At 39.9% G+C, this 144,179-nt stretch overlaps 3 protein-coding genes and 1 pseudogene across 3 annotated transcripts; 2 read left to right on the top strand and 2 right to left on the bottom strand.

The window, feature by feature from the left end:
- Positions 1-63,920: 63,920 nt before the first annotated feature.
- Positions 63,921-65,245, top strand: LOC140245772 (uncharacterized; annotated as a pseudogene).
- Positions 65,246-78,024: 12,779 nt separating this feature from the next.
- Positions 78,025-80,886, bottom strand: LOC140245765 (uncharacterized). Its single transcript, XM_072325289.1, has one exon. The coding sequence runs from the start codon at positions 80,884-80,886 to the stop codon at positions 78,025-78,027; it is 2,862 nt and encodes a 953-aa protein (XP_072181390.1).
- Positions 80,887-81,863: 977 nt separating this feature from the next.
- Positions 81,864-84,726, bottom strand: LOC140245764 (uncharacterized). The gene is given in 2 exon segments (XM_072325288.1): positions 81,864-83,180; positions 83,182-84,726. Coding segments are annotated over 2 exon segments (2,862 nt in total).
- An 8,187-nt stretch (positions 84,727-92,913) lies between these two features.
- Positions 92,914-95,775, top strand: LOC140245763 (uncharacterized). The gene has a single exon (XM_072325287.1). It carries the CDS (start codon positions 92,914-92,916, stop codon positions 95,773-95,775), a length of 2,862 nt encoding a protein of 953 aa, XP_072181388.1.
- The last annotated feature ends 48,404 nt before the right edge of the window (positions 95,776-144,179 follow it).

The following is a 144,179-nucleotide window of genomic DNA, read 5'->3' as shown; positions in this document are numbered from 1 at the left end:
TATACCACACACGACCAGCGTGGAATATCACGTATGCTAAACCATACACAAACCACCGTCGAATAACCCGTGTGCTAAACCACACACGAACAACCGTGGTATGACCCATGTGCTAAACCACACACGAACCACCGTGGAATAATCCGTGTGCTAAACCACACACGAACCACCGTGGAATAACCCGTATGCTGAACCACATACGCACGAACCACCACGTACGGAACCAACGTTTCCACGCACAGACACTACATACACGCAGCGTATAACCGGATTAAACCATCCTCAACACTACGCGCGTGCCAGATCAACCCTTTCAATCCCGAAAGAAATACGACCGTGAGCTTCACTCACGCAGACACAGAAAGACGACCGATTTACATCAAAATGTATAACATATCACTCCGCGTCCATCTGCGTGCACACACACTTGTACACTACACAATGAACGCACCATGCTTTCTCAAATCGTAACACCTTTACATACAGTACTCTCTAACGTTACATACGTAGTAACGCGACGTAAACTGTATTGCCCATGTTCACGACATAGCATAGAGTGCTATACCACGCTATACTCACCGAAATTCATCGACCAAGCGAGAAAGAAAAAACACTCCTGGGATCATTTCAAGCCCGACCAAATCACCTAAGTCCGCAGAAACCCTGCCAAACTCTCGTGACGTGCCCCCAATTTGTTACGAAGGTTAGCTTGGACTAACGAACCATCATAACCACCAATAATACCCAGACTCTCAAACAAGGTGTTTGGTCGATGTCGGTCATCTTGTCGAACTCTTTATTTACATATTCCTCCGCGGAACAATAAAATGCCCAGAAATGATAGGACAATGCACTTGTGTCTATAACAATATGGAGGCGGCACACCAGCCTTCATAGCGACATTTTCAGTGTTTTGTTTTTCTCTTCTGCCAACGCGTAGTACAAGAGGAACCATGACTTACTGTATGACTTGTACAAAATCGTGTTTTGAACGGATTGATAAGTTGAAACGAGTTGAGTTATTAAAATGGGCTGTTACAGCAGTAAATGAGGGATCATGTTTCAGAAAGTATACAGTCTTACGAATTTTCTTGTTAAATAGTGTCTCAGTAGGGCCTATACATATTTCCACTCTCTTTCTCTGTATGTATTAAGCGACTAAATGGACGGTACAAACAGATACGTTACATGCGTCTGTCCTTGTTTGTGTTTATTGTTGTGTGTTTTGTTGTGTATTCTACAATTATACAGCAAAGACTTCATGACGTGCATTCTGCTAAGATAGGCTTAGTCCCAGTTACCTGATACATTCCTCTGACACTTTTGACACGGTGTGGCTTTTTAAACAATCATTTCCAAAGATGACGTGATTAGAACCATTCAACACCTATCAAATCTTGAGTAGGTCAGCTAGAAATGATTTACAATGGTTTGTTTTCAGTGTGATATTTCAAGCACTGACAAGAGGAACAGGGTACAGTGTTATAGCAAAACGCTTATCAAAGCCCAGGCAGGTGTCCAGTGTGCAGAAATGGCATATTATAAGTTGAATTCTAACGCATTATGCAAGTATAGTCGCGTTTTATGAAAAAAAAAACCCGAAAAAAAGACCAACTTGAAAAATGTATGATCTTATAAAGAGAACATCATGTGGAGAAGAATATAAATGATTGTCAATCTAAAGGTGCACTGTTCTATAAGAAACACTAAAGCGTTGGCTGAAGGGATATGTATGTATATATAATATATATGTATATATATATATATATATATATATATATATATATATATATAATTTTCAAAAAGTGTCGTTTATTGACTAGGGAATTGGTAAAGGGATTTTTGGAGTGAGTGTATGTGTGTATGCGCGGGCGAGAGAGAGAGAGAGAGAGAGATAGTGTGTGTATGTGTGTGTGTGTGTGTGTGTGTGTGATGTGTTCGAGACACCATTGTTACCGATATCATTAAAAGCAGACATCACAAGTCATGAAGTTTTAGGCCAACAATGACATATCTGTGCGTGAAATATCATACAAGGGCAGCATTTACTGTTTGCCCAATTCACAGCCCGATGTAATTTTGAGCACTCGAATAAAATTCGCTCCTAACCCCGCCACGCATTGATTTGTGTACTCATCCATTCAAGGAAAGTTACCGCCTATGTTGGGAAGCAGCTTGCATGTAAACTGTTCATGTTCATTTTGGTTTTAGACCGGCAGACTATGAGATATCGATCAATAATTATAACATTCAAATCTCTTATAAACTGCTTTACCGTTTGGATATATATATATACCCATACCAAAAAAGAATACCATCCGATAGCCATCGGATGATCATCCGATGGTTATCGGATAGCATTTGGGCAGTGATTTGGTAGCTATCAGCAATCACCCGCTACCCGATGTCTTCCTGATAGTTTCTAACCCAGTTATCAGCAAGACATCGGCTAGCTGATGGCCAATCGATAACTATCAGGAGCACATCAGCAAACTTGGTTTTTGAAACAGCTTCTCACCTAACCATCAGGAAGACATCGGATAGCTGATGTCTTTCTGATCGTTTCTAACCCAGTTATCGACAAGACATCGGCTAGCCGATGGCCAATTGATAACTATCAGGAGCACATCAGCAAACTCGGTTTTTTAAACAGCTTCTCACCTAACCATCGGGAAGACATCAGGTAGCTGATGTCTTACTGATGGCAAAGCATCAACCATCAAGATGACATTGGCAAATAAAAACAGTTATCAGGAAGCCATCAGAAAACTTGTAGTTTCAAAAATCTGATCATTTGTATCACCAGGAAGACATCAGCAAACATGGTCTTTGAAACCAGGAGTTCATATACAATATATATTTGTGTGTCATTAAGAAAATTTATGGGCCAGGCCAAGAGACTGGGGGAGAGACTGTATGGGGTGATGATGACCTTGTGGTTAGACCAATGAGGTGCCCACCTCCCTGGTTAAACCAGCTTTGAAATAACCGTTGGCCATCATCATTCCTACACCACTCCATGCACAACTCCAGTAGGGTCTATGTCTTTCTTCCACCTCCCTGGTCTCTCCTCCATCATTCTTATCAGCAGGTAAGCAAGTTTCTCATTTTATCCCATATTTTAATGTCACACAGTAACAGAATGTCCTAACTTTGTGTGAAAACTGAAGAGCCTGCAATTATGGTGGATCAAGTGTAGCTGCAATGTTCAGTATGAGCCTTATATTAGTAGTATCCAGTGTCAGCTAGAAGATGATGAATCGAACATGATTACCCGGTACCAACTGAATGGTGAGTGATTGTGAACCCGCGAGATGTTAATGGTAGTCTCTAAAAGGACCAAGCAATGTTACATAGTATCAGAAGTGGAGCCTAAACGTTTTTGCATTGGAAATTGTGTCAATTAACTCCTGCCATGTGATATGTTAAGCTCCATGAGACATATTTACGCAAATTACTATGAGTGGGACTGTGTGTGTTAGTGCAGTGGATATATACCTGCGCGATGGTAAGTCTTATACCGATTGGACTTTGAGATATTTGTGGGAATTAAGTGCTTTATATATAGTACCGGTACTAGTAGGCCTATATATCTCTATGAACCGAGATGATAGAGTCTCTGCGTGGATTGTGGCAGTGACATATTGAAAATTGATCTTAACAGAAATTCCTGCAGAAAGGTGCTGACTTCGTGTGACCGGATACACCAGCCAGAAATTGTCCTATTACTATAACGTACAAGGATTGTGACGTGGTTTGTGGATGCATGCGGATTTCTTCATTTGATGTTACATGATGGAGCAGCTACAGCCTCCCCAACAGCTTGAATTTGAATCTATACAGCTAATCTTCCATGAGAATGGACAGTGGAAAGAGGAATTCCTGCTACCGGTACTAATGTTTCTCTAGCAATTATGGATGGGAAAACTGAGCAAATCAAAGTTCAGATACCTAAATACCGTACCTGATGTTGGCCAAGAGGTCATGAGGTACCAGATGGTCATCAAGCCTGCAGAAGAGACTCTTCAGAGTGTGTTCGAAATGTACCCATCAGCAAGCCATTGCGGGTGGCTGGTATGTACAGGTGTGTTATACATCCATATATCATAGTGCTATCAGCCATCGTATCGGAAAGCCATTGGCAAATGTATACCCATCAGCAAGCCATCGGGAAATTTACCCATCAGCAAGCCATCGGGAAATTTGCCCATCAGCAAGCCATCGGGAAATTCACCCATCAGCAAGCCATCGGGAAATGTACTCATCAGCAAGCCATCTGCTAGCGGATGGCTTGCTGAAGGTAACTAATTTGCATGTGAAATTGCCATCCGATAGCCATCGGATAACCACCGGATAGCCATCGGATGGCCAGTAGGTATAGCGATCCGCAGTGCTCTCAGCAAGCCATCAGGAAATGCACCCATCGGCAAGCCATCGGGAAATTTACCATCAGCAAGCCATCGGGAAATTTACCCATCAGCAAGCCATCTGCTAGCGGATGGCTTGCTGATGGTAACTAATTTGCATGTGAAATTGCCATCCGATAGCCATCGGATAACCACCGGATAGCCATCGGATGGCCAGTAGGTATAGCCATCCGCAGTGCTATCAGCAAGCCATCGGGAAATGTACCCATCGGCAAGCCATCGGGAAATGTACCCATCAGCAAGCCATCGGGAAATGTACCCATCAGCAAGCCATCTGCTAGCCGATTGCTTGCTGATGGTAACTAATTTGCATGTGAAATTGCCATCCGATAGTTATCGGATGGCATAGCATCGGATAGCTATCGGATGGCCTCAGATGGCCATCTGCAGACCACATTTATTTCGCTATGGGTATATATATATATATATATATATATATATATCTATATATATTATATATATATATATATATATATATATATATATATATGTATATACGGTGTTTAAAAATCTACTCAGCATACAATGGGTACAGCTATGGCGCGCTATTTGCCCAATAATTCCGATAAACTTAGTTTATCGCCGAAAACTTAGTTTATCAGTAGATAAACTAAGTTTTTTCGAGAGAAACTCTGTTTATCGAGCGGTAAACTAAAAAACTCTCGAAAAACTTTGTTTATCGACTGATTAAAACAAAGTTTTTTTTTGGTGATAAACTTAATTTATCGCTCGATAAACAGAGTTTTTCTCGAAAAACTTTGTTTATCGACTGATTAAAACTAAGTTTTTCGGTGACAAACTCAGTTAATCGCGATAAACTATGTTTTTGTAGTCGATAAACTTAGTTTATCGACCGATAAATGGAGTTTTTCGGCGATAATGGAGTTTATCGCGATACACTAAGTTTATTTTATCGATAATCAGTTATTCAAGATTTGTCAGTAGAGGGCGCTTTGAGCTCTGAATAGTGTTGCCAGAGTAAAACCGTACGGCTCTGAGCGTTGCCACTGCTCAACATAATTCTGTAAAAAAAGAAAACATATTTCACTTACCGTAATTCGTCTATGAGACTGAGCCAGTGAGGATTTACCGCATCCCATTGAGGCTTGACAGACAAATTGCACTTTGTGTTGGTTTGCGTTAACGTTTCACGTGGAATGCCGTCGTGACTACTGGGTACTGTAGTCGCAAGTCTGCGGCTAGTGTGTGGCACTGCGTACCAAACTCCACGTCCTAATCCTGCTGCTAATCTAAACCGTACTAGCGCCTCCTTTCGCCAAAGCTGAAATAACCATGATTATCGATAAACTTAGTTTTTCGCCTGATAAACAGAGTTTATCGTTTAGTTTTTCGATAAACTTAGTTTATCGAAAAACTCTGTTTATCGAGCGAAAAAACTCAGTTTATCGATCGATAAACTCTGTTTATCGAGTGAAAAACTAGGTTTATCGCGATAAACTTAGTTTTTCAGTCGATAAGCAGAGTTTCTCTCGAAAAACTGAGTTTATCGACTGATAAACTAAGTTTAGCGGTCGAAAAACTAAGTTTATCGGAATTATTGGGCAAATGGCTCGCCATACACAGCTCTGGACCACTATCCATGAATTTGCATTTTTTTGTGTGTGTGTGTCTATATCACGCTAAGGCATTGTGATTTGGAGGAGTTGAAAGATAATGTGCCTGCTGCTTCAGACAAAGAAAACAAAAGCTTTCAGAATGAACTATTTTATATACACATTAGGGTCAAAGATTAATGGAACTATTAATTCCTGTTTTACAATTATTATATCTCTGATTGCTAATAATGCATGAATTTACAATCCATACTTCGTTCGTTTTATTTCAATCAACCTGCATCTCACTGTATATAAATATAGTTTCTTTCATAATATTAAATTATAATAATATTATAATATTGATTATAATAAAAATCAATGTTTCATGTTGTTGTTGTTGTTTTTTTTTACCTCTATAGCTCTCTGGATGTGAAAAATGCATTGATCAAGTTCCAGTTTCTTGTCTTCTTGATTGTATTCAGGCTACAAACGAAGTTGACATGAGTGAAATGCTGCTTACTGATCCCGGAATGTCAGCACATGACATCAAGAAGTCTTTATACTTAAGTGGTAAGGAAATCCCCCTAGATAACTCATGAATTTGCTATCATGCTAATATATATATATATATATATATATATATATATATATGTGTGTGTGTGTGTGTGTGTGTGTGACCGTGCACCACAAAACGAACAAAAGGTCGCACACACTGATTTTGTGTGAGGACTGAAAATAGATGAAATGGGCCAACCGAGCCGATCTTGACTTTTTCATATTTTCTGAAAGAGCAAATCTTCTTCTACATTATCCTAAAATTTGGGATTATAAAACGGGCAGGAAAGTGCGATTTTTAGCGGTTTTTCTGGAACATTATTTGGCAGAATAGTGTGATTATGTGTGTTTTTAGAGTCCCATTTTAATTTCTTAAAAACCTTGTACACACTCTTCACTTTCAAGTCCTATAACTTTTGAAAAGATGGTGCTACTGCCTGGAAAATGTGCATTAATTAAGGACAGAATGTGTTGACATGGCATGATCAATTTCACTTTAATCTAATAATCCCTTCATTGTTGTGACTCCGGTGGTTTAAATCCCGTCTTTTTGTCCTATTCACTGTACAGCCAGCACAGCTTGGTAAAGATTAAGCGCTTGAATAGACACTGTACTTCAGAGCCTCATTTCTCAGTTCACACTTTTCCTGAGTGTGTGCCTTCTTTCCAATATTTAGATAGGTTAGGAGAGTCCATTTGATTTGAGTTATGCATCATTTTAAAGCTAAAAGTCTGCTCTTTTAGAATATACTCTTAACTTAAATTTCATGTCTGGCGACTTTTTGTTTGTTTTGTGGTGCAGGGTCACATATATGTGAAGAGCTTGCTTCAAAGTTCTGTGATTTTGGCTAATGCGTTGTGATTTAGAACCATTTTGGTCAACCCTTGCAATTTTCAAAAGTGATTATTTTGCACTCTCAGAGATACCAAAACCAGCGACAATTCGGCTTGCCATAGAACCAGTAGCATTCACAACGTGTGGAATGCGGGGCGGCGGTGTGATTGTCATGGCCCGTTATCATTGTGAATGAAACGACCTGTTAGGCTCATTGGCCCGAATTCACGAAAGTGGTACAAATGAAACCATGGTTTAAACCATGGACAAAAACCATGGAGCGCCAAGTGTCGCATGGAATATTTTGTTACGAATCAGTCATTTCGTCGATGAAATGATTATTTTGTAACGAAATGACAACATTTTGTAACTAAATGAACTAAATGAACTAATGTTGTGTAATGACACACAAAGTCATCACTACCCCCCCCCCCCCCCATTCCACTATGGTGACCGGATACATCTCTTCCCCTCAGGCCAGTCAATGACCCCTACCAATACTCTCCACCTCATCCAGTGAGTCATCGACCATCATCATCCCTCGAGTATACATTGTACATCTAGCCCCATCTAATTTACGACCAGGCTAAGCCAAACCTAAACATCCTGCCCTTCCTCCATTGATTACTTAGAATTGTTGTAAAATCCAAATCCAAGAATACTACCTCCTCTTTAAAACTAGTCCCGCCTTTATTCCTATAACAACCAAAGTTTTGCCCAATTAAAACCCCTCTTTAACACGAAGACTCCACCCCCGTTCACCCATTCATAGTGTGTCACAACAGTGTAACCAGTAACCAACAGTGTAATACTCATGATTGAATGTATGAAGTGGATTACAAGTTGTATAACATGCAGAGAAGAAGACTTGGATTCTGACGCTCGAAGAGAGAGGATCGCCTCCAAACGCCTCTCAAATAAAGTGCACATGGAAACTCAAATGAACTGTCTCGCCACTCATTTCTACTGTGATGTGTACCTCTCATAAATATAACGATCCCAAGTAGCGAAACATCCGCTACACAACATGGTGGAGAACCCGGCTTGATTTGAACAATACTTATTCAACACAGCAGTTGTGACAGAACATCAACTGTTAACAATTGTTTATGACTTTCGACACTACCGCCTGAGAACCCAGTGCTCCGAAAATAAGAAAAAAAAGACTGACATCTGTTGCTATATGGACAACGAAAGTTTCAGCTCCCTGAGACCAGAACTTATCTCCTTGCTGTGAAAGTCTGTGCAGCAGAACTGAGAGCTTATAATTACCACATCTGATATATAATGGCATTTATCACATCATCTGCCACCATTGTCCTTATGTGAAAAACGGACAACAACGGACAGCACAGCATGACCATGGACTTCTACATATACTGGTGCATCGGATGATAACGTATTTTGACTGCATGACCGATGTGTTCTCCTTTGGCCTGACCGAATCCAAGATGACTGATACCGACGACCCCGACGACGAACTACCATAACAGGATCGACAGACTGATCATCCCACCGGCACCGGTGACGACAGCCAGACCCGCCAGATGACGCCCCACGATGTAGCCCGCAATGACAACTGTACGACATGGACACCGCCGGCCATAACCAGCATTGCCTAAACATGATACAGACTCAACTCAACTCCAACAACGGACGACGACCAGCGCGACCCACAGAAATTTTGTGGACGACAAAGACATTTGTAATTAATGATTCATCCCTGAAATGCATTTTTGGACAATGACGCTTCAATTTGTACACATGCAGTTATTCCTTTGTTTTTTGCGTGAATGTTACCTTGTTTCAACAAATCCTTGGCGTCTTAAAGTATCAACATTAATTTGTGAAACCTTTCATCATGACCGGTAAGTGAAACACACTTTCATTGTTCCAATTTGAATGAGAGCGAGCATGAGAGTGGAGAAAGTTTGCCTAGATTATTGGCAGTCTGCACTAACTTTTAAGATAGGATATACCACTGGATGCTGCACTCACTAGAGATAAACTCAATGGTATAATTTTACTCTCTTTTTCAACAATCAAGAGTTTTTCATTCAGTTACTATAAAAAATCACTACCAGCATTGTTCAACAACATGCACAACTAATATCCTTTCATTTCTACCATGTAACAATGACATAAAATGTGTCCTACCATAAAACTAACAGACCCAATTAGGTTTCCACTGAACCCAGACTTGACGACAGACAGAATTAAATGCAATGTGCCCCCAAGGACCACTGCCCAGAGAAGAACTACTTCGAACTGTTCACCCCTAACACTCTTGACCATAAATAACATGATACTGTAGCTGGACAGCTCAAACAAAACAAAAATGAAGTCGACAAGATCTGGCACTAACAAAGAAAAAAAAAATGAAAGCTGCACATCCCATGCAGCCCCACCATTTATTTTATCACGTTTCATGGCAAAAGACAAGTTGACCAGTTCATGACTGCCTCCTCGGGCAATATTAACATGACTTAACTTAGAGGTTGGACATAGGATAGTACAAGAGTACTAACTATACAGACCTAATTAGAGAAAACAATAATAGAAGACTGACCAATTCTCGTGATTATTTTATAACATGTAAATAGTCTCATGTATCCTTTTTTTTTCTAGTAGCATATAGAGTTCCAGGCGAACTATCAAAAAAAAAAATCATATTGTTATGTTATGTTATGTTATGTTCTTATGTTATGTAACTTCCTTTTAGTGTGAAACATAGGCTATGTTAGGATAGTCATCTTCTCCATTGAATGTTGACTATGATAATCTTTTGCAAGACAGCATGCTCAGTTTTGAACGATATTAATCATATATGGCATCAATTTGATGTGTAACGAGCTTGAATGCGCACTCGTTTATGATATTAACAAGTTTGAAAGTACTTGTTCAGTCGTTCGTCAATTCGACATTAGTATGGGAGAGTATGGAAGTAAACCCTTACTTAACAGGATAGGATTGATAGTGAATCTATTCTATGTTGATTCTTCAATATGAAGTACATGGGCCCCTCATAACATAGACGCTATTAATACCTTGAGTATACCTGTTGACCTTCCACCATATTAATGAGATATTCAGTAGCATGTTCCATTAAATTTGAAGTTATTTCAGCATACTCTTTTAGTGAAAGATTTGATCAAGTATAGTTCAGCGTGCATGGATGGATGACATTTGACTCAATTTGATTGTTTCTAGTAATATACATGTGACATGAATATAAACAAGTTTGAAAGTACTTGTCATGAACGATCATAATTGTTTCATTAAGTGAACATACATTTATTTGCAAGTTGAAATTGTACTTGTTAGAATTAAGGCACAAGCTTGAAAGTGCTTGATCCCTCTTTCATTTTATAAATTATTATTGTGTTGCGTTCTTACTATGTGACAAACGACAATGGACACGGACACGTCCCGTTAGTAGCCATCATTTATTCGGAGCCCCGTCGTCATAGCAACCACACTATGGCAAGCCAACAGTGCATAATCATACATAACAACTCTCCCCCCTGCCAATCCAAAAATGTATTTTGACATCCGGTGTGAGGGTTTCCATAATACATTGTTGTGTACATCTGCAGTACCATGTTATTAGAACATGACATCACAAAAAAGATTGTCTCTTTACTTACAAATATTACCCAAAACTGTGTGATCATTATCAAACGTCACTTTGAACTTAAGCAACATTGTTCCTTTCTGTTTTGGTGACGAAAAAATGCAAAAAGTATCCTTTGCATAATAACCAAAATTCTGTCTTTGGCTACTGTTCACTAACTAACCGAAACAAGCTGTTTTCCAGCATCTATATTCATAAATTTCACATCACATATTCTGTAACATACAAAATAAAGTACATGAAACTAAACTTCCATGTGTTGTCTGAGTTATTTTTTTTTTCACAGTATGTATAATGATCCTGATTATCACAAAACTGTTAAACAACCAGTAAAACAACCAGTAAATAGCATTATTCGTTTCCTTATGAATAATGTCACATTATAAGCTCAATGCTCAGTTTGATATGTAAATTCGGAATAACTCCTACTGTATCAAACTTTTGGGGTGAGTGGATATGCGATATGTAACCAGTTCAATATCTTCAGCAATGGATATACATGTATGGTCCATTCAACTGACACAGAATACTTGTTCGAAACATTTGTAATTCCGTTGTTACTTATTTTGCTTGAAAACAAAACATCTGTAATCTGTTTTGTTGCTGATAATGTATGTACATAAACTCCTAAACTTAACCAAAAACCTCGGGATATTACTTCATATCCAGCTAAATATAACACCTTTTTCTGTTAACATCGAAACAACAATCATCTGAATGATTTAAACACCAAAATTAACTCCTTAATCACTGGGTTGTGATTTAACATGGTTCCTCTTTGTGTTAACTCCTCTACGCCTCTATTCAGAAAGAAAATCTATCTGGTGGTTTCCTCTTTCTCTGAGACCTTCTCAACACTTGCGTAGGAGACTGTTCTACTTCAGCTCCTTGTACATCAGGTTCACTCTGAGTATCTACGGTGTCTTGTTGACGTAAGGTTTCAGGTACTCTAACTGGTGTGTTTTGAGAACCCAAGGGATGTTCTTCTACAGACCTAGGCAAGACAAATGTGTCCCTTAAGACAGACCTGCTGGGTCTTGAGCTGTCTGGGTCTCGTGTAGGATCAAACTCTTTGTTCCCTAACTGACTCTGATCTTGTGAGTCTTCTTCCGTTTCTAATCTAGAAAGCAACTGATCTACATGCCTTCTCCAAAATCCTGTTTGTACTTGTACTTTGTACATGAGCGGACCTTCTCTCTCTACAACCACTCCCGGGACCCATTTACGCTTTCCTGTGTAGTCCCTAGCGAGTATGGATTGTCCTACTGCAAACTCGCGCATTTTGATTGCTTTGCCGCGCTTATCTCTGAGAGATGCCTGGTAATGCAGCTGTTCAGCATATCGACGTTCGATGTTCGGACGCAAGTTATCTAGTCTCATGCGCAACTGCCTTTTCATGAAGAGTGAAGCAGGTGATTCCCCCGTGACACTATGTGCTGCATTGCGGTAGGCCAGCAAGAATCTATCTAGCTTCGCTTGTGCAGATCCTCCATCAGATCTTGAGGCGCGCATGGACTGTTTGAGTGTCTGGACAAAACGCTCTGCTTGACCATTTGTACTCGGATGGTACGGTGCGCTGCGCTTGTGCTTTATGCCGTTCATGTGTACAAACTCTTGGAATTCAGCGGAGGTGAACTGACTTCCGTTGTCAGTTACGATGATTTGCGGTAATCCATACCTAGCAAATACGCTTCGGAGAGTATCAATGGTGCGCTCTGATGTGATACTCGGCATGATGAATACCTCTGGCCATTTCGAGTATGCGTCTACTATGACCATGTAGGTGAGACCTTCGAATGGTCCGGCAAAGTCCACATGGATTCTTTCCATCGGTTTGGACGCTGGAATCCATGGATGTAAGAGTGTTTGCGCTGGCTGATTTTGCACAACCTGACATGTTTCGCATCGCTTTGTGCATTCCTCGATCTGGGAATCGAGGTGCGGCCACCATACGTAGCTTCGTGCGATTGATTTCATTTTTACTACTCCGAGATGTCCTTGATGCAATTCCGCAAGGACTGCCTTCTGCATTTTGTGAGGGATGATGATTCGCATTCCCCACATGAGTATGCCTTGCTCGATTGTGATTTCTGTTCTACGCATGAAGAATGTCTTTAGCTCGCTTTCTTCTGTAGGTAGCTGCTTTGGCCATCCATCCAAAGTATATCTGAGCACTTTGGACAAGATCGGGTCTTTGCGCGTTGCATTACGCAATTCCTCGTGTGTTGTCGGTAGCATGTCCACATGACAAACCGAAACATTTCCTGGTTCACGACCTTCGCGTTTCTCGTTTGAGTCCGGTAGCCTTGAAAAGCAGTCTGCATTTGCATTGGCCTTTGATGTGCGGTAGCGTATCTCGTAATCAAAACCTGCGAGGTACATTGCCCATCTTTGCATGCGTTCCGCTGCTAATGTAGGCAAACTCTTGTACGGGCCTAGCAGTGCTGTGAGCGGCTTATTATCGGTAATAAGCGTAAACCTGCGGCCATAGATGTACATGTAGAACTTGCGAAGCGCGAATATGATTGCTAACGCTTCTCGCTCGATCTGAGGGTATTTTCTTTCCGTTTTCGTGAGCGACCTGGACGCAAACTGTATCGGTCTCTCAGTTCCGTCTGGTAGTACGTGCGACAATACTGCGCCTATGCCTATCGGACTCGCATCCGTTGCGATGGAGATCGGCAACTGTGGATCATAGTGGATCAAACAATCTGACGCTTGCAGCAGTTCTTTCGAGCGTTTGAATGCCGTTTCTGCTTCTTCGCTCCAAGCGAACTTCCGATCAGATTTCAAAAGATCTGTGAGCGGGGCGATCACGTGCGCTAAATTTGGAACATACTTGCGATAGTAGTTCAACAACCCTAGGTACGATCGTAACTGCGACACATCAGTTGGTCTAGGGAGATTCACAATCTGCTTCACCTTCTCCTCAACAGTGTGTACACCTTGCGCGTCTATACGATGTCCTAGAAACTCCACAGAGTTGCACTCGAACTCGCATTTCTCCTTTTTGAGTTTCAGACCGCGTTGCTCTAAGCGCGTGAGCACTGCGTCCAAATTTCTCATGTGCTCTTCTTGCGAACTACCCGTAACGAGAATATCGTCTAGGTACACCTGTACTCCCGGTAATCCTTGCAAAACCTGATCTATCGCGTTCTGCCAAATTGCCGGTGCTGTGGTAATCCCAAACACTAGTCTATTCTGCTTGAACAAACCCTTGTGTGTTGATAGTACTAAGTACTGTTTGGAGTTTTCATCTAGTTCCATTTGATTGTAGGCATGGGCTAGGTCTAACTTCGAAAAAGTTACTCCTCCACTCAGACTTGACAAAATGTCATCGACATTTATGTTGGGTGGTGCCATTGAACTAAGCACTGGGTTGACGGTGCACTTGTAGTTTCCACACAGCCTAACTGTTCCATCTTTCTTAGGGACAGGCACTATGCCTGTGCTCCATTCACTGTGTTCTATTGGTGTAAGTACACCACACTTCTCCAATCGGTCTAGTTCTTGTTCTACCCCTGCCTTTAGTGCATACGGGACTTTGTAGGGCTTAGTCCTGACTGGTGTAGCATCATCTTTCACCCTTATGCTAGCCTTTGCATGGGACAATTTACCTAGCTGTCCATCGAATAGCTTCTCGTGTTTCTGAACTACTTGATCGCTTAGCCTATGCACGTTCACTTTCTGGTCCAATGTACTAGTACCAAGACTTGTCTGGACTAACGACTTCCAGTCTAGGGGTATTACTCCTAACCACTCACGACCTAGCAACATGTACTCTGTACATTCCAGTACATACAGGGCTAGTCTACCTTGGTATGTTCCATACCTAACCTGGACTTGGACCTTACCAACAGGCTCAACTGTCTCTCCTGTAAAACTCACAAACGACTTCTCAGTCTGGTCCATTTTCAAGTGGGACAAATGCTTTTCATAGTACGACAGTGGTATGATGCTTACGCTTGACCCTGTATCGACTTCCATTCGTGTCAATTTACCTTCAATCTCAATGGGGGCCAAAATAGCACCACTCTCAGACCTAGAACTGGACCTAGTCCTAGACTTAGAACTACTCTCAGTCCTCAACTTGAACATAGTGCGATCGTACTCAACATCACTTTCTTTGTCAGAACAATCACGCTCACTCTCAGTCTCACTGTTTCCAGACATATCATTGTATTCACGACTTTCCTTTACATTATGAATACCACCTTTCCTTTTCTGTCCGTCATTTCCTTTACTCTTTGACTTAGTCTTGGATCTAGAGTCTGTGTGTTCTTTGTTCTGATTTTTCATCGGTTTTGGCTTACTCCGGCACTTCCTTTCAATGTGTCCTTTCTTCTGACAGCATCTGCAAGTTGCTGACTTAAACCAACACTGATCAGGTGCATGGTTCCTCCCACAACGATAGCACTCGCGTTGTTCCTTCCTCCCGCGGTTACCGCTGCCTGTAGAACCGTGCGGCTTACCGTAGACCGCGTTCACAGTGGTGCTGGTCCTGGTTCCTGGTCTAGCGCCGCTGTAATCTCCGATGCCATTCCGCGAACTCTGGTTCCGCATAGCACGGGCCTCTCCCGCTGCTGTTTCTCTCTGTAGCGCGTAGTCTACCGCTTCTCTGAACGAAAGTCTGGGGTTTTCCGTTGCCTTTTCCATTAACTTCAGCGAAGTTGGCTCGTGGGAAATGCCACTGATGAATCTATCGCGAAGCTGTTCATCGAGCTTGTCCCCGTATTGGCAGTTCAAGCTCAAATGTTTCAGCTGAACCACGTAGTCACTCGTCGACTCGTCGGGCGCTTGATCACGACGGATGAACTTTCGTCGCTCCGCTACAACCATGGGCGTCGATTTCAAATGACGTCGCAAAACCATCTTCAGTTCGTTATAGGACTTCGATTGTGGGGTGGCTGGTGCTACTAAGTCTCGTACAAGACTGTAGTATTTCGGTCCGATAGAATGTAAGAACATGGCAGTGACCTGCCTTGCTAATGCTAGGTCCCGCTCCTCAGTGCGATCGCGTGCGCTCTGTACTGGCTCATCAGGCACCGCGAGCCCATTCGCCAATAGGTAAAGTTCGAACCGCTCGACGTAACAGTCCCAGTCTTCCGTGTCGTCGTAGCTGGAACTAAACGGTGGCAAAAATACCCTGTTCTGCCCCAAATTTGCACTCGCCATTGTGCTAGCTGCACCCCTACAACTTAGAGAGTCGAATGTCACAAATATCCCGTCCTCGTCGCCAGTTTTGTTGCGTTCTTACTATGTGACAAACGACAATGGACACGGACACGTCCCGTTAGTAGCCATCATTTATTCGGAGCCCCGTCGTCATAGCAACCACACTATGGCAAGCCAACAGTGCATAATCATACATAACATATTGTAAGGATTTGAGCAAGAGAGAAAGTATGAGAGAGTCTGGAACAATGATAAACGGTTTCACAAGTATGTTTTGTACATGGTCAATCAGCTTTAATTTTGTCACCCAGTTTATACTGAATTATTGTATGTAAACCCCTTCCCTTTCAAAAAAGAATAAGAGAGGAGTCTTAATTTCCAAACAAAACGGATGTTGTGTAATGACACACAAAGTCATCACTACCCCCCCCCCCCCATTCCACTATGATGACCGGATACATCTCTTCCCCTCAGGCCAGTCAATGACCCCTACCAATACTCTCCACCTCATCCAGTGAGTCATCGACCATCATCATCCCTCGAGTATACATTGTACATCTAGCCCCATCTAATTTACGACCAGGCTAAGCCAAACCTAAACATCCTGCCCTTCCTCCATTGATTACTTAGAATTGTTGTTAAATCCAAATCCAAGAATACTACCTCCTCTTTAAAACTAGTCCCGCCTTTGTTCCTATAACAACCAAAGTTTTGCCCAATTAAAACCCCTCTTTAACACAAAGACTCCATCCCCATTCACCCATTCATAGTGTGTCACAACAGTGTAACCAGTAACCTACAGTGTAATACTCATGATTGAATGTATGAAGTGGATTACAAGTTGTATAATATACAGAGAAGAAGACTTGGATTCTGACGCTCGAAGAGAGAGGATCGCCTCAAAACGCCTCTCAAATAAAGTGCACATGGAAACTCAAATGAACTGTCTCGCCACTCATTTCTACTGTGATGTGTACCTCTCATAAATATAACGATCCCAAGTAGCGAAACATCCGCTACGCAACACTAATTTCGTCCACGAAATGATAATTTCGTTAACGAAACTGTCATTTTGTCGACGAAATGACCAATTTCGTAACGAAATATTCCGTGCGACACTTGGCGCTCCATGGTTTTTGTCCATGGTTTAAACCATGGTTTCATTTGTACCACCTTCGTTAATTCGGGCCATTGAGATGCTAGATTTAGCTGGAACATAGCGAAGTTTATCGAAAGGCATGATTGGCAATGACGTAAGTTCACGAACGGATTAGAACTAAAGCACGCACTTTTGATTATTAAAACATACATTTATTGACTTTAGCGAGAACTGAGAATATTGCTATGATAGTTAATGATCAAATTAATTTATGATCTTCATTATGGTTGCTTTTCTAAGTAGTTTTCATCCATCCGAACATAATTATACAGGTCAGACAGCTCAGACTGAGAATTTTGTAAATCGGTCAGCCACATTGTTAAATCATGTCTTTATTTTATTTTTTTTTATTTTTTATTTTTATTTTTTTTTTTTTTTGGGGGGGGGGCGACTTTTCTGGAAAGGAAACAAAATCCCAGAAATTTCGCAATTTTTCTTACTTCCATCAACTTATTTTCTTGAGGGCACGAACGTTGTATATGGCTACTGAATGTACTTTATGCATGATCTAAGAAGTAAATGAGTGACACCTGTATGGTTTATGATAGGGAGCATTAGTAGATATTCAGGGTGTCAAAAATTTACATACGTCAACCCTTAAACAGCTCCAATTTTCCTTCTCTGTCTCACCTGGAGATGGGCAGCTGTATGTCAGCTTCTTGCAGACCTCCACTGGAAGTCTGGACCATTCGTCCTGACAGATCATATAAAGAAGGGGGTATCTCACTTAGCGGCGAACGTTTGCGAACGTGGCGAATTTGAGATTCGCCACTTTTCTGACGAATGTTTGCGAAAAATCAGGGTTCGCTTCTTCATTAGCGACAGTTAGCGACTTTTAGCGATGCTTAGCGACAATTAGCAAAACTTGAGCAAATGTTTGAGAATGTGTTTGCGAAACACAGGTGGCGACTATTAGCGACTGTTGGCAAATGTTAGCGACAGTTTTACAAATATTAGCAACTCTTTGCCAATCCATTGCGACAATTTGCGAATGGTTTGGAACCTGGAAAAGTACGTAGGCGATTATGCAGTCAGAATCATAAAACGAACGTACAACCTTCCAGTGCATTCAGATCTCTTGTTACCACCGTTCAAGACGTTCAGTATATGGAAATGAATTTCTGCCAAAAAGAGGCTCAACGTGCTGCTATCCTTGAAGAGCTGCTTTGCCTGCCTGCTGCTGCAGCTATCGTGCAGCTTTATAGAAAGAAAGAAGATGAAGAAAACAAGAAAGGAAGGAGAAGATAAGACTGTTTGAGTCAGAGAGTGGTTGTTGCAGAGGACAGACTTTGGTCAATATGAAAAGCTTTTGCAGCAATTACATGATGGAGATGTCAAGAGCTTCAAGAACTTTCTTAGAATGGAACCTGGCCTGTTTCAGGAGCTTTTATATAGGAACCATATTATGGTTACGTGTTCGCTAGCAGTGGCGAATCAAATAAAAAATATTAGCGACATCGTATTACGACCGTTTGCGAATTCTTACGAGTGTTTTGAGAATGTTTGCAACTACATTTTAGCAAAGATACAAATTCGCAAAGAAATTTTGAACATGTTCAATAAAAACTAATAAAATAACGACGCTTTGGTCAGACGCCATTTTGACCATGGAAATGAGGTTCAAAGGTATAAGTTTCTTTATTTTTTATCTTGCTTTTAAATGCTCAATCGGGGCCAGATTTTCTACATACATTTATAATGTTACCTTGATCATTTCATAAAACAACAGCTTTTGACTCAGATGCCATCTAGGCTGTGCGAGGTTTATATAGTTAAGGGTCAAGACTTCTTTATCCTGTATCTTAGTAATTACATGCCCTGTTTCTCCTCTATTTTGCAACTATTTAGCCCATGGAAAATGGATCGTTTCATGAAATAACAACTTTCTAATCAAACGTCATTGCATCTTGGCTTTCTAAAGTAGGGTCAAGGATCAAACTAATTTTGTACTTTATCTTCTTATTAAATACACTGCATATTGCCCCCATAAGTAGGACTACATCTCTTCCTCCGTATGCCCCCAGATAAAGAAAAAAAATGAAAGGGATACAGAAAACGACGTTCAAAAGTACACAATTTTCATTTTGCATCATTGTTAGTATTATGCCCTATCAAATCTTATAATCTTCACGCAAAATGGCAGGTTCGATTCTGTTTTCTTCGATGAGAATCTCAAAAATGACATAGCCATTCGCCCCAGATCACAGATTTGTAATAAATAGCGTCACGCAAATCGGGTTCAGAGCTCAAAACATTTATTTCCGGATACACCGGATCACATAAAATACTATTTGTCAAAATTGACAAATTTCCAAATCTAGTTCGAATAAGAGTGCTACTTGAAATGTAGTTAGCTATTGATGGTCAAAATTCTTCCGTGATGGTTGCTTCTGGTTTAGCTGTGTAACCACTTCGAGGTATCTGCTGTTACATATTCTCTTCACTTCAATTTGATTCAATTCAGTTCAGTTCTTTTATTTTTATTCTCTTGTTTCAAACAAATCTTAAAGGGATCGTATAGTTTTGGTTGAGACCTAATTTCAGGTTTCGAACATTTTTTGGTGAGATAATGAGAAACCTGTTATGAAATATGAAAGAGCACGTAGTTCTATGATGAATTCAACGTTTATTTGATGAAAATTGGTTTTGAAATGGCTGAGATATCCAAAAAAGAGCGGTTCTAATAAAGTGTGGGACTCACACCTTATTACGATCGCTTTGTTTTACTTTATTTTTTGATGTTTCAGTCATTCCAAACCTGATTTTCATCAAATAAACTTTGAATTCCTCTTAAAATGGTATGCTCTGTAACTGTATCATAACTGTTTTCTTGGTATCTCGCAAAAAGTTGAAAGCCCAATTCTCATCTCCACCAGTACTGTACCATCCCTTTAACACATAATATGTAACAAAAATCAAACGAATGCTTTCCATGGATAAAACGATGGGGTAAGTCAAAGGAAATACTAAATAGAACAATTCATTTAATTAGTTACCAAAGTAATTTTGACCTTTGACATCATTATTTGTCTGTAACAATATATTGTTTAGTTGTTTATTATGTAATGTATCATTTAAGGAAAGTTCAATTCAACCTTTTTATTAACAGACTATCCTCAATACCCATCGTTTGGCTTTTAAAATGATTACAATCACAATCAGAATTTTCATGTATTGCAATACTTTCCTTCACGTCAGAAGCATCAACTCTTATACAAATGAAATCGATTCAGGTTAATATATTTTGATTTATCTGATTTCCTTTGTCAGGAGCAGAGGATCCAATATGCTTTGAGGAGAGAATCGATCACAATGGAGGTGAGCTTCAGAACGAAACGTTTGGCATCTCACTCTCCTTCCCTCCCGGAGCTCTGGCTGAGGGCACTAGTGAGGTCATAACACTCACCCTCCTCACGGAAAACCCGGAGAGCCTTAAACTACGAGAGGACGACATGATCGTTAGCTGCGGCTTCGAGTGTTCTCCACCCGGGCTGAAATTTCTGAAACCTGTCCACCTCACGATCCCTCACTGTGCAGTCCTGACTGACTCCTCCAAAGCCGAGACAACTCTTTACCTCAGTGAAGAAAGTGGTAATGACTCTTAAGAATGATTTTAATATCATACTCTCTTTCACTTTCGTTAATATCAAATTTGTTTTGTGATTGTATTTTAATGAACCTTCGGAATAACAAACCCTATTTCATTTTCGGAATAACGAATCTTCGGCATAACGAACCTTCGGAATAACGAACCTTCGGACTAAAGAACCTTCGGAATAACTAACCTTCGGAATAACGAGCTTTAACCCAATTTACAATAGTTTGATGGTACGAATGAATGCATTGTAGCGAACAACGGGGCCTTGGCACTTATGCAGACCGAGCCGACCGTCCGTTTGATCGAAATATACGATCACTCTATGAAGAGGATAAAACCCAAGTTTCCCACCACTTGTACGTCACAAGTCTACACCTTGCACTTCACACCATCTGATTCAACGGCACATTCTCACTCTCATATATAATTCACCCAACACACTGACAAGTGAATTTTCACTCTCACTCCCAACGTCGTTTCTACAGTACGTCGTCCTCCGACGTTCGCACTGGAAGTACGTCGTTTGTACTTTTCATTTCCAAAGTACTGTACTTCGTTCTCCGACGTCAGTTCTGGAAGTACGTCGGACGTACTTGTTTCTTCCAAAGTACTGTACTTCGTTCTCCGACGTCAGTTCTAGAAGTACGTCGGACGTACTTGTTTCTTCCAAAGTACTGAACCTCGTTCTCCGACGTCTGTTCTGGAAGTACGTCGGACGTACTTGTTCCTTCCAAAGTTCTGAACTTCGTTCTCCGACGTCCGTCCAGATACTCAGTTATCCCACGGTGCAGCAAAGCCCGCTCGAGAGTGCTCGCAAAGGCTGCTGGACGAGCTGACTTCTGCTGCAGAACCACCGGATGCAATCCTAGTCTCACCAGCATTCATTCCAACCAATACTTTATCCTATATTGAGCACGAATACATCACAACTTCAGAGGCGATGTACCAGAACACCAACTTGTTTATGTACAGGTATAGTGTGTACGAACTCACGTTCAGAACTCGTATCTTGCTCAAGACAGTAAGACAACACTATCCCGAGGATCAGTCTCTCTTCCCAACTGCTTAGCACTGAGAGTATGAGCAGAGTAACGTGCGCGTGTATTACTAGCTTAAGGGACCTTTTCTGAGAATGAGGTACACGTATCTTATAGTACCTGTTTTGAATTATGATAGGCATGGTTATCAAAATCCCCTAAAATTTCCTTTATTCTTTCTTCATTTTACACAGAGTTAAGCTATCCCTTTAAACTCTTCACAGTTTAATTAAAATTATTTAAATCAAACACCAGCACCATATTCAGTCATATAACTGATCATGTTTACTAATTAATCAACGTTAATTGTCTAAAATGTGTCATATGGCCAACCTGTATACACACGTATACACACACAATGCTAAATGTATGTGTCAAACCTCTGTAACACAACTTTGAACTAACTGTAGGAATTATCGCTGCACTTATCATCCATACTTTTTATCACTATCTGAATCTCCACAAAAACCACTAATTGACAAATAATCATCAATACAGAAGACTGACTTAAAGGAACAATTCAAACACTCTTTTAGAATGCATAGCTTGTTTCATGTACAAATCAGCACAAAGTAACTACGACTACATTGTGTTACTGAATTTCTATGAACAAATTTCGCGTAATGGTTTTGCACAAATTCCACATGAAATGCGCTACACAGTACACAAAATAAATATCATTTTGTTACAGTATCTTCTGGATAACATTCGAATAGACACAGTATGTATAGTCCTTAATCCGAAAATGAAATAAGGTTCGTTATTCCGAAGGCTCGTTAATCCGAAAATGAAGCAAAGCTCGTTGTTCCGGAGGTTCGTTACGGACCCTATATCACTTCGGATCAACGAACCTTCGGAATAGCGAACCCTATTTCATTTTCGGATTAACGAACCTTCTGAATAACGAACCCTATTTCATTTTCTGATAAACGAGCCTTCGGAATAGCGAACCCTATTTCATTTTCGGATTAGCGAACCTTCGGAATAACGAACCGTCGGAATAACGACACAAATGTTCGGATTAACGAACCCTTTTTCATTTTCGGATTAACGAACCTCTAGTGGTATGGGGAATTTCTGTGTTTCGGATTAACGAACCTTCGAAATAACGAACCTTCGGAATAACGAACAGCACCCGTAAATTGAGAGGAAAAGGAGCGCAGCAATCACACAATCAGATAGATGCTAAGATCCCAATGAAATGAGACCACGGTCAATGAAGGAAAATGTTCCTGGAATTTTCTCGCCCTTGACAGAGACAAGGATACGTTGATTATCTTACAAAATCTTGGAGTGAGACTGTGAACAACGTACTTGATCGCGCACATTATCAACAGAAATTGGGATTCCCATAGCCTACTTAATTTTCTTTGCATTGAAGGATAATTCAATATAGAAAAATAAACAATTTAAATTTTTCATAAATATTTGTTATTCTAACTGCAGTAATAAGGGACGATATGACAGCTAATGTTGAACCTAGATCTTGTCTCAAACCCTCGTAACCAATAGGCTTCATCTCTGACGTAGCATGAAACCTACCAAACACTTCATTATCATAGTCTTTTCTTGTATATTCTAAGGTACCGGTAGAATAGTTGGAACTCGACAGTACAGCTCAGGCAACCGCGATTTTTTTTTTTTTTGAGGTGTACAGGGTCAATCCCCTTCATCCCTGGCTTCTACCCCCTCCATCCAAACTTTCAGGCAGAATCTACAGACGGAGCCATCAGGAAGTTGTGGGTTTCTTTGTGAATTTATCACAGGCACGGACGGGCACTGATATGACCTACGCATCTCTTGGAAAGTATATATTGATAAAGTTGCTGAGACTGCTAACAATAAGAGGAACTGTATTTCCTTCTTATTATCATTATCATCACATTGTTGAAATTAAAAGTTGAAATATACTGTTAATCATTTTTTTTTCATTTAATTCCGATGTTCTAAGGACTGATGACATGCCAGAAGACATCATCTCACTCATGCGTTGCACGTAGGAACCATTTCGATGTGTTCCTCACACGACTGTCCAGCGGATGGCCGACAATTGTGTTGAAGAGTCCATTTGTGAGTCACCTTAAAATGCTGTGTGAGGTGAACTTTCCAAGAGAGGTTCCAAAGCATCGAGACGCCTGTCCGCCGGAAGTGTGCTTATACAAGGATTTGGAGGGGGTACACGAGGTAGGTCATTGATAAATCGAAGAATCATACAAATTACAATAAGGGGATTCAAAGCGACTTACTTCGTTCCATCGGTGATCGCGTTCGCGTCGGGTGGTCGCGTTACCTGACCTTTCGTGAATAACATGCCCTAAAATACGAAGGGTCGGGTAGGTCGGGTAAAATAATCATAATTGAATACAGATAGTCCTTGACATAAGACTGTACGTAAAAAAAAAAAAAAACAAAAAAAAAACAAAACAGACCATTGAAGTCCGAAGTATCGACCGAGTCACGGACGGCGAATCCGGTGAATAAATCAAAGCAAAAGACGTCAAACAAACCAAAAAAAAAAAAAAAAAAAAAAAAAACCCACAAAAATCAATGGCAATAACAAATAAAACAGCATAAGATATCCACAAAAATATACTTCTATGGCTGAAGAAATGTAATTTTTTAGCTATTGAAATCGTATGTGTTTTCTTAGACATTGCCCCCAAAAAATCAGTATAATTTGCATGTAATTCTTCTGAAGTAGAAATTTTCCTTATAAAATTACGTTCAGGCAACCATTCTTATACTATGATAATGCTGATAACTCATTTTTACATCATCCTTCTTGGTATCGAAAGAAAAGACATCGTATAGGGCCTATACATATTATACTTAAAGATGAGCATGTCAATCTTTTGAATTTTCACCTCTTTCAAAGTGTAACGTTTTAGATTTTTTTTGTAACCCACTGTGTCTTGGTTAAATTGTGTGCCAAATTCAAACGCAAAACTAAAATGTGATATCACACAACATTTCATCACAGTTTTTTGGGAACCTGCATAATTCCTTTTTAAAAGCGTTGCGGACATTACATAACCAATGCGTTACGGACATTACACATTTGTGTCAAAAGTATTAACTGCATATGATTGTCAGGAATAGTTTGGGATCTACCCTACAATATTGATATCTGTCACAATGAATGCCCCAGCCCTTGCATGAAAATTGATTTGGGACTTTACTCAGCAACAAGTGCAGTGTTTCAACAAGGTTTTGAATAATCTTCTGCATTCCTCTACATTCTCAATATTACTTGTATCTGTGTGAAAACGTTGAACGATGTACTATCGGGCAAATCAGGGGTCAAGATTAAAACGTGTGACTCACTGATATAAATGAATCTCAGTAAAATGTCATTGATGTCAGCTTTCTTGCAAACCCGATTATACTGGGATATCTCCAAGGGTGTTGATTTTATTCAAGGTTGAATAGAACTGTGAAATATTGGCGAACGTCTCTGACTCATATAAACATTGTTTTAGTGAAATTCAAATGAAAGGTGAAAAAACATTCAAAGGAAGATAATTTAATCTTGTTCATCCTTTCGAAGACTATGTTCATTTGTTCCTAAAAAATTGTTTACTCCTGTGAAGTTTACAAAAGCTAATACACACAGAAGTTAAAGAAAAAGTGGAGGTTTTGTCATTTAAGCAGAGATTTTCATATTCTTTTCTTGGCTTTCATCTCATTTGAACAAAACATAGAGCAGGGGTCTCATTTGTTTAAATGTTAATGTTCAGTAGATACTAATAATGAATTTAGTGCATTTCGTTTGATCAAGTCATCATAAAAGCCCTATACAGATGCTGAAAGTAAGCGATGTTTTGATCAGAGACGTTCAGGTTTCACTTATAGACGTTCCTCAGACATAGGCAATAAAATGATGTCCTTTGATCCATAATTAAGAGTTTCGTGAGCAAACAACATTACTCTTTTATTAAACACATGTTAATCTTTTGTTAACAATTCAGAATGGTCATTTCAACTTGAATGATTGTTCATACTAACTGATTGTAACTACAAATCTCCAAATTGTAAGAGGAATTTCGATTTCTACACCAAAAATCAACAACAAGCCTGTTCTTGATATATTATTCAGATCTTACAACACTTTTGAATGACAGACAACAAAATTACGTGAAAACCTTGTAATTTCAACTACTTTACCTAATTACTCGCTTATATCGGGACATTTGTTTTTTTCCATCAGGGACGTTTCGACTGTAAGTTATCAGTAGAATTAAACCTCAGACTCCTATTTTAAAAGATGCTCTTAACTCAACATTCCACATTCATTGAGAAATCATTTAACTAGGCCTATATGTCAAGAATTGTTCTTGTTTATGATGACCACTACTTTGTGTTTCACCTTAAGGTGTTATATGCAGGTGTGCCCACTTGCTTTCAATATCGTATATGTTTGCTTTCAAATGTAGTCAAAATCTATAACAAAGGTAGACACGAATTTACTAATACTAATCTAATTTGACCTCTGTGCCTAAAATATGATTGTATGAGTATGTCAGGCCAGTTCAGATTTTTATTAGGGACCGTACCTGTGCCAAACTGATGTCGTCTCAGAAAGCTGTAATTAACCTTTACTCATCCTAGAAGCATCAAATTCCGCTGCGCTTTTTTGTATACTATGGCAGATATAAATTGTAAACAATGTGATGCAGTAGCCACAACACCAAACTCAAAAGAGAATCATCGGCTTGGTATAACAACTCTTTGTTGACCAAAAGTGAACAGAAAACCACTTTCAAGAGGTTGACAATGATGACATAACAATATCACATTTCATCTGTCACATCGATAGGGAATTATTAATCCTTCTTCCTTCGACTCAAAGGCGATACATAGTGTTTTGAAGGAAACTAAGTAAGGGACATTCTTAATAGACGTTTTCTTGTTTCATCACAGATGTTAGTATTTTTTCTTTTCTCATGAATTTGGCTTACAAACCTCAAAAATATCACTAGAATATCTCACCTTTTTTTTTTCTGAAGGAAAAAACTTCATTAACGGAGAAATTCAGCCCAAATGTAACTTAGTCACTGATAGGAAAGAATGAAATCTTACGAGCTCAACAAAAATGAGGAATTTATGACATTTTGAAGTTTCGCTAGTTATTCAGGAAACAGTTTTGAACGGTCATTATGAATCTGCAAATGGCAAAGTGAGCATATCATCCCCTCACATCTTGCCATAACGATTGTACATAACATTTTGAAATTTCCAATTTTTCATTCAAACATAATTATGCCAGAGGCTTAAATCCGGGTAAATCTAACTGATCACTATTCTGAAGGTAATCAACCAGGAATCGCATCATTTTTCAGATTTCAAAGACAGAAACATCGAATTTTCGTTATTTTTTGTACACGATCAATGGAAAATTGTGAGGTTATGACATGGTTAGCTTACTCATTTGCACATTCTTATCCACTGTACGATAACTTGTTTGCAGAAATTAGCAAAAATTCAAAAAGGCACTTAATTAAGGGTGCAATTAAGCATAAATAAGGGTGCAAGTGTGCCCCGCAGGTGTGCTGCTTTTGTTTCAAATTGGATGCAAATTTGAACCTTTATTTCTAAGCGTGTAAGCCTCAAATTTCACAGGCTCAGAAGCAAACGTAGTAATGTGCATAAAAAAACAGAGTCCGCATTATAACATTGAACTGAATTTCTCCTCCATTTGGTATTCAATGTCCTCAATCAGTGCATAGTAACGACTGTGTCACTTGCAACCTGAAACCGGGGTTGGGATAGTCATTATTTCTTAAACAGGTGGCACCTCCAAGATATCCGTCCAGTCTTGCCAGTACCATGGCCGTGGTCTCGAACTTGTAGGCTCCATGGACATGACTGAGCCTAAAGAGCCTGAACAGGAAGAAATTCTAATATTCGAAGTGTTTAAAATCCATCTATTCTTCCCATCTTGCTGTAAGAAAAAAAATAGAGTTAAAATGATATAAAAATTAACTTGTCATGCACTTGAAGAACAATCTATGCACAAATGAACGTCTCTGATCGAAATTATAAAATCAACATTGTTTTTAGATTGCGTAAATTACCTAGAACAATGTATGGATACGAGGGTTATCTACTGTGGAATAATGAAAGATCTCCGAATTGTAGTAGTTGAAAATAATTATGTTAAACGTCCCGTATAACGCCTCTGACGTAAACATCTTTGCTTATCAGTACTTAACGGGTTTGATTTTTACAAGATAATTATTGACATTATATTTGGATTGAAGAACCTGTGTGCTACATACGTAGGCACTAATTCGCCATGATGGGTCCTTAATATTGGTTTGAGAAAAGATCCTATTTGCTCAGAGAACGTCCCGGACCTAAACCTGTTTTTCTTACATTTCTGCTTCTCTCACGAAAAATACGTAATTTAAAGTGACTACTTCGTGATAATCATAGACTATTGACCTATTACTAGGCATAGAAATGTGTTTATACTTGCTCAATCAACAGAAAACCATAAATTCGAAACTCTTCTACATATTTTCAACATCTTTCAGGAAGCTTCATTTTTCTTAAAACACGCCCGTGTAAACTTTGTTCTTCTTGCTCCAATTATACTAACCGCACCCATCCAGAGCTAATTTTACTTTAATGTTCTCATAATTTGTATAGTGAATGTCTAAAGTTTATGAAACAGTAATTATCGTAGACGTTTTTCATTTTGCTCAGAGACGTGCAGTCTTTGATCTATGTGCAGATTCTTATATATTTACTGTCTATCCTTCTTTGATTTACCTCTAATCCAAAGATTAAACGAGATATGAAACTCATCACACTGAGGACGAGTTAGGTGATACGCTTGGGATCATCAGATGTCGGTCATCTGTGATCGACAAAGAAAAGAATGTGATATAGGCACCTTGAAGTTATATTGAGCGTGCATGCGAAACCGTTTCTCTAACCACTCGGCCATGGGACATTCATGGAAATGGTAAGACAAAAAACAAACAAACAATGTATAGATATAACGGGGGGAAAGTCAATGCCCACTCAACAAACGTGGCCGCGAGATCATGTATTGCATTGCTAGACGGAAATTTCTGTCAACTTGGGAAAAATACGTCCCGCAGACCTAAAACCTATAATCGGCTGGTTTTGATGCCTTGCTTTTAATCACAATTTTCAGTGTGCTGACGTCATCAAAGTACAAAACAATGACATGGACTTGAAAGACAATTGCTTAAAGTACAACATCTCCGTCGTCGTCATTACATACTATGATCGGTTTGACAAAGTCAGCCTCCAAAATTTTGCAGCAGTCGAAGCAATGTGGTCTCCAACACGAAACAGAGGATTGTGTGTGTGTGTGTGTGTGTGTGTAGGTGCGTTTATATACGAACGTGATTTCTACATAAAGTTCTACTTTAACCTCTCGGCCATATGTCTCGACGAGAAAATATGAGGAACGTAAGCTTATGTATGTGAAAGATGAATCAGGAATCGTTTCGTCAACATTCCATTCTCATTTTCAGTTTTAAGCTGCAAAATTGTCAACCTGATGAGGAGATTTCAAAAAATGAAATGCATGATTCCTGCAGCTTATTGTCTCAGCTACAACATACTTAAGTTTCAGAGGAAATGGAGCAAAATCAGCTGAGATAAAGGTGCTTAAACGTTGTCAAGTCAATGCATGGTTTATAACAAAATCACCTCCATAGACATAACACTTAAACTTGTCTGATTTTTGAGTCTTTACCTTTAATCAAAATTTAAAATATGATGACGTAATCAAATTTTAAAACCATGACATGGACTTAAAAGGCAAATGTTCAAAGTACAACATATCTGAATTTGGGATAATATTGAGCTTAAACAACAAAGATATGAGCAAATGAATGTCAGAAACAGTACCTCAAAAAATTTAATTCCACCTTTTTGATTTTAGATGACGATATGATGACGTCATCGAGTTTTCCTGCCAATATTGATACTTGAAATGTTATCTATAATTCATATGCTTTTGTAATATGCAATAAAAACATAGGGTTATCGGACGATCTAAAGAGCTATGGCAAAATAAACAAAGACATGTTTTTTTCACTATATTTGTAGAAAGACGCGCGCGCGGATTTTTCAATTTGACGCCAGTGTATTCCTTTGTTATAGGTCAAAACCGGTCGGACATCAATGGATATTGTTACTTCATGTATAGTAGACCAGCCAAACCTCAAAAAAGGCTCTAGATAAGGATTCGACGGCATTTTTTGTTAATGCTCCGTTCTCATACTGAAAGTCTTGCAAAAATACTAAGGAATAGCGTACGGCCGGATGTCACGCGCGTTTTTGCCGAAAAATGTCATTTTTGGCACAAAATTCAGAAGCATGTCAAAAATCACTATTTTCATTTTTTGCTTGCATTAAATTGATATTTGAAAGATCATGAGTTTCAGTTGTCCCTTTTAATGAAATTGCAATTTAAATGTGTTTCCTTAGCAATTTAAAAAGTCATTTTGTACAGCCATATATGGGGCTCTCAAATGTTTGGGTGTTGTTTTCTCGAAATAATATTCACAGATTAATTAACGTTCTGCAAAGTTGCTTTTCCAAACTAATTAGATGATCTTCCAAAAGTAATTTAATGTTTTATAAAACTACAAGTGCTTCTTTAATTGAATGTGTCAATATTATTTCTAGTTTTCTTGAAGAAATCTTTACTTTTAATCAAAACTCTGAACTTGCAGGAACTCAGAAAATGCATTTTCGAGCATTTTCCAGTAGCCCCGCGCAGCTTGTGTGCGCGCAAATACTTAATACGTGTGCGTACGTCTACCCCTACGAGCTATAGCTACAGGTAAAATCTCTCGCGCGAGAGCTGCATGTTTCGGTCGTTGAGTTGGAAACGTGAGGACTGGAAAAGGGACTATTTCCTTCGAATGTAAGTAACTTAGTAAATAAATACATGGTTCTTTATTGCACTGCATTACGGAACTTTAAAAATCTGTTTTGATCTAACAGTTAGATATACAACTTTGATCTGAGACTTGGTTAATATCAAGGTTCAAGCGCTAGTACTACGTTAGGCCGATGTCTTTTTAATTACTGTATTTCGCACCGATCCTATGGGCGCGGGCATGCCTACCAACCCCCGGGCCGCCACCCGACCGTGCCGGCGGTGCTTGTTAGTGGAACACCGATTATTCCGTAAAGCACGTCTTGACACGGTGCGAAAAGAGGCCTAACAAACATTAGGTCTACGTCTAGATTTAGGTGTCTTGTTCGTTCGATCTAGGTTTGTAATCTATGGCCTCATCACATGCAGTTGGACTGTATCCTCGTCTACTGTTAGGTCTAATCTATCTAACGGTTACACTCTCTCTAACTGTTAATACAACTGTACTAACGTAAGTGTTAGACATTCTAGCTAGTCGTAGGGGGTAGTGTCACTCTAACGTTAGTGTTAGTGTTAGAATGTACGGCTACGCCTGTTATTATGCCAAAACAATTCAATCGAGCTAGGCCCTATGATAGTAGAATCACAATGAACTTAACACCTAACGTTAGCACATTAGCAGTTGTATAACGTGGACAGTACAGGCCCACTACTACTAACGTTTTACTGCGCTGGTTAGATGTATTTGTAGGGCTAGAGCCAGGTCCAGGGCAAGGGGCTGTAGTCTATACAGTATACACAATGAACTTAACACCTAACGTTAGCACATTAGCAGTTGTATAACGTGGACAGTACAGGCCCACTACTACTAACGTTTTACTGCGCTGGTTAGATGTATTTGTAGGGCTAGAGCCAGGTCCAGGGCAAGGGGCTGTAGTCTATACAGTATACAGAAGGTGTAGATGTAGATCTACCAACATTTAGAGTCTAATAATAGACCTACAATATAAAATCTAGGGCCGGGGTCTGAAGCATAAATAGCTGGCGTCTGGAATTAGGATCTAGGTCTAACTTTAGTCAAGATCTGGGCCACTGATTCTACCTAACATTAGAGGTTTCTAGTAACCTACTACTCATATCTAGGCAGTTTTGTTGTAAAGACCCAGCTTACTTGGCCTAGCTAGACCTAAGTTTAGACATCTAGAGGTTCTAAAATCTATACATAATAATTATACTATAATATGTAGGCTAACTTTGATCAAAAAGTTCATATTAGATCCAACATTAGAAGATCCGAACATTAGCTCTAACGTGAATTAGCTAGACTAATATTAGTCTCTAGAGCAGAGGTCTAAGGTTGATTCCACTCTTTCTGGTATTTGTAGACCTGTGGGTTCAGAAAAAGAGTCTAGGATTTAGGCCTAGGTGTTTTATATAAAAGCGAGTCTACAACCAAGTGATCTTGCCATTCGAATATGCCCGAAAGAGAGAGAGAGAGAGAGAGAGAGAGAAAGTGTTCAGTCCTGACTGCCAACCTCTTCTAATCTGTGAATCATTTACATGTACTCTTCTAGTTTACAAATAGATCTAGTCTTTACTCATAAGTACCAAGTTCTTATGTTAATGTCTCAAAGAATAAAGGTTCATTTGAAAAAAAAATGTAAATATTACATTTTTAATGGATCATTTATACCGACTCACTGAAACCTAAATATCTTCCTTCTTCTTTTTTTAACTTTTTAAAGAGCTAAAAATATATATCATCTTAATAAAAGATATATATTTTTAGTTATAATTGATCTGCATGGGGAACAAAGAAAATTATGTCAATATCAAGATGCCTTTTCAAAACAATCAAATTTCAAATTGATTTTATTTTTTGTTCACTGTTAGCTTATAATGCTCTGTTTTAAAGATGAAAAAAATTATTTGAGTCATGTTGATTTCTGTTTTCAGCTAGATGTACCAACAAGTGGACAGACTTAGTCTTGTCTTCAAACTTCACCAAAGAGAGAGAGACATAGGCCTATCCTGACTTGCCAAAATCTAATTGTAAAGACTGAGCTCTTTCTACCTGCAACAAAGTGCATAACAACCAGAAGGTAAGAAACGGTAAATGTCTTAAATAGCGGTTTAATTTGAAATATCTTTTAAATACCAACTTACTAAATGTTTGATTATCAAATGTATCACTCCAGTGCCCAGTTGAAAATAATGCCAAATCTAAATATATTGAGTATCAAATATTCCTATTTTATTTGAATAGTAACAAGCATGTTTTCACTTTGACAGTTGCTTTACAATGCAGTGTACAAGTACTTTGCAAACAAAAAGAGAAGAATAATCTTATACACGTGTATCTCCATTTATATAAGAAGGGGAGCAAATCTATGATCAAATATGTATTCTTGTTTTCTTGTAAATTCATTGCATGTTCTATTGTAGAGGATCATATGAAAGAACGGTATTCTATCTACTGAAGATGAGATCATATAAAAATCAAACATAAATGTAATCAAGTAAGATATTATATGTAATGAAATATTTCTCAACCATGTCAATTGGCACAAGTGTTTAATGTGTGCACAGATGAAAATACGTCTGTAGTCACAAATCAATTAACTTTCCATTGTTATTATGTTGCGTTAAGTATGACGTAAGGGTGATATGCTGTGATGTATTGTTCTTTATTTTTATCAAGGTGTCAACAACAAATGGACATGCTGAGTTTGAGATCACATCCACTAGAGTGAGGGGGAGGTAGAAAGATGTCTTGACTGTGATGTGAATGCCCTTTCCAGCTCACAAGTAAGTGTCAACGATTTGAAATTAGGAATATCATCTCATGAATACAAACCGATTTATGCAAGGAAATCATATCCTAATCCACATACAAATGAGAGCATGATACAATCAAATATTTGTGTACAGGAATTACAGGTGTCAAGATGACTTCCATCCTACATAATTCATTTTCAGTAAGATATGGCTTTAGAGCATCAAAGATGATAATAACAATGACGTGATTAATGTATTACATGTAAGACAAATTAATGTTGACAGTGACCTGAAGATCCAAAATCTCATACTAAGGGATTCATGAGATCGTGATGATTAATTCTAATACATGATGAATGTGTTTGTTTTTTGTTGCAGTATGATTATCCTGTTTCACTCATAAAAATGATAACTTATTTAAGTTTTTGTTAATTGTATTTTCGACCAGAATTAGCACAAAGTGGACAAAATGCCAGGACCCTGCAAACCACAGCCAACTACGGACAAGAGAGAGAAAAAAAGAAAGAGACAGATGTCCTGACTACCAACTTCTAATCTGTGCATCCTGTACTCTATTTCGAAAGGAAATATGGGAGGTAAGCAATAATACATGGAAAATGTAAACCCCAAACATGTTGGAATATTTTGTCAAGCCTTTGACATCTTGACCAAATTTTTGACTGTCGATCGTTCATTGGGCAGAAAAGTAACGCATGTTTTGCTAAATGAATGCAGTACTGCATATGCATGTAGTCAATCACTCCAACAACGAAGATTTACATGAATTGAGGCTGATTATTTTTTTTTTTAGCCTTTGTCAAAGATGGTTGCAGGAGTTTTTTATGTTGTTGCAGTCATCCATTCACACGCACATCTGTCCTATTCTCATCTTGCAATAACTTAACATTTACTCAGCAGATCATCTTCAACTTTGTTTTTATACAGAAGAGATGATTACCTGCTGAGCCTTGTACAAGTAGCATTTTAGTTATTGTTGTGATTTTGCTGCTGATTGTAAATTACAGGGAAACCCTGATTTTTATTGACTGTAGAGCATTGCTACCATGACATTATATTTACCTTCGGATGGCAAAGTTACCATAACCTCTAAGCAATTTGACTTTCATTAGTTATGAGGGTACTGATGTGAAAGGTCACGGGGACATTATATGCACGAAAGTGTTGAATGTATCCAGTTGCAGTATCAGGCAAGCACTACCTTGAAGTTCTTCTGAATGGAATAAAAAGCTTAATGGAAAGAATTGGAAATTTGGATCATGAAAGTTTCCTACATTTTATATTTCATCGTGTAGTCATGGTTAAATTGCTACAATTAGGATCTACTGTATAAAATAATATACTTTACAGTTTCAAGGAAACACTACATATAGAGGAAATCAAGTAACCGTATGTCTTTATTAGCGTATATATATCACTGTGTCTTCACCAAAGATTAAAATGCCCATGTCACTTTCCTCATCAAGTAAAGACAGATACACCATTCTTTCTTTCTCTCTCTCTCTGTCTCTCTCCAGAAACAACCCTGCCAGGCTATCCGGTCCGCATCCAGATTCCGTATGAAGGATGTCATCAGAACCTGAACTTACATGTGGAATGCATCCATCTAAACTTCTCAAATATAATCACAATGTGCTTTCAGGACTATTATAGAAGTTGAATATATAAAAGACATGTGTATAAATTAGAAATTTCTGCTAATCCAGATTAAATGCTTCTTTTCTAATCTTTTTTTTTCTTTTTTTTTCCTTAGTGATGATATCAAAATGTGCACAACACTACTTGGCAAAGAGCATTTACAATATGATTTGATATAGATCTACAGTGTACTTCCAATTTTGATGGCAGCATTAAAGGGATGAGGGATGGTCTACTTTTGGTTGAGATGGGGGCTGAGATGGAGATTTTGTAAAATAATGAGAACCCTGTTATAAAATATTAAAGAGTAAACAATACCAAGAGGAATTCCAAATTTATTTGTAAGAAAATTGGTTTTGAAAAGGCTGAGATGTACCAAAACAAAGAGGTCCTAATAAAGGTGGCACCCACTTCTAATTATTATCATTCTGTGTCACTAAAAAAAAAAAAAATTCTCGGCCGTTTCAAAACCCAACAACTTTAATCAAACAAACTTCAAATTACTCTAAGAATTTGATGCTCTTTCATATTTCATAAGTTGTTTTTATTTGCTTGCAAAATGTTAAAGTCTGAATCTCCATCTCAACCAAAACTATACCATGCCTTCGAGACTCAGAGTTACAAGCCGCATACTAGTAGTTCATGGAAATTGATCCTGTTATTTCCTTTGAAGCCCAAACGCCAACATTTTAATCCTGTCAGATTGGAATGTCTTTTGTTTTTGTTTTTATGGGGGGGGGGGGCAACAAAAGGGAAGTGAACCCTGCCTTTCTTCATCAGATGGAGGAAAATATGTGACATGTTAGAAAAAAAAACTGCACGTTGAAGTGCTTAAAAAGAGAAAATTTTACAAAGTAACAGTTGGTGAATCTGAAGGGAAATATCACAGAGCATGTTTTTTCTTTTCTAGTTTAAGATATAAAAGAATAGTATGTAGCTTAAAGGAACGAACATAAGTAAAATGTTTCAATCCAAACGCCAAGTACAAGAAGTAGTGAAAAGAAAATGTACTGGTCAAGATGTATGTTTTGCCAGGTTTCTTTCACATGTGCCATAATTGTCATGATGTTGGTAATACTGTAATATATGTTAGCTATTCAGGGCCCCAGCAATGTATTCTGGTACTTGGAAAAAGGGAAAGTATTAGAGGGAAACATTACCCATGCATTTTGGAGAGGTGATATTTTTTTTTCCTCACTGAGAGACGAGTATTCAGTACAGATATCTTATCACACTGGTCTGCAGAACACAAAAATAATATCAGACTATAAAAGTAGATTTTTAAAAATTTGGCAGTCACCATTGTAATTTAGTTGTACATTGACGAAAGTTCAATGCAGCAGCGTACAGTCATAATTAGCTGGGATATGTAACCACAAATTGTTAAAAAGATAGAGATATTGAAATATTGCTTAAAGAGAACATTTTGTTTTTCTAACTGGTGTAACGTTTGTGATGCTGGACACATTATAGTATATGTCACATTAAAATAAAAATTGAGGCTATCAATGCAGTTAATGTAGTCAGCGCAATTTGTATTGTTTTTCAAACTCTTTGGATGTACGTCACAGAGATTTGTTCATGAAAGACATTTTCACTGAGGACTCATTCTTTTCTAATGCTTTTAATCATTTAAGAAGATTGCTTTCAGATGGATTTTTTGGTTTGTTTTTAGATGTCCACAAATGGAGACTGAGGTTCTTTACCTTTCAAAACGAAATACTGTTTAAGAGAAATAGTTATATATATTTTGCAGGATTCAAGCATGTTCTTACTGTGTATGGTATTCTAATCAGCATTTTGGTAACCAGCAACATAGCTGTCAAGTGCTGCTATTCTAGTAAATGTACGCTAATGGCAAATCATTGCTTTAAAAAAAGAGAAATTGCCTCGTTTACTGTTTACTGTATATCATTCGTGAACGCTGTTTGAGACGGTGGTTGCGGGCGTGTTCACATTGTGTAGTACGTTTTGTTGGTTGACTGGGAATTTAGAGTGTTGGTGATAACTGAAATGATTTTTCTTTCACAAATTTGTGATAATATAGAAAAAAAAATCGAATTGCAAACAAACAAGTTGTTACCGTGTCTGCTCCAAGGACATAGAACTTGGCCAAGGATTAATATAATCTGCAATATAGACTCGATGATATAACCGACTTAACGATGGGAAGGGGAAATGAGGCTATTATTGCATTGTACGCATTTCGCTTCTACTTCCTTTTTACTTCTTGTTTTCTCTTTTGAGGGTGATATTTGCCTTACTTTTTTCACACAAATCCTGGATACATAATAACATTTTTAGGTCGCCGACTAAGTGTGCGTTCCAAACAACGTTCCTGTAAACAATCAACCATCATAAAAGAAACATTTAGTATAAGTCTTCTGCGGGAGAATAAATCAAAATAAAATGCAAACACCTCGCCTTAGAACATTACAAAAGTGAAAGTGATTTCGTGCCTATCCCTTGCAGGGCTCCGTTTCAGGGCCTGAGAATGCAAACTATATAGCATTATGAATTACAAAGCATTCTCGGGGGAAGGGGCGAGTATGCAGGATGGGAGATTTGGTATCGTAATTTTTCCCAGTAACACGTGATTTGTTATCACGGTTTCCATGACAACCACTTCCGAACATAGTAAACAATTTATATATAACTCTTAGGTTTCATTGTTAAACATAATTATATTAGTTAGATTGATACATTTTTCACACACACACAAAATGTCTCAACACTTTCGTTCGTTTTACAATTATGAATATTTGAAATTTTCAGGGAGTGACCTAATGATGATCAGTTGCCATGGTAACAACACTACTGATTTTATTTTATTTATTTATTTATTTTTTTTTGGGGGGGGGGGGGAAGAAGCACATTTCAGTCATATCAAGGTGCCACAAAGGGTTTTGCAGTCAGCTATCCAACCTGTCCATTGACTTCGCCAATTATGTGAGATAAATATATACCTACACGCACTATACCATGTACAATATATATGGGCTTACGCTATACATTCGATTTTTCATTCAAAATGCGCGTCCGGTAAAAATACATCGTCCCATTTAGGATAACATAAAACGAGTTATCTTTCGCCTTATCTTGTAATTTCTTTGCTGCATAAGATATCAGAATATATATTATATTTCGGAAAAATAAAAACTTTTGAATAGATTGATTTAGGTAGTTTAAAAAAACTTTGAAATATTGGTAGATTTTACAAAGTACAATTTTGAGTAAATCAAGTTTTTATGTTTCATTGCGCCATATATGTGCGTGTAAGAATTCTACATTCAAATGCATATTAGTCACGTTCTAAACTTGAAATGGAAGATAACACATTTCTAGTTTGCAAGGTACTTATCAACCATTACTTATTTCGGTAAAAAAATAAAAATCGTGATTTTTGACATTCTTTCAAATTTTGTGCTAAAAAGGCATTTTTCGGCGAAAACGCGCTTGACATCCGGCCGTACGCTAAACTTGAGTATTTTTGCAAGACTTTCAGCTGGAAAACTTAGCATTAACAAATTTTGCCGTCCAAAGTAAAAAAAAATCGTTTTGGCTGGCCTACTAGTATCAGAAATCCAAATCAGTCGAAAAAATGCATATTCATGTTGCTTACTCGCTGTGCGCGCGAAAATGCGCGGACGGACGCGTACGCGCGAAAATGTTTGAAACGCTTAAAATTGTCTGAAACTTCGAGATTTCCCATTGGGAAGACGTTTTGAGCCTTTTAAAATTTTGACGCGCGCGTACGCGCGCGTAATGATGACCTGGATAATTAGCATCAAAAAGGAAGATCAAGCGTGACGTGAACTTTATGTCCAACGAAAATGATACAGAAATGACATTTAGTTATGAAGTTATGTTCGATCATGTGACATGTCCGAAAATCACAAAATGGCGCCTAGATGACGTCAGAGATATGTTCTTGTCATGAAAAGCTTATTGCGGCTAGATATTGTCATGAGATATGTTGACTGAAAATTTCATGTTCCGCTATGTCATTGTTGAGATATTGACGACACAAAATTGTCCAGAAAAAAAGAAGAACGAGTTATGAAACTCGTCACACTGAAGACGAGTTAGGTGATACGCTTGGGGTCATCAGATGTCGGTCATCTGTGATCGACAAAGAAAAGAATGTGATATATCACCTTGAAGTTATATTGAGTTATTTAGTTGAAATTTTTGGACCTACATTATTCAGATCACATTTTTTTTTCACACAAATTAATTAGAAATTATGTGCGTGTGCGACTAAGTCGATTTACATCCTTTTTGAGTACATACAGTGCATTTACCCAGTGATCCTCGACACGAACAAATTAAACATGACAATTAAGTGTAGCATCTTGGTATTAACATTGGCCTTTTAAAACATCACCTTTGACATTTATTTACATAACCAATATGATTCCCTCTAATCTTGTTATCATAATGTAATATGATCAGTTCAGAGAGCTCTTACAGCTATATACAAGCCTGTGAGATTTACCAGCAGTAAAAGCAATGAAGTCTCCGATACAAAACAAAGGGATACAGAGCAAGTGTGTCTGTTTACATGAGAATGTGATTTATACCTGGACGAAAATGCAGAGACTCTAACCCTAAGCACCTTCTGATCTGGAGATTCTCCCGCCTAAGATCCCTAGCAAACGGGAGACTCCAACTTGATGTGCGCGAAGCGCACATCACGAGCGGAAAGCTCGAAGTTCCTTACCGCCGGGGTCCAGGACCCGCTTAAGGGTCCTGGAAGCTCTAGGGTTCTAGATGCTCTCTCGTGCTATGTAAGGCTTATTTTTCAACATACGATGACACTTAGTAAGAAATCATTTCAAGCTGGAGACACAGAGCCGGGGGGGGGGGGAGAAATTAATTTTAATTTCAAGCGGGAGAACGGGAGATTTTGCAAAATGGGCTTTCGGCGAGAGATCTCCTGTCGAAAGCGGGAGAGTTGGAGTCTCTGAAAATGGCATTACCACAATTGAAGAAAAAACGGCAAAAGAAAAACTATTCTTGCTTCTCAACCTATGAGGTTATTTTGTAATTTCACGGGCCAAAACGTACGGCTCCTGTGAAAGAGACAGCGCCTTTAACAATGTAACTGTAGGTCTCCTCCAACACAGAGTAGTGAACGTAAACTAATACGTTAATGACGATCACACGTGATCGACACACATTCAAAGGGGACAATAAGAATTGGAAGGAGTGCTTAATCGTCTCATTAGTTCCTAATCAATGACACCCCTATAACACATACAGGCATACCATATTTTCGCATCTAAAATCAATGGTATAGGACTCATACACCATTACTTGTATCGTGCATAAACTTTGCTCTTTAAGCTTTGAGTAAAACGTGTCATAGCATAATTCTGTAATTCCGTCAGCAGTGATTGACATAATAAAGAAGAAAGATATATCAAATTGAACGCTTAGAACCTAGCCAGGGGTATTATAGCATGATACTCGGTTCTTTACTGCCCAGATGCCAACAACACCCATCACCCATGGCTATGCATAGAGAAACAGCCATGGTGAAAATAAAGATTTGATTTTTCATAGGCAGAATGACACAGAACCCCTTCAAACACACTGTACTTGGCTGTGTGTGTCATGATAGAGCTCTTAACCAATACTAAACAATGTATACCTTCCACTCATGTGGCACGAGATACCCCTATAGCAACAGAAAGCCGGTCTACAACTCCGATAGTCGAGCAATAACAACCTGAAATTTCAAAGAGATGAGCGAGACGGTATACACCTGGAGTAGAGTTAATTAATTCAGTTTTCATCCCAAATACTCAAGTTGGATTATGTTAATAGAAACATTCACATCTGCAATATAACTTAAAGAAATATAACTTAAAGAAACGCGTGATACAAGTGAAGGAAATGTTTCGTATGTCATGGCATAGTTTTAAGCATAAACTGACAAATAGACAATGTCGAATTTAAAAACCATCAACTTAATGTCAGAGAAGAAACTAACTTACAAAATGCAGTAAACCGTAGCGTAAATCGCTGCTCTATCACTCTGCCTAGGAACATCCACACACACACACACACACACACACACACACACACACACACGCACATGTTAAGGGAAAGAAACAACTTTAGATATAACCATTTTTTAATAAAAGGAAAAGAAAAAGGAAAAATGTTCGCGTCAGGATAACAATCGTGTCCGCAAGAACACGCATGGTATTGATGATTGTCTCATTGATTCAAAAGCAATGATTCATTTACCACCACCACCTTTACCACGCAACAATGACGTCTCTGAAATCAATGGCAGCACTCATGCACATGTGATTCCATCGTGCATTAACTTCCGTTTTCCTAAACTACCAGTCGAACGTGCCATATTATAATATTGTGTATTTCGATCAGTAGTGATTGACTTTAAAGAAGAAACATAATGTATCAAATTGAATGCTTACCTCATCAATTCCAGTTTGATACTGATTTGTTCTACTGCCCCAGATGCCAACAATACATAATTATCCCCTACGGCTACTAATGAAACAGCCATGATGAAAGTAAAAGACCCAGAACCTCGTCATATGCACCAAACTTGGCATATTGTGGCACGAAACACCTCATAATGAAGCAATATAAAGGCCATTCCTTTCCTACCTGTCTACAACTCCGTTATTGGGTCAAACAATAACAACCTGGAATTTCAAATAGATTAGCGAGACGCCATACACCTGGACTATAAAGAGTTAATTAATTCGATACCGATTCCTGCTAGTTATGTAAACGTCCACATTCCTAACTATCCTGTTACAGCATAGTACAGTACAGTATGTGTGTCTTTACATGACAATGGGATTTATACCTGGACGAAATATGGTGCAATATTGTAACTACTTACTGACCCATTTAAGGGCACGCTGCTTGAGTATCTATGTTCAGCTAAATGAATTGTTATTTGGCTATAACCAAAAATTCCCATGAGCAATAGAAACACTCTAACCTCCGATACAAAAAAAAAAAGAGAAATTGCGTGTTTGTGTTCGTGGGGGTGCATATACTAGACATCGGAGTGAAGCTGAACTGTCTAAGAAAAAAGAAAAATAAAGAAAGCCCTTACAGCTACAAGCCTATGAAATTTTCCAGCAAGAAAAGCGATGAAGCGTCCAATACAAAACAAAGGCAAGTAGAGTGTGTGTTTGTTTACATGACAATGTGATTTGTACCTGCTTGAAAGCGGCATTACCTCAATCAAAATAAAGAAAGAGACATCGCTTTTAACCACGTAACTAAACGGTAAGTCTCCTCGAACCAAGATTGTGGAACGTAAGCTTCTACGTGAAAGATGAATCATGACGATCAGCCATGACCGACACACCGTCAAAGGGGATAATTAGAAGTGGAAGGAGTGCCAAGCATATTGTCTCACCAATCCCAAAGCAATGACACCCTTACATTTAGGCATACCATAATTTCGCCTCTGAAATCAATGGTATTAATCATGTGACGTTAGTTACGTTCAGACGGGAGCCCTTAACCTCGAAGTTAGGAAACTTCGAGGTTAGAGCTTGTAGTTACATAGGACCGTGAAGACGCACTCGTAGTTAGCAAACCTCGAGGTTTGCTCGATGTTTCGAACCACGAGAAATCTTATGAGTTACGTTCAGACGGCAGGCCCTAACCTCGAGGTTAGGAAACCTCGAGGTTTAGCTCTTGCCCCCTAACTACGACGTGTGTCCACACGACGAATCTTAACCTCGAGGTTACGAAACCTCGAGGTTAAGCTTCTGCCCCCCGTAACTACGAGTGGGTCCCACTCGATGTTAAAACCACATAACCGGAAGTTTCAGCCACACTGCTAACAAGGCGTCTATTTATTCTGTAGTCCAACCCTGTCGGACTCGCTTACAGGTACTCTTTTTCTGTCATGGTATGCAGAGATAGCACTGCACTGATGACTTTATGCCTTTATGAAGATATTCGTCGAAAACATTTTTTTTTTTTTAGCATCGGAGAAGAATATAGAATACAGTAGCGAGTTCGACGTGTTCAGTTTCAGAGATCAAGCGCATGGGAAGAAAAGATGATGACGTTGTGTCGTGCGTCATAGGTTTTTCACGTGTTGTGTATTTGTGGTGTACGTTTGGGAGGTTGACCCGGAAGCAGAGGGAAATTGTGGGGGCTGGAGTTTACGGCGAGGTCACTCTTAACTTCGAGTTCGTTGTTTTTTGTGTCCACACGGTGCTTAACTACGAGTGGGGACCCCCCGCGGCTCGTGGTTAGAGCGCTAACCATAAGATTTCTCGTGGCTCGAAACATCAAGCAAACCTCGAGGTTTGCTAACTACGAGTGCGTCTTCACGGTCCCTAACTACAAGCTCTAACCTCGAAGTTTCCTAACTTCGAGGTTAAGGGCTCCCGTCTGAACGTAACTATGGTTAGCGCTCTAACCACGAGCCGCGGGGGGTCCCCACTCGTAGTTAAGCACCGTGTGGACACAAAAAACAACGAACTCGAAGTTAAGAGTGACCTCGCCGTAAACTCCAGCCCACCACAATTTCCTTCTGCTTCCGGGTCAACCACCCAAACGTACACCACAAATACACTACACGTGAAAAACCTATGACGCACGACACAACAACATCATCTTTTCTTCCCATGCGGTTGATCTCTGAAACTGAACACGTCGAACTCGCTACTGTATTCTATTTTCTTCTCCGACGCTAAAAAAAAAAAAAATGTTTTCGACGAATATCTTCATAAAGGCATAAAGTAATCAGTGCAGTGCTATCTCTGCATTCCATGACAGAAAACAAGAGTACTAGTCAAGGCGCTAATTCCTGTAAGAGGCTTAATTAAGGAGTTCGTTCAACCCACCCAGCAGAAAAGGTTTGACCAGACAAGGTGGTAGATGGGACCTCTATGAACATCCCCAGGTAGTATGTGGTTCCAAATTGTGGTGTCAGTAGAATTTTACTGGCCACTTTTCATCATGATTTGTTGGAACAAACGTAAAAGAGTCTGCGCACGCCAAGACTATTACACGCACCACCAGCACTGCTACAGGCGCCAGTGCCAGTGCTGCGTGTAGTAGTCTTAGCGCGCATATACTTTTTCTTCGATAAACAAGGGTTTTGCCTGCAAACTAACTTTTCACGGGTTCGGTGTAGTGTAGTTTCTAGCCGTTTTTATTTCGTCTTTATTTCAAGAATTCAAGCAAGCCGAGTGAGAGCGCATACCTGGTGATTGTGACAACCGAATCGCAATCACTGGGTGTGTGCTCTCACTCCACTTAGCGCAATATATACAGCGGGCTTCTGCATAATACATAAGCTGCAACTCAGAGAAGTAAAGACGAAAAAACGACTAGAAATTAAGACTAGGGTCGGTAAACGCTTGTCGCTATTTGGGGCACTGAAAACGACAAACTCACACAGTTTTTGCATTTATTTCATGAAGAATTCATCAAAACTGCATAAAACTATATATGTACATGTTGCTAGAGATGTCACCCATTCAGTGGGATTCATTGTAAGTTATAATATTGTGCATGGTTACCATGGTAACCGGATGCCTAAAGGTGACTGGTAACCCCAAAAATGCCTCATGCTGCTGCAAACATTGTTTTTTTTTATTATCTTATAGATGCAATAAAAAAACAAAATTTTTCATTGATTTTCAATAAAAAAAGTTTTCCCTGTTGCCATGGCAACCAGTATTATCCAATCAGAATTTAGTTGTCAATAACTCAAAAACTAAAGCCCATAATTTCATAAAGCTCAATAAGCATGTCCTTCCTTCTGCATAAAGTGTACGACATCAGGTATATGTGAAGAATATTTTGAAGCATTATCAAGTTACAGCAAAATTTGTAAGCCAAGGCATAATAAACGGCCATTGAAAGAAAGATATCATTCTCGAAGAGTAAAATGCATGAAAAAGTTGCATCCGTCGTACTTTCAACACAAATTTGACTTCAAAGCATAGGCAAATGTATGTAGTTTTTAATAATGTATGGACACAAATTTCCCTTAAAAATAAGATGAATACAGAAAGCAAAGCCAATATTCTATAGTAGCTCTTTCGAGTATTTACAGAGCGATGGTTATTCAAAACAATCCTGGAAAAGAGCTGAGGAAAGTAATTGATTGTTTATGTTCTTAAAGGAAGTTTATTCAAGAATACCGATAAATTTCTTTCTAAAGAAGGAATATACACGTGCGCTGGATTATCCATCAAAGAATTAAGCGTACTTTTGTGTTCGTTAGCTATTGTAAAAAAAAAAATATATATATATATATATATATATATATATATATATATATATAATAAAATGAAATATCATGATATGTAAATTTTATTCAAAAAGTGCAGTAATGAATATTAATGCTGAGGAGAGAATGAGGGAAAAATCTTGGGCGTCTTTTCCCTTTTTATCCAGACTAATTTTGCAGTGTAGAGCTCATCTACAATGAGTGATGTGCACGAAAAGCAAAAGAAACAAACCTGTCTAAATTCCAGATATTTTTGGGAGTTACCAATCACCTGTAGGCATCCGGTTACCATGGTAACCATGCACAATATTATACCTTACAATGTATCCCATTGTATTGCTGACATCTCTAGCAACATGCACATATATAGTTTTAAGGCGTTTCGATGAATCCTTCGTGAAATAAATGCAAAACTGTGATAATTTTTTCATTTTCAGTGCCCCAATAGCGACAAGCGTTACCGACCCTAGTCTTAATTTCTAGCTGTTTTTTATTTCGCCTTTATTTCTCTGCGTTACAGCTTGTGTGTTGTGCAGAAGCCCGCTGTATTGCGCTAAGCCGAGTGAGGGTGCATGCTCAATGATTGCCACAAAAAATGGTTCGGGCGTCACAATCGCTGGGTATGCACTCTCACTTGGCTTGCTTCAACTCGGAGAAATAAAGACGAAATAAAAACGTCTGGAAACTACACTACACCGACCCCAGCTTAGCTTGAAAAGTTAGTTTGCAGGCAAAAACCGATGTTTGTCGCGGAAAAAGTCTTTGTACGCTAAGACTATAACACGCACCACTGGCATTGGCGCCTGTAGCAGTGCTAGTGATACGTGTAGTAGTCTTAGTGTGCGCAGACGCTTCCTCGAAGAATATGGTCATGTCGCAACTAAAATGGCCTGTAAAATTTCATTGATACCACAATTTGATATCACATACTACCTAGGGGTGTTCCATAGGGTCCAACCGACCACCCCATGCAGTCAAACCTTTTCTGCGGGGTGGGTTGAACGAAGTCATTTTTTTCTGGGTCGCTGCGCCTGGACTATACCTGTAAGCGAGTCCGACAGGGTTGAACTAAAGAATAAATAGACGTCTTGTTAGCAGTGTGGGCTGAAACTTCCGGTTTTGTGGTTTTAACTACGAGTGGGACCCACTCGTAGTTACGGGGGGCAGAAGCTTTACCTCGAGGTTTCGTAACCTCGAGGTTAGGGCCTGCCGTCTGAACGTAACTATTGCTTGCACAGTCTTTAAACTTTGCTTTACAAACTTTCAGTGAAACCTGTCATAAAACTCATCTGTAACTCCATTAGCAGTGATTGACTACATAAAGAAAGATATAACAAATTGAACGCTTAGCACGTATAACCCAAGGGGATTATAGCCTGATATTCTGTTCATCACTGCCCAGATGCCAACAACACTCATCACCTACGGCTACGTATAGAGAAACAGCCATGCTGAAGATAAAAGTTTTGCCTTTTCTTTGGCAGAACGACACACAACCCCTTCAGATACACTATAATTGGCAGGGAGGGGAATGAAAAAATTCATTACTAATACTAAACAGCATATTTATGCATTCCACTCATGTGGCGCGAGATACCTCTGTAGCAACATAAAGCCTGTCTACAACTCCGTTGGTCGAACAATGACAACCTGAAATTTCAAAGAGATGAGCGAGACGCTATACACCAGGCCTAGAGTTAATCAATTCAATTTTCATTCCTACTTCAAGTTGGGTTATGTTAATGTAATCATTCACTTATGGTGGCAAGCGGGGCACTGTTTCACGGGGCAATTTACAACATTACGTGTTACAAAATTAATGAAGCAAACCCAACCTCCAAACTCTAATACAAAACAAGGGAAATAGAGTAGCTGTGTTCAGGGGGTTGCAATGCGATAAATGACATCGGAGTGAAGCTGAACTGCAGAAAAAAAAAGAAAAAAAAGAAAAAAAAAAGGAAAAATTCCTGCGGGACTCGATTAACTTTTCTCCTTCCGGTAGGGCATTATGAACACGCAGCGCGCTAAGCGATTCTGTCACACGGCTCTCCCGAAGATTGTGTGCGATACTTAAATCTATATACTATAAGCAACACAAATTTATTTTGATATTCAATTTTTTGGCGATATACGTCAAGTGACTGATGGCGCTATTCAACTTCCCACAAGTGGCCGCGTGGATTCGATCAATATACAGTTGCACAGATAAATCGGGAATCGTTTCGACCAGATTCCATTCTCATTTTCAGTGATCGACAATGAAAATAATGTAGTATCGACTTGAAGTAATATTGAGAAACATTCGTGAAGTCCAATTCTTTATACAGTTCCACATAATTCAGATGAAATTGTTTCTCTCATGCAACCAAGTGAGAATTTCGTGCGTGTGTCGGCGTGTGCAAGTAAGTTGATAAGACAGGATATGTAAATGAATATTTACCAATAGGTCTCTATATTGTAAAAAAAAAAAAAAAAAATCAAACATGGCCAGGTGGTCTTTTAAGAGTCACCTACACTTTAACATTTGTAATTTCAAGTCCAAGTTGCCAGTCAAAGCAATGTGGTCTCCAACACAAAACAAAGGAATATTGTGTGTGTGTGTGTGTGTGTGTGTGTGTGCGTGTGTGCCTGTGTGCCTGTGTGTATGTGCGTTTACATGAGAACGTGATTTCTACATGGACGAAGGTGTAATACTCCATAGAAGAAAAAAAAAGTAAAAGATACAAGTATTTTGTTTCGTGCTCTTATGGGGTTCGAACCCGCACGTGTGCAACCTAACGTCTCTGGTGACGTCGCTTTTATCATCTCGGCCATACGTCTTGACGAGGAAATATGAGGAACGTAAGCTTATATTGAAAGATGATTCAGGAATCGTTTCGTCCACATTCCATTCTCATTTTCAGTTTTTAGCTGCAAAATTATCAACCTGATGAGATTTGAAGAAATAAAATGCATGATTACTACAACTTATTGTCTCAGCTACAACATACTTAAGTTTCAATGGAGCAAAATCAGCTGAGATAAAGGTGCGTAAACGTTGTCAAGTCAATGCATGGTCTGAAAAAAAAATCACCTCCCATAGACATAACACGTAAACTTGTCATAACACGTAAACTTGTCTGATTTTGAGTCTTTACCTTTAATCACAATTTAACGTATGATGGCGTCCTCAAATTTTAAAAGCATGACATGGACCTGAAAGGCAAATGTTCAAAGTACAACATATCTGAATTTGGGATAATATTGAGCTTAAACAACAGAGATACGAGCAAATGAATGTCAGAAACAGTAACTTAAAAAAAATTTAATTCCACTTTTTTTGTTTAAGATGACGATATGATGACGTCATCGAGTTTTCCTGCCAATATTGATACTTGAAATGTTATTTATAATTTATATGCTTTTGTAAAATGCAATGAAAACATAATGGTCAATGGATGATTTGAAAAGCTATGGCGAAATAAACAAAAGCCATGTCTACACCTTTCCAAAAACTTGTAGTTATACTAACTACGAGCGCAAAAATGCGTTCCCCTAACCACGACAAAACTTCGATGCCGTTCACACCTACATGCAGTTAGCAAAACCTCGAGGTAAAGATAACTACGATAGAAAATAAAGGGCGTCTAGTTTGCACATAGGGTTGCACACTATTGTGGAAAAAACAGAGCGTCGTGGTTAACAAAACTCCGTTCACATCTGTCATAGTTTAAGTGCGCTGCCACAGCGCGCTTAAACTACGCGCTTAAACCACGACAACACCCTAAGAAATCTTGTGGTGTTGTCGTGGTGTCTTCGCCTTAAGGTTTTGTCGTGGTTTTCTAAACTACATGCGTCTACATCTACGCTAACTTGGAGTTTAGTGCCTCGTAGTTTACAAAACCTCGAGGTTTAGAAAACCTTAAGGTAAAGGGACCTAGGTGTGAACCTCACTAAAGACATGTTTTTTCACTTTATTTGCAGAAAGACGCGCGCGCGGACTTTCCACTTTGACGCCAGTGCATTCCTTTGTTATAGGTCAAAACCGACCGGAAATCAATGGATATTGTTACTTAATGTATCAGGAATTCAAATCAGTCGAAAAAAGTGCATTTTCATGTTGCTTACGGGCTGTGCGCGCGAAAATGCGCGGACGGACGCGTACGCGCGAAATTGTTTGAAACGCTTAAAATTTTCTGAAACTTCGAGATTTCCCATAGGGAAGTTGTCTTGAGCATTTTAAAAATTTTGACGCGCGCGTACGCGCGCGTAATGATGACCTGGGTAATTAGCATCAAAAAGGTAAGATCAAGCGGGACGTGAACTTTATGTTCCCCTTAAAATGATACAGAAATGACATTTAGTTATAAAGTTATGATCGATCATGTGACATGGTCCGAAAATCACGAAATGGCGCCTAGATGACGTCATAGATATGTTACTGTCATGAAAAGCTTATTGTGGCTAGCTATTGTCATGAGACATGTTGACTGAAAATTCCATGTCATTCCGTAATGTCATTGTTGAGATATTCACGACACAAAATGTGGCAGAAAGAAAGAAGAATAAAAAACGAGATATGAAACTCGTCACACTGAAGACGAGTTAGGTGATACGCTTGGGGTCATCAGATGTCGGTCATCCGTGAGCGACAAAGAAAATAATGTAATATAGCACCTTGAAGTTATAATGAGATACTTAGTTAAACTTTTTTGGGCCTACATTATTCAGATCACATTTGTTTTTCTGTTACACAAACTAAGTGGAAATTCTGTGCGTGTGCGACTAAGTCGATTTACGGACTTGAGTACGTACAGTGCATAAACTTAGACCCCGTTTACGGTGCGGGGCTGGGCCGAGCCGCAGCCGAGCCGCGGCCAAGGCCAACCTCAATTGCGAGGCCGAGCCCCGCAATTTAGTCCATTTACACTGCCGAGCTCGGCCGCGCTTTTGATTCAAACCTTTCAATATTTTGTCGTAGTGGCGCTGTACTTGTAAACAAACGCAATTTGGTATTGTCTGGTTTTCAGATCCTTTGCCAACTGAATTTCGTGGCAACGAAGTCGCCGTTCGGGCAAAGGCCTTTGCCGAAGGAGAAAATCCTTTGCAGGACAAACCACCTGAAACTATACTAGCTTTCGACGTTGAAGTGGTTAATATCCTGAATAGCGAAATAGTACAGGCTAGGGTTTGGAAGCCAGACTAAAATTGGCCGCGCATTTAGCCCAGTTTGCGTTTACACTGAGAAAAAGGCCGGGCACGACCGCGGCTCGGCCGCGGCCGAGACCACCTCCAGAGCGTGGCCTAATGCGAGGCCAATTTTTGCCCCGTATTTGGCCTTTTGCGCGTTTACACCGAAATGAAAGTGGGCTCGGCGCGGCCGAGCCGCGGCCGAGCCTCGCACTGTAAACGGGGTCCAAGTGATCCTCGGCACGTACAAATAAAACATGACAATTAAGTGTTTATAACCATCCTGGCTTTAACAGTGGCCTTTTAAAACATGACCTTTGACCATTATTTACATTACCAATATGACTCCCTCTAATCTTGCTATCATAATGATCAGTTCAGAGAGCTCTTACAGCTATATACAAGCCTGTGAGATTTACCAGCAGTAAAACCAATGAAGCCTGCGATACAAAGCAAGGGATATAGAGCAAGTGAGTCTGTTTACATGAGAATGTGATTTATCCTGGACGAAAGCGATACCTCAATTAAAGAGAAAAGGGCAAAAGAAAAACGGGTCAAAAGTACGGCTCCAGCGAAAGAGACATCGCCTTTAATAACCATGTAACTAAAGGTCTCCTCCAACTAAGAGTACACTTTGAACGTAAGCTTATACGTGAATGATAATTTGTGACGATCTCACGTGATCGACACACATTCAAAGGGGACAGTTAGAAGTGGAAGGAGTGCTTAATGGTGTCATTAATTCCTAATCAATGACACCCCTACTATAGGCATATCATAATTTCTCATCTAAAATCAATGGCCTATAGGACTCATGCACCATTACTTGTATCGTGCATAAACTTTGTTTTTTAAGCTTTGAGTTTAACGTGTCATAACATAATTCTGTAATTCCATCAGCAGTGATTGACATAATAAAGAAGAGAGATATATCACCGTATTGAACGCTTAGAACCTAAGGGGGGGGGGGTATTATAGTACGATACTCGGTTCTTTACTGCCCAGATGCCAACAACACCCATCACCCACGGCTACGCATGGAGAAACAGCCATGGCGAAAATAAAACTTTGCTTTCTCATAGGTAGAATGACACAGAACCCCGTCAAACACACTTTTATTGGCAGGGATGGACATGAAAAAGTTCATTACTAATACTAAACAACGTATGCATTCCATTCATGTGGCGCGAGATACCTCTATAGCAACATGAAGCCTGTCTTCAACTCCGTTGGTCGAACAATGACAACCTGAAATTTCAAAGAGATGAGCGAGACGCTATATACACCTGGCGTAGAGTTGATTTATTCAGTTCTCATTCCTACTTCAAGTTGGGCTATGTTATTGTAATCATTCCCTCTGCAGTATAACAAAACCAAAGTGAGGGAAAAGGGGAGAGAAAAACGAGAGGTGGCAAAAGGAAAACTGCATGCACAACTGCAATCCATATCATTGCGTGTGACAAGTGAAGCAAATGTATTAGTTGTTACAGCAGCGTTTTTTGAGCATAAACAGGCAAATAGACAGACAATGTCAAATATTAAAACCATCAGTTTAATGTCAGAGAAGATGGTAAACAAGATGCATTGAAACTGTAACTAAATCGCTGCTCTTCTACTCGGTCACGGAACGTCCAACTTTATATTCAACACACAAAAAAAAATGTTAGGGGAAAGAAACAAATTTAGATATAACATTATTAAATCAAAAACAAGAAAAAGAAAATGTCCACGCCAGGATAAAAAAAAAAAACGCCGCACGAACATGCATTATATTCTAGATGGGAATACAGTCTTGATGAAAAGGTCCAATGATTGTCTCATTACTTTAAAAGCAATCTATGGTTCCCTTACCATCACCAGTACCACACCACAATGATGTCTCTAAAATCAATGGTAGCACATTTATCATTGCATCGTGCATTAACTCCCTTTTCCTAAACTACCAGTGGAACGTTGTGTATTTCGATCAGTAGTGATTGATTTTAAAGAAGAAAGATAATGCAAAAAATTGAACGCTTACCACATTGCTTATAGGGCTATTCCAGTTTGGTACTGAGCTGTTCTATTCTTCCAGATGCCAACAACATATATCACCTATAGCTAAACTAGTGAAACAGCCATGACGAAAATAAACGACAGAGAACCCTGTCATAATCACTACACTTGGAAAGGTGTTGCCCGAAATTCCTCATTATGAAGCAATATCAAGTCACTTCCTTCCCTATGCCTGTCTTTAACTCCGTTATTTGGTCAAACAATAACAACCTGGAATTCCAAAGAGATAAGCGAGACGCCATGCACCTGGACTGGAGTTAATCAATTCAGTTCCCATTCCTGTTAGTTATGTAAACGTACACGTTCCTATATATCCTGCTACAGTATAACAAGTTAATGAAGAGAAAAGGAAAGAGAAAACGAATGGTGGCAAGCGGGGTACTGTTTCAAGGGGCAATTTACAACATTACGTGTGACAAAGTTGATTTGTCAATGAACCATGGAAATCCACAGAACGAGGGGAAAAACAACAAATTACGTCTATATTATTTTGTTGTTTTGGCGTGGTACCTGGTCTAAAACTCCAGGCATGACAAAAGAACATTTACATTTTTAGAGCATGGGCCGAACCATGTAATAAGTGACAAATATCATCATTCCCATTGACTTACACGCGTTGCGCCTACACGCCGAGATTCGACGAAGTGACGCACAGCGGTATTTGTCACTTCGTCGTACTCGCCCTTATACACGGGGTCTATGGAGATGGCAAAAAGGGGGAATTCGACGAACTGACGTTCCTTGTTTCCACATTATTCTCATTAACATTAGCCTTTGTTTCTCTGTGAAAACAACATTTTCTGAAAGCATAACTCTTACTCTCACCACTTTCCAAACATCTCATCAGTTTGATGGGGAGAAGGTATGAAATTAGTGCATTGACGCTACCCATTTTTTTTTTCAAATGCGATTTTCTCGGAATTGTGTTTTTGCGCTGCGCGGCGGTTTTTGTCGGTTCGCCGTATCACCAATGATGTGTTTCGTCGAATATATTTTGGTGAGATATATTTTTTGGTCAAATATATTTTTTGTCAAATATATTTTGGGTCAAACATATTTTGTGTCAAATATATTTTTGGTGAAATATGTGGGGTTTTTTTCTGTCAAATATATATTTTGTCGAGTATATTTTTGGTCAAATATATTTTTGGTCAAATATAATTTTTGTCAAATATATTTTGGTGAAATATAAAATATATATTTTTTTGTCAAATATATATTTTGGTCAAACCTATATATTTTTTGTCAAATATGTATTTTGTTTGAATATATTTTTGTCAAATACATATATTATTGAATATATCTTTTATCAAATATATATTTTGTCGAATATATTTTTGTTGAATGAAATTTTACTTGATGAAATGTTTTTTTTTTTAGTTGGTGTCGAACATAAATATTCGATTCCCTTCTGGCGCGCATAGATATCTATAAGAAATACTTAACTTGATAGTGAAGCGAGAAAGAAAAAGGCGAAAAAAAAACTTACAACCTGTCCACCTGTCCGCCGTCTATCTAGAAATTAGGAAAGCCTATTAAAGATAGCACGATGACATTTAAAACCAAATCATACATCTTTTTTTTTCTCTTCTATTTTTTTTTTGGGGGGGGGTCCCCATGAAGAGGACAATTTTATTTTTAAAAAAAGATAAATTGGCAACAATGTCGCTCTCCTTAGCGTGACGGAACTGCCCTCTGAATGCCACACGTGTAGAAATACGTAAGCGTTTCTTCATATTGTTGATATGTATATGGTGCTGTTCAACTAGTAACAATCTCTCGCTCGAAAGCGTGACGAAATTGAACCCGCCAGTATATAATTTTCCCCTTCATGGAACACCCTGTACAAGTAATTGACATGTAGAGAGAGAGGGCTAAACACACTTGCTATAGTTTTTGACTTGCTTTTCTTCTAGGTTGGCTGCTTCGAACCCAGTTATTTGGTCAAAACACTTGCTATAGTTTTTGACTTGCTTTTCTTCTAGGTTGGCTGCTTCGAACCCAGTAAATTTCTTTGCTTTGATTTGTCTTTTTGGTCTTGTAGGTCTGAGAGAACCATTTACAGGGAGGGCTGGTACAAACCCCCGGCCACTTTGAAGTAGGAAGACAGCCTTGCGCATCTCCGCCTTGATGCTAATATATGGAGATCAAGATTGCGTCATACCCATGAGCCTTCTTTGCCTAATGTCGATCTCGTGAGCCTTCTTTGCCTAGTGTCAGTCTCGTGAGGCTTTATTGAGTGGTGTCGGTCTCGTGGGCTTTCTTTGCTTAGTGTCGGTCTCCTGAGCCTTTTGTGCTTAGTGTCGAACTCATGGGCTGCATGACTCTTGAGCTGTATAACTCATGGGCTGTATGGACCTATTTTTGATGCCGGTCTCCCGGTGGGACGGTATGACGCGTGGGTGTCGGTCCCGTGGGATGATCCCGTCCTTGACGGATCTTGACGTGCCCTCATCTATCAGAGTACAAACTGTACAAGCTATGCTTCTCTTGTGAATTAATCTTTTCCGTTTACAGTTAAAAATGAAATTGTATTTGCCTACTTGTTTATTCATTGAAATACCAAGACGATATTACTATATTGTATCCTTGTTTTGTTGAAGCTCATGTGATTCAAAATTCCTTCACTCCTTCCACGCCCATCAAGGGAGTGGAGCACAATGTGCCCCCCCCCCCAGGGCTTTACAGGTTTGAAACATTCCGTACTTATGTAAGCGTTAGATATATTTTGCTTTGTTTTTTATTTTATATGGAAGTAAAACTAATTTGAATTTAAATTTGAATTGGATACTGCCTACAGGCAGTTGACAGGACGGCTCAGTGTGGCCATACTGTATATTAGCCCAAATGGCAGTTTATGATATTGCTCACTCGCGCTAACGCACTTACTGTGTACTTGTAATAAAGTCTATGGGGTGGGATGAGCTTGTTAATCAGCGGTGATGAAATGAACGACGAGGAAATGAGTGGAGACAGTAAACCACAATAATGTCGAGGGCCAGATCGTTGTTTATTCATGAATCAACTTACCCAAATTTCATCGCACATGGGCCGACCTGGATGCCCGTCCACACATAGCGGTTTGATACCCACATCGCTTTATCGAATGCGAGCGCATCACTACTCTATGTATTTATGCACACGAGTTATTGAGGTGTACTTTGCTGCAAGCCTGTGTATGAACTCTAGTGGTTATTTTGGTTGGGTTTTTTTTCAGACTAAAGGCTTCGCAATACTATTGCGTAAAACACGCAAACATTCGAAGAGTTTGTTCGCAAAAACCGATAAGTCCATTTTTGAAGATTTTGAAGTACGGTCTCTGTCATAAAGTACAAAATATTACCTTTTATTCAAATTTATGAAGTTCTTCCGTCGAGATGTTTTTCATTGCAACTGATTGACAAATTGCCCTACATCGACGTAAATAAGCACTGAATTGATAAGTGTTTTAGTAGTAGCCATGATAAAAAAATCATGGGCGTACATACTCGAGCAGGATTCGAACCCACGACCTCCTGAACTTCATAAATTTGAATAACAAAGCAGTACCCGCTGCATGCTATAAGGATTAGAACCAACGCTTGCTGTCGGGCGAAAGCTCGGTGGTCTAGTGGAGATATTACCTTTTAATTGATATATTGGTCACTACATATAAAGGTACATTTTTGAAGTAATATGGTGAAAAGAAGCAAAAACTTTCTTATTGTTCTCTTTATTTTTCTTGACCTTTAATCGCAAATATCTCCATTTGACGAATATGGACTTATCAGTTTTTGCGAACAAAATCTTCATGGTTCTTAAATTTGCACTGGCTTTTTCGCAAAGATTCTGTTAAGCTGGACCCGATGCTCCGTAAATAAAAGGGGTCAAATTCTCAACCGCTCCACCCGACCCTCCGTATATTATGACATAGTAATCTACGAAAGGTCGTGTGACACGACCACCCAACACGAAGGCGATCACCCGATGGAACGAAGTAAGCCACTATGAAGTTTCTTGTCGACAACTTCATTGTTACCCATATCGTCGGATCGACCGGAAGCAGGAGAGCTAGTGTCTCTCGTACAGGTCGGACATTCAGAGTATTAATTTCATTGGTTTGATCCCCTCCTCCATCAATTCCATGCTGAATATTCTTTCTTCAGCAAATGATAGCTTATTGCACAATATCTTACCAAATTCTTCTTACGGGATCTACAGATAAACGCTCGTTTATGTTGTTTTTCAGTAACACAAACAAAATCTTGGCTAAGTCGGTAGCGTTCTTCCTCCAGATCCAAAGGTCTCGGATTTGATTTCCGAGTCTATATCACAGCAATGTTGGGTCTAATCCTCTCGTTCCCTCTTTCAAGAGGCAAAACACTTTGTCGTCAAATAGGACGTAAAATTGGGATCCAGTGAGGTAGAAAGAGAGAGAGAGAGAGAGAGAGAGAGAGAGAGTGTGTGTGTGTGTGTGTGTGTGTGTGTTTGTCTCAACCCATGCACCTAAAAGATTCCCTTCATTTGATCATGTCAAAGAAGATGGTCCATAACCCCGGTGAAATGTTCCTGGCTCACATCCAACTTGCCAACTTGACTCTATGAAAGACCGGGTAGTGCAATAGCTGAATATGAACTATCCAGCCATGTTCTCAGATGGAAAAGTGAGACAAACGAACAAACAAGCATCTTTCGTACATGTATAAAGAGCGCTGCATGATGGTTTCTGAAAGAATCATCAGATGGCACCTCCACAATAATCAAGTAAAGCTATTTCAATTGTTTAGATTTAGTATGTACGTGCATGTGTGTGTGTGTGTTTGTCAAACTCTTAGCTCTTGATGTTGTATAATTAATAGGTAAACCATCTCCAAATTAAGGTGTGTAAACAAAAAGCATACCGTTGCCAAAAAAAAAAAATCGGATTTTAATCATACTTCATTACTATTACTCCTTGTCTTCATGGATCCTTTTTATAACGTAAAACATTCCCTTTAATACAGTTCCAGGATATATTTCAGTAAATATACTACTTTTCATCAAGAAACATCACAACAATAAAAAAGGGGGGAAAAGTGGCAAAGTTATTACAATAATTACTCAATTGCACTTTGGATTAAAAACGTTTTGTATTTACGTTTAAAAGATGACAGTGTTGGACTCTCTCTGATAAAAGTTGGTAACTCATTTTAGCATTTTGCTCCAGTGTATCTAATTGTAGTCTTTGAAAACTTATATGTAAAAAGGAAAACATATCTCGTTGGCACGTCTAATGTTCTAGGCATGGATTGCACTATTTGGGGTAAACGAATTATGGAACGTGACACACCTTCAAAGTATGAAAACAAATGTAGCCACTTGTAATTGCACAATTTGATAAGTTTTAAATTTCTTAAACAGTACTGCAGTGTGTGCAAATGGATTTAATTTACAGAGTATTCTTATTGCACGATTTTGTAACATCAAAACACGATTCAATAGATATAACGAACTGTGACCCCATATTATTGCACAATACGTTAAACGTGGGGAAATCATTGTATGGTACATGGTCAAAAGAATCTTTAAAGGAAATATATGTTTCAGATAATTAATGACACGAACAATTCTACTTATTTTGATACTAATATCATAAAAATGACCTTTCCGTGTTATACCATCATCGATTGTAACACCAAGAAATTTTACTCCATTGACTTGCTTGATTTTGACATTACCTATATATTTTTGTAAAACATCTTCATCTATTACCTTATTCTTTGTCTTAAATACCATATAACATGTTTTATCAATACGTAAAACCAAACGATTTGCAGTAAACCAAGAATACACTTTCTGCATTTCTGAATTAATCATATTGTTAACTTCATGCACATCCTGGCCTGAGAAAAATAGGTTTTTATCATCTGCAAATAATATAGAATACAAATTAGGGCTTACAAACTGCAAATAGCAAAAAGAGAAGAGGATCCAGTACAGAACCTTGTGGAACGCCTGTATTCACATGGCACAATTCTGATTTTGTATTATTTACAACTGAATATTGTGTGCGATTTGATAAATAACTTTTAAACCAGTTCAAAACATTTCCTCTTTTTCCATAGTATTCCAGTTTCATAATAAGTATTCTATGATCAATTATACAATCAAATGCTTTTGTTAAATTTAAAAATATTCCGACCAAACATTCATGATTTTCAAATGCATTTGATATTCTTTCCATCAATTTAAGTAACGCCATATACGTAGAATAATCATGTCTAAACCCAAACTGCTGATGATACAAAATATTATTGCTGTCAATAGATGATACCAATCGAGCGTAAACTAATTTTTCAAACAATTTAGTAGAAACTGACAACAAAGATATCAGCCTATAATTTTGTAACTGGTGTTTGTCCCCCAACTTAAAAACTGGAATTACTTTTGCTACTTTAAGTTGTCGTAGGAATATCCCACTTTCCATAGATGAATTTAGTATTGCACACAGGGGTTCCATTATAAAACATATTGATTTCTTGAATACATTTACGTGAATATCACCAGGACTCACTCACTCACCAGGAATCATTTGCAACAGTTAACATTTCGGATATAGTAATAGGCTTAAAAAACATAGATTAGCTATAAGTATTGCGCAGGTAAGTATAAACAGAAACAGATGAATTAGGCACTTCTGATACCATTTTTCTTCCTATTGCACAAAAATACTCATTAAAATGTGTTGTTACAGACTCTACAGAGTCGATAAAATGATCATTGACTTACAATGATTCGATATGATTATTCTGCCTTTGTTTATTCATTACATCATTGATAAGAGACTATGTTTTCTTTAAATTGCCACGCACACTAAATTTCCTGTAATAATATTCACGCTTACTTTTACGTATTTCCTTATCAACTAAATTCCCATTATAATGTTTAAATTTATGTTCATTGGCGGCAGTACGATTCCTGAGATACTTACGATAAAATAAATAATTCTTTTTACACATTTTTCTAAGCGTGCTATTAAACCATGGTTTGTCGTCCCTTTTTACTCTGTGCACGCACGTTTGCAATGGAAAACACTTATTATAGAACAGGAGATATTTGGCAAGAAAGACTTCAAATTGATCATCTACATTATGCATATTGACAACGTGCTCCCAGTTACGAGCATAAAGCATATTACAGAAATACTGTATAGAGGAGTCATCAAAAACACGTCTAGATCTGTTGCCTTCAATGTTGCTGTTACAGTTGCATCTTATAATAATAAATATTGGTAAATGATTACTAACATCACATGTAAATATCCCGGATATGACAATACTCTCGAGGTTATTAACAAAAATATTATGTACAGTGTAGAAGTGTTGATGACTGTGTTGTTATTCTAGTGGGTTTTTGAATTACTGGAGAAAGAATATGATGAAAACATGTCGATGAAAGCATCAACAGTCGATACAGATGACAATAAATTTACATTAAAATCTCCGACCACATAACAGCTTTTCTTTTCCCCCATAATCTTGTGAAAAGGCAATTCTATGGCATGCAGAAATTGGGAAATAGATGCAGCAGGTGGCCTTTATACAACTGTTACTATAGTGTTTTCACTCTGACAATATATCTCTATACAAACCGTTTTAATGTTATGACAGAATAATTCCAAATCTGACCTTCTCTTACATTTCAAATCTTGTCGTATATAAAAAGCAACTTCTCCACCACGTTTATCACGACGTCTATTATCTACAAATGTGTTTTAATGTTATGACAGAATAATTCCAAATCTGACCTTCTCTTAGATTTCAAATCTTGTCGTATATAAAAAGCAACTTCTCCACCACGTTTATCACGACGTCTATTATCTACAAATGTGTAACTGGGTAAAACGCACAGTGAACTTTTTGTGTCTTTAGCCAGGTTTCTGTTACAGCAATGAGTGAAAATTGGTGCCTAAAATTTTGTAAAAATGTGTCCATATTATCAAAATTCTTCTTTATACTTCAGCAGTTAAAATGACAGATCGATAAATGGTTGTCAATATCTAAATCTTGCAAAGAATTATCAAATTGCACTGGAAGATAGTAATCAGAATTGTGTTCAAAGTATCCATTTCTAGTATGCTGGCTTAAGTTACCATAACAAATTGTGCACTTCCCATTACTGTCATTCAGGTTAAAATCAATTTGCCCGGTCACAAATAACACATACATGTACAGAGTTAAAAGACATTACGAGAATAACAAAGCATAGCATAAATATAAAAGAACTAAGAATGTAAAAAAGCACAAAATTTATTGCACGGGTGATGCCTTCAAAATTCAAATTCAAATGAATTCAAAACATATCATATTGCAACGGTATTAAAAAAAAAAGATCTAGTGTGGTGACGGACTCTATGTACAAATTAAAAGAATTTACCTGTGTGCAGTATACTTAGTTACAATCTATCCAGATCATTCTTGTTGTGGATCTGCTTTCGCATCGTCCTTCCTCCTGTTGTTTTGACAGGACTAGGATTCTTCCATCTACAGACCACACAGCGAGAATATTGCTGTCTCTTTTTTTTTGCTGGCGAGAAAGGCATCTTGAAGGAGCTTCCGGTTGAGGTCTGTGAGGTCTTCGCAAATGCTCATACCCGAACCCTTGAGCTTCCTCCGATTTCTCAACAGCTGCTGGCGATGCTTGTAGGACGTCAGTTTCACAATGATAGCTCTTGGTCTTGCATGCTTTTCCTGCATGGCGTTGGTTGGGCATCGCGATCGCGATAGATAGCCTACGATGACTGCGATCGTTGTCCTCAGATTTCAGGTCCACGCCAAGTTGTTGTCTGGCAATGCGACATACAACTGCATCTGTGTTTTCCTCACTGGTTTCCTGGACTCCAAAAAACCTTACGCAATTCCTGCGGGAGTACTGCTCTTGTTGGTTGAGCTAGGATTGGAGACTTGTTATCAGCTGATGATCTTTTTCTGCATTGGACTTCAGTGTGGCAGCTTCCTATTGAACAGCTTTGACCTTTTGCTCAAGATCAAAGATCATTCCCTCTTGGTTTTCCACGCTTTCAATGGGGTGCTGGAATTTGGGTTCCATCACCTGTGCTACTGCCTCTTTGATCTGTATTGTATTGAGTCTCTATTGTTGCCCAAGTTGTTGTGCAGATCCATGCTACAGAAGGCATCACACGGAATCAACCATAAAAGTCAGTATGTTTTGCAGCAGTTTTTCTATTTTAGCTCTATCCAAGTGGGCTCTAATTATTACATGTTATTGTTATTACATTACATATATCACATGTTGAACTGGGTTTTGACAAATACCTAAAAAAAAAAAAAAAAAAAACAGAGCGAAATAAGCATGGCCGGTGCCAAAAGTGGGAGTGGAACTTCAGACTTCTGGTGCCCTTTCCGGGTTTCATCAGCTAACAAGCTAAAAAACAAAAACAAAAACAAACAAACAAAACAAAACGCGCTCACTCTTCAAGGTTTTGTCTATAGAGTGGGGGGGGGGGAGCAAAGTGGTGACACCTTATGTATTTCATCGTATAGAGCAAAATAAAAAAAAGTGGGGAACGAGCCACCCCCCCCCCCCCCGGCGCGCCCCCGGTTCCGCCGGCCCTGATAGGGGTTTGTGAACATCGCACTTTAGATTAAAAGGCTATATGTCGAGTTAACGTTACACATGTATTGATGCAACAGTGATGTCATACTTGCAACCACATGCTATGCAAGGTGGATACATTAGTGAAGGCGTAACTTTTTACTGACATCGGCGAAAAAAAAAATAATGACAATGATCTGACAGTGTTAGTGATGTAATAGGTTTTCAAAAACTACTAATTGCCAAAAATTGTGAAATCCATGGCAAAAATCAATTAAGAACACTTTTCAAGTCAGTGCATTTGACAATATGTTTAATGCTGCCTTTGTAGTCATATTGTATGCGGTCGTTGCTGTGTCAGAGTGCCATGTAACTGGCAATGCATGCTGGTTCTTGGATGTGAGCCAATTTAGACTACTTGTTAGTTTGATTTGTCGGTCAGTGACGATGCCAATATCAAGTTATCAATTCAAATGTATTTATGACGTCTTCTTTTGCATTGGTCCAGACCCGACAGTACAAGCGGCATGAAAGCAGCCTAAAAGTCAAAGACTTTCCTGTCGAGTTTCTACTTTCCGTGGAGGACATTCACTCCGGACTCGAATGTATCATAGAACCGTCTCATAAACCGGTAAGTAAACATCTTAACACATTGTGCACCGTGAGGTGGTCTACAGCTTGCTGACGCAGACTTTGTTGCAAATTGTATTCGCGAATTAAAGGCAGTGCATACAAATCAAAGCAGGTGATACTTATACAATATGAAGCAATAGTGATATGATATATACAATAACACTTGAAGAGTTTGTTTTTGAAGATTTTGAAGTACGGTACATGTCATAAAGTACAAAATGATAGCTTTTAAATGATATATTGGTCACTACATATAAAGATACATCTTTTGAAGTTATGGTCAAAGGAAGCAAAAATTGTCTTATTATTCTCTTTATTTTTCTTGACCTTTAATCGCAAATATCTCCATTTGGCAAATATGGACTTATCGGTTTTTGCGAACAAACTCTTCATTTGGGTATACCATTTGCTGGCAAAACATATCGACATCATGCCATCTGATTTATTTCAATTCAATATTTATTTCACCTTTAAAAAATCACCAAAATAGACATAAATTATACAGAACATAGCACATAAATACACACAAAACAATTAAAAAAACAAAAATAGTAAAATGACTGCTAGCCTAAAATCGAAAATAGTAAAATGTTAATAACGCAGCAGATGTGAGGAAAAGGCCCTTGGCCTATCAGAGGTCACACCCTTCGTGGACCGGATCTAACAAGTTTTCATGTAAAAGAAAAAAAATGTTACTCAAGTTAGAAGAAAAATACATGAAATTGAACAAGAATGGAGACAAGGAGAAAGACAGGCAGACAAAATGAAGATTTTATCACGTAAGTCCGATCGAGACTGTACATGTCTGATCCCGCTGGTCACGTGTGTGGCAATTTGTTGGCGCGTTTTGTGTGTGTGTGTGTGTGAAAAGGATCTTCACAACCTCCGAATTTTCAAGAATTCCGTGGAAATTCTTTCTTTCGGACTTATCAGAATAAAGAAAAAAAAAACAAAAGGATAGAAGATCCGCTGGCGTTGCCGCGGAAAAGGAAAACAAAGAAAAGAAAACTGACCGCGCAGCTGCAGAATATTCGAGTTAGCCCAGCTGACCGCGCAGCGGCAGCGAAAGGGACGGCTGCCAACACGGGCCGTGGACGGGGTGTACCGGCGATGATGGAGGCTGCCGACCGCTCGACGGTAGCGGCGAATCAGCCTCGGATTACTACAAATTCCAACTCGTCAAAGTTGAAAAATGATAAATTTGGGACAGTAAACAGTCATCTTGATAGACTCGAAGGCTTGCTCTGTCAGTTCATGGAGGCTCTTCCCAGCAAAAGGGAAGGGGTGGCAGGCATGGAACATGCCAGACCGACATCTTGATCGCAGTCGAAGTGATGCCTCTGCTTCAACTTCTAGTGCAGATTATGACATGGCACATACAGAAGAAATGGATATTGACGATGATGGCATGGTGCATGCCTTGAGTGCAGGGCATAGCTCAGAGCTGGAGTCGTGCGTGGATAGGACAGAAGCACAGACAGTACCAGCTTTTGCTGCTAAATTTGCGGTGGCATCAGATATTGGACAGCCTCTTGATGAGGAGCTAGCAAGCTCTGCGAACTACTTGATGAGCCATCATCTGGAAGAGAAATTGCTTGATGAGACAAGTAGCAAATACCCAGTGCCGTCGAACTGTCGAGGGATCGACACCCCGAAAGTAAATCAGACGATCTTGGGCAACCTCTCTGCCTCTGTTCGTACGAGGGATGTGAAGCTTCAGAGGGTTCAAAAATCCCTAACAAGAGGTATCTCGACTTATGTCAGCCTGTTCGATCCAAGCAACATGTCTCCCGAACAGCAAGACGAATTATTGCTTTGTTATGCAACGCAAGCTTTGAGATGAATGCCCTCCGTAAAGAATTGATAAAGCCGGATCTGAACACGAAATTTAGTCATCTTTGTAAACCCACAAACCCTGTAACCAAGTACCTTTTTGGGGATGACCTGGGCAAATAAGCAAAAGACTTGCAAGACCAACACAAAGCGGCGGCCGGAGTGATGAGAGGCGGGTTTAAAAAACCCAAGCCGGCCTATCACCCCTACCCAAGCCAGGGGTCTCAACGCAGATACAAGGAAGATGGCTGGGTGTCGCGGACATCCTACTCGGACTCGTCAGGGAGCACAATACATCTAGGTCTTTTTTTAAGGCCAACAAAACCAGTGGAGGAAGAGGACTCCAGAAGCTCCCCATACGTTTACCCCGACAGCGTCTCGAGAAGGACACCAAGCCCCACAGTTCTGAAAGCTTGGCCAGGTGCAGGGCAGGGTGCAATAGAGCAACTCCCAAACAGTGATGAGGTAAGGGAAACGATAAGAGCATCTAATGTCAATGATATTGCAGTCGGAGGTTGACTGAAGCTTCATATGAACAACTGGGGAGAGCTTACATCTGATACATATATTTTGCAAGCTGTACAGGGCTACAAGCTTGAATCTGACCCAGCTAAATATCCCCCTTGTAGGGAAAAACATCTCCATGAATTCCAAAGAAATTCGGAGGAAATGACTGTGATTCAAGAAGAAATCACCAAGTTGGTTGAGAAAAATGTCATAGAAGCATGTGAACATGCAGAAGGGGAATTCATATCAAATATTTTCACAAGGGCAAAGAAGAATGGAGGCCTCAGGATCATTTTGGATTTGACAGAATTAAACAAGACTATTTTATATGAGCATTTTAAGATGGACAATATTAAGACAGCTCTACCCTCTAATTATTTCTCCGGGAGATTATTCAGCTTTAGTCGACCTTCGAGACGCATACTTCACGGTTCCTATTCACAAAGATTCTCGAAAATTCCTGAGTTTCACATGGCAGGGAAGGTTATGGCAATTTCAAGCACTTCCCAATGGGCTTAGCTCAGCACCAAGGCTCTTTACAAAACTGCTAAAGCCTGTTTTGGCAACGCTCAGGGAGCAGGGCCACATTGTGATTGGATATCTAGATGATACACTTATCATTGAAAAAAAAATGCAGGTAGCAGTGAGCGCAGCTATTAAGTTGCTATCAAATTTGGGGTTTATTGTTCACCCTGAAAAATCATTTCTAGAACTTTTAATACTTGTGAGATATACTTTTTTGGGTTTCAATCTGAACACTCTGGATATGGGTGTTAGGCTTCCAAAAGAAAAACATGAGAACATAAAGCAGTTTTGTAAGGAACTGTTGGCTACTGAGAAACCTGTTATCAGAAAAGCTGCGAGGGTTATCGGACAACTAGTGGCATCATTCCCAGCAGTACAATATGACCCTCTATATTATAGAGCCTTAGAGAAAGACAAGATTCTTGGCCTTACAAGGAACAAGGGACATTTCGATAGGCATATGACCTTGTCAAGAGAAAGCATCCATGAAATTCAATGGTGGATATTGAACCTGGAGTCACAATTTAGCCCAATGCAGAGGGCAAAACCAGAGGTGGAAATCCACAGTGGTAAAGGCTGGGGGCAACAAATGTGTGTACTTCAACAGGTGGTAGATGGAATAGTGATGAGTTGAAAGAGTCAAAACAGAATAAAGATAAAGTGCTAGAAATGGTAGCTGGCCATGGGCTAAAAGCCTTTTGCTCAGAGAAAAGGAGCAATCATGTACTTGTTAGCTAGGGCAGATAACATTACTGCTGTCGCATATCTGAACCATATGGGTGGCACAAAATCTCCTGAATATAATCAAATGGCCATTGATATTTGGGAATGGTGTATTAGTAAGGACATCTGGCTTACAGCTGCTCACCTACCCGGGCGATTGAATATTGAAGCAGACCGCATGTTTCGAAAATTCTCGGAGAGTACAGAATGGATGTTGAATAAGAACATATTTCAACGAATAATCAGGGGATTTGGTGTGCCTGAAATTGACATGTTTGCCTCCCGCTTAAATACTCAGGTAGATCGATATATTTTTGGAGGCCTGAACCGGAGGCCTGGGCAGTAGATGCCTTCACAGTTGATTGGAGCCGATGGGATTTTTCATGCCTTTCCCCCATTCAGTCTAGTGCCAATGTGCTTGCAGAAAATTCAGAAGGATAAGGCATGTGGGATTTTAGTGGTGCCCAATTGGCCAACACAGGTTTGGTACCCTATTCCTAAGAGTATGCTGGTTTAGGAACCCATGTTAATTCGAAAGAGTAAGACATTATTATGTCAACCAGTTTCAGGCACCCCACATCATTTGTATAATCACTTGTCTCTATTATGTTGCAGGCTTGGAAGGGACTTTACGCAGAGCAGGGCCTCGCAAAAAGGACAAAAGACATCATAGCGGCTTCGTGGAAAGGATCCACTAAAGCAGAGTACCAGGTGTACATCAGAAAATGGAATGAAATTGTGCTGTCCTTGCATTTCTTGCAAATATGTTAGACAAAGAAAAAGTTTGATACAGTAGCCTGAATACAGCCAGGAGTGCCCTTTCCACGTTTCTCATAGTTGATGGTGGACGACAGCCTCTTGGGTCGCACCCACTTGTAAATAGGTTTATGAAAGGAGTTTTTCATTTAATGCCGCCTGCACCTCACTACTCTTCTATCTGGGATGTTAAAGTGGTCTTGGACTACTTCAGAAAGCTATTTCCATCCAAGGCACTTAATCCGAATCAACTTACTCAGAAATTGATTATGCTGATAGCACTTGTTTCTGCACAAAGGGTGTAGTCTCATGTTATCCACCTGGACAGAATGAGGCGGAAAAAAAATCATGTGTTGAGATTTCTTTTGAGAATACACTGAAACAAAACAAGCCTGGAAATACGGAATTCAGTGTAACACTAAATGCGTACGGAGTCCGGATAGGAGATTGTGCGTAGTGAATTATATGAAAGAGTATGTGCAGCCGACACAGAATCTAAGAGGGATGGAGAGACATTTATTAGTAGCTTATAAGAAGACCCACCGTCGTGCATCAAAGCAAACAATTGGACGTTGGATTAAGACTGTCCTACATGACGCTGGTATCGATACACAGATATTCAGTGCTCACTCCACAAGGGCGGCCTCTACGTCGGCAGCACAAAGGAGTGAGTGCCTATGTCAGAAAGGGCTGGATGGGTGGCTGAGAAGACATTCAGAAAATTTTATTGCAAGCCTTTACAAGACACTGGCCAATTTGCCCAGGCTTTACTAAAAAAAAAAAATGACTTGGCAACTTCAGTCAACCTATGGAATGGCAGTCTGCACAGAGTGCACAGGTATGTCTGCCTGTAGTGATGTAGCCCAGATTCTGGACGTTTTTTATCATTACGCATGCACCACAGTGTGCCGCTCCATAGCTTATCGCGCTATCCCTTGTAACCGCTCGATGCCAACAAACCTGTCTGTACGCCCGAAAAAAAAAACAAAACAAAACAAAAACAAAAACAAAAAACGTCCAGAATGGTTTGACAGTGCGTAGGGTCAAAAGTTCACATTAGGTATGCTGACGTAATGCCCTATCTCTCGCAAGCTCATTGCGTATGCATGAAAACTAAGGGATCGATCACAGAAAAGAGTTCTGTGGGATCGATCGATCTGCAGCCAGCTGTGTGCATTGCACCGTGAATACAGTGCGATCTACAACATGTACAATGTACCATAATTATGTGCACAGAGATGCCTGCATTTCTGCACAAAACACATTATCACAATCAAAGAGCGTACAGTTTGATCACAATGCAATGCGATACTTCAGTGAAGCTGTATGCATTGTTGCACAGCTGATTCGTGCAACGTTTTTGACTGGCTGAAAGTTATGTTTGGAGTCATCATTCTGTAGGACCTACTTTCACGTGGTGTTTTGGACTTTGTTGTGCCCAGATTCGATGATGACTTGAATATTATTCTTGAGATTGAAAATGGCGAGCTACAAATCGCCAGCTCGCCGATGTATGATTTGTGATGTGCCACTTCTAACGTCCAAACACTAAATAAAACTGCATGAACTCTGTGAAGGTCGTGAGATGTGGACTTCAAGAAAAGTTGGAAGATTTGTTTGGCGATGTTATTGTTGGTCAAGGGGATCAATATGGTTGTTTTTTTTGGGGGGGGGGGATAGTGCCAATCATATTCATTAAAGGGAATAATTTGGTCATCAATTATTCTTCATAATATTGTATGATGAAAGATTCAGAAATCAAAGAAATTCTTTAATTGACATAGGTACAGTACTTGTATGCACCTGTTTTCACTATTATCTGGCCCACTGAATAACAATGTAATTTTGTAATGTAAGCTCAGGGCTGTTAAACTAGGAGCTGGCTGCTGGTCAATTTACCCCACCAAGCCCAAAAGGTTTGACCCCTCAGAGTTGCTGGGACCACCCTCCTCATTGAAAAAAAATGGGCGTCAGCCTGGTCCCTGAGGGCGGGTTCGGCCCACAGGGAACCCCCCCCCCCCCCCGAAAAGGCCCTCCGGCGGGTGTAATTTACCCCATGGAGCCCATGGACCAAACTTGGCCTATTAAAAAATGAATGTCCTATGTGTGTACATAATCAAAATATAAAAACTGACAAAATATCTGGTTGGGAAAGGGGTTGCCAGACCGCTTGTTTGCATGTACAAAACCTCGTTTTTGGTCAAGGAGTCTGCGCCAAGACTACACTGTCCCATAGGCCCTGTACTGTAGCGTCTCCCAACAGTCCGAGGGACAGTGCCAGTTAGTGCATGTAGTAGTCTTGGCGCAGACTCCTTGACGCTCAACAAGCGTTTGTGCCTGCAAACTACCCGTTAAACCCTGGGACCCAGGGTGTTTGCATCCAGAAATTCACCACACACACACACACACACACGCGCGCGCACTCACACACATACACACACACACACACATGACTCTATGTACTGAGCTTTCTCAATACTATTAATGCAGACATTATATCTTGCACTTAATAAAATAAATGTCAGGCCTATAAGATGTTCATACCTTTTGAATGTTTTACATGGATACTATCAATACACCTATAAGGAACACTGAAGAAATTTGAAATTTGCGTGAAGTTGTATTATGTTTTACTGGCCACCCAGCCTACTTATTCTGTATGATGTATTCACCTTATGAGAAACAAATACAGCTTTCCAGAAAATGCTGAAATAAAGCCTTTGTTGTCAGTAGACTTCAGTTTCAGACCAACCACAACTAATGGCCATTTGTATAACAGATTTAAGTAAACATTAATTTTTCATCAACAGTGCATAAACATGCCTTTAATAAAGTTTATGTCAACAAGAGGAAGTCGGATATAGCTTGGATTACTGTCTTTTCTCCTGCTTGATATCCTCTTTTGAATACAAATAACAAGTTTCAATCTTCATATGATATAAGATTCTTTTGAAAACCTCAAACTAAAAACTTGTCATGTATTTGGCTGCTTTAAACCACCCTACGATGCATGAAATATAGGCAAGGATTACAGCATCCATGGCAACATTTCCTTTATTGACTCTAATAAATTCCAAATCGGAATACCTGCAACGTTACATTAAGAAATGGAGCTTAATGGTTTTTGAAATGATATCTATCCAATTTCATACTCAGTAGTGGATGTGACCTCATAGTTTTGGACAAATATTTGCATACCAATAAGAGTAATGAACATAATTATGGTGTTCTATTATAGATTATATACATGTTATATTGCTGAACTTCCTTGAAACATCAAGCCTCACAATAGAATGCTAACTTTCTGTAATGAAAATAACCAGGCTAAGAGCATTTACTTTGATCTTGTGTTCTTCCTATTTCTTCAGCACTTTTTTTTTTTTTGGTGGTCAACTTCTTATTTCTGGAGATACATTGTACTGGTACTTTTTTATTTGTGATAGTTCCCATACCCACACAAATGGTGCACATACTGCAAACACTGCCATTGACTGTGGCCAGTAGGTCTACACACCAAGTTAAAACATGAAATCATCAGCTTACTGAAATAGCTCTCTTTTTATATAGCATATAGGCTGAGAGCATTAATTTGGTCTTGTGGTCCCTTTATTCCTTCAGCACTTTTGTCAACTCCTTATTTCTGGAGATACTTCATCTTCAGTTCCCAAGCCCAACACAAACAAAACTCAACCTATGGTGTCACATATACTGCAAACAGCACATCATAGTATGATTGTCATTAACCCTGGACATATACACACAACATTGAAACATGAAATTACCAGCTGAAAGTTATGCTAGCTTAATTTCTTTAACAATAGCATGCACATTGAGAGCATTTACATGTTGTGTTCGTGTGTTCTCTTTTATATCAGAATTTTTGTCAACTCCTCAGTAAAGATATTACACTTTCAGGGTGTCACATACCATATAAAGAACAATGTAGTTAATGTTTATGATTTAGTTGTCTTTCAAAACCGTGGCAATTACACATGAAATCATGCATCACACTCTATAGTAGACTAAAGCCTACATAAATTAAGTATGATGTAGGCCTAATAAGCATTGCACATGTTTCAGTCACAATCTATGATTCCTGAACTGACCAGTATTTGGAATGAATTTATTTCATACAAATATCAAACAAATTGGTCTATCAGCCAGTATGATGCATGATTTGAGCTATTATATAACTGATGTCTACTCACAACAAAGGGTCTATTTCAGCATTTTCCAAAAATATATACGTATCACGATATTATGTATATTATTTTTTTTTGTCACATAAGGCTTTGTAAGGTGGATACATTATAAAGGGTAAGCAGGTTGTGGGGCCAGTAAAACACCATACAATTGCACACAAATTTCAAAATCTCTTCACTGCTCCTGCTTAAAGGTATGTTGAGAGTATCCATTAAAAGAATCAAAAGGTATGAACATCTTTATAGGTCGGACATTTTATATATGCAAGGTATCATGGCTGTATGGAGAAACCAGTGAACATGTTTTGTGTTACGGTATAGTATACATGGAGTCATGTGTGAACGTATGTATGTCCTACATGATTCATTTATATATTTTGTATTATTTATAATGTTTGATGTACACATGTATCACTCATAGGCCTTTTTAGGCCGGCCGTCCGTGTGACGGGTGTGATTTTTAAAGAATAAACTACTACTACTACTACTATGTGTGTGTGTGTGTGTGTATGTGTGTGCAATGTGTGTGTATTTTGTGAACAAGTGCCCCCAACAAGCACGCGCGCTCATACACGTCAAACAAAAACTTTGAATACTCACATGCACAGACACACACGCAATGGGCGATATAGGCTTATATCCATAATATATGGAAAAATGCTAGCAGGCTGACTGCATGTATTATTTTGGAATTGACGGTGGGTACGTTATAAAGAATGTACTTATTACATACATGTTCCAGTGCTGTGTAAGGTCGTGTGTGTGTGTGTGTGTGTGTGTGTGTGTGTGTGTCTTTTGTGTTGTGTGTGCGTGCGGCATGTTGCACATGTTGGACGCGTACGTACGGACGTTTTGAAAACTAAGACGTTGTGCAAATTGACAACAGTAGATACCTACCGATACTGTAAAACTGAGGTGAAATCGATGTTGATGCATGGTATATATAGATAAGTTGCTAGCAGAGACAATCAAAATGCACAGCGCCATAAGGCTGGAGTTACATGCAATAAAAGAAAATTCTCGAGTCTCGACCAGCGAAACGATGACGACCTTTTATTTACAAGACTACTTTTATATTATTTTACTATTCAATAACGATAACGATAGTAATCGTACATGCTTTTTAATTATATGATCATTGAAATCATTGGGATTATCGTTACGTATCATGATTGTTATTTTCACTCGTTATTCAAGTTTTTACCAACCAGGAGAAAAATGGTTTTGACGGTCAGGAAGCCATCTTGGCTCTTCCCCCCCCCCCCCCTCGCATAATGTAGGCTGAGGCTCTACCGGCCCACAAACGTGACAATTAATTTAGAGATGTCTGATCACACAGATCATAATTCATAATGATTGTGAGACAGACGCAGTTTGAAATGAGACTTTGAATAGTGATGGCAAAAATGCCATAAAATTGATGTTGATGATATGACTGTGTCCAATGCGTATCGTAAGCAACGGATTTGGCTTGCCAGCTTGCAAAAGACAGGAGACGAGCTAAAATTCAAAATGCACTCTCGCATGCAGCACCATAAAAGTGGAGTTCATGCATCATTAGAAAATTATCGATCAACCATGATTATTCAATTATCATGAGGAAAGGTCCGTAAACTGAATCATCGAGATATTGTGTGCAGCATGATAAGGCCAAAAAATAAAATGGTTTGTTTGCCCTTCGCGACCGACCGAAAATCACGGAAATTTCGGGTCGCGTTTTTTTTTTTTTTTTTTTTTTTTGCTCTTTCAAGTTTATTTTTTTCCCACAAATTTCATCTTCTACAAATTTGTGAATGGTTTTAAACCCAAAATTATCCATTTTAAGCTAGAGAAAGAATAAAAAAAAAGTCTAAAAATGTTTGTTTGTTTTTTCATCTCATCGACCCGTCGTAATTGTGGTCGGGCCGCGTCGGTCCACAGGCTACGTTTTATAGCTTGCATTGCATGCTACAATGTAGCTACCTTTTTGGCTCACATGCGTGCACGCGAACGAAATCCAGTCAATGCATGTATTATTATGCACTTAGTACAGGGCTGCACACTGGCGACATTCGCGCTAGCTTGCGCATTGGCGCTGCTCACGCACTGCCATGCCATGCAATACATGCAAAGCATGTATGCAGTGTAACTGCTTTTCGTTTGCTTGCGATCGGCGGTCATGCCAGACAAGAAGCATTGATAGAATTAGAAGCGCACGCATTTCTGGGTCATTTTACTCACGATCCGATCCCGGCTTCGCAGCAGCGTGGCAGTTGACATGTTAGAACTAATTTACTTGTGTCGATTTTTAGAAAAGTAAAAACATATTCGATATTCAGCGATGCAGTAAATGGATCTGATTGCGTTCAGTTTCATTTTACACAGTCATTTCACAAATGAATATTTTCATTCGTTCAGAATGATCTCACAATGAAGATGGGCGCAAAAAGGATCACGAAATCGGCCATCCGTGTACTTTTTAAGAACGCATGCACAAAATGTGAAGAGATAATACTAGGGAAAAAAAAAAATCATGAACTCATCGCAGTCCAGCTTACATATTTGAGGTAGAAATCGTCCCAAAAAGGATCATAAATTCGGCCGGCCGCGTCGTACACCTTTCAAAAGCTCATGTACGAAATGCGAAGAGATTATAGAGGAGAAAAAAAATAAAGGACACATTTGGTACGTGCATCATAAAAGATTACAGCCGAATAAAAATTCATGAAATCAACGCAATCCCGTTGAAATTTGAGGAAATAATAGGCGCAAAAAGGATCTTGAATTCAGTCCTGCATGCCGTGTTGGTTATCAAAACGCACGCACGGTAAATGCGACGAGATTATAGGGAGAAAAATAAAAAACACATTTTTACCCTTCTGGTGCGTGCATTACAAAAGATTACATCCGAAGTAATTAATGAAATCGCCACAAACCCGCTGATATTTGAGGTAGAAATAGGCGCAAAAAGGAACGTGAATTCGGCCGTGTCGTATACCTTTTAAGAACGCGGAAAGGACACAGTTTCATCCCCTTTTGGCGCTTGCATCATATAGATTACAGCCGAGTAGTAATTCATGAAAATTTCGCAATCCCGTTGAAATTTGAGTAAACAATAATAGGCGCAAAAAGAATCTCGAATTCGGCCCTGCATGCAGTGTATAGTTTTGAAAACGCATGCACAAATGCGAAGAGATTATCGGGAGAAAAATAAAGAACGCATTTTCAACCCTTCTGGTGCATGTATCACAAAAGATTACAGCCGAAATAATTAAACGAAATATCGCAATCCCGCTGATATTTGATGTAGAAATAGGCGCTAAAAGGATCGTAAATTCGGCCGTGTCGTATACGCATGTACGAAATGCGAAGAGATTATAGGGAGAAAAATACAGGACACATTTTCAACCCCTTTTGGCCCGTGCATCATAAAGATTACAGCCGAATAATAATTCATAAAATCATCGCAATCCCGTTGAAGTTTGAGGAAACAATAGGCGCAAAAAGAATCATGATTTTTGGCCGTGTCGTATATCTTTTAAGAACGCATTTACGGAATGCGAAGAGATTATGGGGAGAAAAATAAATAACGCATTTTCAACCATTCTAGCTGGTGCGTGCATCACAAAAGATTACATCCGAAGTATTTATGAAATCGTCACAATCCCGCTGACATTTGAGGTAGAAATAGGCGCAAAAAAGTATCATGAATGCGGCCGTGTGGTACATCTTTTAAGAACGCACTTACGAAATTCGAAGAGTTTATCGGGAAAAAATAAAGGACGCATTTTCAACCCCTTTTGGCGCGTGCATCGTAAAATATTACAGCCGAAGTAATTTATGAAATCGTCACAATCCCGCTTATATTTGAGGTGGAAATGTGCGCAAAAAGGATTGCGAATTCGGCCCTGCGTGTCGTGTACCTTTCAAGAACGCATGCACAAATGCGAAGAGATTATCGGGAGAAAAATAAAGAACCCCTTGTATCGCGTGCATCAGAAAATATCACAGCTAAAATAATTCATTAAATCATCGCAATCCAACTGACCACCAAGAGCACGTTACGCAGCAAGTTCGTGCGCTGATGTTTAGAAAAAGTCACAAACGCATTTGATACAATCTGATTTTGTTCATTACCATTTTACACTAATTCACAAACATTCTAATTTTTTCCTGTCTTTAAATTTCTTGTGCAATAAATAATGCAAGTTTAAAAAAAAATTAATCTGTAAAATGTACATGGGGGGGGGGGGTACATCCATAAAAAAACAAGGAAATAAGTTTGCAAGTCATTTAATGTTTTTTTATGTTGTCGTTGTTGACCAGTAAATTTTCTGTTCGGACCTGTAAAAAATGGTAAAACGGGGCATTTACCGGTCCGACAGAGACAGGTCGGACCGGCAGAAAAAATGGGTTAGTGTGCAGCCCTTCACAAGATGGCTACTTTTGCAGCATCCGTTACCAGCTGTCATGGCACCAAAAGTGTTTGGAGTTCAGTTGCCAGCATCTCACTGGAAGGTACTTTTTTGGAGCTGTTTGCAAAATTTAACAAAGATGAACGTTATAAGTGTTTGTCAGTGAGCGTTTCTGCCTCGCGTACCGGGCCCTGGCAAGACGTAAATTTGAATGAATCTCTTGGAGTTTTGAGTGCATTGACATGGAAAAAAGGGTACCCTGTATTAAAAAAAAAAACAAAAACAAAAACAAAAAAAAAAACGACCTACCGACTCTCTTGGGTTTTGACAATTAAAGGCAAACAAACACTTTTTTTTTTTTTTTGGCCTAAGCATCGTTTATAGCAGCATTTTTCTGAACGTCCACCATCAATACTCTTACTTCAGCAACTAATTCGCAAACGAATAATAGACCATTCTGAAAATAAAGGCTTGGTAGCAAGCATACTTGGCGAAATGCAGGCAGCGCAATCGTAATGTACTCGCAGCGCAGTACAGTATATACTTTGTAGATGATGATTAGCGGGGAATTGAACATACCGAATGTTCCCAAAGTGTTTGAAATTTCCAACCCTGAGGGTCGAACGTTTATTATTATTATTATTATTATATGGGTTAGTCAAATACAATCATTATCAATTGATTTCACGCTCTGAAAGTGGCGCATCAAACCGTACACCACACACACCGTGTACCACCATAGAGATACAGCTCTATGCCGTGTACCTTATTATCGATATCATGGTACGCTTAGCGTAAAAGGTCCAGCACGCGCACAACGCACTCGATCGCGCTAGCTCGCGCGCGCAGAGCCAAATTCACTGTGCGCGCGGGTATTTGTTAATTGAAAATGTTTTCCCGTGGGAGAACATAACAAGAATGTTCGCCCATGGGCGAACATAACGAATGTACCTCCATCACGTGACTGTGTTTAGCCAATCACTAACCGGTATTTGACTAACCCATTTAATATTATACAATGTACTCGTACGTACATAGTACATGTACCTATACGTGTATAAAATGCTGTATAATGTATACCTGTGTGTATAGTATGTGTACGTATATAGGCCTATTTGTGTTGTTTGAAGGTTTGCATGGTGAAGTTAATTAGGAAGAAAGATTTGCGGTGACACCATGTGTATGTAGTCCTTAACCGGATCGTAGTTTGGAAGAAGAGCTTAGAAAGAGGAGAAACGAAGAGGGAAGCGACATATGGGGGTTGTGAGGAGGGCAAAAAGTGAAGAGTGGGAGACAGTAATGGGCTGGAAGTTGAAGTTGCACTAGTGGAGACAGTAGAGAAAGGAACACAGAGAGTGGTAAGGAAGAATAGTGTGAGAATCAAGTAAGATGTTCGGACATCGTTAGAAGGGGAAAGATGAGATAGAAGGGAAGAGGAAGAGGAAGGAGTTGAATGTTGGAGAATCATGGAGATAGGGAAGAGCAGTGAAGATTCATGAAACCAAGAGAACGAAGTCGGCGAACAGTGTGACTATGGAATGCGAATGAATGGAGAAAGGACGATTAACAGAAATAAGGAGGGGTAAGCAGAGGAGAAGTGAGAATATGCGGAGAGAAGGGAGAGAGAGAGAGGGGGGGGGGGCAATGAAAAGAAGAAAAGAACAAATTGAAATTCAAGACGTAAATTAGAGGGAGCTATTGTAGATCCTAGAATTAAATGCTGCTGCGGAAAAGAAAAATAAATGGAGAGGAAATTGATGACAGTTAAATCCTGAAAAGGTTCCTGTGGGAGAAATGCAAAAAATGAGAAATTAAAATAAGGTTAAAGTGTAGACCTGAGGAGAGAAGACAAGAGAAATAACCTGTAAAGAAATGTGTAAATTAAAACTAGTGGTCCTGAAAAGGACCGTTGGGTTGTATGGAAGGAAGAAATAAAAGAAGAAGAAAAGAAGAAAGAAGAGAACAGAACAGAAAGAAAGGAAAAGATAAGTAGTGTAGAAACAGACAAAAAGTGTAAGAGAGAGAGAGAGAGAGAGAGAGGAAAGAGAAATGAAACACTGAGTAAAGGTACACAGCTAGTGAAAGTAGAGCAAGAAGTCTAGTTATAAGAATAACTAGGAGAACCGAGGAACTTGACGTTTCGGGCAGGTTGACTGTCCTTCGTCAGAAGTGAAGCGTGATCTGAGGAGAGGCGGGCTATGTATGGAGAATGCGGACCTAGATGGAAGAGGTCGGTCAAGGCGGGCTCGCAGGCGGGCTGAGCGTCGGCTGTTGGTGGAGTGTTGTGGTCGTTGATGCGTTCTATTGTTCTTTGGGTGTGTTAGTGGGGGAGTACATTTGTGATGGCTAACTTGGCTGTTAGTAGGTCGTGCCCGGAGATTGGAGTCCGGGTTGGTAGATGGGGTGGACGCCTGTGGTGTGAATGAATTGTGTCGGTGAGGGCGTCTTCTGGAACCAGCGATAGGTGTGGTCGTGAGTGGAAGGCGCGGTTGACGTCGTGGGCGCTGTTGTGAAGAGGTGGGGGAAGAATTATGAGAGGAAGAAGTAGAGGGGGGAATGTGCTGTGGAGAGAGTGTGTTGTTGTTGTCATTGTTGCTGTTTGATTGTTTGTTGATGAGAGGAAGCCAGATGTTGTTGATGTGGAGTCCAGTATCCTGTGTAACAGTGTCGTGTGTGTGAATTTCTATGGCTTCTCTGATGCGTCGTGTGTTCCAGTTTTTGATGGATGTGATGAGTTTGCTGTCTTCCCAGTTGATGCGATGTTGCGACTGTTGAGCGTGTTTCACGATGGCTGACTTTTCCCATTCCGAACGTCTGTAGCATGTTTTGTGTTCTTTCAGTCTGGTCTCTAGCGATCTCCCTGTTTCACCTATGTAGACTTTGCCGCATTCGCATGGGATACGGTAGACACCTGGTTGTTTGTGTCTGGAGTGCTTGTCTTTGTGTGAGTGCAATGAATTGTGAAGTTTGTTGGAAGATGAATGACGGACCTGGATGTTGGCGGACTTGAAGATGCGTTGTAGTTTGTGCGAGGTGGCGCCGAGGTAGGGAAGATTTACAGTTGTGATGGGCTGTTCCTTGGCTGCTTGGTTGGGATGAGAAGGTGCTTGAGTGTTGATTTTGTGCTTGGGGTATTGGTTGATAGTGGTGAGTGTGTCTGTGATATGTTCGAGTTCTTGTCGAAGATGTTCTTTGTCGCTGATTTGATGAGCACGTCGGACGAGAGCGTTCGGTACTGACTGACGGACTGCTGGATGATGGAAGGAGCGGTAGTGAAGATATCTGTCTGTGTGAGTGGGTTTGCGGTAGACCTGGTGAGAGAAAGTGCCAGCGTTGGTCTTTGTGACGAGAACATCGAGGAAGGGGAGAGAATGGTTGTGTTCCGTTTCCACTGTGAATGAGATGTTGGAATGTTGTTCGTTGAGGTGTGTGAGGAAGTCGTCCAGTTGATCTGCTTGGTGTGGCCAGATGGTGAAGATGTCGTCGACATACCGGAGCCAGAGTGAAGGTTTGTGTTGTGCCGTGGCTAGTGCGTGACTTTCGAAATGTTCCATGTAAATGTTGGCAATGATCGGTGAGAGGGGGGAGCCCATGGCTGCGCCTTGTTGCTGTTTGTAGTGTGTGTCCCTCCATCGGAAGGAGGTAGAATTGAGACATGTGAGGAGGAGGTCGTGTATCTGTTGTGGTGTGAGTTGTGTTCTGGAAGAAAGAGAAGGGTCATCGGTGAGACGTTGTTTGATGATGTCACAGGCTTCGTTGACAGGAACGCTGGTGAAGAGTGATTCTACATCAAAGCTGACGAGGGTGTCTGTAGGGTTGATAGTAGTTTGAGAGAGAATGTCAATGAAGTGTTTGGAATTGTTAATGTGGTGTTCTGTGTTGCCAACGAGTGGCTGTAGAATGTCTGACAGGTGTTTGGCTGTTTCGTAGCAAGGGGAACCTCGTGTAGAAATGATGGGGCGGAGAGGCACTGATGGCTTGTGAATTTTGGGTTGCCCGAAGAGGATGGGACATCTGCTGGAGGAGGCACGGAGTCTGAAATAAAGCTGTTGAGGAAGGGCATTTGATCGATGAAGTTCGAGGAGCTTGGCGTTGAGTTTCCTCTCGGTGGCAGGAGTCGGGTCACGTTTCAGTTCGGTGTATGTGGGGGTGTGAAGGATGTCTTGTATCTTTTGTTCGTATTGTGTTTTGTCCATGACGACCGTGGCGTTGCCTTTGTCTGCTTGAATGATATGGATGGATGCGTTGCTTTGTAGAGTCTTCACCGCTGTTCGTTCTTCTTTGTTGAGGTTGGGCTGCGGTGGCTTAGCTGTGGAGAGAGCTTGAGTAACAAGGAGTCGAATGTTGTCGGCTGCGGCTTTGTTCAGGTATCTGAGCTTGGGTTCCGTTTGTTGTATGATTTCTGTGAAAGGAATCTTCTTGGGTGGTGTTGCGAAGTTAAGCCCAAGGGATAACACGTTGTGTTCGGCTTGTGTGAGGTTGTGCTGGCTTAAATTGACAACTGTGTTGCGGGCGGCGGGCGGCTTGTCTCGTGTGTATGTATGGGTATGGCTGTTATGTAGTGTGTTGAACTTCCGTATCTGCTTCTCTCTGGTGCGAAGGAAGGTGGTCCTTGCTGTGTGAGAGTTGAAGGTCTGTATCTTCTGGAGGTCGGCATGATGTAGTGTTTGTGACAAGTGTGTTTGTGAGGTGTTGATTTGTTGATCGATTGTGTGAAGTTCTTGTCGAGTATGGGCAATGCGTTCTCTGGTGAGGGAGAGGCCGGCTTGGTGAAGAATACGTCGAGCACGTGGAGTTTGTATGGTTGATTTCAGCTGTAGACCAGGAGGGATGATACTGTGATCTCGGCATCTTTTCAGAAAGGTGAGATGATTGGAGAGTTTAGATTGTTTGACTAGGTTCCGTTGAAGTAGGCGAGAAGATCGTTGAGTTTGCTCCCCGTAGAGCTCGGTTATGTGTTGTTTGAAGGTTTGCATGGTGAAGTTAATTAGGAAGAAAGATTTGCGGTGACACCATGTGTATGTAGTCCTTAACCGGATCGTAGTTTGGAAGAAGAGCTTAGAAAGAGGAGAAACGAAGAGGGAAGCGACATATGGGGGTTGTGAGGAGGGCAAAAAGTGAAGAGTGGGAGACAGTAATGGGCTGGAAGTTGAAGTTGCACTAGTGGAGACAGTAGAGAAAGGAACACAGAGAGTGGTAAGGAAGAATAGTGTGAGAATCAAGTAAGATGTTCGGACATCGTTAGAAGGGGAAAGATGAGATAGAAGGGAAGAGGAAGAGGAAGGAGTTGAATGTTGGAGAATCATGGAGATAGGGAAGAGCAGTGAAGATTCATGAAACCAAGAGAACGAAGTCGGCGAACAGTGTGACTATGGAATGCGAATGAATGGAGAAAGGACGATTAACAGAAATAAGGAGGGGTAAGCAGAGGAGAAGTGAGAATATGCGGAGAGAAGGGAGAGAGAGAGAGGGGGGGGGGGGCAATGAAAAGAAGAAAAGAACAAATTGAAATTCAAGACGTAAATTAGAGGGAGCTATTGTAGATCCTAGAATTAAATGCTGCTGCGGAAAAGAAAAATAAATGGAGAGGAAATTGATGACAGTTAAATCCTGAAAAGGTTCCTGTGGGAGAAATGCAAAAAATGAGAAATTAAAATAAGGTTAAAGTGTAGACCTGAGGAGAGAAGACAAGAGAAATAACCTGTAAAGAAATGTGTAAATTAAAACTAGTGGTCCTGAAAAGGACCGTTGGGTTGTATGGAAGGAAGAAATAAAAGAAGAAGAAAAGAAGAAAGAAGAGAACAGAACAGAAAGAAAGGAAAAGATAAGTAGTGTAGAAACAGACAAAAAGTGTAAGAGAGAGAGAGAGAGAGAGAGAGGAAAGAGAAATGAAACACTGAGTAAAGGTACACAGCTAGTGAAAGTAGAGCAAGAAGTCTAGTTATAAGAATAACTAGGAGAACCGAGGAACTTGACGTTTCGGGCAGGTTGACTGTCCTTCGTCAGAAGTGAAGCGTGATCTGAGGAGAGGCGGGCTATGTATGGAGAATGCGGACCTAGATGGAAGAGGTCGGTCAAGGCGGGCTCGCAGGCGGGCTGAGCGTCGGCTGTTGGTGGAGTGTTGTGGTCGTTGATGCGTTCTATTGTTCTTTGGGTGTGTTAGTGGGGGAGTACATTTGTGATGGCTAACTTGGCTGTTAGTAGGTCGTGCCCGGAGATTGGAGTCCGGGTTGGTAGATGGGGTGGACGCCTGTGGTGTGAATGAATTGTGTCGGTGAGGGCGTCTTCTGGAACCAGCGATAGGTGTGGTCGTGAGTGGAAGGCGCGGTTGACGTCGTGGGCGCTGTTGTGAAGAGGTGGGGGAAGAATTATGAGAGGAAGAAGTAGAGGGGGGAATGTGCTGTGGAGAGAGTGTGTTGTTGTTGTCATTGTTGCTGTTTGATTGTTTGTTGATGAGAGGAAGCCAGATGTTGTTGATGTGGAGTCCAGTATCCTGTGTAACAGTGTCGTGTGTGTGAATTTCTATGGCTTCTCTGATGCGTCGTGTGTTCCAGTTTTTGATGGATGTGATGAGTTTGCTGTCTTCCCAGTTGATGCGATGTTGCGACTGTTGAGCGTGTTTCACGATGGCTGACTTTTCCCATTCCGAACGTCTGTAGCATGTTTTGTGTTCTTTCAGTCTGGTCTCTAGCGATCTCCCTGTTTCACCTATGTAGACTTTGCCGCATTCGCATGGGATACGGTAGACACCTGGTTGTTTGTGTCTGGAGTGCTTGTCTTTGTGTGAGTGCAATGAATTGTGAAGTTTGTTGGAAGATGAATGACGGACCTGGATGTTGGCGGACTTGAAGATGCGTTGTAGTTTGTGCGAGGTGGCGCCGAGGTAGGGAAGATTTAACAGTTGTGATGGGCTGTTCCTTGGCTGCTTGGTTGGGATGAGAAGGTGCTTGAGTGTTGATTTTGTGCTTGGGGTATTGGTTGATAGTGGTGAGTGTGTCTGTGATATGTTCGAGTTCTTGTCGAAGATGTTCTTTGTCGCTGATTTGATGAGCACGTCGGACGAGAGCGTTCGGTACTGACTGACGGACTGCTGGATGATGGAAGGAGCGGTAGTGAAGATATCTGTCTGTGTGAGTGGGTTTGCGGTAGACCTGGTGAGAGAAAGTGCCAGCGTTGGTCTTTGTGACGAGAACATCGAGGAAGGGGAGAGAATGGTTGTGTTCCGTTTCCACTGTGAATGAGATGTTGGAATGTTGTTCGTTGAGGTGTGTGAGGAAGTCGTCCAGTTGATCTGCTTGGTGTGGCCAGATGGTGAAGATGTCGTCGACATACCGGAGCCAGAGTGAAGGTTTGTGTTGTGCCGTGGCTAGTGCGTGACTTTCGAAATGTTCCATGTAAATGTTGGCAATGATCGGTGAGAGGGGGGAGCCCATGGCTGCGCCTTGTTGCTGTTTGTAGTGTGTGTCCCTCCATCGGAAGGAGGTAGAATTGAGACATGTGAGGAGGAGGTCGTGTATCTGTTGTGGTGTGAGTTGTGTTCTGGAAGAAAGAGAAGGGTCATCGGTGAGACGTTGTTTGATGATGTCACAGGCTTCGTTGACAGGAACGCTGGTGAAGAGTGATTCTACATCAAAGCTGACGAGGGTGTCTGTAGGGTTGATAGTAGTTTGAGAGAGAATGTCAATGAAGTGTTTGGAATTGTTAATGTGGTGTTCTGTGTTGCCAACGAGTGGCTGTAGAATGTCTGACAGGTGTTTGGCTGTTTCGTAGCAAGGGGAACCTCGTGTAGAAATGATGGGGCGGAGAGGCACTGATGGCTTGTGAATTTTGGGTTGCCCGAAGAGGATGGGACATCTGCTGGAGGAGGCACGGAGTCTGAAATAAAGCTGTTGAGGAAGGGCATTTGATCGATGAAGTTCGAGGAGCTTGGCGTTGAGTTTCCTCTCGGTGGCAGGAGTCGGGTCACGTTTCAGTTCGGTGTATGTGGGGGTGTGAAGGATGTCTTGTATCTTTTGTTCGTATTGTGTTTTGTCCATGACGACCGTGGCGTTGCCTTTGTCTGCTTGAATGATATGGATGGATGCGTTGCTTTGTAGAGTCTTCACCGCTGTTCGTTCTTCTTTGTTGAGGTTGGGCTGCGGTGGCTTAGCTGTGGAGAGAGCTTGAGTAACAAGGAGTCGAATGTTGTCGGCTGCGGCTTTGTTCAGGTATCTGAGCTTGGGTTCCGTTTGTTGTATGATTTCTGTGAAAGGAATCTTCTTGGGTGGTGTTGCGAAGTTAAGCCCAAGGGATAACACGTTGTGTTCGGCTTGTGTGAGGTTGTGCTGGCTTAAATTGACAACTGTGTTGCGGGCGGCGGGCGGCTTGTCTCGTGTGTATGTATGGGTATGGCTGTTATGTAGTGTGTTGAACTTCCGTATCTGCTTCTCTCTGGTGCGAAGGAAGGTGGTCCTTGCTGTGTGAGAGTTGAAGGTCTGTATCTTCTGGAGGTCGGCATGATGTAGTGTTTGTGACAAGTGTGTTTGTGAGGTGTTGATTTGTTGATCGATTGTGTGAAGTTCTTGTCGAGTATGGGCAATGCGTTCTCTGGTGAGGGAGAGGCCGGCTTGGTGAAGAATACGTCGAGCACGTGGAGTTTGTATGGTTGATTTCAGCTGTAGACCAGGAGGGATGATACTGTGATCTCGGCATCTTTTCAGAAAGGTGAGATGATTGGAGAGTTTAGATTGTTTGACTAGGTTCCGTTGAAGTAGGCGAGAAGATCGTTGAGTTTGCTCCCCGTAGAGCTCGGTTATGTGTTGTTTGAAGGTTTGCATGGTGAAGTTAATTAGGAAGAAAGATTTGCGGTGACACCATGTGTATGTAGTCCTTAACCGGATCGTAGTTTGGAAGAAGAGCTTAGAAAGAGGAGAAACGAAGAGGGAAGCGACATATGGGGGTTGTGAGGAGGGCAAAAAGTGAAGAGTGGGAGACAGTAATGGGCTGGAAGTTGAAGTTGCACTAGTGGAGACAGTAGAGAAAGGAACACAGAGAGTGGTAAGGAAGAATAGTGTGAGAATCAAGTAAGATGTTCGGACATCGTTAGAAGGGGAAAGATGAGATAGAAGGGAAGAGGAAGAGGAAGGAGTTGAATGTTGGAGAATCATGGAGATAGGGAAGAGCAGTGAAGATTCATGAAACCAAGAGAACGAAGTCGGCGAACAGTGTGACTATGGAATGCGAATGAATGGAGAAAGGACGATTAACAGAAATAAGGAGGGGTAAGCAGAGGAGAAGTGAGAATATGCGGAGAGAAGGGAGAGAGAGAGAGGGGGGGGGCAATGAAAAGAAGAAAAGAACAAATTGAAATTCAAGACGTAAATTAGAGGGAGCTATTGTAGATCCTAGAATTAAATGCTGCTGCGGAAAAGAAAAATAAATGGAGAGGAAATTGATGACAGTTAAATCCTGAAAAGGTTCCTGTGGGAGAAATGCAAAAAATGAGAAATTAAAATAAGGTTAAAGTGTAGACCTGAGGAGAGAAGACAAGAGAAATAACCTGTAAAGAAATGTGTAAATTAAAACTAGTGGTCCTGAAAAGGACCGTTGGGTTGTATGGAAGGAAGAAATAAAAGAAGAAGAAAAGAAGAAAGAAGAGAACAGAACAGAAAGAAAGGAAAAGATAAGTAGTGTAGAAACAGACAAAAAGTGTAAGAGAGAGAGAGAGAGAGAGAGAGGAAAGAGAAATGAAACACTGAGTAAAGGTACACAGCTAGTGAAAGTAGAGCAAGAAGTCTAGTTATAAGAATAACTAGGAGAACCGAGGAACTTGACGTTTCGGGCAGGTTGACTGTCCTTCGTCAGAAGTGAAGCGTGATCTGAGGAGAGGCGGGCTATGTATGGAGAATGCGGACCTAGATGGAAGAGGTCGGTCAAGGCGGGCTCGCAGGCGGGCTGAGCGTCGGCTGTTGGTGGAGTGTTGTGGTCGTTGATGCGTTCTATTGTTCTTTGGGTGTGTTAGTGGGGGAGTACATTTGTGATGGCTAACTTGGCTGTTAGTAGGTCGTGCCCGGAGATTGGAGTCCGGGTTGGTAGATGGGGTGGACGCCTGTGGTGTGAATGAATTGTGTCGGTGAGGGCGTCTTCTGGAACCAGCGATAGGTGTGGTCGTGAGTGGAAGGCGCGGTTGACGTCGTGGGCGCTGTTGTGAAGAGGTGGGGGAAGAATTATGAGAGGAAGAAGTAGAGGGGGGAATGTGCTGTGGAGAGAGTGTGTTGTTGTTGTCATTGTTGCTGTTTGATTGTTTGTTGATGAGAGGAAGCCAGATGTTGTTGATGTGGAGTCCAGTATCCTGTGTAACAGTGTCGTGTGTGTGAATTTCTATGGCTTCTCTGATGCGTCGTGTGTTCCAGTTTTTGATGGATGTGATGAGTTTGCTGTCTTCCCAGTTGATGCGATGTTGCGACTGTTGAGCGTGTTTCACGATGGCTGACTTTTCCCATTCCGAACGTCTGTAGCATGTTTTGTGTTCTTTCAGTCTGGTCTCTAGCGATCTCCCTGTTTCACCTATGTAGACTTTGCCGCATTCGCATGGGATACGGTAGACACCTGGTTGTTTGTGTCTGGAGTGCTTGTCTTTGTGTGAGTGCAATGAATTGTGAAGTTTGTTGGAAGATGAATGACGGACCTGGATGTTGGCGGACTTGAAGATGCGTTGTAGTTTGTGCGAGGTGGCGCCGAGGTAGGGAAGATTTACAGTTGTGATGGGCTGTTCCTTGGCTGCTTGGTTGGGATGAGAAGGTGCTTGAGTGTTGATTTTGTGCTTGGGGTATTGGTTGATAGTGGTGAGTGTGTCTGTGATATGTTCGAGTTCTTGTCGAAGATGTTCTTTGTCGCTGATTTGATGAGCACGTCGGACGAGAGCGTTCGGTACTGACTGACGGACTGCTGGATGATGGAAGGAGCGGTAGTGAAGATATCTGTCTGTGTGAGTGGGTTTGCGGTAGACCAGGTCTACCGCAAACCCACTCACACAGACAGATATCTTCACTACCGCTCCTTCCATCATCCAGCAGTCCGTCAGTCAGTACCGAACGCTCTCGTCCGACGTGCTCATCAAATCAGCGACAAAGAACATCTTCGACAAGAACTCGAACATATCACAGACACACTCACCACTATCAACCAATACCCCAAGCACAAAATCAACACTCAAGCACCTTCTCATCCCAACCAAGCAGCCAAGGAACAGCCCATCACAACTGTAAATCTTCCCTACCTCGGCGCCACCTCGCACAAACTACAACGCATCTTCAAGTCCGCCAACATCCAGGTCCGTCATTCATCTTCCAACAAACTTCACAATTCATTGCACTCACACAAAGACAAGCACTCCAGACACAAACAACCAGGTGTCTACCGTATCCCATGCGAATGCGGCAAAGTCTACATAGGTGAAACAGGGAGATCGCTAGAGACCAGACTGAAAGAACACAAAACATGCTACAGACGTTCGGAATGGGAAAAGTCAGCCATCGTGAAACACGCTCAACAGTCGCAACATCGCATCAACTGGGAAGACAGCAAACTCATCACATCCATCAAAAACTGGAACACACGACGCATCAGAGAAGCCATAGAAATTCACACACACGACACTGTTACACAGGATACTGGACTCCACATCAACAACATCTGGCTTCCTCTCATCAACAAACAATCAAACAGCAACAATGACAACAACAACACACTCTCTCCACAGCACATTCCCCCCTCTACTTCTTCCTCTCATAATTCTTCCCCCACCTCTTCACAACAGCGCCCACGACGTCAACCGCGCCTTCCACTCACGACCACACCTATCGCTGGTTCCAGAAGACGCCCTCACCGACACAATTCATTCACACCACAGGCGTCCACCCCATCTACCAACCCGGACTCCAATCTCCGGGCACGACCTACTAACAGCCAAGTTAGCCATCACAAATGTACTCCCCCACTAACACACCCAAAGAACAATAGAACGCATCAACGACCACAACACTCCACCAACAGCCGACGCTCAGCCCGCCTGCGAGCCCGCCTTGACCGACCTCTTCCATCTAGGTCCGCATTCTCCATACATAGCCCGCCTCTCCTCAGATCACGCTTCACTTCTGACGAAGGACAGTCAACCTGCCCGAAACGTCAAGTTCCTCGGTTCTCCTAGTTATTCTTATAACTAGACTTCTTGCTCTACTTTCACTAGCTGTGTACCTTTACTCAGTGTTTCATTTCTCTTTCCTCTCTCTCTCTCTCTCTCTCTCTTACACTTTTTGTCTGTTTCTACACTACTTATCTTTTCCTTTCTTTCTGTTCTGTTCTCTTCTTTCTTCTTTTCTTCTTCTTTTATTTCTTCCTTCCATACAACCCAACGGTCCTTTTCAGGACCACTAGTTTTAATTTACACATTTCTTTACAGGTTATTTCTCTTGTCTTCTCTCCTCAGGTCTACACTTTAACCTTATTTTAATTTCTCATTTTTTGCATTTCTCCCACAGGAACCTTTTCAGGATTTAACTGTCATCAATTTCCTCTCCATTTATTTTTCTTTTCCGCAGCAGCATTTAATTCTAGGATCTACAATAGCTCCCTCTAATTTACGTCTTGAATTTCAATTTGTTCTTTTCTTCTTTTCATTGCCCCCCCCCCCCCTCTCTCTCTCTCCCTTCTCTCCGCATATTCTCACTTCTCCTCTGCTTACCCCTCCTTATTTCTGTTAATCGTCCTTTCTCCATTCATTCGCATTCCATAGTCACACTGTTCGCCGACTTCGTTCTCTTGGTTTCATGAATCTTCACTGCTCTTCCCTATCTCCATGATTCTCCAACATTCAACTCCTTCCTCTTCCTCTTCCCTTCTATCTCATCTTTCCCCTTCTAACGATGTCCGAACATCTTACTTGATTCTCACACTATTCTTCCTTACCACTCTCTGTGTTCCTTTCTCTACTGTCTCCACTAGTGCAACTTCAACTTCCAGCCCATTACTGTCTCCCACTCTTCACTTTTTGCCCTCCTCACAACCCCCATATGTCGCTTCCCTCTTCGTTTCTCCTCTTTCTAAGCTCTTCTTCCAAACTACGATCCGGTTAAGGACTACATACACATGGTGTCACCGCAAATCTTTCTTCCTAATTAACTTCACCATGCAAACCTTCAAACAACACATAACCGAGCTCTACGGGGAGCAAACTCAACGATCTTCTCGCCTACTTCAACGGAACCTAGTCAAACAATCTAAACTCTCCAATCATCTCACCTTTCTGAAAAGATGCCGAGATCACAGTATCATCCCTCCTGGTCTACAGCTGAAATCAACCATACAAACTCCACGTGCTCGACGTATTCTTCACCAAGCCGGCCTCTCCCTCACCAGAGAACGCATTGCCCATACTCGACAAGAACTTCACACAATCGATCAACAAATCAACACCTCACAAACACACTTGTCACAAACACTACATCATGCCGACCTCCAGAAGATACAGACCTTCAACTCTCACACAGCAAGGACCACCTTCCTTCGCACCAGAGAGAAGCAGATACGGAAGTTCAACACACTACATAACAGCCATACCCATACATACACACGAGACAAGCCACCCGCCGCCCGCAACACAGTTGTCAATTTAAGCCAGCACAACCTCACACAAGCCGAACACAACGTGTTATCCCTTGGGCTTAACTTCGCAACACCACCCAAGAAGATTCCTTTCACAGAAATCATACAACAAACGGAACCCAAGCTCAGATACCTGAACAAAGCCGCAGCCGACAACATTCGACTCCTTGTTACTCAAGCTCTCTCCACAGCTAAGCCACCGCAGCCCAACCTCAACAAAGAAGAACGAACAGCGGTGAAGACTCTACAAAGCAACGCATCCATCCATATCATTCAAGCAGACAAAGGCAACGCCACGGTCGTCATGGACAAAACACAATACGAACAAAAGATACAAGACATCCTTCACACCCCCACATACACCGAACTGAAACGTGACCCGACTCCTGCCACCGAGAGGAAACTCAACGCCAAGCTCCTCGAACTTCATCGATCAAATGCCCTTCCTCAACAGCTTTATTTCAGACTCCGTGCCTCCTCCAGCAGATGTCCCATCCTCTTCGGGCAACCCAAAATTCACAAGCCATCAGTGCCTCTCCGCCCCATCATTTCTACACGAGGTTCCCCTTGCTACGAAACAGCCAAACACCTGTCAGACATTCTACAGCCACTCGTTGGCAACACAGAACACCACATTAACAATTCCAAACACTTCATTGACATTCTCTCTCAAACTACTATCAACCCTACAGACACCCTCGTCAGCTTTGATGTAGAATCACTCTTCACCAGCGTTCCTGTCAACGAAGCCTGTGACATCATCAAACAACGTCTCACCGATGACCCTTCTCTTTCTTCCAGAACACAACTCACACCACAACAGATACACGACCTCCTCCTCACATGTCTCAATTCTACCTCCTTCCGATGGAGGGACACACACTACAAACAGCAACAAGGCGCAGCCATGGGCTCCCCCCTCTCACCGATCATTGCCAACATTTACATGGAACATTTCGAAAGTCACGCACTAGCCACGGCACAACACAAACCTTCACTCTGGCTCCGGTATGTCGACGACATCTTCACCATCTGGCCACACCAAGCAGATCAACTGGACGACTTCCTCACACACCTCAACGAACAACATTCCAACATCTCATTCACAGTGGAAACGGAACACAACCATTCTCTCCCCTTCCTCGATGTTCTCGTCACAAAGACCAACGCTGGCACTTTCTCTCACCAGGTCTACCGCAAACCCACTCACACAGACAGATATCTTCACTACCGCTCCTTCCATCATCCAGCAGTCCGTCAGTCAGTACCGAACGCTCTCGTCCGACGTGCTCATCAAATCAGCGACAAAGAACATCTTCGACAAGAACTCGAACATATCACAGACGCACTCACCACTATCAACCAATACCCCAAGCACAAAATCAACACTCAAGCACCTTCTCATCCCAACCAAGCAGCCAAGGAACAGCCCATCACAACTGTAAATCTTCCCTACCTCGGCGCCACCTCGCACAAACTACAACGCATCTTCAAGTCCGCCAACATCCAGGTCCGTCATTCATCTTCCAACAAACTTCACAATTCATTGCACTCACACAAAGACAAGCACTCCAGACACAAACAACCAGGTGTCTACCGTATCCCATGCGAATGCGGCAAAGTCTACATAGGTGAAACAGGGAGATCGCTAGAGACCAGACTGAAAGAACACAAAACATGCTACAGACGTTCGGAATGGGAAAAGTCAGCCATCGTGAAACACGCTCAACAGTCGCAACATCGCATCAACTGGGAAGACAGCAAACTCATCACATCCATCAAAAACTGGAACACACGACGCATCAGAGAAGCCATAGAAATTCACACACACGACACTGTTACACAGGATACTGGACTCCACATCAACAACATCTGGCTTCCTCTCATCAACAAACAATCAAACAGCAACAATGACAACAACAACACACTCTCTCCACAGCACATTCCCCCCTCTACTTCTTCCTCTCATAATTCTTCCCCCACCTCTTCACAACAGCGCCCACGACGTCAACCGCGCCTTCCACTCACGACCACACCTATCGCTGGTTCCAGAAGACGCCCTCACCGACACAATTCATTCACACCACAGGCGTCCACCCCATCTACCAACCCGGACTCCAATCTCCGGGCACGACCTACTAACAGCCAAGTTAGCCATCACAAATGTACTCCCCCACTAACACACCCAAAGAACAATAGAACGCATCAACGACCACAACACTCCACCAACAGCCGACGCTCAGCCCGCCTGCGAGCCCGCCTTGACCGACCTCTTCCATCTAGGTCCGCATTCTCCATACATAGCCCGCCTCTCCTCAGATCACGCTTCACTTCTGACGAAGGACAGTCAACCTGCCCGAAACGTCAAGTTCCTCGGTTCTCCTAGTTATTCTTATAACTAGACTTCTTGCTCTACTTTCACTAGCTGTGTACCTTTACTCAGTGTTTCATTTCTCTTTCCTCTCTCTCTCTCTCTCTCTCTCTTACACTTTTTGTCTGTTTCTACACTACTTATCTTTTCCTTTCTTTCTGTTCTGTTCTCTTCTTTCTTCTTTTCTTCTTCTTTTATTTCTTCCTTCCATACAACCCAACGGTCCTTTTCAGGACCACTAGTTTTAATTTACACATTTCTTTACAGGTTATTTCTCTTGTCTTCTCTCCTCAGGTCTACACTTTAACCTTATTTTAATTTCTCATTTTTTGCATTTCTCCCACAGGAACCTTTTCAGGATTTAACTGTCATCAATTTCCTCTCCATTTATTTTTCTTTTCCGCAGCAGCATTTAATTCTAGGATCTACAATAGCTCCCTCTAATTTACGTCTTGAATTTCAATTTGTTCTTTTCTTCTTTTCATTGCCCCCCCCCCCTCTCTCTCTCTCCCTTCTCTCCGCATATTCTCACTTCTCCTCTGCTTACCCCTCCTTATTTCTGTTAATCGTCCTTTCTCCATTCATTCGCATTCCATAGTCACACTGTTCGCCGACTTCGTTCTCTTGGTTTCATGAATCTTCACTGCTCTTCCCTATCTCCATGATTCTCCAACATTCAACTCCTTCCTCTTCCTCTTCCCTTCTATCTCATCTTTCCCCTTCTAACGATGTCCGAACATCTTACTTGATTCTCACACTATTCTTCCTTACCACTCTCTGTGTTCCTTTCTCTACTGTCTCCACTAGTGCAACTTCAACTTCCAGCCCATTACTGTCTCCCACTCTTCACTTTTTGCCCTCCTCACAACCCCCATATGTCGCTTCCCTCTTCGTTTCTCCTCTTTCTAAGCTCTTCTTCCAAACTACGATCCGGTTAAGGACTACATACACATGGTGTCACCGCAAATCTTTCTTCCTAATTAACTTCACCATGCAAACCTTCAAACAACACATAACCGAGCTCTACGGGGAGCAAACTCAACGATCTTCTCGCCTACTTCAACGGAACCTAGTCAAACAATCTAAACTCTCCAATCATCTCACCTTTCTGAAAAGATGCCGAGATCACAGTATCATCCCTCCTGGTCTACAGCTGAAATCAACCATACAAACTCCACGTGCTCGACGTATTCTTCACCAAGCCGGCCTCTCCCTCACCAGAGAACGCATTGCCCATACTCGACAAGAACTTCACACAATCGATCAACAAATCAACACCTCACAAACACACTTGTCACAAACACTACATCATGCCGACCTCCAGAAGATACAGACCTTCAACTCTCACACAGCAAGGACCACCTTCCTTCGCACCAGAGAGAAGCAGATACGGAAGTTCAACACACTACATAACAGCCATACCCATACATACACACGAGACAAGCCGCCCGCCGCCCGCAACACAGTTGTCAATTTAAGCCAGCACAACCTCACACAAGCCGAACACAACGTGTTATCCCTTGGGCTTAACTTCGCAACACCACCCAAGAAGATTCCTTTCACAGAAATCATACAACAAACGGAACCCAAGCTCAGATACCTGAACAAAGCCGCAGCCGACAACATTCGACTCCTTGTTACTCAAGCTCTCTCCACAGCTAAGCCACCGCAGCCCAACCTCAACAAAGAAGAACGAACAGCGGTGAAGACTCTACAAAGCAACGCATCCATCCATATCATTCAAGCAGACAAAGGCAACGCCACGGTCGTCATGGACAAAACACAATACGAACAAAAGATACAAGACATCCTTCACACCCCCACATACACCGAACTGAAACGTGACCCGACTCCTGCCACCGAGAGGAAACTCAACGCCAAGCTCCTCGAACTTCATCGATCAAATGCCCTTCCTCAACAGCTTTATTTCAGACTCCGTGCCTCCTCCAGCAGATGTCCCATCCTCTTCGGGCAACCCAAAATTCACAAGCCATCAGTGCCTCTCCGCCCCATCATTTCTACACGAGGTTCCCCTTGCTACGAAACAGCCAAACACCTGTCAGACATTCTACAGCCACTCGTTGGCAACACAGAACACCACATTAACAATTCCAAACACTTCATTGACATTCTCTCTCAAACTACTATCAACCCTACAGACACCCTCGTCAGCTTTGATGTAGAATCACTCTTCACCAGCGTTCCTGTCAACGAAGCCTGTGACATCATCAAACAACGTCTCACCGATGACCCTTCTCTTTCTTCCAGAACACAACTCACACCACAACAGATACACGACCTCCTCCTCACATGTCTCAATTCTACCTCCTTCCGATGGAGGGACACACACTACAAACAGCAACAAGGCGCAGCCATGGGCTCCCCCCTCTCACCGATCATTGCCAACATTTACATGGAACATTTCGAAAGTCACGCACTAGCCACGGCACAACACAAACCTTCACTCTGGCTCCGGTATGTCGACGACATCTTCACCATCTGGCCACACCAAGCAGATCAACTGGACGACTTCCTCACACACCTCAACGAACAACATTCCAACATCTCATTCACAGTGGAAACGGAACACAACCATTCTCTCCCCTTCCTCGATGTTCTCGTCACAAAGACCAACGCTGGCACTTTCTCTCACCAGGTCTACCGCAAACCCACTCACACAGACAGATATCTTCACTACCGCTCCTTCCATCATCCAGCAGTCCGTCAGTCAGTACCGAACGCTCTCGTCCGACGTGCTCATCAAATCAGCGACAAAGAACATCTTCGACAAGAACTCGAACATATCACAGACACACTCACCACTATCAACCAATACCCCAAGCACAAAATCAACACTCAAGCACCTTCTCATCCCAACCAAGCAGCCAAGGAACAGCCCATCACAACTGTAAATCTTCCCTACCTCGGCGCCACCTCGCACAAACTACAACGCATCTTCAAGTCCGCCAACATCCAGGTCCGTCATTCATCTTCCAACAAACTTCACAATTCATTGCACTCACACAAAGACAAGCACTCCAGACACAAACAACCAGGTGTCTACCGTATCCCATGCGAATGCGGCAAAGTCTACATAGGTGAAACAGGGAGATCGCTAGAGACCAGACTGAAAGAACACAAAACATGCTACAGACGTTCGGAATGGGAAAAGTCAGCCATCGTGAAACACGCTCAACAGTCGCAACATCGCATCAACTGGGAAGACAGCAAACTCATCACATCCATCAAAAACTGGAACACACGACGCATCAGAGAAGCCATAGAAATTCACACACACGACACTGTTACACAGGATACTGGACTCCACATCAACAACATCTGGCTTCCTCTCATCAACAAACAATCAAACAGCAACAATGACAACAACAACACACTCTCTCCACAGCACATTCCCCCCTCTACTTCTTCCTCTCATAATTCTTCCCCCACCTCTTCACAACAGCGCCCACGACGTCAACCGCGCCTTCCACTCACGACCACACCTATCGCTGGTTCCAGAAGACGCCCTCACCGACACAATTCATTCACACCACAGGCGTCCACCCCATCTACCAACCCGGACTCCAATCTCCGGGCACGACCTACTAACAGCCAAGTTAGCCATCACAAATGTACTCCCCCACTAACACACCCAAAGAACAATAGAACGCATCAACGACCACAACACTCCACCAACAGCCGACGCTCAGCCCGCCTGCGAGCCCGCCTTGACCGACCTCTTCCATCTAGGTCCGCATTCTCCATACATAGCCCGCCTCTCCTCAGATCACGCTTCACTTCTGACGAAGGACAGTCAACCTGCCCGAAACGTCAAGTTCCTCGGTTCTCCTAGTTATTCTTATAACTAGACTTCTTGCTCTACTTTCACTAGCTGTGTACCTTTACTCAGTGTTTCATTTCTCTTTCCTCTCTCTCTCTCTCTCTCTCTCTTACACTTTTTGTCTGTTTCTACACTACTTATCTTTTCCTTTCTTTCTGTTCTGTTCTCTTCTTTCTTCTTTTCTTCTTCTTTTATTTCTTCCTTCCATACAACCCAACGGTCCTTTTCAGGACCACTAGTTTTAATTTACACATTTCTTTACAGGTTATTTCTCTTGTCTTCTCTCCTCAGGTCTACACTTTAACCTTATTTTAATTTCTCATTTTTTGCATTTCTCCCACAGGAACCTTTTCAGGATTTAACTGTCATCAATTTCCTCTCCATTTATTTTTCTTTTCCGCAGCAGCATTTAATTCTAGGATCTACAATAGCTCCCTCTAATTTACGTCTTGAATTTCAATTTGTTCTTTTCTTCTTTTCATTGCCCCCCCCCCTCTCTCTCTTTCCCTTCTCTCCGCATATTCTCACTTCTCCTCTGCTTACCCCTCCTTATTTCTGTTAATCGTCCTTTCTCCATTCATTCGCATTCCATAGTCACACTGTTCGCCGACTTCGTTCTCTTGGTTTCATGAATCTTCACTGCTCTTCCCTATCTCCATGATTCTCCAACATTCAACTCCTTCCTCTTCCTCTTCCCTTCTATCTTATAGGCCTATTGTTTGTTGGTTTATTGTCTTAGTTTCTGTGATACTGTTGTAACGTGACACAATATGTACTCTGTTCTATAGCGCCTTGAGTATCTTTTTTAGGTAGAAATGTGCGCTTTATAAGAGTCTCACTATTGTTATTATTATTATGCATGCATTGAGTACTTTACGTTGAACTTTTGAACTTTCGTTATGTGCATGAGCGATCGCAGCGGAGAATCTCGGTTGTGTGTGTAATGGTGTACACATACTTTATTGTGTGTACGTGCACAGAGTCTATATAATACATGCAGCGGATTTGGAGCTGAGTCAGTGTCGACATACTTAGGTTATTACTATACTTGCTGCAACCAGCAAGTGGCGCTCAACGTTTTACGTTTGAAATCAGATTGCTGTAACCGTCGGTGCTTGTGTTTCTCAAACCAGAGATCTCTCAAATGAAATAGGGGTTGGTTTTTCATTTCTCACTATTTTTTTTTTCTCACAAAACATTTGACTATGATATTTACTACACATAATCAGTATAGTACAATGTTTACTGTTTATTCATGTAAAGTTTCATGAAGTTTCATGATGTTTGCAAATGGGATTCTATACCTTTAAATTTTGCGCAGCGGAATCTTGGACGGGTGAACGTTGAATAATATGGCGCTCACTGTGCACCTGCGTGGTCTGGCATGCAAAGTGGAATCGTTAATGGCGTGAGATACGGGTGGGACGTCGCACGCGATCGAAGATCTTTCCTCAAAAACCTCAAGCGACTAGCGAGTGACTGTCGAGAATGCGTGCTAAAGAAGCCGCAAAGATGTTTTTAAAGGGGGAGAGGGACAAAACAAAGGAGAAAAAAAAAAAAAACTAAGGCATGGCGCGATAGAAAGAATGGCGACAATGGAAATTACGCATGACGGCTGTTTACCATCCAAATTTACGCGTGGCGCAAAATTGGCTGGCAAATTTACGCTTGGCGGCCCGCCACCGTATCCGTGTATATTAAATGTCTATGTAAATTTATTTATATTAATTCTTTTTCCCTTGATTATTCTTTCATGCTGCTTATAAATCATATAACATGTCTCTATTAAATGGGTCACTCTTTTGAAACTTACGTAAAGTTATTATATCATTCATAGGTCTTAGAGGAATATTGAAAGGCTAGTATTATCTGGAGTGTATTGGGAACTATCACCAAAAGACACCTTATCAGCAATGTACTATGAGATTAACTGAAGACAAATATACCTGCCATGCCTGCGTTGCATGTTTCATAATCATACACTAAATGTGTCTTGTAAATATACTTTTCAAGCATAATTCACAGATACTGGATCTCAGGGAACTGCAGTACATGGTCGTGGAAAAGGTCTTCCCTTTCTCACTCGAACTGTTCGAACGCGTAAGGATTGGCACAGCACTCAAAATAGACCTGCGTGTAGTGCCATGTAAGTATTTCTATCAATATTCAATCTAAAAAAAAAATGACAATGTTTGTACATTAGAAATAAAAATCTCCATCTTTCTCACCCATACCAAATCAGTTTGACGTTGTACGTGTTGTATACTTTGAAAAAGAAAGAGACTGATTACTCCATATAGTACGTTCTGCTATAATGTCGAAATATTGGATCCCGTGAGATTTTCGTGCCAAAATTGATTTTTGGGCTACCTTGGTTAATTTGGGGATGCTGAATTAAAAAAAAACACAAAAAAAAAAAAAAAACACAAAAAAAAAAAAAAACACTTTGGTTTCATTTTTTTTCGACCACGTCCTCAGCCGCCATAGCAAACGGTATTTTGACCCAGTTCTTATAATGTGAGCATCATAGAAGATTCAAATTTCATGCAAAAAGCATGTTTATGATGTCAGACAGTCTGATTCGCCATTTCTTGATATTTAATACAATTTGAGGGCTGCCATCTTAAAATTCAAAATGGCCGCCATAGCTAAATGTATTTTTACCTGTACCTCAGGTTGTAAACATTATGGAAAGTATAAATGTGGGGCAATAAGCATGCGTATGATTTCGGACATGGTTATATATACATATTTGTTTGAAATGATGGATCATTTTGGTTGACGGCCATCTTTAAATTCAAAATGGCCACCATAGCAAACGTAATTTGGCCTATATCTCATATCGTATGCATTGTTTATGGTTCTAACTTGGGGCAAAGAGCAAGCTTTTGCTATCAGACTTTCTAAAACATTTTTTTTTCTGAATCGATGGCCCATTTATAGATACTATCAGTGGCCATCCTAAAATTCGAAATGGCCGCCATACCAGACCCAGATATACCAGGTATATTTTGACCAATATTTCATGTTGTAAACAATACAGAAAGTTCGGGCATAAACCGGACTCATGATGTTGAACATTCAGATGTACTTTGATCCCCTCCCGAAAATTGCAGATCATTTTTGAGGCTGCCATTTTATCATTCAAAATTACTGCTTTTCAGCTAATATCTGTGGTTACAAGCAACTTTTAGGCATATCAATGTTTAGGTTACAGCTCGTTTTTCCGAAGGTTATATATATATATATATATATATATATATATATATATATATGTATATATATGTATGTATATATGTGACAGTGCACCTCAAAACAAACAAAAAGTCGCCAGATATGAGTTTTTAGTTAAGACCATATTCTGAAAGACCAGACTTCAAGCTTTAAAATGATGTATAACTCAAATCAAATGGACTCTCTTAACCTATCTAAATATTGGAAAGAAAGCACAAACTCAGGAAAAGTATGAACTGAGAAAAGAGGCTCTGAAGTACAGTGTCTATTCAAGCGCTTAATCTTTACCAAACCGTGCTGGCTGTGCGATGAATGGGACAAAAAACAGGAAGTAAACCACTAGAGTAACAACAATGAAGGGATTATCAGATTAAACTGAAATTAAGCATGCCTCATTAACACATTCTATCCATAATTAATGCTAACTTTTAAAGCAGTAGCACTATCTTTTCAAAAGTTATTAGAGTTGAAAGTGAAGAGTGTGGACAAGGTTTTACAGAAATGAAAAAGGGATTCGAAAGACGCACCTAATCACACTATTCTGCCAAAAATGTTCGAGATAGACTGCTTAAAAAACACACTTTCCTGCCCGTTTTATGATACCAAATTTTAGTATAATGTAAAAGAAGACCCGCTCTTTAAGAAAATATGAAAAAGTCAAGTTCGGCTAGGTTGACCCATTTCACTTATTTTCAGTACTCACGCAAAATCAGTGTGTGCGACTTTATGTTCGTTTTGAGGTGCACGGTCACATATATATATATATATATATATATACGTATATATATATTATATATATGTACTTTAATTCTTTCAGATACAAATTCTTAGTACAAAACATAAAAACTTCCCTTTTTATGTCTTTCCAGAATATCCTCCTTGAATGTTTCCGATACCTGATTGCCAAACACCCATTCATCAGTTTCAATAATGCAGTGACAATTTTTGAGATTACCCTCGTGTGATGGTGTTCTAAATTGTTGAGGAATTCTGATGCATCTAAAGTACCACAGAAATGAGCTATTATTGCTACAGCAGTAAGCATCTTGGAAGTCTTGATAATTGAGGATGATGGCTTGTGCCGAAAGGGTGGGTTGGGTGGTGGCGCGTCGCGTTAATGGGAACACCACCCTTCGTCCAAAGCCCCCCCCCCCCCCCCGGTTTTGCCGAAAGGGTGCGTTGGGAGCGTTGGGTCGCGTCGCGTTGACTGGAACCCCACCCTTCGTCCAAAGCCCCCCCCCCCCCGGTTTTGCCGAACGGGTGCGTTGGTACTTTTTCTCATGTAATATTAAAAGACGAGTTTTGAATTTATATTTAACCTTCAAACAACCATTTCAAAGAGGCTATCGTCCGAATCTAATATTTAGTTCGTCCAATGTTCATTTGGTCCAATATCCATTTGGTCTAATATCCGTTTCTGTTTTACATTATAGGGCATGGATCATGTGGATAATCAGTGCAGTGGCTTATCTATAGTCCAGCTGCTGGGGGTGCTGGCCTGGCACCATGGGGGAGGGGCGAGGAACCCTAAACTTTACCCTAATCTTTTTTCATGTGTATGAACAAATTTTTTTCTCCCTCAATGAAGGGTCAGAGGGTAGTCCGTAGTCGTAGAAAAAGCCCCCCCCCCCCAAAAAAAAAAGAATAATAATAATAAATAAATAAATAATAATAATAACCCAGTTGGTCATATAGACGAAACGATGATTGGACCAAATGGTACCTGATTAGACCAGAAGGCTGGCTATTAGACCAAATGACAATAAGATCAATGGTTATTAGACTAAATGGGTGTAGACTAAATGATGATAGACAGACTAAGGCTACACCAACTGGGCAATGGACCAAATTTGATGATGTGTACACCAAATTTATATTGGACAAATTTGGTTTTATTTTAGACCATTTGCTGATTAGACGAAATGAAATTAGACCAACTCATAATAGACCAAATCGGTATTTGATGATATAAATTGGTGTTAGACCAGAAATAGACCAAATGGCTATTATTAGACGAATTGACTGTAGACGAAATAGTAATCAAACCAAATAACAATTAGACCAAACAGCAATTGGACGAAATGATGACCAGACCAACTGGTTATTAGACCAATTGATATTAAACAGTCTATTAGACCAAATGGCTGTAGACCAAGTGGTAATAGAGTGTAAACCGATCCGAACGATAGCCTCTTTGAAATGGTTGTTTGAAGGTTAAATATAAATTCAAAACTCGTCTTTTACCAACGCACCCTTTCGGCAAAACCGGGGGGGGGGGGGCGCTTTGGACGAAGGGTGGGGTTCCAGTCAACGCGACGCGACCCAATGCTCCCAACGCACCCTTTCGGCAAAACCGGGGGGGGGGGGGGGCTTTGGACAAAGGGTGGTGTTCCCATTAACGCGACGCGCCACCACCCAACCCACCCTTTCGGCACAAGCCGAGGATGATCCACACAAGGGAAACAGGACACTAACCTACTCATTGACACTCCTTATTCATTCTGTGTTATTCCAGAAGTACATCCAGCAATTATGAGCTCCCTGATGAGTTGTTTCATTTTGTGGTCAACAAACAAGCTTATGAATGGGATGCCTGGTATGGTGACCATGGCATTTCTTACCATTGCGAGACTTTTCCTTGTTTGTCTTGTTTGTTTGCTTGTTCATTTCCATCTGAGAAGATGGCTTGATAACCCATATTCAGCTATGCTAAGCTGGTCTTCCATGGGGTCCAGTGGATGTGGGGTGGGACCACTTCACCGGGTTTAACACCCTGCTCTTTGCGATGAATGAATGAAGTGGGATCTTTTATGTGCATGAGTTGTGACTCTCTCATACACGGGACCTCCATTTTATGTCCTATCCGAGGGATCATCAAGTTTTTGAAGATCACCTTTAATCATATCAATGTTTGCTTTTGTACAAATATTTAATAACTGGGATTGAATATAACTATTAACAAGGTTCCATGACACCAAATAATGTATTGCCTGAGAGGCAAAAACAAATCACGTGTGTATTAAGCGCATGGCTGTAGCACGCGGTACGCGAGCCACATATACCCACTTTTCTATTATGGGAAGTGGGATGTAACGCTTACACGCTTTCCCACACTTATGGGAAATGGTATGGGACCCCTCCCCCGCCCCCCCCCCCCTTACGCAGTTTTTGCCCCTCAGGATGACTTCATGACGTCATTGTAACCTTGTCCTTAGAGTCTGAATTTATGGCTGCTATTCTGAATTAAGAGATGTCTGTCGTTCTGCGTGACCTGAAAATGAATTCGGTCTTACTAGGAAATTTTTGAAAATTTGTCTAAAGCGCTTACCACTACAGTATTATATGATTTTCTAAGACCACCATCAGGCCTCTTGAATTTCAAGATGGTGGCCTTTCTAATGATCCACAATAGGAAACAGCTGTAATAGAACGTTGGATACCATAAGCATGTGCATTACTGAAAATTTGATGCTCCTACAATGATTGCAACATGAGATATGAGTAAAAACGCTTTGGCGGCCATTTTGAATTTCAAGATGGCAGCCTATAAATTGTATCAAAACAATCCACAATATCAGAAAATGATATATCGGAATGTCTGACATCACAACCAGGCATTTTGCACCAAAAAAATGTGAAGCTTCTACAATGCTCACTATAATTACTTTATGAGATGTGATTCAAAATACAATTTGCTATGGCGGCTATTTTGAAATTCAAAATGTCGGCTGAAGACGTGGTCGGAAAAAATGGAACCAAAGTTTTTCGGGTTCAGCCCCCACCCTAAATTGACAAAGTTAGCCAAAAAAAAAAAAATCAATTTTGGCACAAACATCTCACGGGATCAAATAGTAGCCCGTACTCATATGCATTGATACCACTCTAATTGTTTGGGCTGTTCGAGGCATACATTATTATCAAATATGGTAAGATAAAGAGATCGGTACGGGAACATGATAAAAAAGAAAATGACTTACCTGAAATTAAAGTATATTTTGGGTCAGGCACTGTTTTTCTTCTGGTGAGTATACTGAATGTTTTGATATGTGTGAATATATCTATGGGTTAGTGCAATAGGTACCTATATTTGTGTATAAAGCTGTGCATATTAGTACTCCACTAATTATGCGTCTACATTAATCATGTTTTATGGTACACCGAGCACGGTAACGGCAACGGTCCGGGTTTATACTATGGTGCGTCAAAACGAACCATGTTTGGTTCGGTTTAAAAAAAAAAAGTAATAAATCTGTAATTCGGTATAAAAACATCCACAATTTTAATTCTTATGTGAAAATGAAGAGCAACAAAATCACCAGTTGAAGATTTACTTTGTAACAAAATTATCAGCGGGGAAGTGATATTGTATCAGGACCAGACATGATTCCTTTTGGCGGACCATAACAAAAAAAAAAAAAAAATGGACAGTTACCGTGCTCGGTCTTAAACCGAGGGAATTGAAATCAGTAATGAAAGGTGAGCGGACATTCTTTTATCTTTCAGATCCCTACCTGTTTGAGGACGACCGTAAATCAATTGATGGGTCCGTACGTGTGAGAGGGGAAGGAGCAATCCAACGGATTACCGTCGAGCCTTTGCAATCAGCACCATCGAAAGGCGAGTCTGATAGTACGACATCCGCGGGGTCTGCCCTTATGACATGTACACGAGTGAGTACGACCTATTACAGTATTTTGTTTTTGTATAACTTGTCAGCACGAAAGTTAAAAGACATCGTTGATTTCGAACAAATTTCATTTCATTGCATTTCTTTTCATTTCCTTATTTGTGTAAAAATAAAGAATATCAATATCTACAACAGCATGTGACTGTACATTTTGTAAGGTGACAAACCTTAGGGCCGTGTCACACCTTTCCGGGCAAGCTATGCGGGCTTGCTGCAAGTAGGGATTTTCCAGCACGCAGGGGAATTTTCTGCGGGCGGACAAGAATGATTTGCGAGTGTTGCACTTGTGTCTTGCCTGCTAGACGCGTGTTAGTTACCTTCTACTTGCTCTTATTCCGTGTGACCTCCGTGAGAGCTTTGAAACCTATCCGTTTTCTGTTACGAGCGACTTACGGGTACTGCAAAGTACCTGCGTTGGAGTTGCCTGCAAATTGCTACAGGTAAGGGTCTCCTGCTGGTGTTCTGCGTGTATCTGCGGACGAAACCCGCGACTCACTCGGAACAAGTTTTGAGCATGCTCAAGGCCTTGCCATACCATATCTAGGGAATTTTTGCTGGTTGACTTGCGGGGAAACAAATTTGTTACCCGGACTTCACCGCAGTTGGTCCGTACCTGACAGTACCTAGCGTGTATCTTGCCCGTAGTTATCAGGAGGTGCGCACGCATGTCCAATTTACCCGCAGCCAAGTTTTGAGCATGACCAAAACTTTTTCCGGATGAGTCGCGGGATTGCCCTCAGAGGTCCACGCAGAACGCAAGTAGGAGGCCCTTAGCGGCAGCACCTCGCAAGCAATTCCCATGCAGGTACTTCGCAGTCCCCGTATGCGGCCAAGATAATGACATTCCGTGGGCCTTCTGCCATTCGTTCAGAGGAATTCCTTCACTGAGTTGTCAGCCCCCACGCGCCTGGCACGCACGTCACACATAATACCCGCAAGTATAACTTAAAGTAGAACGCGTCCAGCAAGTAAGACACATGCAAAACTCGCCCAGATCCTTGCCCGTCAGCAGAAATCGTCCGGCATACTTGAAAATCCCTACACGCAACAAGCCTGCGTAGCTTGCTCGGAAAGGTGTGACAGGGCCTAAACATGGTTGCGGGTAAAAAGGATTTCCGCGCGCACCTCCGGGCGACTACGGGTGAGATACGTGCTAGGTACTGTCATGTGCGGGTCATCTGCGTGGACTTCCGGGTAGTAAAAATTGTTCTTCGCAAGTCGCACGCAAGGCTTTCCCGGAAAGGTGTGACACGGCCTTTACATGTGCAATGTGTAAAGAATAATTGGTAGTCAAGTATTCTAATGTTGCAACTGATTGACAAATTGCCCCACATCGACGTAAATAAGCACTGAATTGATCAGTGTTTTAGTAGTAGCCATGATAAAAAAATCATGGGCGTACATACTCGAGCAGGATTCGAACCTACGACCTCCTGATCACCGGACAGGCGTCATCTTCACTAGACCACCGAGCTTTCGCCCGACAGCAAGTGTTGGTTCTAATCCTTATAGCATGCAGCGGGTACTGCTTTGTTATTCAAATTCATGAAATTGTTCCGTCGAGATGTTTTCATTGCAACTGATTGACAAATTGCCCCACATCAACGTAAATAAAATGTTGTTAGAAATATCTTGAATTTTCTAATAGTCCTTATATATATATATTTTTTTTTTTCAATAACATCATGACTCCGGCTGCTTTTGTGCACTTCATTTCTTTTTATTTTTTTTTCTTTCGGATTTAGCTCATAAACAGGCTACTAAACGCTGCGGGTGGTAAAATTAATTGTATCATATTGTATTTATTCAGACAAATTAAAAACAAAATGTCTAGGGGTGCAAAAAAAGGTACGAATACCCATGCATGTCTGCACCCCTGAAGTACATCATCACCAAAATTAGACAAATCAAAAAATATGATCGCAACATTGAAATACAAAAATCTAAATTATATTTAGGTATAAATATAATACAGTCATTGTAAAATAACAACGAAATCAAGCTCTGGCCTTCAGAACAGCAATATATTACACAAAAAATGGATAACCGATATGAATATGTAAATAAGTGATATTGCAAGAGAGGAATAATCATCTAAAACAACAAACCATATTGCAGGGCATACTAGCGGAATATTAAAACATGGATGAATACATTTAAAAAGAAAAAATTCTGTATCATAGAAAATGCACATTAATATTGCACCAGACAAAATAAGGTTAGACATTCACCAAATGAGACTTATATGTTATACATAATACATTGTAAAATGAATTCACATACCTAAAAACTGTCTTAATAGATATTTAAAGCGGGAAAGAGATGTACTGGCTACAATGTTACTTGGCAATGAATTCCATTTTTGTGAAGTCTTGAGATACAAAGAACATTTGAAATATCATAACTTGTTTCCAACTCATGAAACAATAATCTAACAAACCTCTTCTGAACACGCTCAAGTACATTAATGTGAGATGATCTGTATGGATCCCATGCAGCAGCACAATATTCAAAACATGGACGTATAAGTGAATTGTATAAACTGATTAAAACATGTGAAGGACAATGTAAAAAAAATCCTTTTTATAACACCAGTAATTTTACTACATTTAACATACCTTTCATTACAATGATTCCAGTTAAGTGTGTCATTAATAATTATTCCTAAATATTTTTTCTGAATGAGTTATACTTAATTTCTTTCCATATAAAACATAATCATAATCATAATTATTTTGTTCTTTTCTGTGACATTTCATAATCTTACATTTATTAACATTAAAATCAAGATGCCATGTCTTAGACCATTTACCCAGAGCATCAAGATCTCCTTGTAAATCGTCACAGTCTTCAAGTGAATTGATACGCCTATACAAAATGCAATCGTCTGCATAAAGACGAATAGTGGAAGATATATCATTAGTAATATCATTTATAAAACATAAGAACAAGATTGGACCAAGGATGGTTCCCTGTTGGACACCAGACTTAACATCAACCCAGTCGGCACATTCCCCGTTGAGCACAACGCTCTGCTGTCTATGTTCAAGAAAATTCATGATCCATTTCAAATTGGAGTTTACTACACCGTACCTTTGTAATTTTATTTCTAAAAGACTGTGCGAAATCTAAAAAGACGATGTCCACTTGAGACCCAGAGTCCATTGTACTTGACCAATCGTGGATAGTCTATCAATTGTGTCTCACATGAGCGCTTTTCATGGAAACCGTGCTGACCGTCACACAATATATATTGTTCACTGACAGGTGATTAACAAGTCGACGACGTACAAACTTTTCAAGTAGTTTGCACACAATAGAAGTCATGGAAATTGGACGCTAATTATTTGGGTCGTTTTTCGCACCTTTCTTAAATATAGGGCAAATGTTAGCTCTTCGCCAGTCAACTGGCAGCTTTCCCGAGGACAAAGATTCATTGAATAGCTGACGTAAGGAGCTGGCTACAAGCAATTGTTCAGACCCTTCTTTCAATATTTTTGCTGGCAAACCGTCTTGTCCTTGGGATTTACTGACATCAATATTCTGTAATAATGTACGTGCTTCAGCGACATCACAAACAATATTTTCCATGACTGGAACACAAGAAAACAAATCGTTCAGTCGGGTATAAGTAAACTGAGAATCATTGAATATAAACTGAAACTGTGTATTTAAAACATGTGCGATCATTTTGTCATCTGTCACGTGAGTTCCATTTACTACCAATGGTGATATCGTCTTTTGTTCAAACTTCTTTGATTTAACAAACTTCCAAAATCTTTTCGGATTTTGCTTTATATCCTCACATAAGTTGTTACAAAAATAATGTCTCTATTTTTGTTTCAACAGTTTCTTAGCTCCCCGTCTTATTTGTGAAAATTTCTCACGGTCATACTTAGCGTTCGTTGTTTGAGCAATATCATATAACTTCTTACGTTTTTTAAATATTTTCTTCACTTCTTTATCAATCCATGGTACATAAGAACCAATAGTTACATTGCGTTTAGGTATGTTTTCTCAACTGCATCTAGTAGGCTACTCTTCCATATTTTCCAATTGGACTCAATGTCATTACATGATTCACCGTGCATTTGCGCTTGCGACAGATCATTTCTATAAGAATCAAAGTTAGCTCTTGAGTAAAGATTAATCATCCTATCATTCAGATTAATTATCTGTGTGTTACAAAGAATCTTAAAAACAATGGCATCATGATCACTTATACCTGAAGTAATTTTCACGTTACTTATCATATTTGTATCAGTTGAAAATAACAAATCTAGTGTATTACTAGATGTTGTTGTAATTCTTGTTGGTTCCGAGATGTGTTGATAAAAAGAATTCATTTCTATTATATGTAACATTTGATCAGTCAGCTGAGAATCATCCAAATCAGTAACAAACCCGTCTGACCACTTCAATTGTGGGAGATTAAAATCTCCTGTCGGTATAATTTGCTTATTTTTCTTACCATTTTCGGTTATTTGTGACAGAGATTTTCCTAATTCATACATATTGATCATACAACTATTTTGCGGCCTGTAAAATACACCTAAAAACAACGATTTATTATTTGGAGAAGACATTTCACACCAGAGTATTTCACAGTTTGTTTCTAAATCTTGGCGATGTGTTACACATATCTCTTGCTTATGAGCAATAAGTACACCGCCATCATGTCTATTTCTGTATCTCCTTAACACGGTGTAATTTTGTGGAAAAATCTGAGCTGATACAACGTTACACCCCTAGTGCGTCTCAGTACAAAACATAATATCCGGATTTTCAATGTCAATGATTGCCTGTAATTGTTCCATCTTATTAACAACACTTCTCACATTCAAAGATATGCATTTTAAAGTTTGATCAACATTATATTTACACTTATCAGAACTAAAACATTTCATACTTCTATCTGTTCTGCCTGTCTCTCTGTCATTACCCTCATGTCGAGCATAGCATGACCCATTAACAGTCTGCCGGGCACTCTCTTCTTGGCAGACAATCTAGAACAGTCAAAGTTTCGCTTTGTGACCGTATTGCATACATCGACTACACTGAAGTTGCATACCATGCCGACATGACTGCGATCTGTGATTGGGCTCTCCGGAGTTTTGACACCCGAGCGGGATTCCATGGTAGCTGGGATACAACTGAAGGGGTGGGGCACGGAGCACTGGTGCGTACGATGGTCTGTCGAGAGCGTAACTGTAAGGGAGGCGTTGGATGTCGGTAGTTGTGCGCTTTTAGAGTGGCTGGGTGGGATGGTACACGCGAGACGTCATGGGGGTGGGGTGAATGGTTGAGATGATACATGCTATATTGATGGAGGGATGGGCCGTGGGGAGGAGGACCTTGGGGAGGCGGATGGGAGTCGAACCGTTGTTGTCGGAGGGGTAGGTTGGAGTGAGGATAGTATGGATGCAAGCTCGGTTGACCGGGAGGCCTGTTGCCGAGTGGGGGCGTGGTTGTTGCTGTGGCGAGATGACGGTTGGGAGGTGGTTGACGATTTGGGGGCATCTGACGAGAAGTTGACGGATTTTGATGGAGACGTTGTGTTCGTAGGGTCCCTGGCGGTGTCGGTGGTTCACTTGAGGGGGGGGGGGGTGCAGTTTGGGGTGCGGCTGATGCTGAAGTCTTGGGGATGTCTAACAAGGCATCGATGGCGTGCTGCACTTTACGTAATTCCATTGATAGGTCGTCAACTCTTTGAGGCAGGCATTTGCATTTCATACAAAGAGGGCCAGAAGAGTCACGGGGAAGGGCGCACAGTTGACAATGGCGATCTCTCGGCTGATGAACTGAGCTATTGTGAGACGACTGGTCGCTGGCAGTAGAAATGTCATTGTCCTTGTCAAGTACAATGCGGGTGCGGGTGAGGACAAAATGGCGGACTAGTTCAAGTTCAAGTTCAAGTTTTATTTAACCAATTCATTGAACATTTGACATTTTACAAAAGGATACAGCATTAAGAATAATGAATGGTTTGGGACCCCAAAAGAAGCAGAGCTTGTAAAAAAGGGGTCCCGGATAAATATATAAAACAAAACATAGTAAAGTTTTAAGCATATTAACAAGAAGTATAATAGTAACATATTTACATAGGACAGATGCAACACAAGCACACATACACACGCACACACACACACACACACATTCAATCACACAAACACGTGTCACAAAAACGCTCATGCACATACATGTAGTTCACATGAAATTGCAGAAAGATACTTTCTATTTTACTATACTTTTAAATTCAGCTTCCCTGATCAATTCTTGTTTTACAAATTTCCCTCAAGATAGATGCGACATGTACGTTTAAAGTTGGATAGTGTTGAGGCTAACCTAATTCTCAATGGCAAATTATTCCATTCTCTAATACAAACATATACAAATGAATTTTGGGCAGTTTGAGTTCTTACAAAGGGTTGATGAATGAGATTACTTTTACGCGTTTTACGCGCATGAACGGTAGAATTTAACACAAACGCATCCTTCATGAAAGATTTCGGATCACCTTGTGTCTTAAACATAAAAATCAAGCAACTCAACATAACTAATTTTTCAAATGGCAAAATATGAAGTTGAATAAACAATGGCAAACTTGGACTTCTATAGTTTGAATTTGTAATATACCTTACAGCTTACAGCTTTTTTTCTGAAGAACAATCAACTTATCAACTATCCCTGGATTTCGCTCATGGCACCCAAGTCTTTTTCGATGAGGTCGTCTTCAAGGTCGGCGTCGGTCTGGATATTGAGAAGGCGTGATAGGCATATAATATCATATAATCATGCAATACACTGAGATGTTCAGAGATTATTGTCCGTTTTTGTTTGTCTACATTATGTTTTATCACTTTTAGGGGTGGAGGTCACCAGTAAAGATGCGCAGGGAATGGTTTAGAAAGAGTACATCAGGTAGCTAATTAGTCCTCCATGATTGCATAAGCGGGGATTTGGTTTGATGTGTGAGAATCTCTTCCATCAAAATCTACTTACTTGTTTGCAAAATATCAAAACTGTTATGATTGTCTGTCACAACACTGACAGGAAGTTAAAGAATCACATATTGTGACGTTGATAGATCGCAACGACTTTTATTCCCGTTTGTTTTCGGGGGAACAGCTGTTTTTTTTTTATGAAGGATAAAGGGGATAAAATCGATGTCGAAAGTCCGTGGGAGATAATAAGGAGATAAGTTATTCTTTTTTTTTTTCTTGTCCTGTTACTTATGTTTGCGATATGGGAAGAGAACTGGTCAAAAGAAATGGATTTGAAGAAGTTTTACTTCTAAATTTTGATGTAGTGAATCATGCTTGGTGTGAGGAAATTAAGTGTAATCCTAATATGCATTAAGCACATTGGTAACATGCTTTACATAATAAAAAGTTATAAGCTTGAAATTTGGACTGGATATAGTTCAGTGTATTTCGGTCGTTTGTTTTCTGATATTTTCTCGGTGGATACCGTCGGGAACACATTTCCAATTATAAACATGAGATTACTTGATTTCAATCAGTGAAAGTAAAAATAACACACATTTATTAATTTTGGCAAGAAAAAGAATTTGCAGTGGATTAGTACATAAAATCACGATTTTGAACTTCTTTTTTTTTGGTCTGAAATGCACTAAAAAATATTGGAGAACTTTGGAACCGCGTGCCCGGGCGTCGCGAATTTGGTCTCACAAGTTGCCCAAGACTTGCAAAAAGAAAAAGAAAAGTTATGAAATGTAGCGGCGTGAAATTTTTACTTTACAGATTTTATCGTGAAAAATGTCGAGGGGGGTTGCGCTCAATCAGACCCCAGTGTTTTTAGGGTTGAGTAAGTTAAAATTGCAATGGCTTTCCATTTCCGTCCTTCATTCTTCTTTATATCCAAATGTCAGATTGGAGCCATAATTAGTGGGAATCCTATTTAGCAGGAGCACGGACCTGCAGGTCCAAAAAATAATGATTTCAGCATTGTTTTGTTGTTGTCACTTTTTTTTTTACCAGAGATATTACTGCGATGCAATGATTATTGCGCCTGGGGCTCACAGCTGTCTTAACTGAGCAAGTGAATCATTTCCGAAGAATGCTAATGTTGAAGAAAAATACAATATTCAACATTCGGAGTTTTTCTCCAAATGTGTCCCAACAATAGAATCATTTGTTGCGCGGTTTGTGCATAGGTTGTATGTTTCCTATGTGTGAACGTCGTGTGTACCATAGCTGAACTTCGGCCAGTCCGCACACGAGAACACGTCAACATTATTTACAAGCAAAATATTTTCAAAGGAATTAATAGCTGTCTTGAGTTAAAGTTGAACATGACCTCTTCTCTTTCTTTAATAATTCTTCCTGTCTTTTAAATCTTCTTGTTATTGGATTTTTTTCTTGTTCAGGTGCAATGCGTTGAGTGTGTGTTAGTGTGTGTGTGTGTGTGTGTGTGTGTGTGTGTGTGTGGAATTCTTTTATGAGGGCGTACCCCAACAAACATCTGTTTTCCTTTCTGTAGGTTTCTAAACCACAATTTAACTCAGTTTTTCATATATTCATATGGCATGCAGTGCTCGATTGATTAATGTTCCTTTCTTTTACTTTACTTACAATGTCAAGTTACTTTTTGGTAGCATGTGTAGATGTATAATACGAATGTGGCCAGTGGAATAAACGAAGTCAGTATGCAGTCAAGACAGCTGTTAAGTCAAACGTGACGTCGTGCAGATATACACTAAAGCAATACATGCACCAAACATTCGTGAAAATGTCTCAAAATATGTATGCGAACAATTCGCGGATAGGTCGAAAAAAATGATTGGACGATCTTGGCAAATATATATATGAATAAATAAATAAATAAATATATATATATATATATACATATCTATAAACTATCGGAATCTGTTTAGGGTGTCGCGAAGGTTTTCCGCATATCGCGCACGTCTCGAGTAGGTTGTGTCCATATGATGAAGCTTTCAAAATATTTTCGTAAACAAATTACGAGCAAACCACTACTGGGTATGCTGGAAACTTTTGGGAGAAATTTCATCTTTTTTTTCCTGAAACTTCCGCCAAACTGAAGACTACGCCCGCGTAAAATTGACCTTGCTTCCCACGCCCGCATCGGTTTGCCCATCATTTACAGTCCAAAATACGAATTCTGGACTTAGATAGTTTTTCGACATTTGCGTCTTTCGGAAATCGTTTGCATAGCCTAGAATAGTACTCATACTTGTGTTGCTATTTAAGAATTTTCATATGTCAACGTCAAAATTGACGGTCTGCTGCATGCTCTCCTTCCAAACTGGTGCCTGTGCTTGAAAGCTTTGATCTTTTCTCTTACACAAAGACTCATTGTTAGATACCATAGATATTTATGTTAATTAGGCAAAAGACGTGTCCCTTATCGGAAACAATCCAGCGTGGTTATCGTGAGAAAGCTAGTGGGTTTCCTCCAAACTTTCTTAGGAATCCCCCCGAAATGATGGATATGTGTCAGTCCAAATGAGAAAGAAAGTTTAAAGTTCCTGTTAAAGAAATTGAATAGTATGGATGGCTTACGAAGAAAGCAAATCCTGTTCGAAATTAGATTATCGTGACATCTGTTTCTTTATTGCTCTCTGTTGAACCTTCCGAGAGATCAATAAAGGTACGATAATCCGCCAGCGGCGAACTGTACCGGACTTGAAGAAGAAGGTCGACCTCTCTGGTCATAGTTGCAGTCGCGGTCACGGTTACGGCAGCTCTACTGGTGCTGATGCAAGAAATTTCAACTGCAGTAACCATGAAAGCTGGTACTACTGACCAGAAATAAACACAGCCGATCCTGGCGTGTCTTTTTGGTATGTCATTGAACAGGTTCCTACGCCGAGGTTGTATAACATTATAATTCGGTGCTTACTACTTTAGTTTTGTCCTCCATTTGTTTAGGTAATTGATCACCGTGGAGGTGAGCTTCGGAATGAAACGTTTGGTATATCACTCTCCATCCCTCCCGGAGCTCTGGCAGAGGGCACTAGCGAAGTCATAACACTGACAATCCTCACGGAGAAACCAGAAAGCCTCATACTTCGAGACGATGAGATGATCGTTAGCTATGGCTTCCAGTGTTCTCCACAAGGACTGAAATTTCTGAAACCTGTGCACCTCGAGATTCCTCATTGTGTAGGCCAAATAAGTTATTCCCTCGTGAAGTCTGTCCTCTACCTCGGTGGTGAAGATGGTAATGATATTGACGGTTTTTTGTTTGTTTGTTTGTTTGTTTTGTCCAGAACTTCTCGCTTATGGGAAACTTGATGACTTTTTTAAAACAAAATCATGACTGGTGTTTTTTTTTTTTGTATGTACATGCTACCTAAAGGCTACATTCGATCAGGCTATCAGAGCATTTAAGATCGAAGAGAAGACTTCCACACAAATGCTGTTATTTTCATTATATCGAGTAATGGACAGTGAAGTATCACATTCCTTAAGTTAGCATGATTTCCCTTCAGATTAAACAAGAATCTTTTAATCGTAATGAATTAACTGGATGATGCTTCATTTCAAATTTTCGATACACAATGCTCGGTAAAAAGAATCGGAATACTCTTCCTCTTCTGTTCAAATGTGTTATTATGAATTTCAAGCTAATACGTCAGCATTATTACTGTTGGGTTTTTCCCTGTAATCATTGTCATTATCATTGACAGCAAAAGTGGAAGTTCAGTGACGTTTTGGTATGTCAGTTGTAAGCCAACCGTTCAGGTCGGATGTCCAGTGGTAATACAATTTTGTCATATGTTTAAGGGAAGGACCCTTGGTATAATTGGTTCCTAAGTTGAACGAGTTTAAGGCGGTAAAAGTTCAAATACATTAACGTCAAATGTTATTGAGGTTTTGGATAAGTGATGTTTAGCCAATAGATTTCTGAAATTTCTCAATGCCCCGGTCACACGTGAGCGAGGACTGTTGCCTACTTATACAGCAAAAAACAAAAAACAATCAGAAACAAACAAAACAAACAAACAAACAAACAAAAGGAAACAAACAAAAATAAAAAGGATACAAAAACCGTGGCGAGCATTGAGAACCATTTGGAACCAAGTAATAGGGGAAGAGTTGCTGATCGATCACAGTTGCCGACAGTGTGCAGCCTGTACGCAGTCCGAAGGTCAGGTGTCCTGTGTACTTTGTAAAATTAACACACACACACACACACACACACACATATATATATATATATATATATATATATATATATATACATATATATATATATATATACTCACGCGCACACACACATACATCAATGAAAAAATCTGGCAATGAATCTGCGACTGCTTGTATAGAGGTTAACAAATTTCACAAGCGCAGGAACCGGTGAAAATGACTCTGCTATCAATGTTGAAAGAAGATCTTAAATCTTATTCGTAAGAATGAGAAGAAGAAGGAGAAGGGGCTACTACTCATAATAAAATGCTAACTCTTGTTCAGTTTAAGAGCAGGAGACAGATGATACAAAACATAAGTGGGTTAGTCCGATTGTCACAAAAAGGTTCTATTTTGGGACTGTGAAATAGCCTGATAAGGAGGGAAACAATCAAGTAAGAACTTTTTCACTTCCGTAATGAAATGACCATATTTCACCAGGATTTGGTCAAGATACCGAATCACGGTGAAGGAGTAATTCGGCAGATTTGATAAATTAGAATTGAGAACAATAGGTTAACAATATGGAAAAGGCAGTTCTAAATATCTGAGCATCACCATTGATAGATCTAAAGCAGCAAAACGCAATTTGATTGTGTGTGATTGTGTGTGTGTTTACGTGTGTGTGTGTGTTTATATGCCAGCTATATTTAAAGAAACCAGCATATTGTACGAAGTCAAATACCTTTGAGAAATAACTCTTCCTACAATGTGTACTCCTAATGCTCCAATCTTACCACACGTAACTATAATCGAAAGATTGCAGGGGAGCACTTTATCCAAAGAAAAACTTGCGTATTGTAAGAGCAAGCTTCGATTCTAAAGTAAAATTCTCCAGTTCTGTAATCAGTTTATGATAGGATTTAAGGAAGGGCAGATGTAAATACATAACAAAACAAATATTTCTATTGCTTTCCTGATAGAATAGAACGTAAATGTTATCATGTCATCCGCTGTTGCACCTTGACTTCACCCCTCAATCTTTGAATGGCTTGAATCATGTAAATAAAACTGTCGAAATATCATTTTTGTTAGCATGTATAGCTTAAACTGTGCTACACTTATAAAGTATTTTCCCTACGTTATGCGAATCAAGTGATTGTTTGGTTTGTTAGGTACTTGATTCAATTTCATTTTATTTTATTTGATTTGATTTGATTGATTTGATTTATTCTCTGTATGGCATCATTTGCAATTCGTTTTTAGCAATGTGATCTAACATCGTATACAAATATGACACTCACAAAAGCTAGTGTCTACAATACCAACAAATGTTATTACTAATACGTTAATGACTGAATTACAGTACCAGTAATATGAATAACCATATAAAAATGGTTGTCAATAATAAGCTATAACATTTACCCTTTCCAACCGTTGATACAATACGTTAACAATAAGAGAAGGGGGTCCAACATGATGCTCGTGGAAAAGAGGGATAACAAAGAGAGGGACAAAATAAGTAAGAAAGGGAGGACGACAATAGAAACCTCCAGATAGTCTTGCCAGATCAAATCACAATACGTTTGAATTAAGCCAGGGATAAAAAATGGGTTGGCTGGGTTTTCTATATAGAACATCACTGGTCGTGCTGGTACTGTGTGATTAATACATTTCTAACTGCATGCTTTTTTGAATGAGTGTATAGACTTGTTGTTTCGCAATTCATGGGGTAATTTATTCTAAATGTCTGGGCCAGCGTGTCTTACGGATTTATGTGTTAAGAGTGTTTTGGGGTTAAATAAGTGTACATCATTTGCTTGCCTTGTTGGATACGAGTTACAGAAATAAATGAATCGAAATGACATGAAACAATTCGGTCATGTAAAGTGGGTCAAAGTCAAAGGCTAATCATTAATGTCTGTGGTGAAGATCGGTGGATTCAATATGCATTTGAATAAAGATCCATACGGAAAATGATGTTGTAAAAGAACTGATGTTTTGTTCCTCTTTTTGTATGACAATTGTTTCTCTATGAAAAAGAAAATTAAAGAATCATAAATATATTCGCACAATTCTAGCGTGTAAAATACGAGGTTGTATCGCATCTAATTTTAGATCGTAGTAAACGCCATATCAGTTGGAATGTCTCCGGACTTTACCTTAAGCAAGAGATAGATTTCCATTCGCTATGTCCATCTGTAGACACGCTTTACGGACGATATTCTCATGGTGTCCTAAAGCAATCTTGGATAATAATGATAACGGCACGGGCCTCTGGGAGAGCATAAAATCTTGTGTTCTCGAAAAAAATAATGAAGGTCGAAATCACGTTTATAATCAGAATCAGTGTTACTGTTAATAGTATCAGTATGTTATCATAAATGAATATTTTCCTTTCATTCCCATGTTCGAAGGGATGATGACACGTCAGATGACACCGACTCAAGCATTCGTTACTCGTGGGAAATCATTCGATGTCTCCCTGACACATTTGTCCAACGGATGGCCTATAATGGCATACAACAAGGCAGTTCATGAATCTGTCCACCTACAGTGTGTGCCCTGTCTACCAAGGACAACAAAAGCGCATGGCCTGAACACTTTGGACGTGTTGGTCTACAAGAATATTGAGGGCGTAACAGAGGTCTTTATTGTGTTTCCATGATTGTTTTTATGCTTCCGCCACGAAGTGGTGCCGGAGGCATTATGTTTTCGGGTTGTCCGTCCGTCCTTCCGTCCGTCCTTCCGTCCGTCCGTAATGAATTTTGTGGACAGGATAACTATCAAAACCTTTTGAGGTATCCTAATGAAACTTGGCATGTATGTGTATTAGGGGGTGAGGTTGTGCCTATCAACTTTTGGGTCCACATGCTGAAGGTCAAAGGTCAATTTCAGGTCAAGGTCAAATACATAAAATTTCACTTTTTCCACCATATCTATGCAATGCCTGAAGATATTTTCTTGAAACTTAGTGTATACATGTATTACCAAATTAAGATTCTCTAGTGAAAGTTTAGGTCATGAGGTCAAAGGTCAAAAGGTCAAGTAAAATATTAAAACTTCACCTTTTTTCTCTATACCTTGGAAATTGTTCAAGGCATCTTCATGGAACATAGTATATAGACATGTAATGACTAGCAGAGAGAATTTAGGGTTCATGGGGTCAAAGGTCAGGGGTCAAAGATCAAGGGCAACACTTCAAAATTTTACTATTTCCCTCATGCTTATGCCATGCCAGCAGGATTATTTTTTTTTTTACACTTGGTGTATGCATGTATAACCTAATAGAGATTCTCTGGAAAGCTTTTTTTTTCTTTTGTTTTTGCCCAAAAGGTCAAAAGGTCAAAGATCAAGTGAAAGTGCTGAACTAAGTTTTTCCTCCATATCTCGGAAGTGGCTCAAGTTATCTTGAAACGTACTACATATGTATGCATGTTCTGCTTGACAGTGATTATCTTATGAATTTTAGGGTCAAAGGCCAGATGAAAATGGTAACAATTTACTATTCAATACAGAATTGCACTTTTTCTCCATACCTTGAAAATTACTCAATGTATAAACGTATGAATGGGTCAAAGTCAAGTTATAGTCCTTAAATTCCAAATACATGCTCTCTTATTCATCCAATTAAACCTAGGTCAAGGAAGGTGAACATTCAACACATTTGTGACAAACTTGTCATTTTAATATTTTGCCAATTTTGTGAAAATGTAATCACACATTGTCCACATGTACTATCTAGACCTATTAGGAGAATCATGCATTATGGCAGAGGCATACCAGTCGCCATAGCGACATTTCTAGTTGATTGAGCTAGCTTGATGGGCTCCGTGTTATGCTTACAATACACATATTGATGAAGAGGTCTCCAGTTCGAAGCCCATGTGAAACCACTTGAGCAAGTTACAACTGATTGACAAATTGCCCCCCGTCGACTAAAATAAGCACAGAATATTCTGTGTTTTGGCTTAGCCATGATTAAAGCGAACAAACAAACAAATATGGGCATACATTACCGGGTTGGATAATTCATTGATATTGAGCAAATCAGAACAAATGTTTTGTATCTCTATGCATTCCTAGGTGTACGGTTGTGATGTCTCACCTTTAAGTTCCTGTATGTACATCGTTTGTTTGTAATATGATGTTTATTGACCAATCTCAGAGTTCTTGTCTTAATCAGTTTCACAATCGCTGGCTCTTGAAGTAGGTGTTTCTGAAAATACTTGCATCTTAACTAAAGTCTCAACTTCCGTAGCAACAATCAAACAACAATCCATGGAGCGCATTAGATGTTTACTGTTTAGTTTCAATTGCTGCAGTTTTAGTTGATGTTGGTCTCTCACTCGTATAGTCACATTGAGACCTGTGAAGTGACCTTAACAACGACAATGACTTCGCTTCCTTTTTGCAAGGGGAAAATGTAGTGGGATAAAAAAGTAAAATGTTATATGCAGAACTATGAAAACTTATAATCGGATGAAAATTAAGGAAGTTATGAAATGTTAAGTTTAGATAATTTTCACAAAACAGTTCTTGAACAGACAGTATAAAGAGATATGAATATGCAAATGAGTGAATTGATAATGTCATCGCCTCACAATTTACCTCACAACTTGCCTAACACAAAATCTGAAATTTCCATGGTTTCGTCCAAACGCAATTAGGCCCCTGTTTTAAACCCTAAATAATGTCTGAGTTATTATTTTGAAGATACTGCAACAAGGAATGGCATCATATTATTTCATACTTATATCTTAAAGCAGAAATATTGAATTTTCATCATATTTTTGTACGTGATCAAATTGTGAGTGCATGACATCATCAACCCACATGTTTGAATATTAACATAAACTGAATATTTTAAGTGTTCCAAATTAAACATTACATAGAATTTTTTCGCGAAACTTCGCGATTACATAACTTAATTGATTCGATTTTGATAAAATTTACACTTTGTTCTTTTAGAATGTTATTCTTTCGTTTCAGACTAACTTTTAACACTTATGTTTGACTTTTTCTTTTACATTGATTCAGACCCATCAGCACAAGCGGCATGAAAGCAAGCTCATGATCACAAGCGACGACCGCTTCTCCTATGTGGACATGGACACTGACTTGCTTTTATGGTACAGGTCTTCTGGAAAGCACAATGAGGAACAGGTACGTGTACATCTATTCTTAAGTCTCTGTATTGGAATTGAATTCGCAACATAGTGTAGGGGGGAAAAGACACCCTGAATAGTGTACTAACCTCTAGCTAAGCTTGCAAGAAATAAAGAGGTATTGCTATCACATCCGCGTCACCACGAATGCAGGAGCCCCCGAACGTCTCTTGAGAATTGGTGAGCGCTTGTGTATGACTATGATTTTGATAAAAATGAATATGAAATTTCAATTATTTTTATAAGGAATGTTAGAAATGTGGCAAGAAATGGATAAATGTAGACATTTTAAAGACAATAAGAATAACCGTATTAACTTTTAAATCATATACATTATATAAAGAACACTTTATAAAGTATAACAAATGGAGTGATATTTAATGAGGATTTGTTAAAGAAGGGGTTGTTTAATCAATGATATAGTTGATGGAATAAGTATGAAATTATGGTTTTATTTTACGAATTTGGGTCTCGAAAGAAAAGGATAACTGAAAATTAATATGTTTAATGCTATTGCAAATGATTGGAAAAGGAGAGATCTAAGCATGTTGATGTTCATATTTACTAAATTTATGAACTATTCAATTTTGTACATCTCTTCACCTATACCTGGTTGAGAAAATATTTTGTCATGTCTTGCCGATCAGTCATACAGGTGAACTTACTTTCGGGATGGCTAGCAACTGATTAGGGGGAATGCCGGGGGAATGATTGTTTTAATCCTTGTGGTATTCATGTAAGAGTACATTATATATCTATTGTTGTGTGGATTTTTTTTAGCCTCAAATTGGTCTTATATTCATGTAATGTGCAGTTGAGTGTTTCCAGGCTAGCCGTCGCTGACCAGCAACAGTCCGATCATTATCGGGTCGTATTTGAAAAGTGTAAACCTGTCTACCTCCCTCTACGACCTATTCATGCCATTGGATTACAACCCAGAACTTATTACACACAGCTCACCGCACCGCGATCACTCCTGGGTACCATTTCATGAAGGAACTTGTCGGATAAAATATCTGACAAGTCTCTTCTATCCGACAAGTTTTGAGAAATTCGTTAGTCTGATTGGCCGATTTCTCTGAACTTGTCGGATATAATTGACTTGTCGGACATTTTATCCGACAAGTTCCTTCATAAAATGCCTCCCTGAAGTACTCAAGTAACTGATCTACCTGTCGCTCGCTGGTGGCTGTGGATGCTACTTGCTTTAGTACGGTCTGCTATATCTCGTGATATTTTCGTGCCAAAATTGACTTTGTTTAGCTAACGTGGTCAATGTGGGGGTGCTGAATCCAAAAAACTTTGGTTCCATTTTCTTCAACCACGTCTTCAGCCGCCATTTTGAATTTCAAAATGGCCGCCATAGCTACCTGTATTTTGACCCAGTTCTCATAATGTGAGCATCATATAAGATTCAAATTTGATGCAAAAAGCATGTTTATGATGTCAGACATTCTGATACACCATTTCCTGATATTGTATATTGTTTTAATACAATTTGAGGGCTGCCATCTTGAAGTTCAAAATTGCCGCCATAGCTAAATGTATATTTAGTGTATCTAAGGTTGTAAGCATTACGAAAAGCATAAATTTGGGGCAAAAAGCATGCTTATGATGTCAGAGATGCTAATATATATATACATTTTTGTTTTAAATGATGGATCATTTTGGTTGGTGGCCATCTTGATGATGGCCACCATAGCAAATGTAATATGGGCCTATTTCTCATTTCCTATGCATTGTGTAAGGTTCTAACTTGGGGCAAAGAGCATGCGTATGCTATCAGACTTTCTGAACATGTTTTTCTGAAATGATCGTCCATTTTGATATTGTAGGTGGCCATCTTGAAATTCAAAATGGCCACCATACCAGAATGTATATTTTGACCCTTGTTTCATGTTGTAAACAATAAAGAAAGTTCATATTTCGGGCATAAACCGGGCTCAACGGTTGAACATTCAGATGCTCTTTGATCCCCTCCCTAAAATTGCAGATCATTTTTGAGGCTGCCATTCTATCGTTCAAAATTGCTGCTTTTCAGCTAATATCTGTGGTTACAAGGAACTTTTATGCATATCAATGTTTATGATGGTGTACAAGTTGTACATTGCACATTCTTTTACAAACACATACACACACGCTCACACACACACATGATTTTTCATTCTGTAATAGTGGATTATTCGCGTTGGCTGCCACTCTTGAAATTCAAGAGGGATTTCGACCCATATTTGGTACTGTAAGATCTTTCCCATGCAAACTCAAGCATGCTGGAGCACTTTCATACAGGACCTATGTGTTAGTCAATCACTTCAATAAATAGTATTATTATTGCATAGGACTGCTTCCTGTAGGTATACTGCCATGTTGAAATGCAAATTGGCTGCCATGGGAAACATTCCTTTAAGAGCATTGCATTTGGGTAAAACTTGCGAATGGGAAATCATGTGCTTCTGGTGTCAAAGCAAATGACTTTCAAGTGCTTCAGTAACTGTGTCTGAGTGACTAAATGCCCCCATTTAGACGATTTGGTTGTAGAGTTTAAATAAACACTATTAGCCGTGTACTAGAAAATTTATCTGAAATTTGCTTAGTTAATATCTTCCAGGCTCATTCCCTCCATGTGTTTTTGAAGTTACACCACTAGTATAGGGCTGTACACAAGGGAGAATTGGTTCTAAATTCTTCTAGAAACAATGACTTTTGTATTTCTTGCCATATGAACATGATAATGAATTCTGTTGCTACCGTTGGTGTAGGAAGCTCAAAGCATTTAATTGCAGAGTTTATGTATATCCCCTGGAAATAGCTATACAATGTACCATAATCATTATATTCCCCTGTAAAAAGAGGCACAGATTAGGTTGTGATGGTTTACGAGGTTTGCTCTTTGGATGTGTTGTATCAAGACTCTATACAAGATCAAAGCGGGAGATTGTCCAGGTTGAAGTCATCCACGCCCAACTTCTGGAAGGCATCGGACTGCGTCATTGTACATTCTGCATGATTCAAGGCATAGAGAATTCTTGATCCATCTTCTCTTTGAGACGTCTTCAAATTTTCAACTTCAGCCTGCACCATGAAAGGCGTGACCAAGCAGACCTTTGTTTTTCGCAACAATTTGCAGAGCATAATCTGTCAACAATGTCAATTGTACTTTATCGTCTCCTATTCCAGTGATGGAGCAGACAAGATGCGATGCAGTATTAAAAACATCCATTAGGAGAATGAAAATATTAGTGTCTATACATAATATTCATCAATACTTCTGAAATTCCCTATTACTCTTGAAGTAGCGTCTAATACATGCAATGGAATGAGGATATCTGCTTCCCCGTTGTGACGGATGACAGTTCCCATGGCATCTTGGATAGACCATTTGTTTCTTTTTTTTCCCCGTTCTGTGTCAGATTGAATTGACTGATCAATATTTCAACTTTTAGGCTGATTATTTGGCTCAGTTTTGTGGGTTTCCAAGGCATGTGTATGAAAAATGAACCTTTGTTAGTGAAAATGAGGAGAAGGCCATAAAATTGTGAGATGAAGAGTGATTGTGGAATTACTTAGAACAGTAGAACTTAACTTCCGATAATTGTATCGTGCAGTAATGACTGGATAATAACAGGTCTATCAGACTGTTGTACCGGTAGAAGTGTTATAAGAAGGTAGTGGTCCTCTTAAGCTTAACGACTTTTGATTCAATCTTACACGGTGCATTTCAATTGCAAGAGCTCAATGTCTGGCCTTTTTCATATTATCCCACATAGATTTTTTTTAAATTCTTTCAGATACAATAGTCATGTTAGTGCAGAACATGAAAACTCTCCTTCCCCCTATTCAGACGCATGCCATTTTATACCAAAACTCGATAACGAAACGACGTATAAAGAATCATCGTATAGCCGACAGACCGTTCAGACACTAATTTCGACCGTTGTGGGAAACGTCGTATAGATGTGCAGTCTCCCAATGCGTATGCTGTTTAGTCATCGTGATTGACAGCTGTGGGGTCACCTTTCGTTTGCGCTCCCATTAAGCCCCGCCCACTTATACCGTTCTATGGTCGCCATACCTTCAAACGGACCCGGAGTGCTGATTCGTTATCGAGTTCTAGTTCGAAACGATGCTCTGACCGTCGTTTCGTTATACGTGGTTTCGTTATACGTGGTTTCGTTAGTCAGCTTTCAGACGTATAAATTCATCGCATACATATACCGTTTTGGTATAGCTATACCGATCTAGTATAATGTGTTTTTTTGGGGTTTTTTGCGTCTGAATGCCCTGCTTTTCATCTCTTTCTAGAATATCCTCCTTGAATGTTTCCGATGCCTGATTGCCAAACAACACATTCATCAGTTTCAATGCAGTGACAATTTTTGAGATTATTCTCGTGTATTGGTGTTCTGAAATGCTGAGGAATTCTGATGCGTCCAAGTGTCACAGAACTGAGCTTTTATTGCTCCTTTGTAGTTTTAGAATCATTGGCGGTACAGCAGTAAGCATCTTGGAAGTCTTGATAATAGAGGATGACACACACAAGGGCAATCAGGAAAACCTACTCATTGATAATCCTTATTCATTCTGTGTTATTCCAAAAATACATCCAGAAATTATGAGCTCCCTGATGAGTTGTTTCATTTTCTGGTCAACAAACAAGCTTGTGAATGAGTTGCCTGGTAGGGTGACCATAGTATTTCTTGCCATTGCGAGACTTTTCTTTGTTTGTCTTCATTCTCTCGAGGCAGCGTCAAGTTTTTGAAGATCATCTTTAATCGTATCAGTGCTTGCTTTTGTACAAATATTTAATAACTGGGATTAAATATAACTATTGGCGAGGTTCCACGACACCAAATAATTGAATTGAATAATTGAAACTGCACCGGTCTTACACTCGAGACACAGTAAACAGTTCCAGCATATTTATTTTCATATTTAACTTGAGATACATTTCATCGAAATACATTTAAAAAGAATACAAACCAAGCAAGATACAAAATATGTTATAAATCGGGTCATGGACAGAAAGTGTGTCAGCGTATATAATGTACATAAGACAATTCTCTATAACTTGTGAAATATGATGGAACCGCAAAAGCAAAGCTTGTAAACGCAGGTTCCAAGAAAATATACCAGTGTAAATTTGATATGCATTCAATGGAGATAGGACACAAAGTAATAATGACGAAACTATATAAAAACTAAATTATCAAGGTACACAGGAAAAAGAATATAAAAGAGATGAAAAACAAAAGGAAAAAAAAACAAGAACCTAAGGAATAAGAACATGGCAAAAAATTTAATATAACTTTAGCAATTTTCATTTGACTAGGCACTACGCCAGTAACAAGGGACAAATTCTATGTTAAAGGAGACACTATTGCGGATATAATATTTTTCAGTAAAAAATTCGTAATACCATCATGTCCAGCACCCTTTTTTGCTTTTAACTTGTCTTAAGAACTATATCCTTCACCTCGTATTCTTGGATGGGAGTAAAAAACACAGATTGAGGATTTGGATCAGTTAAAAAATAATGAAATTCTTTATCTGTTACTGGGATATTACTAGCAAGACTGGGGCCTAAATCAACAAAAAAAAATCATTAAACGCATTAGCAACATGTATCGGATTTTGGATCAAGATGCCATGCTGGGATATTTCCTTCATTTGTACTGGTTTATCTTTAACTCTGAGAACTTTATTAATCACCTTCCACGTGCTCTTGGTATCGTTTTTGTAAAGGTCAAACTGCCTTGTGAAATAACTCCTCTTGAAAAGTCTCAAAGTAGTTGTAAGAATATTACGATAACGAGCATATTTACCTTTCGTTTTATCATTTGGATTCCTCTTGTATTTACAAAATAAATTATTCTTATGATTGATAGACTTACATGTAAGGAGGGATTTGGTGATCCAAGGCATTCTTGGTGCTTTTTTATTGGTAGAAAGGGTGGATTGTCGTAAAGGAATAATTTCATCATAAAGCATAGAAAATTTATCAAAAAAAAATATTAAATGCAGTTTCTACATCATTGTTAACGCCAAAGACTTCTTCCCAGTTAGCAGTCAACAATCTCTCCCTGAGTCTATCGATGTTTCTTTCAGAAAATTCACAAAAAGTAAATCCTTGAGACTTAAGACAACAACTTTTCGCGAGAGGAACCTTTGCGTATATCGGGAAATGATCAGATATATCGGATACTATGACACCAGATAATACAGACGAAATAGTATTACAAAAAATATTGTCTATCAACGTGGATGATGTGTCAGTCACACGGGTAGGTTTTCTTATTAACGGTATAAGGTATTTGGATAACATCAGATCTAAAAATTCTTGGCAGTGAACATTTTCATTGTATTGAAGCAAATTAAAATTAAAATCTCCCATAATGAAAATATATATATATATTTTTTTTTTTGGTATAGGGAAGGCGTTAGCAACAAATCAGAAAAAGCATAAAAAAGTCCCGGAAATTGGAAGACGGTGGTTTATAAACTTCACCAACTACAATATTCTTTTGTTTTGATATTCGATTTCAATAAAAATACATTCCAAAAATATCACACATTATATTCAAATCTTTCAATATTTTAACTTTCAAATTGTTTGTAACAAAAAATCCTGCACCACCCCCTCTCCTATCAAGCTTATTATTCGAATGAAACGTATACCCAGGAATAGACAAAAACGAGGACGGCAAATTGTTTATCCAAGTTTCTGAGATACCAATAACAGAACAATCAGATTTCACTTGATTTAAAAATATTTTCAGCTGATCAATCTTTTTATTAAGACTTCTGATATTGTAATGCAAAAGAAGAAGTTCACTCATAGAAGTCTTTTGCATTTGTTCAATCATTTCATTCACAGAGTGATAATTAGTAGTGATGTTGTAAACTAACCGATCATTGCGATCAAAATCAAATCGCAACTCAGGTGTGGCCGTATAAATTGACCGTAAAAAGCCAGGGTTGTCAGCACAATCTGAAATCTCGGTCACAAATGAGGAGTCTATATTAACCTCATTAGCCATTGTGAATTAGATTACAACTAGTGGGGAGGAAAATTTGACAGCAAAGAAACTACCACTTTCTTGCGGGATGTTTTGCCTGAGAGGCAAAAACAAATCACATGTACGCGAACCACATACAGATACCCGCTTGGCTATTATGGGACGTGGGATGTTAACGCTTACATGTTTACCCACACTTATGGAAGTGGTATGGGACCCTCCCCTCCCCCCCCCCACGCAGTTTTTGCCCCTGAGGATGGATTGATGACGTCATTTGAACCTCGTCGTTACAGTCTGAATTTATGGCGGCCATTTTGAATTAAGAGATGGATGTCGTTCTGCGTTACCTGAAAATGAATTCGGTCTATGACAATTTTGGCAAATTCCACGGTATTATATGTTTGTTTTTTTTTTTCTTATGATCCACAATAGGAAACAGCTGTACTGGAACGTTGGACACTTCAAGCATGTGCATTACTGAAAATTTGATGCTCCTACAATGTAACGTGAGATGTGGGTAAAAACGCTATGGCGGCCATTTTGAATTTCAAAATGGCAGCCTATAAATTGTATCAAAACAATCCAAAATATCAGAAAATGATATATCAGAGTGTCTGACATCACAAACACCCATTTTGCACCAAATTTGAAGCCTTTACAATGCTCACTGTATGAGATATGGTTCAAAATATTGTTTGCTATGGCGGCCATCTTGAAATTCAAGATGGCAGCCTACAAATTGTATCAAAACAATCCACAACATCAGAAAAAGATATACCAGAGTGTCTGACATCACAATCATGTATTTTGTACCAAATTTGAACTTCTACAATGCTCACTTAATGAGATATGCATAAAAATACAGTTTGCTATGGCGGCCATTTTGAAATTCAGGATGGCGGCTGAAGACGTGGTCGAAAAAAAAAGGAACCAACGTTTTTTTTTTTTTTTTTGGATTCAGAACTCCCAAATTGACAATGTTAGCAAAAAAAAAAAAATAATCAATTTTGGCACAAAAATCTCACGGGATTACATAGTAGCCTCTACTACTTCGGCACATGACACTGCACAACAGTGTTCGACCGGTCACTGAATGGTACTTTAAAGGACAAGTTCACCTTCATAATCATAAGGATTGAGAGAATGCAGCAATATTAGTAGAACACATCTGTGAAAGTTTGAGGAAAATTAGACAATCGATGCAAAAGTTATGAATTTTTAAAATTTTTGTGTTGGAACTGCTGGATGAGGAGACTACTACAACTTGTGATGTCATATGCGTACAACAGTATAAAGAAAATGCAAAGAAAATTCAACATATTTTCACTTTTTCGCATAATAAAAGAGCACTTGACTTGCCTCTTTCTAAAGGCAGGGGAATAATTTTACCCATAACATTTATGTCAGTAACAAGTCAAGGGAATTTGTACTTTTTTCAAAAGATGAAATTTTGTGATATTCTCATTCATACGCTGCAGTTGTCTTCTCATCCAGCGGTGACTGCACAAAAACTTCAAAACTCCATAATTTTTGAACGGATTGTCTGATTTTCCTGAAACTTTCAATCATGTGTTCTACTAATATTGCTGCATTTTCTCAATCCTTATGTTTATGAAGGTGAACTTGTCCTTTAACACCCTGATTAGTCGGGCGGCTGTTTGCTAGCCGCCAGTGTCCGCGGGTTACTGCAGTAGAAAAGCTTGCGTGACTTCCGTAGTACTGCAGCTGTCTACTGTGTGTTACTCCGAAATGTAGGGAGCCGTACGAGGTTCTAGTGCCTCGTGAGGGGTTAGTTTGTACACGAAACTGCTTATTTCGTTCGTACCGGCCGCTGTGCGATAGAATTGATTTTATGGCCATAGGCCCCTACTCACTTCATAACCTTACACTTGTCGGCTCACTTGTCTTTCTGTGAAAAATTTACACGATCTACGATTTGGGTTTTTTTTCTGCGATTTACTCAGTATTTGATTTACTAGATGTTCACGTCTGAAAAAGTTTACTTTCTTGTCACGATCATAATCACAATAATCAATTTTGTTTGTTTATTTTCAGCAAAAAGCTTTTTTTGACGTCAGATCTTGTCTTTAAATTAGTAACTTACACGTCTTATGGAGTCTTTGTATGAGCACCAAGACGTCAGAAAGACGTCACAAATATGACGTCTTTTAGATGTCTTCCATTTGAGCAGAAATACAATTTTTCTGACGTCAGTTTATGAGACGTCTAAATGGCGTCGATATTCTTTAATTATTGATGTCTAAAAGACGGTATATAATGACGTAAAATTGACGTCATTCTGACGTGTCTCTAGTGTCAGAGCCTACGTCGCTAGTATGACGTGATAAATACCTCAAAAAGCAACGTAAATTTGAAGTCATTTATACGGTGTTAATATGACGTCATAAATATGTCCCGAGCTGACATAAGTTTTACGTCTGCAATGCGTTAGTTATTATGACGTCATAAGTACGTCGCAAAACTGACGTAAACTTTACATTTTCAATTAGTCGCCAATATAACGTCATAGATACGTAGCAAAGCGAAGCAAATTTTACGTCAGTTATACGTCGTTAATAAAAAGTGAAGAATACTCGCAAAACTGACCTATTTTGTACGTCTTCTGTACGTCGGTTAAATTACGTCGTAAATACGTCGCAAAACTAACGTAGATTTCACGTTATTAATACGTCGCTCATATGACGTCATGAATTCGTCACAAAACAGTAAATTTGACGTCATTAATACCTTGTTTACATGACGTGATTAATACGTTGCAAAGCAACATAGATCTTACGTAATTAATACGTCGTTAATATGACGTGAAAAATACATGCAAAATTGACGTACATTTTGCGTCATTAATACGTCACCAGCATTAGGTAAAATATATGTTGGAAAACTGACGTAAATTTAACGTCATTGGGAGGTTCGTAACATGACGTGATAAATACGTTTTAAAAAGACGTTGGGATCACATCATTTTCTGGTCATTATGATGTGCGACCAGTTTGACCAGTTGCAACCAAATTAAGACGTCTTTTCGACGCCAGTCTGCTATGTGGGATCATTCTTTATATTAGTTCTACCAAAATCTTTACTACCAGTCACCACTACCAAAGGTCGCGCTCACCTGCACCTGCACAGGACTTGTTAGAAAAGACCACTCTTCCAGTCTTTGTATAACTTGAACAATTAATTCGTGGTATTGGACTTATGGTTGAGCGCACATGCATGCTGCACGTGCTTTTGCTTGCTTTCCAAAAAAGCTTCTGATTGCTTGTTATTATGACATTTCACTTGATTATACTATTACCACCATCTGTGTGATAGTGCTCAGAAACTGCTAGACAAGTTTCTGTCAGTGATGTGTTGGTTTTACGCGGTATTTTGATATATTCATTTCTGGATGGATTTGGCTTTGGATTTTGCATGTAATGTATAATTTATGTGCTTCTTATCGTACTATGTGACTTGTGCACAAAATTTCACGGTTGAGTGACCACAGAGTAGAAATTGCCAAAATGGCCGATTTGACATGTTTCTCGTGGTAATTTCTATGAATTGAGATTGAATTCGTGTGTTGAACGGTTTTTACACACAATTCACGTAATTTCACGGTTGAATGAGCACATTAAAAACAAAGAAAAATAACAATTTAAATTGTGCAGTAAGAATTGCGTTAATTTTGCGCACTGAATCAAGTGTTTAATGCTTTTTGAATTGTGTTTAATACCACTGTGCATACAGTGATCACCTGACATTTTAGGCACGCTTCAATGAACATGTGGGGCTGGAAAACCCTTGTTTACCCTATATAATAAAAAAAATATATTCATTGTTTTTTATGTTTTAGTTGAAATGTTGGGAAATTACTCTGATTTCAATGAAAAAAATAACATTTCAATAAAAAAATGACATTGCGACATGCTTCAGTGAGCACATAAGGTGAGCAAAATGTGCAGGTCTGAACCATTTTTTGTAGCTGAAATTCCCATAAGATTTATATTTGTTTTGTTTATGAAGACGTGTTCAGCGGTGTTAGCGGATAGAGCCTAAAGAGTGAGTGCAGATGCTACCCAATCTGTGATATATTGCCATAACGATCGCATAACAGTCAACCAACATTTTAAGCAACTATCATCACCATCACAATCATCAACGCCACATGAACAACGAAGGCCACTATCTCACCACAATCAATATCTGTCTCCAGACTCTCAGTGCATATTTGCAGCACGAGAGGATATTGATGTTAAACAAAAGTGAAATTTGGTACGTTAATTACATTTATTTTCCCTTCAGTTAATGCATGACTTCATGATGTCACCAAGACAACGAGAACTTAATGCCAAAATTAGTATTCAGTAGCGAGAACAAAGACCCAGAGATTTAAGTTGCATAATTTCTCATCTCTGCCCCAACAAGGGGATTTCATCAAACTAAAGGCAGACCAATTTCCCAGGAATACTTCAATATTTCATCAAAGGTAGCCATGGGGGGTTTCCGGCCCCATGTACCCTTTGACGTGTAAAATTTTGAAGGAATGCCAAGGATCACTAAGACATTTATATCGGTCCTAAAACGCAATAATGAAATGTTTTTCAGTTGATTTTAAATGCAGAATATCAAAGCAACACCTGCTGGATGATTTCAATAACATAAATCATTGTTTCATAATGTGGTCATTCAACCGTAAAATAAACCACATTGCATGCAAAAGCCATTGTTAGCTTTAAAAAACATAAATTCCTCCTTGTCACATGAACTTACCATGGGGATTATGGCCAAACGGCCAATTTTTCATTATATTATAGGGTTCTGTTCAACACACAAATTCAATCTCAATTGATAAAAATTACCACGAGAAACATGTCAAATCGGCCATTTTGGTAATTTTCACCCCGTGTGCACTCAACCGTGAAATTTTGTGTAGAAGTCACATGGTATGATAAGAGGTACATAAATTATATGTTACATGCCTTTTTATCCCGGAAAATTGAAATTTGTTCCGATATCACCAAATCAAAGTTGCAAAATTGGGTTTGTGAACTTCAAGAAGTGTCCATTTTGACTTTAATTCATGCTTACTCAAGCGTGACCAAGTGACTTCAACTGCATTTCACATGAAAGGTAGCCGAGAAATACAGCTACAAGATCCTGTATTCAGATTTCCTCAAAGGTTCCTGATTCATAAATTACAGAGGTTTGTTTTAGGGGGAACTTACTTTTTGTTTGGTGTTTGTTATGGGTCATAACTTTTGATCCATAGGTCCGTTTCTGACTAAACTTGGATGGTAGATGTCCCTTGGGGAGTGGATGATCACCACAAGGTCAAAGGTCACAAGAAGGGGTCAACGAACTTTTAGAGCCCAATGTTAAGTTTTTATGGCGCGTTTCTATTATGGGTCATAACTTTTGATCCATAACTCCATTTGTGACTAAACTTGGATGGTAGATGTCCCTAGGGGAGTGGATGGTCACCACAAGGTCAATGGTCACAAGCATGGGTAAACGAACTTTTAGAGCCCAATGTTAAGTTTTTATGGCGTGTTTCTATTATGGGTCATAACTTTTGATCCATGGGTCCGTTTGTGACCAAACGTGGATGGTAATTGTCCCTTGGGGAGTGGATGGTCACCACAAGGTCAAAGGTCACAGGCAGGGGTCAACGAACTTCAAGGGCCCAATGTTAAGTTTTTATGGCACGTTTCTTTTTTGCCACAAATTTTTACCCTTTTATATCTCTTTTTATCTGTTATATCTATTTCTTTATCTGTTATATCCTATTCGCGTACAATTTCTTGTACGCGAATGGGCGAGACGTTATGGCACTTGCCTTGTGTTTCCTTTCTTTCTTCCGCTTTCTGTGCAATAGATCAAGAACAACAAGTCCTATTAACCCCATATTTTGCACAAGTTTAGTTCATTTCACGAACATCATTTCATTAAAAAAAACAACGACTTCATCCATTGCCACTTTGGGTAGGTAAATTAGGGTCAAAGGTCAAATGTGTTTAATCCTGTATCTCCGTGAATACAAGTCCTATCTTTCCGATATTTTGCACACGTAAGGACCATGTTGCAAGAATAATTTCACAAAATAACAACTTTTTGCTCAGATGCCATCTTGGCTGTGTTAAGTGGGGTCAATGGTCAAATATACTTTATTCTGTAACCTCATTAGTGTATATGGTTTCACCGCCATATTTTGCACACACATGGGCCTCGATAGATGGATCATTTTGTAAAATAACAACAATTTGGTCGGAAGCCACTTTGGCTGTGCAAATGAGGTTCAAAGGTCAAATATTCTTTATTTTGTATCTTGCTTACTAAATGCTCAATCGGGACCAGATTTTGTACATGTATGGACAGTGTTACTCAGATCATTTCATATAACAACGACGTTTGACTCAGACGCCATCTAGGCTGTGCGAGGTATAAAGGGTTAAGGGTCAAGACTACCTTGTCCTATATCTTGGTAATTACATGCCCCATCACTCCCATATTTTGCAACCATTTAGCCCATGGCATATGAATCGTTTCGTGAAATAACAACGTTCTAATCAGATGCCATCTCTGCTGTCTAATGTAGAGTAAAGGATCAAACAAATTTTATTGCACCATATTTTGAACAGATATGGACCTATTCAAGAGGATCATTTCATAAGATTATGGCTTTTTCCTAAGACGCCATCTTGTATATCAAAATGAGATTCATTTTGTCTCTTTGTTAACATAATATGCCCTTTCCATTTTAAATCTGCAGAGATGAAAGGTTTGATTCCCTTTACGTCAGTGAGAAACTCCGAAATCAATTGTACATCGGATCACCTAATATGTCAGTCGTGACAAATTCTCGAATCTAGTTCACTTCTGCCTTTTAACCAGTCGGCTTACAGACAATTCCACCGTACTGAAGCAACATTGTTAAGAATTAAGAGTGATATATTGATGGCTATGAACAATCAGAAAGTAACCATATTGCTTTTATTAGATCTGAGCAGTGCTTTGGACACCATAGATCATTCTCCTTTGGTGGAATCATTGAATACTTGCTTTGGCATTGATGGTGTTCTGAAATGGACCAAGTCATACTTAGCAGATAGATATCAACAGATCGATATTGATGGTACTGTTTCTGATTTTTTTTCCCAGTGCCCTCTGGAGTCCCACAGCGGTCTCGGCAGGGCCCTCTGTTCTTTACTTTATACACAAGTAATCTGATCAATAAAGTGTATGACAACTTTCCTGGTGTATCCTGTTACTGCTACGCAGATGACACACAGATGTATTTGTCGTTCACACCTGACGCACTTGCTCAGCAGCAAAGCATCAGTCACATGGAAATATGTGTCAATTATGTACGTGAATGGTTACTGAAAAACAAACTCATACTAAATGGCAATAAGACTGAACTGTTATTGATTGGCACATCCAAGCAAATATCTAAACTTTCTTTTGATGGGATATCGCGTGGAAGTACTGTCATAAATTCATCTTCTATTGTTAGAAATCTTGGAGTGTGTTTTGACACACATCTGAACATGGAAGAACACATCACAAATGTGTGTAAATCATCATACCATATGATATACAATCTTAGACATATCAGGAAATATTTAGATGAGAACAGTATGAAAATGATCGTCCAAGCATGTATTGTTAGTAAATTGGATTATCAATGGATTATTATATGGATTCCCTTATTCTCAAGTTGGGCACCTGCAGCGAGTCCAAAACTCCTGTGCAAGGCTTTTCTGTAACAAATCCAGGTTCTCAAGGATAACTCCTCTAATGAAAGTCTTACACTGGCTTCCGATTCGTAAACGAATATTGTTTAAGATTTTACTGATTGTATACAAGTCACTTACCGGTCAAGCCCCCAGTTACATATCCGAATTATTAGCATTTAAATCTAATAGACATACTCATAATTTGCGCAGTTTTAAGGACACCCTTCTTTTCCAAATTCTAACACGTAAGAGAAAAGTAACATTGGGAGACAGAGCATTTGCCTGTGCAGCTCCCAAACTCTGGAATGATCTACCATTAGAAGTCCGGAAATCCCCAACCGTAGCAGTCTTTAAATCGCGTCTCAAAACGCATATTTTCACTTAATTGTTCATTATAATCAAGCACATCAGAAGATTTTGCAGCGCAGAAGAATATATGTCTATAGGTTTTGCGCTTTATAAATTGATATATTATTATTATCATTATTCTAATTTGAATTCCCGAAATACTTCACAAAGTCCAGCTCATTCCTGGAACGTATACACTCTATAGTACACAGTTCACTTCTGTCACCGCGCAGGCCCGCTCCGGTACCTCTTCCAAGTCCCGACCTACGTACGTTACATAGATCTATGCTGCAGTCAGAACTGGGCTATTCTGTACTGAACAGTCCTTTCTTTAGACCTGCCTGAACAAGGCTCAAACTCGAAAGCTCGACTCAACTCAGCACGTTACTAGACTTGTGTTGCGACATAAATTGTCGCCCCGTCAGTGGCGTATCTATAGGGAAAACGGCACCCGGGGCAAGTTCGAAAATTGCGCTCATAATTTCTGAAAAAGTGCTCAACCCCAACCCCATCCCGGTAGGGACTTAAAAAAAAGAGTCCACATGATATGTTTTTTCAAGCGCTTAAAAGGGCCTTTTGAGGGTGATTTAACTGTAATCAATTTTGATAAATTTTGGAGGGCGCGGCGAGCGAGCCGAAAATTTTTGTACTTCAGTTTACAACACATGGCATTCTTGTCACTTTTTGGTTATTAAATCTTACAATTCTAATCACGATATACATAGTGACTGCCTTGTAGATAACGATTTATACTAACAAACTGAGGACTTGAAAAAAAATACTCTAAATCAGTACGAGCGAGTACTAAAATGGCAGATCATGCGACAATTGAATCTAAAATAAAAGCTTGCTAAAACTTACAAATCGGTGTAAGCATTTTCTGAACATGTTTGTATGTAGGAAGTACGTAGGTATAGGAGCTTCCTTCAATATATGGTTGATAATTCAAGTAATTATTAACATTATGATATGGCTGGTCCGGCTGGATTTATGAATGGTGATATGTACTGACAAACTGTTTGTGCAGTTCCCAATTTTTGATCTCGATGGCGATAATTTCTGATGGCAAAATGAAACGTAGCTGCACAAATTGTCGCCGGCCATGCACTGTGAATTGTGTGGTTGGGGTGGTTGCTCTGGTGTTATGCTTTGATGGGATGGGTATGACTGGTAAATCAGTTATGCGTATAATGTGTGTGTGTGGGGGGGGGGGGCTGCACGATATGTGTTGTGTAGGATTTGTAGGCGCGTATTATGTGACCTGTGTATGTGTTTGCGTATAGCTGTGGAAATATCGATCGGGTGCGAGGTATGAATAGAACGTGCGCGCGCTGATGAGCTCATAGAATTTTTCGTTCTACACAAAACCAGGTACCTCTATGAGGTGACTGGGGTCAGCGAACCCAGATATCTAACTGATCTCAGCCTTGATCGCTATGTACATGTTCGTACGAGTTTACAGCAGAACAAGCGAAAAACTAAATCAGGAAAAAGGTACATAATACTGTGAAATACGCATTTTTCAAACAGAAGGAGAACAAAATAATGCTGATAGAATAAACTCTGATCTTTTATCAAACCCCTTTTCTGGGCATTTTAACACAAAGAAACATGAATCTAGGCCACTAAAGCAGGCACTCTTGTCTTCATTTTGGGAACCTGGCATACCAGGTTCCCGTATATCAGTTGCTCCCACCTGCCCACGGGAACCTGGTATACTTGTTTGTTTATTTGTTCATTTCCATCTGAGAGATGGCTGGATAGCCCATATTCAGCTACGTTAAGCTGGTCTTCCATGGGGTCCAGTTGGATGTGAGGTGGGACCACTTCACCGGGTTAAACACCCTGCTCTTTGCGATGAATGAATGAAGCGGGATCTTTTACGTGCATGAGTTGTTACTCTCTCATACACGGGACCTCCATTTTATGTCCTATCCGAGGGACAGAGTGTTTTGCCTGTTGCTAGAGGGGACGGTATGCTTACACACATCATTGCTCAGTCCAGATTCGGGTTCGAACCCGGGCCGCGTGATCGTGAGGCAAACGCGCTACCGACTGAGCCAACTCACCGCGCAGGTTCCCTAAGGAACGGGTTACCAAAATGTGCCGATAGTGCACCTATACCTGACGAGATCAACTGTTACCAAAATGTGCAGTTAAAAGTGGATTTGCCTGCACATTTTAGACAATCTGCACATTTTGGTAACTGAACTAAAAACAGTAAAGACAGGCAAGACACATATTTAGTTCACCCCGAGTTGAAGGCTCGAGTATTTCGCTATTGCGATTGCTTTTCGTGCGGGTATGCTGTGTGACCTGCGTGCCAGGTGCGTGGGGCTGGCAACTGAGTGAAGGAATTCCTCTGAAGGAATGACAGAAGTACCACAGAATGTCATTAAAGGGGATGGCTAGTAACTAATCAGTGGGAATCAGTGGGAATGCTGGGGATGATTGTTCCAATCCTTGTGGGATTCATTTAAGAGTACATTATATATCTATTGTTGTGTGAAAATTATTTGCTTCAGAATGGTCTCATATTCAAGTTATGTGCAGTTTAATGTTAACGATCGCCCCGTCACTGTACAGGCATGCTAACCTTGAAACATTAAACTGCACATTACTTGAATATGAGACCATTCTGAAGCAAATAATTTTCACTCAACAATATATAATGTACTCTTAAATAAATCCCACAAGGATTGGAACAATCATCCCCCAGCAGTACTACTGATCCAGTTACTAGCCATCCCCTTTAATTTGGCCGCATACGGGGACTGCGAAATACATGCGTGGGAGTTGCCTGCCAGGTGCTGCCGCTAAGGGCCTCCTACTGACGTTCTGCGTGTACCTCTGCGGGCAATTCCCACGACTCACCCGGAAAAAAAGTTTTGGTCATGCTGTAAACTTAGATGCGGGTAAATCGGACTTGAGTGCGCACCTCCGGGCAAATACAGGCGCTAGGTACTGTCAGGTGCGGAGCAACTGCGGAGAGCTCCGGGTAGCAAATTTGCTTCCCCGCAAGTCAAACTTCCCAAGATACGATATGACAAGGCCTAGAGCATGTTCAAAATATGTTCCAAGTGAGTTGCGGGGGTACACGCAGAACACAAGTAGGAGACTCTTACCGGCAGCACTTTGCAGACAACTCCAACGCAGGTACTTACCCGTAAGTCGCTCCTAAAAGAAAACGGATCGGTTTCAAAGTTCTCACGCAGGTCAATCGGAATACACGCAAGTAGATGGTAAGTAGCACGCGTCTAGCAAATAAGACACAAGTGCGAAACTCATAAACATTCTTTTCCGCCCGCAGAAAATGTTCCTGCGTGCTGAAAAATCCCTACTCGCAACAAGCCCGCGTATAGCTTGCCCAGAAAGGTGTGACACAGCCTTACAGGCCGTGTCACATCTTTTACAGGCCGTGTCACATCTTTCCGGGGAAGCCTTACGTGCGACTTGCGAAGAAGAATTTTTACGACCCGGAGGTCTCCGCAGATGACCTGCATGTAACAGTACCTAGCACGTATCTCACCCGTAGTCGCCCGAAGGTGCGCACGCAAATCCTTTTCAGCCCGTAATCATGTTAAGGCCTTGTCACACCTTTCCGAGCATACCGGACAATTTCTGAGGACGGACAAAGATTTAGGCGAGTTGTACATGAGACTTACTTGCTGAATGCGTGCCACTTATGTTCTTCTTGCTGGTATTCTGTGTGACCTGCGTGCCAGGCGCGTGTGTGCTGACAACTCAGAAATTCATCTGAAGGAATGACAGAAGTCCAACAGAAATGTCAGAATGTCATTATCTTGGCCGCACTGACCGCATACGGGGACTGCGAAGTATCTGCGTGGGAGTTGCCTGCAAGGTGCTGCTCAAAACTTGGCTGCGGGTAAATCGGACTTGCGTGTGCAGCTCCGGGCAACTGCGGGCGAGAAAATTTTCCTGCGTGCTGGAAAAACCTTACTCGCAACAAGCCCGCTTAGCTTGCCCGGGAAGGTGTGACACGGCCTTTAGGCTGCCAAACTCATTCGGTGGGGACAAAAAACAACTGCATTGAAAAAAGCTTTCCACAATTTAGAAAGTTTTTTCATGATGAACAATCAACAGCTCAAAATTTATTTGCTATTTTACGCTTGTATTCCCTCAAATCATATAAATAAAGCAAAATACTGAAAAGCAAGTTATAGGAAACAGGATATTGGCGTAACCTGTAATTTCTGTACATTTAAATTTCTTTCTGATGAGGTTTTGGAGACAATCTGCACTGTTATTTGTTCTGAAAATTTAGCTCACAGACGTTCGGTCCTGGAAAAGAAATATCTCATAATTACAATTACGTCATTGTACAATAAGTTAGTGTTACTTGAAAATATTACTAAATTACTGATTCTCTCATACCTAAAAGTGAATAACGTTCAGTATTGAATGTACCTGTAATAACAAAAGGAAAACGTTTTGCTCACGGATGTTCGTTGGTAGAAGTCCATTGGTTACATAGTGGGAAATAGAGGAACAGTGCCACTTTTTAGTGGCTGCCATCTCAAACAGAACACATCCATTTCTGGTCTCCATCACGGACGTTTCTTGTAACTATGTTCTATACCCTATATCATTCTTATTTTGACCTTCACAACGATTTTTTTTCTCATTCTGTATGTAGTCTGAATTTGCTGCGACCAAAAAGAACAAAGAAAATCAAGTCCAAAAAGTGTTACGCAGTCACATTCGGAATTTATTAAAAGGAACAGGATGAAATGACGGGACAAATCTGTAATGGGCATGACTGTGGCAAGAAGAAACGTAAAGGTTCGAAACGAACGTTGAAGTTGAGTGAAAATGATAAGAAGCGGAGAAGGGATCGAGCTCAAACTCATAGAAAAGAACTGCCAGTGCACTCCCGTCACTGCCCGTTATGCCGAATTAATCTGGAGGAGCTATTTTTGTTTGTTTGTTTTTCATTCATCAAAATTTCGTCATAAGAGAACAAAAACAATGCAGTTTACAATTATTGTATGATGAAAACACGCAATCCATACGTTTATTATAACATGGTGTTTTTATACTCATCAATGAGAAGCAATGTTAATTTGCAATCCTATATCATATATCTTTTTTTTTTCATTGAAGATGCAGAGAAATCGTCAAGCTGTTTGTGCTTTTGTGCTTACTTTGAAAACATATATCTAAAAAAGTGATGATTTAGCAATAGGCTTAAGGTCGCAATTTGATACATTCTTCATTCAAAAAATTCGATATTCCGGGAAAAAAAGGTTCGAAATCAATTCAGAATGTTCTTCGTTCCAAAGGCTCTTTTTCTGAAAGTTTGTTTATCCGAAAATTAAAGATTAGGGTTAACTATTCTGAAGGTCCGTTCTTCTAAAAGTGGAATGGGCCCGATATTCATTAGGTGAAAACGATATGAGGTTTTTAAATTAGGAGGCTTTGGTTGTTAATTTGTTTCTCCATATTTGGATTAACGAACCATATCTAATGTTCCGATCAACAAACCTCTCGATTAACTTTCGGAGATTCATATCATTTACCTAATAACAAATCTTCATGATTATGAACCGTAATTAATTTTCGGATTGACAAATCGTATGAATAACGAACCTTCGAAATAACGCGCTGCACAATGTTCTTTATAAGGAACCATACTGAACAACATCAAAGTCACAAGCATCAATCTAAGTTACATGGACCATAGAGCTCTATTATACGTACTAGAGTGCGGACTCGTCATACGCGCGCACGTTAAGGCTCTGTGATCGCATGGAGCACGATCCGCCATTTCTAAGAGTGGCAAAACTTCAGTACAGTGCGAATCGCTTGTGTATTAGCAATGTACCGTTGCGTTGACAACCGGGATTGACAACGCCGGATTTGCTCCTCTGCAAGACGTACACGCGATGAAAATCCACGATTTGAGTGATAATTTGATAATCTCATTCACAAAACCACGCGTACGCAATATAATTGCTATCTTTAATGTAAATTAAAGCTAAATAATTATCTCCTCAGTAGTGTATCAATTTTCATACGCTGAGCGCTAACCATCGCGGACATTCAAGTGCAGCTGCGCAGCTAACTAACTCTGATTGATCGAGTGGTGAACGCGACTTGGAGATAACCCCGGGGGCGGGAATCAGTGGTATAGCTAGGATTTCTCCAGTAGGGGGCACTGGGGGCCTCGCAATTTTGTAGGGGGCACCCTGAACTGCTACTGTGATTATTTTTTTATTCAGCATTTTTTTTTTTTTCAGGGGGTGGGGTTGGGATGCACATGGTGGCACACAATTTTTTTTTGTATTTTTGTTTTTTTGTTTTGTTTTTGTTTTTGTTTTTGTTTTGTTTTGTTTTGCTTTTTTTTTGGGGGGGGGGGGCGGGGGCAGGTCTCCAATACCTCCAGCCCTGGGGACACTGCCATTACAAGTCCTGTATTAAACAATGCGTGTAAAAGGGGTTGTTTTTCACGGACGGGCGATGTACGTGCGTATGTGAAAAGGGTAGCAAAATCGCTGAAATCAGAGGAAAAGGCCATACTTTTACAGAAGTAGCTAGGCTATTTGAAAAAAAGGTAGCTTCAGAGTGAATTTGGTGTATTTTGAGATCAAAGGATCATTACTTGTACACCCACACACACACACGCGCGCGCGCGCGCGCACGGGTGACACAAACACACACACACATACATAGCAAACATAAATACACACACATACACATCCATAACACATCCATAACAAACACAATTAGGCCTACACACATACACATACACATCCATAACACATCCATAACAAACACAAGTAGGCTTTCACACACATAGACATCCATAACAAACACAAATACACACACACACGCACTTACTGAAGGCCCCCACCTCAACCTTAATTAGAAATACAATAATTTGAATGGGACATAGTGAATATGCCTTCAAACACAAACACACACACACACACACACTCTCTCTCTCTCTCTCTCTCTCTCACAAAGTCCTGAACATATCACACAAACATGTACTACAGAGTATATATTCAATGCATTTAATCTTGTCATGGGATATTAATTCTCAAATTATTCGACATAAATCATAAATGGCAGTTAGAAAATCTGTAATACAAAATACATAATTATTTAAAGCCCAAGTACGCACTGGCAATATCGTCTGCATGCACAATTTTGGCAGATGCAGTGCGCGTGCATTATGCACTTGCCACTCTCACTTGCCACTCTTAAGGGGGCGTTGCAAGAAAGTTGCAATTGATTGCAAATCCCCAAAATCTATTGCAAATCCTGAAATCCATTGCAAATTTGCAATCAATTGCAAGTTGCAATCAATTCTGTTGCAAGAAAGATGCAATTGATTGCAAATCAATTGCATCTCTGCAATCAATTGCTAATCAATTGCAACTTTGCAATAGATTCAGGGGTAGTTGCAAATTTTGCAATCGATTGCAAATGTCATAATTGTGGCTGCTTATATAGATGCTGGGGGACAAATCTCCAAATTTGTTCATTTCTTGTAAGAAAAAAGAAGAAAATATTCCGTATAAATGACATTTTTTATGTAATGTATGATTGTGTAAGATACTTTTTTTTTTACATACACAAAATGTATAAGGATTACTCAGTATACTAGTATGATGAATCAGCATGTGGTCGGTCGGGCAGTCCGTTGCAAATCTTGCGTCGCGAACTCCATCTACAGTTTTGAAGCAATTTTGATGAAACTTGGGTTACATGATGACATTGAAGTGAAGATGTGCAAGACTTTTTTTGTCTTTATCGGACAAAGCGTTGCCATGGTAACCACAATTTTCCAAAAACCTTGTGGAGTAGACTACTGCCACATTATTTGAGTAATCCATTTCAAATTTCATGTGTACAATGATCTTTAGGTGTAGTTATGTAAGAAACACTTTGTGTTTGTTCCCGACAAGGCGTTGCCATGGTAACAGCATATTTTCTTGAAAATCGTGTGGAGTGAACTTCTTCCACAATTTTGAGGCAATTGAACTCAAATTTGATGTACATAATGACATTGAGGTGTAGATGTGCCAGACATGTTTTTTGTGCTTGTCGCGGAAAGCGTTGCCATGGTAACCACAAATTTCCAAAAACTATGTGGAGTGAACTACTTTCACAGTACTTAAGCGATTTGTTTCAAATTTGGTATGTAAATAATAATCTATAAGTGTAGTTATGCAGGACACACTTTGTGTTTGTACCTGACAGGGCGTTGCCATGGTAACGGCAATTTTTTTCTTTGTAAATCATGTGGGGTGAAACTATTTCGAGTTTTAATGCAGTGGAACTAAAATTGGATGTACATGATGACATTGAGGTGTAGACGTGCAAGACATTTTGTGTGTGTGTGTTTGTCAGAGAAAGCGTTGCCATGGTAACCAAAAACCTTGTGGAGTGAACTACTTTCACACACACACAAAATGTCTTGCACGTCTACACCTCAATGTCATCATGTACATCCAATTTTAGTGGAGGTGTCGTGGCTGAGTGGATAAGAGCGCTCGTCTGTGAACGACATGAGCGTGGTATGGTTCGTGGGTTCGAGCCCATGCCAAGCCCGACACGTTTGCCCTTCAGCAAGGCACTTTATCCACATTGCTGCTCTCCACCCAGGAGTATAAATGGGTACCCGGTAGGATGAGAAAGATTATGTTGGTTGATCAGCATGTGCGCGCCTGTAAAATGGCTGCGACTGGCTGGAATGCTCCCCAGGGAGTGGAGAATGAGCACTGTTAGTGCTGGTTGGAAATAATGTATCCAGTGACCGGGGTAATAATAGTCTGTAAAGCGCATTGAAACCCTGAAGTGTGTGTGAAATGCGCTATATAAAAACCAGCTATTATTATTATAGTATTTAAGCAATTCGTTTAAAATTTGGTATGTACAATGATCTATAGGTGCAATTATGCAAGACACACTTGATTGTGTTTGTACCCGACAAGGCGTTGCCATGGCAACATATTTTCTTTAAAATCTTAAGATTTGAACTTCTTGCACTATTTTGAAGCAAATAAACTCAAATTTGGTGTACATAATGACATTGAGGTATAGAAATGCAAGACATGTTTTTGTGTGTCTGTCGGAAA

Source organism: Diadema setosum, unplaced genomic scaffold (genome assembly GCF_964275005.1).
Source record: "Diadema setosum unplaced genomic scaffold, eeDiaSeto1 scaffold_31, whole genome shotgun sequence".
Taxonomy (NCBI): Eukaryota; Metazoa; Echinodermata; class Echinoidea; order Diadematoida; family Diadematidae; genus Diadema; species Diadema setosum.
This window is presented reverse-complemented; position numbering and strand designations above follow the sequence as displayed.

Bases quoted from the DNA above. Each gene is read 5' to 3' on its own strand.
- LOC140245765 (XM_072325289.1), bottom strand. From the start codon at position 80,886: ATGCAAACCTTCAAACAACACATAACCGAGCTCTACGGGGAGCAAACT.
- LOC140245763 (XM_072325287.1), top strand. From the start codon at position 92,914: ATGCAAACCTTCAAACAACACATAACCGAGCTCTACGGGGAGCAAACT.